We start from the raw sequence: 117,248 nt of genomic DNA on the forward strand, positions 1-117,248 counted from the left end.
AATGGCAGGGACTATGTCTCATATGGTCTGAGTCAACCTGATTCCGTCAAGTTAAACTCCTCTGAATAAATGTTTGGGGAACAGGGCCCTCTGCGGATGTTGCCCAGAGACTGCACAATTCCGGACGAGGCACAGAGAGGTTGAGTGGCTTGCTTGAAGTCACATAGCAAGGACTCAGCAGGCTCAACAGAGGCTGAGAGAGGCCAGGCCACTTCTCATTTGTGAGCCTCCCAGTATGCTAAGAATGAAAGAAGGCCAAAATGGAGTTACAGGCTGTGCCCTAAGCAATGACGACAACAAAATGCCACACTGACTGATATTTACAAGGTCACTGCAGGATTTATTAAAACAAAATTCAGCGCGTCCTACAGGTGATATGGTCTGGCAGTGGCACCCAACTGTAAAATCAAAAATGCACATCTCATTTAATGAGGCCCTTCACGAATATAATACCTGGGCCACATGACACCCCTGCCCCTCCCCCGCCCCATGCCTCTCTGAGCCCTGCGGCTGGGACCTAACCACCTGTGATGTGACTTCAAAGTTGACACCTTTTCCATCATCCTCAGTTGCTTTTGCAGAGATGCAGGCGGCCCAGGACCGCTCGAATTTTCGAGGGGATGCATACGATCAGTGTAACACAGGCAGTGTGCCTGGTGGTAAGCAGAGCTGGGCTCTGGAATTGACCTGCTGGCTCTGACCCACCTCAGGGTGCTCCTCTGAAAAGCGGGGGGATAATAACAGCACCTGCTTAATTGGATCGTTGGGAAGATGCCAAGACATGATGCACGGAGCACGTGGCTACACAGACAGGTGCCGGCTCTTATAACTTATGATAATCGTGGGACCATCAAGGAGCCGGGGGGCGGGGAAGGAGGAGTGCATAGAGGTTTGAGAATCCCCAAGGGCGTGGCCAAGGCTGATTTGCCTGGTGTCCCCATGTCTTGGCACAGGGTCTGGCACAGAGGGCCATCTGTGCAGGTGTAGGATTGAATCGTCTTGAAGAGGCTTTGGCCAGGCTGAGCAGGGAGTGGGAGCACCGGGGAGGACAGGGGAGCTTAGCGGAGGGCCTGGCCTTTGATTTGTTCTCCACCTGCTTGTGAGGCCAGATGGGCGCTCCCGTGATCTTCCTTTTGCATGGTGCCCCTCAACTTCTCCTTTAGCAAACGGATCCTCCTAGGTGTCGGGTACAGGGGACACAGCGGTGCACACGTCACGCACGAATCAGTGTGACTTGTCACAGTTCTAATCTGAATGTCGAGTGGTGGCTTCACATGAACACATTATTAAAAATAAATAAAATAAATAAGCAAATAAATAATGGAAGAGGGCTCTGCCCAGGCCAGTGATGGGAGTGTGACGGGAACCAGGGATTATGATTAATGCAATTCTGTGCACCTGCGGCCCTTTTAAAAAGGAGGATAAAACCGAACAGGACGGACGTGCTCCCTGTCCTCCCAGCATGAACGTTCAAGTGGGGGAAGACGGATGATAAACAAGCACATTAACACATGGAAACTCGAATGTTAGTGACAAGTGCTGGAAGAAAATTCTACCTGGTAAAGGATGAGGAGGGGAAAGACTATGTGAGGTGAGATGATCAAAAAGACTTCTGGGTGGGGCTTCCCTGGTGGTGCAGTGGTTGAGAGTCCACCTGCCAATGCAGGGGACGTGGGTTCGTGCCCTGGTCCCGGAAGATCCCACATGCCGCAGAGCGGCTGGGCCCGTGAGCCATGGCCGCTGAGCCTGCGCGTCCGGAGCCTGTGCTCCACAACGGGAGAGGCCACAGCAGTGAGAGGCCCGCGTACCACCAAAAAAAAAAGACTTCTGTGTGGAGAGGTCATGTCAGTGGGCTCCTAGAATAAGTGAGGGCACGCACCACGGGCATATCTGGGGAAAGATGGCACCAGGCCAGCGGCAAGAGCAAGAGCAAAGGTCCTGAGTCACATCAGAGCTTGGGCTGCAGGACCAGAAAGCCAGCCTGGGGGAAGTGAGGGAGCGGTGAGGAGTGTTGGGAGGTGACATATTAGAGGCGGGCAGTGGCCAATTAGGATAAGGCGTCTTGAAGCTGTCTTATTTGGCTGGTCTCCCTCAGGCTTCCCAGGCTTTGGCCGTTAGTACCCTGGACAGCGGCCTCGGCCCCCTCAGAGCTCTTGCAACCAGGGCTTACCCTAACATCGGCTTCTGGGCGTGAATTGGGGGTGGGGAGCAGATGATACTGCAACACGTGCGAATTGGCCTCTGCCTGCAGGAAGCACAGTTGTAGAGGAAGGAGTCATAAACGTACATTTTAATCAGTCTTTATCAAGTGAACATCTGTGCGATCACAACCTACGTCTGTATAAAGAAGGCAGCCAGAGCCCAGGAACCCCCCACCCCTGTGACCCTTTTTAAACCTTCCCTATCCCTCCCTCCCTGCTGGAGGTAACCTCTGTCCTCACTTTGGGGGATAATCATTCCTTTTCTTTTCTTTGTAGTTAGCTACCTGTAACACACTTAATATATTCTAATTTTGATTAAAAACTGAATACAGGGAACTTCCCTGGTGGCGCAGTGGTGAAGAATCCACCTGCCAACGCAGGGGACGCGGGTTCGATCCCTGGCCCGGGAAGATCCCACATGCCGCGGAGCAACTAAGCCCGTGCATCACAACTACTGAGCCTGTGTTCTAGAGCCCGCCAACCACAACTACTGAAGCTCATGCACTCTAGGGCCTGCGTGCTGCAACTACTGAAGCCTGCGTGCCTAAAGCCCATGCTCTGCGACAAGAGAAGCCACTGCAATGAGAAGCCCGCGCACCGCAACGAAGAGTAGCCCCCACTCTCTGCAACTAGAGAAAGCCCATGTGCAGCAACGAAGACCCAACGCAGACAAAACAAACAAACAAACAAACAAAAAACTGAATACAATCTCATTCTGAAAACCAAAAGCATAACAGAAAATGTTTAAATCCCATTTGAGTCCCTTCTGCTTTCCCAGTCCTGGTCCCCTCACCAAAGGTAGCTGTCATTAATTAGTTACCCTCCGGACCTTTTCCTCTGCATTTGTCAATACCTGTGCACCCATAGAAATACATAGTGGTGGGCTTCCCTGGTGGCGCAGTGGTTGAGAGTCCGCCTGCCGATGCAGGGGACGCGGGTTCGTGCCCTGGTCCGGGAGGATCCCACATGCCGCGGAGCGGCTGGGTCCGTGAGCCATGGCTGCTGAGCCTGTGCGTCTGGAGCCTGTACTCCGCAACGGGAGAGGCCACCAACAGTGAGAGGCCCACGTACTGAAAAAAAAAAAAAAGAAAAGAAAAGAAAATACATAGTGGTTTGGGTATGTGTTTTATGTAAATGATATTAAGTTGTATAAATCATTCTACAACTTGCCTTTTCATTCAGCAGTGTCTTGGAGAACTTTCCATGTCCTTTATCCATAGATCAGTTCCATTAGCTTTCATGATCACATCCTATTCCTGAGTATGACTATGCTACAATTTATTGAGCCACTGTCCTATTGGTGGCATCTGATTTTCTCTACCTCAAACCTTGATGTGATAAACACTTTGTGAACTTTTTGAACTCCTTGTGCATGGTGGTCAGTATTATATTTAAGATTAATGACAATAAGGTCCTACAGTATAGCACAGGGAACTATTTTTTTTTTAAAGATTAATGAAGTTCCTATCAGCCCATGTTACTGCCCCCATTTCACAGATGAGGAGCATGAGGCTCAGAGAGGTGAAGTCACTTGCCCAGGGTCACACAGCAAGTGAATGGACGAACCAGTTTCCAAACTCTCCGATGTTTGACTCCCAGATCAGTGCTTATATGCACCCATACAGATATCACTGTCTGCGGGGCAGATGTCCTCATTCAACTGGGCCTATATGCAGACCAGTGCTGGGCTCCACTCCACAAAAATGAATCAAACCCCACCTTGCCCTCCAGCCCTGCCCTGTGGGGGCAGCCTCACTGGGAAGGAATTTCAATGCAGTATGATTAGTGCTAAGCCCAGGATGCTGCCTGAGCTGTGGGAAGACTGAGGCCGTTACTGTTAATTGGGCCTCCGGTGGAGCCAGAAACGGCTTCCAGACGGGGGAGATTTGAGCAGAGGCAGTAGCGGTGAGTACAGTAGAGGTGGCCAACACAGGAAGCATGGAGGATGGGCACGTAGGGGAACCCAAGTTGTTGAACAGAGAGGAAGAAGGTGAGCTCTGGGGCAATATGCCTGTGGAGGTCGGCAGAGGCCCACATCCACTTGAGCCTGGAAAGCCAGCCTTGGATTTCATTCTGTGGGCTGTGGGAGCCTGGAAGGATCTATTCATTCAACAAATAGGATTTGGAAATTCCCTGGTGGTCCAGTGGTTAGGGCTTTGCACTTCCACTGCAGGGGGCCTGGGTTCAATCCCTGGCCAGGGAACTGAGATCCTGCAAGCTGTGCAGCCAAAAATAAATAAATAAATACATTTTTTAAAAAAACACACAAATAGGATTCAAGCACCTAGTCCGTGCCAGGCATTGTTTCAGAAGGGAATATCACAGGAAACAAGACAAAAAAGGACTGCTTTCAGAGGGCTTACAGTTCAGAGGGGGAGACAGACAGTAAAGCAAGTCGACAGTAGCTGAGTTCCAGAGAGAGCTACAAAGAAAGTAAAACTGGCTGTTGGCGTGGAGAGTGGCTAAGGGAGGGCCTCTCAGAGGACGCAGCCTTTGAACTAAGTCCTGAAGGATCAGAGGAAAGGGACGAGATAGGAAACAGTGTTCTAGGGCAGGAGTCAGCAAGGTCAAGGGCCCCAAGATGGGGGCAGACTTGGCCTTCTCCAGGGTGGCTGGAGCACAGTGTTCTCGTAGGGAGAGGTGGCGTCCTGCAGGGGCCTGGAGGCCATGGTGAGGGGGCTGGGCTTTCCTGGAGGCTGCAGGGAAGTTACTGGAGGGCTTCTGGACCACGGTGAGGGCTCTTGAATTTCAGCCTTTGGACAGCTCCTTGCGCTGGGAGGACAGAAGTGGCTGTGAGCCTGCAGAGGCGGTGCTGGGCGAGTGGGAGATCTGGGCTGGAGTGAGTGTGCAGCCTGGGGGGTGGGTGGCGGCTCGTGCGCTGAGGGGCAGAGCCTCATCAGGGAAGGCCCAGGGCCAGCCACCTTCTTCTTTTGCTTCTTTGGATGCCCTGGTGGGTTTGTGGTGATGAGGCCAAGGACCCTGTTCTCCAACACCCTGCGGTCTGAGACGCGTACAAGCCAAGGTGAGGAGAAGCAAGCCCAGCACCGCAGTTTAGGCACAGGCTTTGGGGTCGGGGAGACTCTGGGTCTGCCTCAGTCTAGCTGTGTGGCCGTGGCCTTTAGTGGACCCAGCAGTCCATCTCGTGTTCTTGTTTCTTTCAAGCCCCAGAATGTTAGCGCTGGAAGAAGTCTTCGAGTGCTTCTCCAAGCCCACCTCCTACTTTTAGATACGGAAACTGAGGCCCAGAGAGTGCAGAGGGCTGGCCCTAGGTCACCAAATGGCCCGTTTCAGTGTGGGGACCTGGTTGGTCTTCTGACTTTTACCTTCTTTAAGCCGTACCGTGATGCTTCTTGATTTCTTCTTCCTTGAGGTGGATTCCTGGGATTGCTGGTGGGTCAGGGAAACTGGTGGTGGGCAGGAGATGCATGAGGAGTGTTTCTGTCAATGTGAATTTATTCAGATCTGCTGGCTTCCTGGTCCACAGACCTTGCTGATCTTCCCCCCACCCCGGCACTGACCTAAGTACCTTCCCTTATTCTGCTCCCGTTCCTGCTGTCCAACAGTGATGGTCTGAGCGCCCACCAATACGCCCCGCTCAGCTGCGCACTCGCAGATTCACTAAAGTTCTCTAGACTCTCACTTGAATTTGTACTCTCATCTGCATCCTCATGGCCCCATTCTCTCTTGTTTTCTGGACCACTGTCCCAGGCTCCCCTCTGGTCCTCTTGCCTCCAGCTTCTTCCCACTAGCCTGGTCTCACACCAGTCCCCGGTGGATCTCCCTTACACAGACTCTTTCTGCTCAAAAGCCTTCCACCTACAACATCAAATCCAGCCTCAAGTCGGATGTATGGCACCCTGCCTGGATCTTTCTCATCCAAGCTTGAGCCCTCCCAATCTTTCTATGGCAGGAAAGACCCTTCTGTGTCTTGGGCTTCACCCTTGACTAGAGTTTTTTGGATGTGTACTGAGCCAGTGATGGAATCTCAGAAAACTTTCATCAACTCCAGTCTTCCCCTTGGACTGTGAGCTCCTTGAGGGCAGGTGTGTGTCAGATCCAGCTCATCTCTAGGTCCTCAGCCCCCTGCCCACGGCTTGGCAATAAGGGACACGTAGGAAATGTTTGAATTGAAAGAAATAGGGAAGGGTTGGCCCACCTTCAGCCAGGAACTGGTGGGTCAGGGGTCCAACACATTGCTGAATACCAAGAACAGGCTCTAAGGGCTGTGGGGGTTGGGCTGTGGGCTGTGAGGAGATTCCGGTGTTCCCGAGTGAGCAGGGAGTGGCTGCCGGCTGTCTACTGGAGGATGCGGAGCATTCAAAGCTCTAAGGAGACCCGTGGCAGAGTGGAGAACGAGCAAGCTGTGGGGAGGACAGGGCGGGGTTTGAATCCTGACTGCACCACTCACGTGGGGCAAGTGACTTCACCTCTTTGAGCTCTAATTTGTCAGTAGAAGGGGAATAATAACAGACCGTACTTCCTCAGATTGTCGTGAGGATTCGATATAATGTATTGGCCCAACTAGCACAGAATAGATAGTGATGCTGCTGCTTTTGATGATGACGGTGACGATGGAGAAGAAGAAACATTTGAAGTCCCTGGATGCTGGGTGCTCCTAAGCAGAACATCGGGTGCTTATAGCTTGGTCTTGACTTAGGGCCACTGGAGAAGCAGTTCTGAGGGCAGGGCTGAGGACGAAGCAGGAGTGTAAACAGGAAATGAAGGCTCGAGCCCAGAAGTCAGGAAGAGGTGGACAAGCAGTGCCAGGGCAGGCCAGGCTGGGTTTGATTCCATAGTATCAGAGGCCTGTTGGAGGATTGCATGGCCCTGCTGTAGGACCAACCAGATATATTTTCGTCTGTGTGTCTGTCTGCCACCCCTCATCCTCCTTTCCTATGCGTTTGGGCCCCTAAGCCAGCTTTCCCCGACCCCTCTACTCCCCAGAGGCTGCCCTCACCTGAGCTCTGCTGAAGGCCGAATGCTAAGATGCAAAGGGAGGTTGATGTCAATGAATTTTAGGCTCAAGTTCATATTCTGGCCCAGTTGTTGACTCACAGGCAACCCAGACTCCTTACCTCCTGCCAAGCTGGGGGTCTGAGGGGCCTCTCTGAGCTCCCACATGCTGCAGCCCTACAGATGAGGCAGCACTTTGGGGAAACACTGCTTGTGTCCCCAAGCAGAGTGGGGATGCAGCGGGGGGCTGAGTGGAGAGGTCGCCAGACACCGCCGGATGCAAAAAGAGCCTGGGGAACCAAGCCACATAGAGGGTCCCCAGGGGCGGCCGAGAGGAAGAGGCCATGGCTGGGGGCCCTGAGGGGTGAAGAATCCCACTCTGCTGTCCCCGGTGGGCTGGCTGCTCCCCCCCACCACTCCCCGCCGGGCCCCCAGGGGACCTCGCTCTAATAATGTATTTGATCGACTCGCTGGCCGCGTACAAGCGATTATTGTCTTGTCGGGAGTCAAACGTATCGATCCGGTGAGAAATATGAGCGGAGCAATGGGGCCCGTGTGTCAGTTACCAGCCCCGCTGGCCCTGGGGAGCCCCCTACGTCTCCTTTAATTACCGCTCAGCCCTGAGCCCAGCCTGGCCTCCCCTGTGCCGCCTCCCTCCCAGGCTCCCTGCACCCCCAGTGGCCCCCCGCTGCTCCCCAGCTCCCAGGCCCTACCTGCCTTGCTCAGCATGGCCTGAGGCTTCTTCTCCAGCTGAGAGGCCACCATCTCTCCTGCCCAGGCCTCCCCGTGCCTGGCTGCCAGGCCCTACCCGCCCAGTGTGGCCCAGACTCTGCCCCTCTGTCCTCTCTTGGGCGGGTGGAAGTCTCAGGCCCATTCTTCTTCAAGATGCCCTGACTCCAGCTCAGGGACTCAGTTCTGGTCTGCCACAGGCGATAATAGTGGAGCCAGCCTGGGAGGCAAGAGGGGTGCGGTGATTTCACCCCACTGGGAGGCGTGTAAGGCTTTCGCCAGCTCTGCCACTCAGCTGCAGACCCGGGAGGACAGCACTAGAAATGGGTGGTGCTTCTCTCCCTGCTTTGGGTTGTGTCCCAAAGCTCGCTCCTGACATGGATGATGACTATGTCTAGGGTGGAGCATGGGGGTGTTTTGGTGGGGTTTTGCTCCACCCACACCCCGCTGTAATGTCCTTATTACCCTCATTTCCAAGTCCCCCCAAACATAAATCCTAAATCAAAGCAGAGCTTACTGGGCAATGCAACTTCAAGACAAGGCCCCAGTACCACTGCCACCAGACTGCTTCCAAGGAGACCCTCCGGTATAAAAAGGCTGCATCTGAGAGAGAGAGAGAGTGGGAAAGAGGTGGACCAGGAGGCAGGAGGTCTGAGTTGGAGCCCAGCTGATGCTGTATGGTCTCTGGATCTCCTCAGTGAAATGGCCTTTACAATATGGAATCTTGTGGAGTGTAGCTAGAGGGGGAACTGCCCCCTCTGTGTGTGCAGATGTGAGGACCGCGGTCATTGCCCCCCCGCCCCGTGGAGTGGGTCTCCCTGCCTGGGCGTCTCTGGGTGCACAGGGCCCGTGTACAGGCAGAAAGGCACTCACGAAGGTCTGCCTGTGTGTTATATCGTGCGTGAGGGTGCGTGGGTGTGAATGTGGGCACACATGGCCAGGAGGTATGCCTGGGCACACTTGGGTAGATGTGTCCTTGTGCCCGTGTGTCCGCGTGACGGAGCACAGGAGGGGGATCTGTACACGGGAGCGTTGGTAAGGAGCGTTGGTGTTAGGGCTTGTGCGCAGAGGAGTGTCCCCGTGTGTCTGGATGTGCACACGTGTGTGTGAGGTGCTGGGGTCCATGTGTAGAAACACTTGAGCGTGTGTATGAGAGTCTAGGCGTCCGTGTGCGCGCGCGTGGTCTGGGGGTCCCTCAGCGTGGGGCGCAGCGAGTCCTGCAGGGCCCGCAGCGGGCAGGTGGGTTGTTTGGAGGCTCCAGGCGGCCCTGCAGCCTCGGACCGGGCGCGGGGAGGAGGAAGAGGGCAGCGGGCTCGGCCGCGCCTTTGTCTGCGCCGCCGTGGGCCGGGAGTCCGGCGCCTTTGTGTGACCCTCGCAGGTGTGCGCGCGGGGGCGGGGAAGGGGACTGGGAGCGGCGGGAGGGGCTCCCTCCTCCGCAGCCGGCCCCGCCCTCTGGCCCATTGGCTGGGCGCTGCCGTCCTCTGGCGGGCGCGGAGGGAACAGCTGGTCCGGGAGCGCCGCAGCGCGAAGGGCCAGCCAGCAGCCCCGGGACCGCGTACTTCCCTCCGCCCCAGCCACCTACGGCGCCTGCATTTGCCCCCTGGCAAACCCCTTGCTGCTCCAGGGCAAGGCCCGGACCTGCCGCCGGTCCTACCACTGACAACGGGTACCGATTCTCCCAGTGGTGGCCCCGGACGCCTCACCTGCGGGCAGATGCACGGCTGGGTTCCCGACTCCCCACAGCCTGCGGAAACCTATCGCGAACACATCCTGCTGCCCTGCTTCTTGGCTTCAGCGTTTCTTGGCTCTGGGCCCTTGGGCAGGACACCTCACTTCTCTGGTCCTCAGTCTTTTTGTCTGTAAAATGGGGCAAATAGTGAGCGCCTCCAGAGATGATGCCTGTTAAATGCGAGGCGCAGGGGGCCTAGCATTGGGAAAGCCCCCCTCCCCCCACCCAGAACTCCTAGCCAGTGTTTTAGTGGTGTTGTTATGGATCCACCTTCTCTCCCAGACCCACATGCCCTGTTCCAGATGTGTTGGCAAGGTGGAGGCGGCACAAGGGCTAGGGGCACCTTCTGGGGGCACAGCTGTAGGAGTCAGCTCTTCCAGCCTGCTTGCACTCTACGCCACTACCCGCACTTCCCCAACACACACACATGATTTGGGGTCCGCTGCCTGCTGGGGTGGGCCTTCGGGCACGGGTATTTTCCCTTCCGAAGGGGGCGGGCCCTGTGGTTTCCTCCCTGGGTGACTTCCGGCGGAGAGGGCTTGGCCCCCAGAGAGGGCGGGGAGATGGCACAGTCGTCCCCCCAGCCCTGCGGGGCAGGCAGCATGGTTCACTCCAGCATGGGGGCTCCAGGTAAGGGGCCTGAGCACTGGCAGCACCGTGGGGCTCGTCCTGCCGGCCGCTCGCCGGCCCGCCCTGCCCCTCCTCTTCAGCTGTCTCCTTTGCCCTTTGACTCTGTACCTCAGCAGCTGCCCCCTCTTCCCATCCTGGGTTCCCACTTCCAGCTTCTCTTTCCCCTCCCCTTTCACATCAGCACGGGGCGGGGTGGGTAGGGGTGCGCCGGGGGGCTTCCGACCTCTTCTCGCCTTCTCTGCTGCCCTGTTCTGAGGGGTCTGGGGGAGGGGGATGGAGCCAGGTGTTGGTAGCAAGCTCCTATACAGAGGGCTGGTGGGTGGGCGACATGAGTGACCCTGGGGAGGGACAGCACAGGGGCTGGAAGGCTGGGTTGCTGGACCTTTGAGTGTGTGCGTCTGTGTCTGTGCGTGCGCGCGGTAGTTCCGAGTCTTCTGTGTGCGACTGTCAGGTGTCCCGTGTGTGAGGGGCTTTTGTATGTGGCATTAGGGGGGTAGCCTTGGCAATGCTCTCTTGGTTCACTTCCTCACTTCCTTCGCCTGAGATGTCCCCTCCTCGGGGTGGCCTTCCCTTCCTGCCCCATCTAAACTGGCAACCAATCCCGCCATCCTGAGTCCCTTCGCCCTGCTTTATCTCTTCTTCATGGCACTTATCACTGCCTGAAAATTTATTAGGTTTGTGTGCTCATGACCTGCCTCATCCACCAAATGTCAGTCGACTGAGTGAACGTCGTGCGCCAGGCACCATACAAAGCGATTTGTATTTGTCGCTCATTTGACATAATGTGTCCATCTCTGGGTGAGGATAGTTATCTCTCCGCGGTGCTGATGGGAGAGTTAAGTGAGGTAATAGGTAAATGCTTACCACGGGGCCTGGAACTCGGCAAGCGTCCATACTTCAAGGTTGTTTTGTTTGCGGCCCTCTAGGTCTGACCATGGGGATGTGTGGGGATGTGTCCCATTTGTGGGTGTCTGCGGGGATGATTGGTTTGGTGCGTGTCTTTGTGCATCCGTGTATGCGGGCATCCCTGTGATCTGTCATCGACATGTATTTATTGAGCAGTTCTGTGCTGGATGTTGAAAATAGAGCTGAAAAAGGCAGCTTCAGGGGTGTGTCCTCCTGGAGTCCCCAGTCCAGTGGGGGAGACAGACCTGTCACCAGACAGGGAAGGAGGCACAGGCTGAGGGGTCACGGCTGGGACAGGGGAGGCACAGGGGACTGGGGGAGCCCAGGAGACTTGCCCAGTTCAGCTGATGGGGTGTCAGGGAGGGCTTCCTGGAAGAGGGCGTGTGTGGTCCGAGATGTGGAGGATGAGTGGGTATGAGTAAGGCAAGGGAGGCAAGGAGGGCTGTGAGACGGAAGGAAGGCCGCTCGCCAGATGCTGTGTGACTGTTTACTGAGGTGACCATGTATGCAGCTGTGGTTGTGTGTGTGCGTGCGCGTGCGTGTGCATGTACACAGGGACCCAGGGCATCTGTACACGCATGCCGTCTCTTCCCTGTCTGGGGTTGAATGGGGGCTTTGTACGTGTTGGGCGCTGGGTTAAACCCTTTACTTGGGATTTCTCACAGAATTGCCCTGCCTGTGAGGCCTGCCCTGGGTTCCCTGGCGTGGACATGAATTAATACATGTGTGACCTTGGGCAGATCACTGCTTGGTCTTGGGCTCTACATCTGTGACCTGAGTTCAGGGGTCCACCTTGGCCATCTCCCAGGAGGAGGTGACTCTGGGAGTGTGAGTACATGCATGTCTGTGTGTGTGTCTATCTGAGTTACCTGTGTGTGTGTGTGTGTGTGTGTGTGTATGCACATCTCTGTCTCTATGTCTGTGACTGTGTGTGTGTGTATGTGCACGTGCATACACATCTGTGTCTGTATGTCTGAGTGACTCTGGGTGTGTGTGTGTGTGTGCGTGCGTGTACATCTTGTGTGTGTCTATCTGAGTGACCTGGGTGTCTGTGTGTGTATGCACATCTGTGTCTATCTGTGTGTCTGTGAGTGACTCTGGGGTGTGAGTGTGTACGTGTCTGGGGGTGACTCGGTGTGTGTGTGTGTAAGCACAGGTGTGCCCACACACGTCTGGGTGTGTGTTTTGCATATCTGCCTGTGTCATTGTGTCTGGGCTTGTGTCTTCATCTGCAAACATTCCTGTCTGGGATCTGTGCACACCTGTCCCTGTGTGCGTTTGCATGGTCTCCATCCGTGTCCGGGGCCCTGCCTGGCTGTGGCTGCAGTGTCTGTGGCAGCTTCTGTCAGCGCAGCTGTAGGGCCACCTCTCTTGTTGTGTCTGCTGCCTGTATCTCCATCCGTCCCTCCTGACACTCAGAAATGTTCAATCCCTGGAGGCCGCCCAGGGACAGCTGTGGGGTATGGGGGTGTGAAATGCGACTCCTGGGGAGGCTGGGCTGGGCCAGTGGGCGAGCAGAGGTTCCCGGCAGTGCAGACCCTGCCCACAGCGGCTCCCAGGCCACAGCCTTGATTGAAGCAAGCTTTGTAGACAGGGGACCCAGGGGACAGGCCAAGCGGGGCCAGGAGGGGTGAGGGGAAGCCCTTGGGCCCTCTATATTTAGCCCCATTTTCGGTAAGTGCTAACGAGAAGCTGGCCCAAGTCTGCTAAAACCGGCTGGGGGAAATGCAGAGGAGAAGTGAAAGTCCGGGGAGGGAGGGGCGAGGAAGGGCGGAGGGGACCCAGCGTCCCAGGCCTGGGGCAGTCGGGCAACTGAGTGTGAGCCCAGGGGCGTGGCCGCCCCTGGTGGGTCTGACCCAAGGATGGTGGGGTTTGAGGGGCCCAGTCGGGCTCTGCATTGCTTTTGCCTGCCTGTTCCTCTAAAAAGTGGCCCGCTGCCTGCGATGGGAGAAGGGAGGGGTGACCCTAAGCAACCAAGCAAACTTCCCTTGCGAATGAACGAGGCTTTGAGGGGGGCCTTCTGAAGGCGCCAGGGGGCTGTAGCAAATTAGAATCACCTGGAGGGGGGCTTAAAAGTTTCGGACGCCTAGGTCTCTGTCCCAATGAAATCAGAGTGTCGGGGGGAGGGATTAGGCATCAGTATTTCTCTAAAGTCAAAAGAGAGAGAGAGATTGAGAGAGAGAGAGAGAGAGAACCCCGCCTGGGCCAAGGCTGAGGCAGCCTCCAGGGTGAGCAGGCTCAGCAGGCCCCTTGCCAGGGTCGCTGCGCCCTCGAGGGTCCCCATTAAGACATCACTTAGCTTTGGGTCGTGGTGGAAATGGAGTTCCCTATTCATTGCTGGTGGGGATGATTTGATGAGACCCTTTTCTTGGGTTGGGCTCTGATGGAGGGGAAGGAGAGGGCAGCAAAAGAGGCCTGGGCAGGGCTTCCCTGGTGGCGCAGTGGTTGAGAGTCCGCCTGCTGATGCAGGGGACGCGGGTTCGTGCCTCGGTCCGGGAAGATCCCACATGCCGCGGAGTGGCTGGACCCGTGAGCCATGGCTGCTGAGCCTGCGCGTCCGGAGCCTGTGCTCCGCAACGGGAGAGGCCACAGCGGTGAGAGGCCCGCGCACCGCCAAAAAAAAAAAAAAAGAGGCCTGAAGGACAGCTCTGGCCCTTTTGCTGTTGGCCCAGCTGAGCGCTGCAGGGGTGCGCAGGCTGTGTGGGGGCTGGGAGTAGTGGGGGGCAGGGTCAGTGAGAACAAGGGAAATGGAGTGCTGGAAATTTCCCCTCAAGCCACTCTTTCCTCTGCAGCCAGTATCCCTGCAGAGGGGATGTTACCTTAAATGTTTAGGTTGGAGCTGCTTGGGGACCGGGGCTGAGGGTCGAAGTGTCAGGTGACAGCAGGGAGAGGAGACGCTTTCATGCTTTCGTTCATTCCAAAGACACAGCCCCAGACTGTGCAGCCTGGGCCCTAAGGAGCCCACAGTCTGGGACGGGGGTCACTGCCCAGGCTGTCAGGGTGTGCTAGGGGGCAGGGCGACCCCAGACGAGAGACCGCCTGGGCAGTCAGGGAGGACCTCACAGAGGAGGTGACGTGGAGCTGGAGCCTTAAAGAGGAGCAGGAGTTGGCTAGTCGAGAAGGAGAGGGTCGCCCCAGGTGGGAGAAGAGCAGAGGCGAAGGCCTGGAGGAGGGAGAGCCAGGCCACCCTTGTTCATTCAATCCACACGTCCCACTGGGGACCGCAGATGAGTCAGAGCTGCCCCTGAGGGGTTTCTAGCCTGAAGGAGGAGACATTCTGGGGCCCAGATGGCTACAGCCTTTAGGACAGCGACAGGGGAGATGGAGCCAGGGTGGAGGAAACAGGGGAGAGACCCTCTGCCTGAAGTCGTCGGGGGCGGTGACTTCGCGGAGGACAGAGCCCGTGCTGGGCCCTGGAGGGTGAGGAGGAGATCGCCAGGCAGATAGAGTGGGGAGCAGCGTTCCAGGCAGAGGGACCAGCCCACGCCAAGGCCTCGGGAAACATTTGTTAAGTGGCAGACAGACAGCAGGACAGAGGCAGGAACAAGAGACAGAGAGAGCTGCAGGGAAGGACGGACGCTCAGCAAACATAACCTTCTGAGCTGGGTGATGCTGGGGACCCAGCGATGAGTCAGAGCAGGCCTGCCCTCTGGTCTAGTGGGAAAGGACTGGGGCACAGGTGACCACAGCCCTGCGGGCTCGGGGCCAGGATGGCAAGAAGGCACGACCAAGGGAGGCTGCATTAGTTTGCTAGGGCTGCCATAACAAAGTACCCCAGACTGGATGGCTTAAACAACAGAAATTTATTTTCTCAAAATTCTGGAAGCTAGAAGCCCAAGGGCAAGGTGTCAGCAGGGTTGGTTTCTTCTGAGGTCTCTGTCCTTGGCTTGAGATGGCCATCTGCTCCCTGTGTCTTCACACGGTCTTCCCTTTGGGCATGTCTCAGTCTCAATCTCCTCTTCTTATAAGGACCCCAGTCATATTGGATCAGAGCCCACCCTAAGGGCCCCAAGGGTCTCATTTTAACTTCATTACCTCTTTTTTTTTTTTTTTTTTTTTTTTGCTGTACGCGGGCCTCTCACTGTTGTGGCCTCTCCCGTTGCGGAGCACAGGCTCCGGACGCACAGGCTCAGCGGCCATGGCTCACGGGCCCAGCCGCTCCGCGGCATATGGGATCCTCCCAGACCGGGGCACGAACCCGTATCCCCTGCATCGGCAGGCGGACTCTCAACCACTGCGCCACCAGGGAGGCCCTTCATTACCTCTTTAAAGATCCTATCTCCAAAGACAGTCATGTTCTGAGGTACTGGGGGTTAGGACTTCCAACACAGGAATATTGGGGGACACAGCTCAGCACATAAGAGAGGCCGAGAATGAGCATGGACTCTCTGGGGTGGAGGTGAGGTCAGAGGCCAGCCTGGTCTGTCAGCAGGAGGGACATTCGCTAGCTAGGTGAGGAGTAAAGAACCTGAAGGTCTGGACTCCCCGTCAAGCAGAGGGAGATACCTGGCATGGCTGAAGAGAAAGTTGCATAAGTGGCAAGAGATGGGCAGCAGAGGGTGACAAGGGTCACACCCTAAAGGCCAGGATGAGGAGCCTGGGATTTTCTTAGGAGACGGTGAGCCATGGAAGGGTTCAGGGCCGGGCGGGGAGCTCCCGTGGCAACGTGGACACTGGCTGGGGGGGTGCGGGGAGGGGGCTGGGGCACGGCTTTCAGGGATGCTGGGAGGGGTGGGATTTAGGGCCACGTCAGGATTTGTGGTTGCCTGGAGCAGGGCCAAGGTCTGGGAGATTTAGAGCCAGGATCAGGCAGTACTCCCGCGTCTGATGCACCAGAGTCATGAGGGGGCCTCATCCCCTGGCTCTCTCAGCATACTTAGCCACTTGCTGCCCCCTTCCCAGTGCCCAGAAACAGGGCCTGAGCTCCTGTAGCATCTGGGCACCTGCACCCCAACCCTCATAAGCTCATGCCTTGACTATATGCTGGCTTATTATTTTTATTGTTATTAGCTTAAAATTTTATTTATTTATTTGGTTGCACCGGGTCTTAGTTGCAGCAGGCAGGCTCCTTAGTTGAGGCTGGCCGGCTCCTTAGTTGCAGCACGTGGGCTCCTTTAGTTGCAGCTCAAGGGCTCCTTAGTTGCGGCTTGCCGGCTTCTTAGTTGCACCATGTGGGTTCCATTAGTTGTAGCTCAAGGGCTCCTTAGCTGTGGCTTGCCAACTCCTTAGTTGAAGCACATGGGTTCCTTTAGTTGCAGCTCAAGGGCTCCTTAGTTGTGGCTCGCAGGCTCCTTAGTTGCGGCATGCGTGTGGGATCTAGTACCCTGGCCAGGGATCGAACTCTGGCCCCCTGCATTGGGAACGTGGAGTCTTAACCACTGCGCCACCAGGGAAGTCCCAACTCAAAATTTTTTTCTTTTTTTGTGAAAACATACCATACATAAAGTGCTCAAATTTTAAGCGCACAGCTTGATGAATTTTTACATACGTGTAGACCCGCATAACCACCAAAGAGAACACTTCCAACCCCTTGCAGGCTTCCTCACACCCTCTCCCGGTTAGCACCCCCCAAAAGGTGCCCACTAATCTGACCTTAATCATCTGATGTCATCCTGCCTGTTTCTGAGTTTCACATAATTGGAGTCCTCCTGTCTGTCCACTTTTGTGTCTCACGTCTTTACCCCGGCATCATGTTTGCGAGATTCAGTGTGTGTGATGCAGGAGTCGGTTCTTTTCCCCGGCTGTGGAGTATTTCATTGTATGGATGTACCAGTGTTGTTGACCCGTTCCCGTTAATGGGCCCTTGAGCTATTTCCAGTGGCGGGGACTGGTTAAGAAAGCGCTGCTGGGAACACGTGTGCCGGGGGTGGTGATGGTGGGCAGGACGCTCCTTTCTCTTGGATGGATGCCCGGGAGTGGATGTGCTTGGCCACAGGGAAGGGGCACAGCTCGGCTTTCTTGAATTGTGCTTGTATTGATTTACATTCCCACCAGCAGCGTGTGACCTGGCTTTTTAATCAGGAATTTTAAATCCGAGTGGCGTTCCATGTCGAGGAATTGCAAAATTTCTGGACTTTTTTTTTTTTTTTCAGTTGGTGACGCTGTCCCAGCTCTCTCTCTAGCTGGCCTTCTTTAAATATCTTGGATGCAGAGCACACCAGAGTTGGATAGCTCCTTTGATAGGGTGGGGTCTTGGTGGGGATTTGGAGTGAGCTGTAGGGGAGACTTTAGGGTCAGAGTCAGGGTCAGGAGTAAGGTCTGAGGCCGAGTTGGGAGTTGAGGTCAGCTGAAGGACTCGGGCCATCTGGACAGGAGCTGGGAATCAGGGTGGGCAAAGGGGATCCAGAACGGGTTGGGCAGAAACCCAGATTTGTGTGGGGGTCTAGGACCAGGAAGAGCTGGGTTCAAGTCGGAGTCAGGGTGAGCTTGGGTTGGGGTGACGGTGAGAGATGAGGTGGTGAAAGTCACGAAGGGCCCATCAGAGACCGCAGCGATACTGATCAGAAGTGGGAGACCTGGGGCTTCCCTGGTGGCGCAGTGGTTGAGAGTCCGCCTGCCGATGCAGGGGACACAGGTTCGTGCCCCGGTCTGGGAAGATCCACATGCCGCGGAGAGGCTGGGCCCGTGAGCCATGGCCACTGAGCCTGTGCGTCCGGAGCCTGTGCTCCGCAACGGGAGAGGCCACAACAGTGAGAGGCCTGTGTACGGCCAAAAAAAAAAAAAGAAGAAGTGGGAGTCCTGGAGTCACAAAGACCCAGGTCCGATCAGGGTGCCTCTGCTGCCTCACTGTGTTCTTGGGGAGGTGCCATCCATCCCCCCTGGAGCCTCAGTTTCCTCCTCTGTACAATGGGGGTAATATTAGCACCAACTGCCGGCATGAGCTCTGAATCATACTTGGCGCTGTGCTTGGCCCTGGTAGCACTCACCTTCCCGTGACCAGCATCACAGAGCGGTGAGGACGGGGGTTTGTCTCCATCGCTTCGTGTCCCCTGCTTGCCACTCCCCTCGGCCACCTTCTTTCATTTCCTCTGCCCGCGCAACTCTAGGGTGGGATTGCGTCTGTAGGGGCAGGGACTGTAGGTTGGATTGGGGCGTGCAGCTGCAATTCAAGGCTGAAGTCCCAGGTAAGGTCTATGATTAGGTTTGAGGACAAGGTCGGGGCAGAAGCAGATGGGGTCGGGGTCACAGAGATCAGGGTGGGGCTGCCTGTGTGCTGAGTACCTGAAGGGGAGGTCGGTGGGAGTGGGGTATGGACAGGAAAGTGGTGGGCCGGGGAGGGGGCCAGAGGGCGGCTGAATCACAGCTGGAGATCTGACAACTCGTTCCTTTGGGGATGCTGCAGTCCCCTCACACCTCCCAGGCCCTACTCAGAGTGGAAAACATGCCTCACCGAAACCTGGTGAGGCAGGATGGGCGCCTGGGCGGCAGCCTGAGAGGAAGCCTAAGGCTGACTCGCTGCTCTGGAGCATCACCAGCCTCCCCCTGGGCGGCCAGAGCCTTGTCAGGACCAATGGCCATCCTCTACCCTCCCACCCTGCCCCAGGGTCTCACAGGGGGGTCGCGGGCTGACCCTCCCTGTGCCACCTCCTGGAGGGGTGAAGGGGATCCCCAGGGCCCGAAGGCCCCTCACCTGTCCTGCCGGAGGAGAGCAGAGACTCAGAGCAGAGGGCACGTCTCCCGGAAAGAGACACTTGCAAGGCGGCAGGGGGTGTGGGAGTATTTGGGGAGAGGCTGGGGTGGTGCCGGAGGAGGGGCCCCAGAGCTCTTCAGGCTTCTGCACCCTCACCCCACTTGCATCCCTCCTCTGTCCCCAGAAATAAGAATGTCTAAGCCCCTGGAGGCCGAGAAGCAAGGTCTGGACTCCCCATCAGAGCACACAGGTGAGTGGGGAAGGGAGCAGGGAGGGCAGAGGTCACCACGGGGCGGAGGGCAGGTGCGCCGGGGGAGTTTTGGGGGTGGCTCGTGACAACTCACCCTGTCCCTCTCCTTGCAGACACGGAAAGAAATGGACCAGACACTAACCATCAGGTCAGGGGGGGGAGGGGGAGGGGGAGAAGGGAGGGGGAGGGGGAGGGGGAGAAGAGAGCAGAGGGGAGCTCTGTGGGGGAGGGGCAGGGTGTCCGAAGCTGCTTCATCTCACTGTTCCCATCTCCCACCCCAACTTGCTCTTTGCAGAACCCCCAGAATAAGACCTCCCCGTTCTCTGTGTCCCCGACTGGCCCCAGCACCAAGGTAAGCACCTGTCAGGGCAGCCAGGGCAGGGGGAGAGGTGTCCTGCGATGGGCCGGGTTTGGCATTTGGGAGAGTGTCCCAGATGCCTGCCGAGGGCCCAGGGCCTGGTACCTCGGTGACAGGACTCCTCCGGCCGCCGCCCCTTCTCACCCTCGGGCTCCCGCCCCAGGCCTGTGACTCACCAGGGCTCCTTCCCCTTCCCTGGGGGAGTGGGGGTGGCCAGGGAAATCCCCCCCAGAGCCCCAGGGCGATGAACAACAGGAAGCTGAGGGCCCCGCCCCCATCCCAACGTCCCTGACCGAACAGGGGCCGGCCCCGTCCCCCCATCCCCCCAAGCACACACTCAGGGGCCAGCGGAGGACTGGGGAGCGGGGAGGGGAGGGCAGGCCCAGTGAGGATGCTGGAGGAGAGGACGATGGGGAGGCCGGAAGTGACCACGTAGAGCAAATGCCAGATCCAGATGGGGCCCTGCTCCTGGGCACTGCTGGGCTTCCTGGGGTGTCTGGGGCCCAGGTCTCCACCCTCCAGTCTGGCGGGGGCAGCCGGCAGGTTCAGAGGCCTGAAGATGGCGCAGAGACAGAGGAGGGGGCACGGGCAGGACCCCTGACCCCAACCAAAGGTGGCAGAAGGATGGGGCGGGGGCCCCAGGAGCTGCTCTGTGACTATGGGAGAATCACTCCCCCACTCTGGGCTTCTCGGTTTCCTCTTCTCTAACATGGGAAATGGGAATGGGGGGTGGAGAGGGGGATCTCTGAGGTCCCTTCCATGGCTGGTGTGCCTTGATCTGCTTGGTGGGCAGGTGTCTTGTTCTGAGGGCGCTGGACGGGACCCAGGGAGAAGGGCTCTGACTCTGACCGTCTTCCGTCTGATCTCAGGCTGGGCTCTGGCCATAGCCCTTGGAGCTGAGAGCATCCATCACCCCCACCCCCAGCACCAGCCCTCCAGCTGAATCTTTGCAGCCTCTCCTTGCTCCACCGCAGCCCTGCTTCTCCCCTAGGAGACTAGTGGGGCCCAAGGAAGAAAGGGTTCTCGCTCCCCTTCCCCAACCTGGGCCTGCTTCCCGGGGAAAGCCTGAGGCAGAGAGAGCGGCAGCGGCCTCTGACTCTGGGTCTCCATCCACAGCTGGTCTCCGCTCCTGGCCTTTGCTGTTCCACCTCGCTGCATCTCTTCTGTGTCAGTCTTTCCCTAATTGCAGTGATTCATGTGCTTCCATCATGATTTCAGACAAATGCACACACCACCATGTTCAATTATTTACATCATAATTTTGTTAAATTGGCTCAATTAAAAAAAAACATTTTATTATGGAAAGTGTGAAGCAGATACAAAAGTAGAAGGAAGACCATAGCGAAAACAAACCTCCAGGTACCTGTCAATCGGCCTCAACAATGATCAGCTCATGAGCTGTCTTGCTTTTTCAACAGCTGAAATAAAACGTTTTTTTAAATGGAAATTTCATGAATGGAAAACCAGAATCACTTGCCATGGAAATAAATACAATGATTATTAAAATGTACCCAGAGACTCTTGCCTACTGTCGGGTATAAGCCTGAGACCGGTTTCTCTGTTTGTTAAAAGGGGCGATTAGCCAGGGTTGGAAGGTGTTAGAGATGTCCTAGCACCTGATGGAGGCTTAAAAGAGAGAGAAGGAAAGGGCCCTGAGGGGGTTAGTGTTCTCACCATGGCACACAACGTTGGTTTTTTAAAAACTTTTAATTAAAATATGACACACACTTAGATCCCCAGTGTACAGCTCTGTGGACTTTCACAAACTGGACACCTGTGTCACCAGCACCAGATCAAGAAACAGAACACGACCAGACTTCCAGAAGGCCCTTTATTTCCCCTCCAGGGCAGCCACTGCCCTGACTTCTAGTATCTACTACTGTTTCACGCTGCATCCCTGTACCCCTTAGACTTTCTGACACTTGTATCCCGTCCCTTGGGGCATGCCACTCACCCTCTGTTATTTGGCCCTTTCCCAGGCCTCTGTCTGTCTCAGTCTGTATTGCAAATGCCACGCTCGCTCCTGCCAAGTCAGTGTGTTGCCTTACACAAGATGCTTTCCCTCTCTGGATCTCCTTTTGCAAAACACTGTTGGGGCACTGGGCTGAAGGATGATCCCTCATGTCCCCTCTGGGCCTGAGAGTGTGTGCGACTCATCAAGCCACACCTCCCACCCCATGGGTCTTTCACCAGCAGACCTCTCAGGCAAGGCCACCATTGTCTGGTATTTTCAGGTAGGAGAGGAAGAAGGCTGGGACCCCTCTAAGCTGGTCTGTCCTACGTGGTGGATGCGAGATGCATCTGTATCCTCCACAGAGAGAGGAGGAGGTGCTCAGCGGACTCCGGGGTGGAGGCTGAGAGCTGGCAGCACCTGGGCCACATCTGGCCTGCAGACATCCTTTGCTTGTCCTGCAGCATTTTTGCTTTGGGTTTTTTGCCGGCAGAAGCTGGGTGGGGCTGGGCAGGCCTCCCCTTCCGGCAGGCGGGCATGCTCTTTTCAGCCCACTCCGTCCACACTCGCCCAAATCACCCATTTGTGCTGTCTGCCTGCTTCCTTAGGCTTTGAATTCATGACCCATATTCTAAGGCGGTGATTTTTATTTCATACCCTAATCCTCTTTCTTCCAATAAAGTCTTACTCCACTGGACAGATAAGAGGTGCACCTCTGGCTGAGGCAGATGAGGGGTGTGGCACACAGGACCCCCTTCTTTGATGTCCCGGGGCCCCTACTGGCATCCTTTCCCATTTTAAAGATGAGGAACTGACCCCCAGGAGGGTAAAAGCGCTCTCCAAAGGTGACCCTCTCCTGTCGGGAGTTCGGGTGCGTTAGCCTTTCCTGATTGGTGCCGAAACTTGGGCCAGAAAGGTGGCCCGAGGTCCCCGCGGGCCACTGCAGGCCCAGCCTCCGCACCCCAGTCTTCTCCCTTGGCGGTGCGGGGCTGCCGTTGCCACACACGTGCCCTCTCTTTGGTTCACAGGTGGGCATTCTCTCTGGCCTCCACTTAACATTCTGGGGTCCCGGACCCTGCCTCTCTCCCCCCCAGATCAAGGCTGAAGACCCCAGCAGTGACTCAGCCCCAGCGGCACCCCTGCCCCCCCAGCCAGTTCAGCCGCATCTGCCCCAGGCCCAACTCATGTTGACGGGCAGCCAGCTAGCTGGGGTAAGTACTTGGGGTGCACGGGGGCAGGGACAGGCCAGCCCCCTCCCGTCTGTTACAGGACTGGTGGCCTGGGGAGTCCCGCCCGGGCCACGGCCACGGCCACTCTCTCAACGCCTGCCTCTCGCCCTCCTCTGTTCTCTTGGAAGACCTGCCCCCTAACCCGCTTGGCTCAGGCGCTAACCCCTGTCTGCTTTCTCTGCTCCCCCCACGCCCCTCCTCCGGCCCCTGCCGCCCCCGCCCCCGCCCCGCCCACAGCTCACGGCGCTGATGCCAGCTCAGCAGCAGCTCCTCCTGCAGCAAGCGCAGGCCCAGCTCCTGGCCGCCGCGGCCGCCGCCGCCTCCTCCTCCTCCTCCTCCTCTTCCTCCTCCTCCTCGACCTCGCAGCCCCCAGCCTCCTCCGGGGGAGGCGACCTGCCGCCACCACAGCCTGCCAGCCAGCCCCCCGGGACCCCACAGCTCACCCTGTCCCAACCCATCCAGCTCACAGCACAGGTAAGGGCAGCCCCGGGGAGCACACGCCCTCCAGCGGAGGCCCCGAGAAAGCCGAGACGGTGCAGGGGGCTGGCCGGTCCAGCGGACCGTTCTGACCACCAGCGCTGGGCCAGGCAGTCCCCGGCAACCCCAGGAAGCCTCGGGAGATGTTGCCACCCATCTTTCAGAGGGGTAGAGCGAGGCTCAGGGGGAGGACACCCTCTACGCGATGGGCGCGCCTGACTCTCTGCTTTCTGTGCATCTCGCTGAGGGTCCACAGCCACCTGGGAGGCTGACACATTATCCTCAGTTTACAGCAGAGGAAGCCAGGGGTCACCTCCATGCACAGGACCTGTGTGGTTACAAAAGAAAGGCTGAGAATCAGAATCGGTGCCCGACATCGAGCGCCCTGGCTCATCCAGTGAGACGCTCTTTCAGAAAGGGGCCTGTGGTCTGTGAGTTAGGAAACACTGCATTCTCTCTCCCCATTCTGGAGACTTCTGGTCTACGTGGAATCATGCATGAGTGGCTGTATTAGCTTCCAGGGCTGCTATAACAAAGTATCAAACTGGGTGGCTTAAAACAACAGAAATGTATCATCTCAGACCAGAAGTCCAAAATCAAGGTGTCAGCAGAGCTGGGGTCTCTCTCGAGGCTCTACACGAGAATCCCTCTTTGCCTCTTCTCGCTTCTGGTGGTGCAGGAAATCGTTGGCTTTCTCGTAGATGGATGACTCCAGTCTCTGCCTCTGTTGTCATGTGGCCATCTTTTCTCTGCGTGTGTCTGTCTCTGTGTCCAAATTTCCCCTTCTTATAAGGACACCAGTCGTTGGATTAGGGTCCACCCTAATGACCTCCTTTTAACTTGATTACATCTGCAAAGACCTCGTTTCCAAACAAGGTCATATTTATAGGCACCAGGAGTTAGAACTCCTACCGTTTCTTGTCTTTTTTTTTTTTTTTAATGGCTGCACCACGCGGCATGTGGGATCTTAGCTCCCCGACAAGGGATCGAACCTGTGCCCCCTGCAGTGGAAGCATGGAGTCTTAGCCACTGGACCACCAGGGAAGCCCCCTACCGTATCTTTTTAGGGGACACAATTCGACCATGATATTGGCCAACAGACTTCCCATAAGCGTGGTTGGCAGGAGCGGAGCCGAGGCTGGGCAGGCCTCCTCCTCCGACAGGCTGCTCTTTCCAGCCCGCCCCTTCCTTCCACCCCTGCCCATGTCACCCGTTTGTGCTGTTACCCTGGTTTCCATAGAGCGTTTGAGTCTGTGGCCCATGTTCCAGGGCAGTGAAGGGCCTGGCAAGTCCTACAGCGAGGGACTGGCCTATGCTGTCTGCGCCAGGGAGCTGTCCACCACCTGCGAGGCTGTTCCCTTGACAGCGGTCGGCCTTCGATGGGCCCGTTCCACTGTTGACCAGCACTCCCATTTGGGGCTGTCCTTAACACTGAGTGCGTCTCTGTCTCCTTAGAGCTTCCTGCCGCCGGGCCTGGCTCTGCAGAAACACAGAGCACTGTGGCCTCGCTGCTTTGTAGCGACTCTTCCAAACAGGTCCTCCCAATGCCTGGCTTGCCACCATTGCCATAGGTAGTGTGTCGGGTGCTTCCTTTGTACCAGGCACTATGCTAATGTGACCTCCTTGAATCCACAAATCCTCATCCTGGCCAAGGTGCCGGTGGTGGGCGTGCCGGGGAGGCACAGTGACTTGCCTGCCCCAGGTCACACCGCGAGCTCAAGTGGCAGAGCCAGCCTGGAAGCCAGGCCTGGGAGTCCAGGGCTCTGACCACGGGATCTGGGGCTGCTACCTCTAACTGGCACCCCTCCCACTCCAGCCACCAAAGACCCCAGCAGCCGGTGATCTGTTTGCCTTGTAGCACACACGGCTCTTCACTGAGCAAGGTTGAGGCTCAGGGCTCCTCCAGTCTTGGTGTTCCTGCTCCTGTTCTCCTTTCTACCTGGAAGTCAGTCCCCTCCCTTTACCTGGAGAGCTCCTCTCCATCCTTTAAGCCCCAGCTTGGGAGCCTGCACCTCCAGGAAGTCTTCCATGACTTCCCTCCCTCCAGCTGGTTTGATTTCCCGCCTCCTGCCTCCTCTGGGGGCCCCCAGCCCATTGCCTCTCCTTCTGCCACAGCCCTGATCACCCAGGGCTGTGTCCACCTATGCCCTCGGAAATGTCTGTTGAAGGAGCACAGGCTACAGGGAGGGAGGAGGGACGGGGCAGCCTAGCGCAGACCCAGCCAGGCCCTCAGCCCCTGTGAGCAGCAGGCACTCCTTCTGTTCACACACCCCCAGAACCACCTCTTCCCGACTCCCTATGGACACCAGCAGCAGCAGGCCGACCCTCTGCCACCTGTAACCTGCCCAGGCCCTGACTCTCAAGGTCCCCTCAAATCCCTCCTGCCCAGCCCTTTCCCCTCTCTCCTCCTGCCCCAGCTTCCCTCAGCTCTGATCTCCATCTGTCTCCTGCAAGTGCAAAGCTGGGCTGAAGTTGTTTTCTGGGAGTTCTGTCACCCTGTGATCTCACTTCCCCAACAGACCAATGTTTATCCTGTACAGCCCACGAGCCGGTCACCATACTGCGCCCAGGCCGTGGTGGGGACCACCGTCCTTCTGCCCTCGCTGCCCGCTGCAGCCACAGCCGGCCTCGGCCCTGGCCTGGACCCCCTGCCCAGCCTGTGTTGCCCTCGTTTCGCAGACACTTCCCGCCTGCTGGGTCAGGCCCTGGTGGGAAGCAGGCATGACTCAGACCCAGCCTTGTCCCCAGAGGGGCTCCCTGTCTTGTAGGGAACCAGACACACCAATGAGCCACTAAGAAATGCTTTACTTGAAAAATAATATGAAAGTCAAAAAGCATCCATAACCCTATCACTTTAAAATGATATAAAGTACGAAGGGAAAGTCCCCCTTCTGTCCTTCTAATGCCAACTTCCAAAGGAATGTCGGTCAGTTTGGCAGGAACCTTCCCTGCATTTCCCTAGCCTGCACAGAAGGGACAGTTATAATACAATTTTACCACTGACTTTTTTTTGGCTGCGCCCCTCGGCTTGTGGGATCTTAGTTCCCTGACCAAGGATCGAACCCGGGCCCTCGGCCGTGAAAGCACAGAGTCCTAACCACTGGACCGCCAGGGAAGTCCCTATAATACAGGTTTACAATTTGTGTGTCCAGCACTCAACTCAGCATGATGCTTTCTACCGAGGGGGCCACACAGGCGTTTACTGAATCAATGAGGGATGTTTTGCTGCAGCTTTTCAATCAAGGGTAGGGAAGACATCTCTCCAGGGGAGTAATTCAGAATGCCTGGGGTAGGGTAGGCATTGACTGAAAGTTTACATTAACTGTTAAAACATCATTTTGTATTTGGAGAGCGGCGGCGGTGGGGGCGGGGAGGAACGTCCGTATTTTCGTAATATGACCACGGCAAATAAAGCTTGAGAAGATCTTTCAGGGGGTAAGACCTAGAGAAGAAGGGTTTCCCAGAGAAACCTGCTGGGTGTGGTGGGGATGCGGGAAGAGAAAGGGGTCTGTGTCTGAGGGAGTCAGGGAAGGCTTCCTGGAGGAGGTGGTATCTGAACCAAGGGGGGAACAAGTAGGAGTTTACCAGGTGGATGAGCTGGGGAAAGGGTTCCAGGCGTGGGACTGGTGAAGGCAAAGCGAGAGAGCAGGGCAGGCTTGGGGAGGTGAGGGGTGGGAGGCAGCAAAGGATGAGCCAGGAGGGGGTGTCAGTGGGGCCACAGCCACACTCTAGTCAGCTGAAGAGGAAAAGGGACTGTTTGGCTCAAATAACGGAAAAGGCCCAACCTGGAACATCAGGCCTGGCCCCAGGGATCTGTCTCCCTTTTCATTCTGGGTTGGGGGTAATGGGTACCAGCACTTCAAGACTTGCAGCCACCCTGCCCAGAGAGAAAAAACACACCCAGTGGCCAGGTTTGAGTCGTTGCTCCCAACTCCCGGGAGGGTGGGGTCAGCCCCACCTGGACTTCGTGACCTGAAAGTGGGGGAGGGCAGGTCCCCAAGAGGAGGAGATGGGTCCTGCTGCTGGAGAAGGGGCGGGGGATGCCAGGTCAGCTCAGCCACCCACCTGGCACCACAGGCCCCAGAGTCCAGGAGCTGGGCCGGTCCAGAGGCATGCCAGTCACCCCAGAACTCCTGGGCTGGGATCTGCTGTTGCTCGTCTGTCCTGGAATTTTAGCATGAGGGAGCATGGCATGTAATGTGCAATTGGCAGGTAGGTGTTTTTTTCTCCCTGTTGAATGGTTCTCTGTGCCACAGTGTTCTGCCGCAGTCGCCAGGACCTCGTGGGCTCCATGTGGCAGGGCCAACCTCTGGGGGACGGGGGGACGTAGCAGATCCGACGCTAGAGACAGGCTACCTCTGTCCACCCCCCACCTCCAACCTTTAGAGCTTCCCCTAGTGGAGGGACTGGAATAATCATAGTCATTTATTCATTCAGCTAGTACTTATCGAGCACCTTGTGTATGCCAGGTGCTCATTCATGGCCCTGAGGGGACAGCTGTGAACAAGGCAGAGGTGGCTGCCCTTGAGGACATTATGTTCTAGTGGCGAGACAGTAAACAAGTAAACATATCAGCAAAACAAGACGGTTTTAGCATAAGTGAAATGAAGAAAATGACACAGGGCGCTGTCCTAGATGGAGGAAGCCACTTTTTTTTTTTTTTTTCTTGCCTCGCTGCACGGCATGCAGGATAGGGGATGGAACCTGTGCCCCCTGCAGTGGAAGCGCAGTGCCTTAACCACTGGACCGCCAGGGAAGTCCCAAGGGAGGAAGCCACTTTTAATGGGGTGGTCAGGAAAAGTTTCACTGAGAAGGTGGCCTTTGAGAACCGAGACCTGAATGAGTCAGGCATGAAGAAGGCAGTGGGAGAGATTAGGAGAGGGCAACAGCAAATGCAAAAGTCCTGAGGTGGAAACCAGCTTGACTTGTTCAGGGTACAGGGGAAAGTGGAATGGCTGGAACAGAGTGAGCGGGAGACAAATAACTGGTGAGCTGGGGAGGCAGGCAGGACTGGCTTTTGCAGGGCCTCGTGGGCAAGATCAAGGAGTTTGGAATGTGTGCTGAGTATGATGGGAGGTTGTTGGGCGTTCTAAGCTGGCGGGGGTCCCAACTGACCCTTTACAAAGCTCCCTCCAGCTGCTGTGGGGAGAATGGACTAGAAGTAAGGAGTGGGAAGTCCTTGCAGGCATCGAGGGTTGGGGGGGTGGCGATGAGGGTGAAGGTGGGGTCCGGGATGCTATTTTGTGTGGATCCGATAGGTCAAGCGTGACTCCTGGGATTTTGGCTTCAGAGATTGCTGGTGGTGAGGTGGTTTCCTGAGCTGGGGGAAGCAGGGGAGGAACAGGGTGTTTTGGAGGGTGGGGCTAGGGAACCAGGAGTTTCACTTTGGACGTGGTAGTGTTCAAAGAATCTATTAATCACCCAAGTGTGAGACATCAAATAGGCAGATGGATATTTGGGGCTGAAGCTCAGTGGAGGGTCTGGGCGGGAGCTGGAAGTTGTAAGTTTTCAGGAAGAGGATGGACTGGTGGAGCTCCCGCCCTCGAGAGCTCATGGGGTGACATGAGGCGGCTGATGTGAGGGTGCAGTGCTAGCAAATGCTGGTGTTGGAGGAGTAGGTTGTGATTTCCAAAATGCTTTGAGAATAATAATATTACTCAGGCCTCAAAACAACCCAGTGAAGAGTTAGACATTATTACTCCCATTTTATAGATGACAAAACTGAGCCCTGAGAGAAATAACTCAGTTAAAAAGGACTGCCATTTACGGAGGACCACTTCAGTGAACCAGGGATCAGACTAAACGTTCTACACCTGTTGTCTCATTTAATTCTTTAACAGCTCCATGAGGTAAGAATTATTGAGGTGTCACCTGAGGAAGTTGAGGCTTAAAGAAGGTAAGGAACTGCCCATGGTCTCACGGTGTGTAAGGGACAGAGTCAGGTGTCTGGCCATCTCCAGAGCCCAGGTGGTTCCAGGACACCATGCATTGTCACCCTATACAGTAAGGCCCAGAGAGGCAGCTGGCTTCCTCCAAGTCACACAGCAAGAAGCAGGCACGGGAATTCCCTGGCGGTCCAGTCGTTAAGACTACGCACTTTCACTGCCAAGGGCCCGGGTTGAATCCCTGGTCGGGGAACTAAGGTCCCCAAAGATCCCACAAAACAAAAACAAAAACAAAAACAAAAACAAAAAAAGCAGGCACGATGGCCAAGACTCTAACCCTCACGGTTCTCAGCTGGAAGGGATCCTTGCACACCGAGGTGACACGGGAACTCCCTCTGCACCGTTCTGGGGGTGCAGTTTCACCCAGATGGCCCCCAGGACGGTGCTCACTGCCTCCCTCCCTAAGCGGCCCCTTCCACAATCGATTGCAAGTAACTTACATGGTCCCCAGACCCCATCCCTTCCTCACTCTGGACGTCACTCTAGGCTGTCCACGTCTTCGCAGCACGCAGTGTCCAGAACTGGTCAAAATTTGCCGTATCAGGGACAGCAAGTGAGTGTCGACGTGCATGTCGACACCATCCCCGCTGGGGCTGCGGGAGTGTAGCGTGTGAGGCCAGTCATGGGGGAGAGGGGAGTCGGCCCTGCGCGCTGGAGTGAGGCGGCGCACCTGCACGGCTCTGGGGCCCCAGCGGCCTCTAGTTCCTGCTCAAGGCTGCCTTCTCCCCACCAGGTGGAACCAAGCCCAGTGGGTGATTACTCTGCAGTTCAGCCATATGAACCCATATGTGTCATATGAACCGTGTGTCTCAGTCTTTCTGCCCCCCGTCTGTGGCCAAGATCCCACCTGTGGCAAAGCACAGCCAGCCTGCCCCCAAACACCACCAGTCCTAAGGGTTACCTTATTCATTCACTGAAAATTCATGGATTGCCTGTTCTATGCCTGCGCTGGGGCGGGGGAGTGAAGAGAATATAGCGATGAGCAAGAAGTTTGTCTCCTCTCTTCTCGGTTTTAATGGGCTGTGCTAGCTCTCTGGGCTGGTTTTTCTCACGGGTTAGGGACAGAGCAGATGATCCACTACGGGGGGGCCCTGCGGAGCGCTGGCATCCCTCCGCCTACTCCAATTTCTCCACCCTGTCTCCGTCCTAACACGCCCCCAAGTGGCTTCAGCTGGCGTGCCGATTCAGATGGCTCTAGGTTGTGGAGAAATGGCGCCTTCTACTGGCTAACCCCAGTCTTTTTATGGTTTGTTTTGGCTGCGTTGGGTCTTCGTTGCTGCGCGCGGCCTTTCTCTAGTTGTGGCGAAAGGGGACTACTCTGTTGCGGAGCTCGGGCTCTAGGCGCGCGGGCTTCAGTAGTTACGGCATGCAGGCTCAGTACTTCTGACTCATGGGCTTAGTTGTTCCGCGGCATGTGGGATCTTCCCCGACCAGGGTTCGAACCCGTTCTCCTGCATTGGCAGGTGGAGTCTTATCCACCGTGCCACCAGGGAAGTCCCTAACCCCAGTCTTGAGGCAGCTCACTGTTCACCCAGAATCTTCTCTCTTTCTCTCCTTCTTGAATTCCTTTGGTCAACCAGCGTTTGGGGATCATCCACCACGCCCAGGCACCTTTCTACATGAGGGTTACCGTGAGGAATAAGGCAAACAAATCTGTGCCCTCGTGGAGCTGGCACCAACCCTTTCTGAGGAGACAGACAGGAATCTGATATTGCTATGAGGGAAGGAAAAGAGCAAAATGTAAGAGAGCGACTAGGGGGAGAAAATCTCCGTGTCAGAGCAGGTGGCCAGAGGAAGCCTCTCTGAGGAAGGGGCATTTGATAACGGCTTAAATGATGATGAGGGGCCAGTTATGTGCAGATCAAGAGCGGGGGTGGGGGGAATAGCACGTGCAAAGGCCCTGAGGTGGGGATTTCTTTCTGGGTTCAGTGGCAGGAGGGAGACCGGTGTGGCTGGATGAGTTAGGGAGTGAGAGAGTCGAGGGAGGTGAGGAAGGCCACGTCATGCAGGGCCATGGCAAGGAGCTGGATGTACAATCGATATAACAAATTTGATGAAAAGGGACTTCCCTGGCGGTCCAGTGGTTAGGACTCCACGCTTTCACTGCCAGGGCCCAGGTTCAGTCCCTGGTCGGGGAACTGAGATCCTGCAAGCCACCTCACAGCCAGAAAAAGAAGAAGAAGAAGAAGACAAAATTATAAAAAAAGATTAGGTATGGGGGTCTTGGAAGGGTCCACCGTAAATGGCAGGCCTTGAAGCCCAGGCTTCACTCCCTGCCCAGGGTCAATCCAAGTGCGGAAGAGAAATAGCCAGGCAGGCCTTATTGGGTGGGTGGGGAGGGTCTCAAAAGGGAAGGCAGAGTGGATGCAGTTTCAAAGGATATAGTGTAGGATGTCAAACTCCTTAAACTGTATTCTTAGATGACTAGCAGCTAGAGTGAGAAAGCTGAGAGGTCAGGGAGCATCTGGGGACTCTGTCCACTTGTAAAGCACACGGAGAAAGCAGAGGCCTTTGCGGGTAGACAGGGAACAGCCTGGAACTCTTGTAAGATGAGTGGTTGGAAAAGCAGGGATGCTGGGCATAAGTGACTGCTCAACTGGGCGAGTGGGGGTGGGACACCTGGGTATTTATTCCTTTATTTGGACAAGGTAAATGTTCAAAATTCAAGAGGTACAGAAGGGTTTATAGCGTTGCCAGTTTCTGGTATCTTTTTTTTTTTTTTTTTTTTTTTTGTGGTACGCGGGCCTCTCACTGTTGTGGCCTCTCCCGTTGCGGAGCACAGGCTCTGGACGCACAGGCTCAGCGGCCATGGCTCACGGGCCCAGCCGCTCCGCGGCATGTGGGATCTTCCCGGACCGGGGCACGAACCCGTGTCCCCTGCATCGGCAGGCGGACTCTCAACCACTGCGCCCCCAGGGAAGCCCTCAACAGGACATCTTGAAGATTGTTCCATATCAGGACAAAGAGTGTCCTCGATCTTTTTGACGAACACGTAATATTCTGTCATGAAGATCTACCCTAATTCACTCACCCATCCCCCACTGCTATACATTCAGCTTGTTTCTACTCTTTTGCTAAAACACTGCTTGCTACGGGGAGTATATCCTTCTAGTGAGGTCATTCTGCACAAGTGCGCGTGTATCCCGAAGATAAATTCCTAGAAGTGGAGTGGCTGGGTCCAAGGATATGTATACTGGTAATTTTGATAGACGTTGCCTGATTACCCTCTCACCAGCGATGTGCAAGAATTTTTGTTTCCCCTCACGCCCCAACATAGTGTGTCATGCACTGTCACCAGGTAAAAATAGTATCTCGGTACAGCTGTAGTGCATCTGTCTCCAGATTTCCCCGTATTATATGGACACTAGTCGTACTGGATTAGGTCCCACCCTAATGACCTCATTTTAACGCGATCATCTGCACGGACTCTATCTCCAAATGACGTCACACTCTGGGGTTCTAGGGGATGGTTATGATTCCAACATATCTTTTTTTTTTTGGTGGTGGGTGGGGCGGAACCCATTTCAACTCATAAGTGTGCCAGAGAGTTTCCAAAGTCTCTGTATCAATTTAATCAGCCGCTAGGGGCTGGAGTATTTTAAAGCTAATCCCAGACATGATGTAATTTGCCTTGGGAGTGTTTTAAAAGGAAGGAGGACTTGGTCTGATTTACATTTTTAAACGATCCTGTTTGTTCTGTGGGAATATAGGACAAGGCAAATATTTCATCAAGAAAGAAAAGGTAAATAAAGAACGAGCCCTCCTGTGATGACCCGTGTAGGATGCTCCGGCCTCCTGGATGCCCTTAGCTCAGGGCTGCACCCAGTGACCCAGGCTCCGTCCCTCTATGCCTTATGCCAGCCTGCCCTGTGGCACACCCCTCGGGGCTCAGGCGATGCAGAGGGAAGAGCCGGGCCAGGACTCAGGCTGTCGTTCTCTCCACCCCCCTCCCTGCCAGGACATCCAGCAGCTCCTCCAGCTCCAGCAGCTGGTGCTTGTGCCAGGTCACCACCTCCAGCCACCTGCTCAGTTCCTGCTGCCGCAGGCCCAGCAGAGTCAGCCAGGTAAGGCCCTCACCCCGGATGGCCTCCCCAACGCCTCCACAGAACTCTCTCTGCCCCCTCACCCCATGCGATCCCTCTTGTCCCCCCAGGCCTGCTACCGACGCCAAATCTATTCCAGCTACCTCAGCAAACCCAGGGAGCTCTTCTGACCTCCCAGCCCCGGGCAGGGCTGCCCACACAGGTGAGTGGTCCACTGAGTGCGTCAGGCTGTGGCCAAGTGGCGTGGAGTGGTGGTGAGTGAGGGTCTCCTCTCCATTTGCCGCCCCCCCCTCCACAGCCACAGGGGACAAGATAGGAGTCCGGAGCCCTGGGGCCCAGCGCTGCTCTGCTACTAATTTGCTGTGGGACCCCAGGCAAGCCACTTTCCCTGTCTGAGTCAGCTTCCTCCTCCATGGAATGAGGGGAGTCAGCCAGACCAGTGGCTCTTAACCCTTGCAGGCACATGGGCTCCTTTGAGAATCTGATGGATTATTTGAATCCGACCCCCACTGCCCCAAAATGCACGTGTGCACAAACACAAAATTTCAGGGGGTTCACAGGCCTTTAGGGCATGAATGCCTCAGATCCCTTCCAGCACTCCAAATGGGGGGCGTTCCCTGAGGGTCTGTTGGGTACTAGTTCGTGTCCCCTTCCCAGACCAGAGACTGCAAACAAGGGCCCACACTCATTTAAAAATTGAGTTAGTTGTCAACAAAATTCCCGGAAAACACCAGATTCCCAGATTCTTTTGACAAGCCAGAAGCTCTGGGAAGGCTGGATCTGCGTACACGTGGCATGAGCTCAGGCCCCCTCCTGGAAGGCTTGAGTTCTTCAGGCTGCCTTAGTGTCCTCCTGCCTGGTCCCCATGGCCTTTCTTGAAGTTTGCTGCCTGGGTTCTCAACTTTTTTTTTTTTTCTTTTTCCTGGCCGCACCTTGGGGCTTGAGGGATCTTAGTTCCCCAACCAGGGATCAAATTCACGCCCCCTGCAGTAGAAGTGTGGAGTCCTAACCCCGGACCACCAGGGAATTCCCACTGGCTCCTAAACTTTAATAATTTTTCATGATTATGGATTTTAAAGTTCCCTCCTACCTATTTTTTTTTTTTTTTTTTTTTTACGGTACGCGGGCCTCTCACCGTTGTGGCTTCTCCCGTTGTGGAGCGCAGGCTCCAGACGCGCAGGCTCAGCGGTCATGGCTCACGGACCCAGCCACTCCGTGGCATGTGGGATCTTCCCGGACAGGGGCACGAACCCGTGTCCCCTGCATCGGCAGGCGGATTCTCAACCACTGCGCCACCAGGGAAGCCCCCTCCTACCTATTTTTTAAAACAGCCCTTTTAAAAAATATATGAACTGTTTCAAAAAACCCAAAAAGTTAATTAATTAATTAATTAATTTATTTATTTATTTTTGGCTGCATTGGGTCTTCACTGCTGTGTGCAAGGCTACTCTTAGTTGCAGTGCGCGGGCTTCCCATTGCGGTGGCTTCTCTTGTTGCGGAGCATGGGCTCTAGGCGCACGGGCTTCAATAGTTGTGGCACGCGGGCTCAGTAGTTGTGACTCACGGGCTTAGTTGCTCCGCGGCATGTGGGATCTTCGTGGACCAGGGCTCGAACCCATGTCCCCTGCATTGGCAGCCGGATTCTTAACCACTGCGCCACCAGGGAAGTCCGCAAAACCTGTCTTGGCCTGATGCAAGGCAGCGTGTGACTTTTCTTTATCCCTCGTATGTGGTACTTGTGCTTTGCTGACAGCTGTGGATATGTCCGAATATGGGGTGATGCCTTGACCCTAACGGTGGAGGTTCACATTATCTATGATATATGCCCCATGTAGGCTTTCTAAAATCTGAAAAAATTCTGAATTCCAAAACACATCTGGTCCCAGGGTTTTGGATAATGGATCAAGGACTTGTGCGTCCAACATCCCTGTACCCACCACCTACTTAGATGTTTTATTTTTAGGGAAATGAAGCATTCCAGAGAGAACTGTTTTTTCCTTGTAAATTCCCCCAGTCACCCTCCTTGTCTGTTTTTAAAAATACTTTTATTTTATTTGCAGCCTACTCACTTTTAACCCGATTCTCCCAACAACCCCATGGGGTAGGTAGAATAGCCATGATTGTTCCCATTCTGCAGAGGGGGAAACTGAGGCCCAGGGAGATTAAGAAACTTGCCTGAGTTACCCAGCAATTCGGTAGCAGAGCTGATCCTTGATTCCCTGCCTGAGAGGAGGCTAAAACCACCAACCCTTCCCCCAGCTTCAGGGAAAGAGCCTTTGGTGAAAGGAGATGGCTGCTCCTTATGAAGTCTGCAGACTGGGAGGAATGTGCAGAGAGTTTCAGGCAGTGCGTGGGCCCTTGTGGGGCAGCAGAATGTCACCTTGATTGGCAATGAGTGTGGAGGGGCCACCTGGGGGTGGGTGGAGGGGAGTCTGCAGGAAGCGGCTGGACGGCAGGGAGGGAGGGAGGGAGGGGGGACTGCGCAGCCAATGCTGAGCCCCGTCCTGGTCCTCGGTCCTGCATCCCACCCGCCTGCCCACCCCACCAGGCCGTGACCCGCCCCACGCTGCCCGACCCGCACCTCTCGCACCCGCAGCCCCCCAAATGCTTGGAGCCACCATCCCATCCCGAGGAGCCCAGTGACCTGGAGGAGCTGGAGCAGTTCGCTCGCACCTTCAAGCAACGCCGCATCAAGCTGGGCTTCACGCAGGTCTGGGGCCACCCAGCAGGACAGGCGATGGGCGTGGGGTGACAGGGCGGTGTGACCAGCTGGTGGCCGGGGTGCTGGGCCCTAGTCATCTAGTGGGCGGGGTAGAGAGCGTAGCCATATGGTAGGCGGGGTGAGGGGCGTGACCGGCAGGTGGGCAGGGGTAGGGAGCGTAGCTGCCTAGTGGGCGGGGTGAAGGGGGGGCATAGTCACCTGGTGGGCGGGGTGGGGTGTGGCCAGGTGGGCGGGGCTGAGCCCTTTGCCCGGCTCTGAACGCAGCCCCATCCCTGCCCCACTGGCCCAGGGTGACGTGGGTCTGGCCATGGGCAAGCTCTACGGCAACGACTTCAGCCAGACGACCATCTCCCGCTTCGAGGCCCTCAACCTGAGCTTCAAGAACATGTGCAAACTCAAGCCTCTCCTGGAGAAGTGGCTCAACGACGCAGGTGGGACTTGGGCTGGGGGCTCCCCGGCGGGCTGCAGGCGGCGGGCGGGGGGAAGCGCCCTCTCATGACCCTGTCTCCTCCCGGACACAGAGACTATGTCTGTGGACTCAAGCCTGCCCAGTCCCAACCAGCTGAGCAGTCCCAGCCTGGGTTTCGACGGGCTCCCCGGCCGGAGACGCAAGAAGAGGACCAGCATCGAGACAAACGTCCGCTTCGCCTTAGAGAAGAGTTTTCTAGCGGTGAGGCCCCACCCTCCCGGGCGGCCCTGAGGGCTGGCGGGAGGATGGGCCTGGGGCTAACGAGCCCTCTGCCCGCAGAACCAGAAGCCTACCTCAGAGGAGATCCTGCTGATCGCAGAGCAGCTGCACATGGAGAAGGAGGTGATCCGCGTCTGGTTCTGCAACCGGCGCCAGAAGGAAAAACGCATCAACCCCTGCAGCGCGGCCCCCATGCTGCCCAGCCCGGGCAAGCCAGCCAGCTACAGCCCCCATCTGGTACCAAGAGCCCCTCGAGGGGTGGGGCCACAAAGCTCTGGCACACCCTCGCCCCCTGGCAGGCACCTCGTGTGAAGCACAACCTACCCGGTTGGCCACAGTTCCTAGAACAGAGGCAGGGAGAGTCACCCTTGGGAACAGGCTGTCACAGGGGTGGGGCACAGTCACACAGAGAAACACTGTTTCCAGGGAACTGTGGTCTTACATGGGGGATACAAGCACCCACCGACACACACTGATGTAGCCGAACACAGAGTTATCACAGGATGTAGCCACACGGGGATGGATACTAGGTAAAGGATACAGGCATCCCCCCTCACACAGGTTCACGACCACACAGACGCTGGCAGGGACATCATTATACCCCTGGGTGTGCACTCAGGTCCACAGCCTGCTCGAGATCAGACACACTGGGACATCCCTTTATTCCTTCTAGTGTGGAAAGGGTTGTGACACTACAGAGAGGAGCAAGGGGCCCAGGGAGCCCCCTTCCCCATGGTGTAAAGGAAGGAGGGAGCATCTAAGCTGAGTCATAAGGACAGAGAGAGTTAGTCAGCCACGTGAAGGACAGGCAAAGGGATCTATGTGCATGAAGGCCTAGAAGCCAGAGTGCCGAGCCCAATGTGAGGAACTCCAGTGCGATTTAGTGTGATTGGAGCTGGAATGATTATTTATGAATGAGTGTGGGGGTAGGGTGGGGGATGGGCAGGGGCCAGACACCAAGTCAAATGCTGAAGGAGCTTGAACTTGAACCGTAGGCAGTGAGGCGCTAAGGATGAGTTTTGAGCCTGGGAGGGACTGGGTCACATTGAGAGTGAGGCTTCTGGGGTCGATGCAGGATGAGACTGGAGGCAGGGAGGCTAAGAAGGAGGCTGGTGGACGGTCCCAGAAAATCAAGCAGTATAACATCTCAACACTGATGCAGAGACACGCCTTATCCTCATAACCCAGCCCACCCCCTAGCCTCACAAGCACGTGTGCTTGCGTGCTCTCACATATATACACGCACATACCTCAGACCTGCAATTGGACAGTGTCAGAGGAAAGGCAGGGAATGACTGCCTCCTGTCTGGGCCCCAGGATCACCTAGGGTAAACGTGACGAAAGCTGATGGAAAGCGCTTGGCGTGATACAAACAGCCTTGCAGCCAGAGCCGCCTTTCTCCGCCGTCTTGGAGGCAGAGGTGTGGGGGTTGTAACCACAGCGACCACCATGGGAGCTGCTGGAAGACAGTGGCCTAACCATGCTTTCTTTCCTCTCTCCCCAGGTCACGCCCCAAGGGGGCGCCGGGACCCTGCCGTTGTCCCAAGCTTCCAGCAGTCTGAGCACAACAGGTCAGAGATGGCAGAGGATGGTGAGGGGGGACTGGGAGAACACAGTGCAGGCCCGAGCACAAGGTTCTCAAGCGGTTCAGGGCATCCCTAGGCCTCAAGGCTGAGCCTGGAGGTCGGGGGGGCGGGGCAGGGAAGGGGAGAGGGCAGCCTCACTGCTCCCTGCCAGAGCAGCTCAGGCTTCATCTGCTCCATGATTTCATGTGAGAAAAGCACGGGGCTGATAAAGGTGATGTATTTGGGTTCTCTTTCTGGCATTTATGAACTGTGTGAACTCCAGAAGTGACCTTACTTCTCTGAGCCTCAGTTATAAAATTATTGTGAATATAACATACATACAGAAGCTGTATCCATGAATATATACACAGAAGAGTGTGTATGTGTGTGTGTGTGTGTACACACACACATACTCACACACACTTTTGTACCCAAAGCCCTCCTTTGCCCCTTCCTGGGGTAGGGCATGTATAACACCATATGTAAGAATAATATAAAAACAAACGCCATATTTCCCCTCCCCAGGTTAAGAAATAATAAGTGGAAGTTTATAAAGTAATAAGGGTGTGCCTGGCACTGGTCTAAACTCTTTATAAAGAATATTGACCCATCTTGGGCTTCCCTGGTGGCACAGTGGTTGAGAGTCCACCTGCTGATGCAGGGGACCCAGGTTCGTGCCCCGGTCCAGGAAGATCCCACATACCGTGGAGCGGCTAGGCCCGTGAGCCATGGCCGCTGAGCCTGCGCGTCCGGAGCCTGTGACCCGCAATGGGAGAGGCCACAACAGTGAGAGGCCCGCGTACCGAAAAAAAAAAAAAAAAAAAAAGAATATTGACCTATTTAATCTTCACACCCATTTTATAAGATAGGTTCTATTATCTTCCCCATTTTCCAGATGAGGGAACTGAAGGCCAGAGAGATGAAGGTACTCACCTGAAGGCACAGCTGGGACGTCACAGAGCCGGGAATTGCTGTCCTGGGTGTCTGGTCTCAGTGCGGGCTCAGAGCCCTCTCAGCCTCAGTGTGCACAGCCACATGCCCGTGCCTGGCCTCTAGAGGGAGCCATAGGGCTCTCTGTCTTCTGGGAACCCTTGGTTCTTTGTATACAGGGGGCCAGAGGTGAGATTCAGGGCTGGATAAGCAGGGTGTGAGCACGCTCCTGGCATAGGGCACAGGCTCAGTGGGTGGCAGCTGCTCTTACTGCGATTACTGTCACCGTGGCAGAGGCACAAAGAAATGGTCGTGAGAAGAAAGGGCAGGAGGCCTCAGTGTGTTCTGACTGAGATGCTGCCGGACGGGGCAGGGAAGACGAGCAGGAGTTGACCTCAGTGGAGGACGAGTGGAAGCTGAAGTCTCCATCTCTCTGTCTCTCTCTGGCAGTTACTACCTTATCCTCAGCTGTGGGGACCCTCCACCCCAGCCGGACAGCTGGAGGGGGTGGGGCCGGGGGCGGGGCCGCGCCCCCCCTCAATTCCATCCCCTCTGTCACTCCCCCACCCCCGGCCACCACCAACAGCACAAATCCCAGCCCTCAAGGCAGCCACTCGGCTATCGGCTTGTCGGGCCTGAACCCCAGCACGGGGTAAGTGGGCAGCTGCAGGTAGGAGGCTGTGGGGAGAAGCGGGGTCGCTGCTGCTTCCAGGGTGGGGAGCTGCGCCCCCAGTTCTGGGGGGGGCCTCTGCCCCCGCTAATGCCTCTGCTTTGCCTCTTGCAGAAGCACAATGGTGGGGTTGAGCTCCGGGCTGAGTCCAGCCCTCATGAGCAATAACCCTTTGGCCACTATCCAAGGTGCGTGCTGCTGCATGTCACTCCCATCGCCACCAGCCCTGTCCCCCAGGGCCTCGAGCCCCCATCCCATTCCTGCTCCAGCCATGCCATCCTGCCCCTGCTCACTGCATCGCTCGCCTCTTCATACCCATCTCACCTTTGGGGAAGGTGTGAGGGGTGCTGATGGGGGTCCATGGGTCAGACGGGAAGATGGGGGGCACTGCGGGTGGGACGCTGGAAGGCACCCCCAGCCCAGCCTCTCTCTCTCTCCCCGCCAGCCCTGGCCTCTGGTGGAACCCTGCCCCTTACCAGCCTTGACAGCAGCGGGAACCTGGTGCTGGGGGCGGCTGGCGCGGCCCCAGGGAGTCCGGGCCTGGTGACCTCGTCACTCTTCTTGAACCACGCCGGGCTGCCCCTGCTCAGCGCCCCGCCTGGTGTGGGCCTGGTCTCGGCAGCCGCTGCGGCCGTGGCGGCCTCCATCTCCAGCAAGTCTCCTGGCCTCTCCTCGTCCTCGTCCTCGTCCTCCACTTGCAGTGAGGCGGCTGCACAGACCCCTGGAGGCCCAGGGGGGCCCGAGGTGGGGTCCAAGCCTGAGTGAGCGCCCGCCACGCCTCCCCTCCTCCTCCTCTGACCCCCGCCTCCGTCCCCCACCTGGGAAGAGGGCGAGGAGGCCATTGGTGGGGATGCAGAGGGTCCTCGGAGCAGGAGTGACAAGGGAGGAAAGACCAAAAAACAAGAAACAAAAAAACAACCAACCAAAAAGAAAGAAAGAAAAAAAAGAAAGAAAGAAAGGAAACCAACCAACAGAAAAAAGAAAACCAAAAATAATCACAAAGAAACCAGCTGCCCCAAAGGAACAAGAAGTGAAAAACAAACATTAAAAAAAAAAAAAAAAGAAAACCAAAAACAAACAAAATCCCTCACCAAACCGAACAAACCAAAAACCAGTCTCGAGCCAGACCTCAGTGTGCTCACCCTCACTGCTACGACACCAAATAAGAACCCCAGCCAGGGCGGAGAAGCCTCAGCAGGGCGGACACGCAGGCCCCTGGCTGCGGGGCGAAGCCTCCCGCTGCATGCGGCGTGGGCAGAGAAGGAAAAAGAGAATGTGCCAGCCTCCCAGCCCCAGCCCTCAGTCCTGGGCCAGCCAAGACAGGGAGGGCACAGCCTGGGGCTGATGGGGTGGGCTCAGAACCACCCGCCAAATATTCTTTTCCAGAAGGTGAAAGAGAAAGGGCCTGAACAACTTTACACCAAATATTCAGTAGCTTCATCCAAAGGATGTACAGAATTTTTAGCGTTGTGCTCAACAGAATGTGTCCCTGTCATGTGTCCCCCCTCTCCCCTGGCCCCCAGCTCTCCCTGCCCCAGGCAGGGGTGTCTCGCTTTAACCTCCTCCCTCCCCCAGCCAGGGGAGAGTTCAGGGGAAGGCCTGGGATGACTTTTCACCCCTTGTACCTCCCCCTTTTTCCCTCTGAAGGGTGGGCTAGGCCGTTTTGCCAAGGTCTAGCTCTCACATGTCCCCCCTCAACCCTGTCACCCTCCTCTGCTCTGGAATCTCCCCCCATCCCTAGTCCGAGGGAAGGTGGAAGCTTCGGGCACGAGAGGATGAGGTGAGGGCATTCAAGTTGTCTTTTTTTCCATCCTCGTCTGTCAGTTTCCCTGAAAAAAAAAATTCATATTCCAGTGCCTATCCGTGGGGTCCTTCACGTTCTTTGACATTGACCAGAAACCAAAAAGATAACTCACCCACCCTGTGCCCCTCCGATACTGGCAGATGCCTCTTCCTCTCCCCTCACACACATGCACACACGCACGCACCCCAGTGGTGGGGTTCCTCGAGATGGCGTCCCCATCAGGGTCTGTGTGGCGGGGACAGTGCCGTGACCTGTGGTCCCCATCCGAGAGGGCGCTGTGGCGGCCACCACTCCCACAAGACCTCCCTCAAGTCTTGGCTGGACCCTGTGTTTGCCCAGCCCTGGACACATCTCGACGGACAGAGGAGAGACCCTGCTGGGAGCCACGTCGCCCTCCTGCTGTTGTGGAGGCCAACAAAGTTTTGAACCAAAAAAACAAAAAACCAAACAAACAATAAATTAAAACTAGAAAAAAAAAGAATTTATAGATATATATATATTTAAGGGAAAGAAGACAAGGACTCTTCAAAGGATACGAAGGAGCCGCGAGGGGGAGCCAAGCCCCTGCACCAGTGGCCCAGGCCCTTGGTCCCCGAGGCGGATGGAAGGACGGATGCTTCTTTCTCTTCACAAATACCTCATGGACGTCGTCTTCGGGAAAGCCGGACGGGGGCGGCTGGGGCAGGGCCTGTCCCTCAGCCAGGGCGGATGGAAGCGGGTGGGCAGGGCTGAGAGAGGGTGTCAGGGACAAGGGTGAAGAGCCCCAAGCTCCTCGCCCCCCCCAATCAACTGAAAAAGCTTTAAAAAAAAAAAAAACAGGAAAAAAAGGAATAAGAAAGCAAAAAAGAATGGACGAAGGAAAGCTAACGAACTTCCGGGTGGTTTGATTCCGCCTTCGAGTTCTTCTTCTGTTCTCTGCAGCCTGTCCTCTCCCCTGTCTCCTCCTTTCTCTTGGTCTGTCTCTCCCTCTTCCTTCCCTCCGCTCTCACCTCTCTTCATCTCCTTCTTTCTGTGTCTCTCCTCAAACCAAAGTGTTGCTGTGAAGGACGCGAGCCATTGAAATCAGAGTGGCCCCTGCCCCTCGCCGGGCAGGAGCAGAGGGAGGGGAGAGCCCCGGGAGATGGGCAGTGCCGCCGGACACTTCCGAGGAGAGGCAGACAGAGCCTCGGACACCACCCCGGGCCCCAAGGCCTCGGCGTTCTCTTTCTTGTCTCCCTTCTCCCACTCGGGAAATGAAACTGTTGGGCTGGGACATGGAGGCAGCAGAGGCTCAGCTGTTTCAGGGGTCTCGGGGTGCCTTGTCTGGGCAGTGGTGGAGTGGCTGCCCCGCCCACCCTGGCACCGATGGGGGCCTGGCCTGCCGTCGACCCATCCTCGCCAGAATGTAAGCATCTCCGCTGAACCGACTCCCTGCCCTTACCCTACCTCTGAGTTTGTCCATTTTTATTTCCTGAAGAGAAGGGACTGGCTAGAGGGCCTGGGCCCCAGCCCAAGGATGGAGAGGGGGCCAAGGGCTCCTGAACAGATAGGAAGGACATTTGAGCAGAGCCAAGTGAAAGGAATTACAACCAAAAACCCCTCTGAGAAGACAGGCAGCATGGAAGGCATGGTGGAGATGACTCGAACAAAAACTATGATTCTAGACCAAAAAAAAGGAAAAAAAGAAAAAAAAAAAAAAAAAGAAAGAAAAAAAGAAAAAAAAAGAAAAAAGAAAAAAAAAAAAGAAAGAAAATCCAGGACTCACCACCACCCACTTCATCCTGCTTCCTCTCCATCAAGTCCTGCCACCTGGGACCTTCCTCCACCCCAGTGTGGGAGGAGCGGGGCAGAGGGGAGAGGAGGAAGCAGGGGGCAGGGATGGGGCTGATGCCCTGACATTGGTGGAGGGACCCCTGTGCAGCCGGGGTGGTGGGGACCCTCCCCGTCCGACCCCCATAACTGGGAAAAGAAAAACAAGAAAAAAAGAAAATTCCTGGGAGGGGGAAAAATAACCAAATCCCAAGCTTTAACTACAGCTGTGAAACCAAATATTGGGAAGGGGGTGGGAGGGAGGGAGGGGCAAGTGTGCCCCAGGTCTCCCCCCTGGGCCCCCCTCCCCCGAGGACTCGAGATAAGGCACCAAATACCTCATAGAACTTTAATGTTAAAAAATGGAAACCAAATATTGTTGGCTGGGGGCCAGCCAGGGCAAGGGGCCGGGGGCCTGAGGGAGCCAGGGTTGGGAAGGTGATGGGGGAATTCATGCCCCCCAACCCCCTCTGCCCCTTTCACTCCAGTCCCCCACCCCGTCTCGACTCCGGGAAACAAAACTATCTCATTGTTTTTATTTTGTGGTCTGTACAGAGCCTGTGTCCGTGTGTCTGTGTGCGAGCGAGAGAGTTGGGGGGCTGGGGAACTTTACGTGGGGTTGGGGAAGGAGACCCCAGGCTGGGTTCTGGGCTAGGTGAGATGTCTGAGGTGGGGGGCCAGGGGCCTGGGCTAGAAAGGATGATGAACGGGTTGGAGAAAGTGGGAGCCCTCTGAATTTCTCCTCCCAACCCTGACCTCCTACTGGAGGGAGGGACAGAGACTGGGTCTACCTAATGGTGGGCCTTTTAATTGTGCCAAAAAAAAAAAAAAAATGCCAGTAACTAAAACACCTCTCTCTGTTCTCTTCTGGGAGGGTGGGGGTGGAAGTGGGAGGGAGGGCTGGGGGAGGGTAAGTGGGGGTCAGTGGAGATGAGGAGCCCAAGCCTCTGTATGGACTGGGGCTAAGATCAGAAGGGGTAGTAAGGCTGTGAGTTTCCCGCACATCTCGTCCCTGGGGAAGGCCAAGAGAGGGTCTCCAAGCCCTGCACCCTGGGAAGATGGGGTAAGGGACTAGCCACGTAGTGGGGGACCTCTTGAACTGGCTAGATTTCCCCCCCTACCCAAATCCCAGGGTGCCTCTCTCTCCCTTTAGCCCAGGGTAGGGGGACCTGAGTGAGAGAGAGAGTGAGACAGACTGAGCAAGACTGAGACACGCGGGCCCCCACTGGCCTCTGAGTGGGAAAGGCAAGTGCGAGAGATAAAGGCCTCCAAGAGAAAAAAGAAACAAACCAAAGATTTAACCATTAAAAAAAAAAAAAAAACCCACAGACAACTCCGCTACCTTTTTATATGTTGGAAAAAAAAGTGAAAAAAATTAAAAAATAAAAATTAAAAAAAATACACAAAAATTCCAAGCCGCAGTTCCTTCATGCGGTTTGAACTTTGACCTCAGCAGTCTCCAAAGCAAGATGACGATGAGAAAGGTGAACAAAAAAAAGAAAAAATAATGTATATTTTTAAGTATTTGTCCTTGAGATGTTAACTCCTGTTAAACAAACACAAAAAGGAGAGAAAAATCCAGAGAGAATTGTTGCTGGGACGGAGACAACTATTTACTATGTCTGTGACCCCTCCCCTCTGCCTCACCCTCCTCTCCTCTTCCCTCTCCTCTATCCCTGCTGCCCCTCCCCCAGCCTGTCCCCCAAGCCCAGGGGCTCAGTATTTATTTATTTATATAATTGCAGGGTGACTGGGGTCCTCTCTCGACAACTTGTAGAGAGGTCCTTTGAATCATGGTAGGGTGGGGAAGGGGCAAGGAGTCTTTGGGGAAAAGCAGGGGCCTGATCTTCGGTCAGTTCCTCTCTGCTAGCTCCTTTCTGGCTTCTTATCCCATTGCTGCCACCATCTCCTCCCAAATCCAAGGCTGCACTAGGGCAAGGTGACCATCCCACCTTGTAAAGATCCGATTGGCTTGGCCCTTTTTGGGGTGGGTGTCTCTCGCCTACTCATTTGAAAGACCAGGTTGGAATGGGGATGGGAAGAGGTGGCAAGTAGTGAGCAAGGGAGACCAAGAAGTGGCATCTGGAAATTGAGTAGGCCCTGGAGGAGACCTGCCTCTCCTCCATTCTCAACAAGTTAGCCCCCCTTTCAGTTCTGTTTGACCCCTGTGTTGGTAGCCCCTCCCTTCCCATCCTGTACCCCCTCCCTGTCTCTTCTCGTGGTAGCGGGTTAGCGTTTCAGTGTTCTTAACTCCAATCTGCTTGTTCATTGTACAATGTGCTTCTTTTAAGGCCCCATTTTTGTAACTTGAGTGTGTCATTCATCTGAACAACATCAAAAAATAAAAAATTAAAAACTGTACAGAGAGAAATACAGCCTCTTCTCCCTTGGTCTCCTCTCTGTCTTGGGAAAGGTGGCAGGTAAATCAGGGTATGGGGTGGGTGCGTGTGTGTTGTGGAGGGGAGGGCTTTATTTCTGTTCAGGGAATGTTCAGAAGTAAGGCCTGAGCAATTTTTTTTTCACCAATTAAAAAAACAAGCCTCGGGGCTTCCCTGGTGGTGCAGTGGTTAAGAATCCGTCTGCCAGTGCAGGGGACACGGGTTCGAGCCCTGGTCTGGGTAGATCCCACATGCCGCGGAGCAACTAAGCCCATGCGCCACAACTATTGAGCCTCCGCTCTAGAGCCCGTGAGCCACAACTACTGAGCCTGTGTGCCACAACTACTGAGCCTGTGCTCTAGAGCCCGTGCTCTGCAACAGGAAGCCACCACAATGAGAAGCCTGCGCACCACAACGAAGAGTAGCCCCTGCTCTCCGCAACTAGAGAAAGCCTGCACACAGCAATAAAGACCCAATGCAGCCAAAAAAAAGAAAAAGAAAAAAAAAGAAAAAACAAGCCTTGAGACTTAGAATGAATTCAAATTCCTGAATTTAAATCTCAGTTCTGCCATTTTATAGACATGTGACCTTCAACATGTGAGCTTGTGTCCATATCTGTACCACAGAGACAATATGTAGCCTGTGGCGTTGTAAGAATTAAATGAGATGATGTAGGTGCTTAGGACAGATCTCCAGCATGCTGACTTCACTAAATGAGAACTATGAGAAAGGCAGGAAACGAGAGAGTAGTTCCCTACTTCCATCCACAGAGGACTAACAAGACCCTTTAAAAACAGAGTTGACTTTGAAGTTGTCTGGTGGTACAAGATACACACCTGACTTCTTTTTCAGAACATTAGGTCTCTCATTCACTCAAATTTTTGTGCTCATCTTGACTAAGTCATTTGGCAGGAACAACCGTGTCACAGGCCAGACCACGGGCTGATCCCCAGGACCTCACTGCGGAAAATCGGAAATGGTGTCAATAACTGTGTTGTCTCACTGCCGTCGGGTCTTCTTGTCACCGTTCCATCCTCTAACGTATGCCTGGCACACAGGTGCTGGGATTCTGCAAATTCAATAGTGAGGGATAGGGGAACAGGAGAAAGGAAACGAGTAGGAGAGGGTTTGATCATTTCGAAAGAGAAAAGGTATTAGTACTGCACCGTTTTGGCAAGAGAGAAAAAAAAGAAAGTACTTCTCCAACTCTCAAGCCAGGTCAGTAGGGATGGGGCAGTGGGATGTTGGGCTGGAAGTTCAGAATAGTACCCCGAGGAAGGTCATTTGTTCCAGCCCCGACTGTAGGGGGTGCAGTCGGAACCATACAGACCCAAAAGGTCTTTGTCACCGAGGCCAGCCTGTGACAAGCACAGATGCCACAGCTGAGAGCACTCTGGAGCTGAACTAGGCATCCACCTGTAGCCTCGTAAACGTGCTCAACTGCTCTACATGGTCTCCCCTGTACAGTCATACTTGGGCCTCGTATCGTCAAGAACATATTGTCACTAGAGGACCACTGTTCTGTCCCCTTGACAGTTCTGCTTAAGCAGCTTCCATATCCAACAAAAACCAAGCAATGCAAGGTTCTTTTTAGTGGGGTCTGCAAGTCACCTGCATCAGAATTGGTGTGTTCAAAACACAGATTCCTACGTCTCACCAAGACATGCTTGCTGGATCCAAATCTCTGGGGAAATTGCCTCACACACATTAAAGTTCAAGAACCTTTGCCTGTCCAACGCAAAGCCCAGCATCCAAGAAGGGTTTGATTAGTGCGATCTTTTTTAGGAGAGTGGTCCAGCTGAGGACCACGGAAGTTTCAGTAGGGTGACGGTGAACAATGACTTGTTCATAAACATGTTTGCACACACTAACTTTTCTCAGGGTGGGAGTCTAAAGTTTTCATTAGAGGCTCTAAAAAGGAACCACAATAGAGGAAGGGTGATCCCCTCCACTGTCACCCAGCTGCTTCTCTGCTGAAAGCATCTTTATCTTGGGGTCAACCAGAACCCTCAGGGATTTTTCCTCCATTCCTGTCCCTTGATTCAGCCTGATTTTTTTTTTTTTTTTTTTTTTTGCGGTACGCAGGCCTCTCACTGTTGTGGCCTCTCCCGTTGCGGAGCACAGGCTCCGGACGCGCAGGCTCAGTGGCCATGTCTCACGGGCCCAGCTGCTCCGCGGCACGTGGGATCTTCCCGGACCGGGGCACGAACCCGTGTCCCCTGCATCGGCAGGCGGACTCTCAACCACTGCGCCACCAGGGAAGCCCTCAGCCTGATTTTTATCTGGTTTTGCAAAGATAAATCCTCCAATTGTTCTAAGCATTTATTTGACTTTCTGGATGCTACAGCTCTTCCTGAAAGGAGGCAGTTTGAGAATGAATCTTTACCTGTGGATTAAGGGGCTCTGGCTTGCTGGGCTAAGATGGCTAGAGTCCTCTCTGCAGGGTATGAGGTTACTGAAAGATGGTGCCCACGATCAACACACTCTGGTCGAAAACAACTGCTTAACAGATTAAGTACTCCACTTCATTAGGAACTGTCGAGATATCAAAAGGCTGAGTGCTTTGCCTTTTTAAAAATGAAGAGAAGCATAAGCTCCAGTGCCCACAGACGGCTACAGGATTGCTGAAGGGAGTTGAGAATAATGGAGAGGCAGAGTGGGCAGCTCTCAGGCCTCCCTTTCCCCTCGTGTCAATGCAAACAGCTTCCCTTTACCTCTCATTTACTAGGGTTCCAATAAGAATTCTAAAAAGACTACAGTAACCCTGGGGGGTGGGTATTTTTCTTGGAGTGTGGCTCTTAAAGACTAGCACAGGAGCTGAGCATTTCCACCAGTCACACACTCACCATCTCCTCTCTCCACCGCCCTCCCCCAAGTATGGAGAAGGCAGAAGAGTGTAGAGGAATGTATATAGGTGCATATAGGTGATTAAACCAAATCAAACTACACTGCCCTATCTGGTTTGAATGACCTTGGGCACCGCTTTTGACTTCAGATTCCTTTCCTACAAAACGTTCTCTTCACGGGATCAGCGTGAAGATCATTCCCAAAAATGTAGGAAAATACTTCAAACTGGGCATTCAAACATCAGTCAGCCACCCCAACCACCCCTCTCCCCACAACCAACATCCGTGGGCTGAGCCGGAGGCCAACTCCAAGTGGGTGTCAGAGCACCTCCCCTTGTGAGGCTTCCTACCCCCAGAGACTGTTACTCAGAATCTTCTCCAATCCCACAGCTGGATCTAGTCCCAGAAGCCACCTCCTCTACTGCCCCGGAGATCATGCCTTTCCAAGACCTGCGTTTGCCTTCAGGGATGCATAGTGAGAAAATCAGATGGCCTTGAAGGAGATGGCTCACATCAGGCCAGAGAGAAGGGGACAGGGGTGGTGAGAACAACCTGAAGATTTTCCTAAATGTTCCTGCCACCAGCAGAAACAGCTTCAGGCTTTTCTATGGGGCTGTGGGGACCTCTAGTGGCAAGAGAACCATGATGCCCCCATCTACTACCACAGTGAAGTCCCTGCTCCCTGAAAGCCATGCCCATGGACTTCAGGTCCTCCTCTTTAGTTTCCGTTTACTGAGCTCCACTACTTGCCAGGCCCTGTTCTAAGCACTGGGAATGCAGCCATGAAAAGTGAGACCCAAGAACCTGGGGCTCACAGCTCCCGAATTCCACCACCCCACACGGCCGGGCCAGACAAAAGCACATAAATGTCCAACTCAGTCTTTATTGACCATTTCACCTTGGGGGCAACAGGTGTGTGTGGTGGGGGGGCACCTTTATGCACGTCAAGGACCCTAGAGCACCCCCCTCAGAAGAGAGAATAAATCCAGTTACAGAACTTACATGGCAGTTGAGAGGGGTGGAAAAGGGGCACAGTATGTACAGAGACTTAAGGGGATGGTAGAGAAAGTTCTTCAGCAAGAGGGCACGGTGGTGCTGAAGGAGGACATGAGGCAGGGTCAGCCACTGATCTGGACCCCCTCAGCCTCAGCCAGAGGGTAGATCTCAATGGCCTCCACCAGGGGCAGAGCCTCCACTGCAGTCTCCATCACAGCCAGGCCGACGGCAGCCTCTGCCTCTGCCAGCTGCTGCCGCACAGCTGCCTGATGCTGCTGCTGGTGGGTCTTGCGGTGCTTCCATAGGTTGGAGAAGGAGCGGTAGCTCTTGCCACAATCGGGGCAGGAGTAGGGCCGCTCGCCCGTGTGAATGCGGCGATGTTCTGCCAGGCGCATGGAGATGGCAAAGGCTTTACCACACACTTCACAGGCGAACGGCCGCTCACCTGTGTGCAGGCGGCGGTGGTCCTTCAGGTGGGTACTCTGACGGAAGGCCTTGCCACAGTCTGGACATGGGTATGGCCGCTCGCCCGTGTGGATGCGCCGGTGTACCTGCAGTGACGTTTCCGTGCTGAACAGCTTCTTGCACTCGCTGCACTCCAGGCCACGGCGTCGGGCAGGGGCTGCAGGGGCCGCAGGGGCCGCAGGGGCCATGCCTCCAAGGGTCGTTGGGGAGGCCACTGGTGTGCGAGCAGCCCGTGGGGCCCGAGGGGCCGGAGGCTCCTTAGCCAGCACCTCCCCAGGCCCAGCAGCTGCGTGGGCTGCCTCGTGGGCCTGCAGCCGAGCAGCTGAGCCCACTTTCTTGCCGCAGGTGCCACACTCAAAGCGCCGTGGGGCCTGGGCAGCGGCAGCTGCACAGCGGTGCTCATGCAGCCGCAGCGAGGAAGGGAAGGCAGCACCACAGGACGAGCAGCGGTGGGGCTGGCGCCCGGCATGGGCCACGAGCTGGTGAACCTCCAGCAGCCGGCGCAGCAAGAAGGAGCGGGGGCACTCGCGACACTTGTAGGGGTACTCGCCCGTGTGGTGGTAGCGGTGCATGAGCAGGCGGTAGGGGCGGTGAAAACGCACTCCGCACTCCTGGCAGCGGTAGGGGAAGTGCTGGGCGTGCACCAGGCGGTGCTGCCTCAGGGTGGAGCTCTGTGTGAAAGCCTTGCCGCAGTCCCCACACCGGTAGGGCCGCTCCCCTGTGTGCGTGAGCCGGTGGCGGGCCAGGTTGGCGGGCGAGTTGAAGGGCTTGGAGCAGTCCGGGCAGGGGAAGGGCCGTTCACCTGTGTGTGTGCGCAGGTGGTTACGCACATGAGACTTCTTCTTGAACATCTTGCCGCAGATGCTACACTTATGGCGCCGTTCCAGCCGGTGCACAAAACGCTGGTGCCGTGTCAGTTGTAACGCCTTGCCAAATTCGCGGCTGCACAGGAGGCAGCGGTAGGTGCCTGGGGCAGCGGGCCCTGCTGGGCTCTCCTCAGCAGCGGGTGGCTCCCGGGCCTCTGGCTCTCCAGTCTCTGCTGGGGCTGGCTCAGGGAAGCCAATGACAGGCTCCTCCGGTGGGACTGGTGTTGTGGGCAGAGGGACACCCCCAACGCCATGGGTACGCCGGTGATAAAGGAACTTGGTGAGGTTGACAAAGGTCTTTCCACACGGACACGAATGCAGAGGATTTGGGGTGTGCGCTCGACGGTGGGCCAGGAGGAGGGCCTCTGTGCCGAAGGCCAGGCCACAGTCCACACACAGGAAATGAGACTCGCTGCTATGGTCTCCGAGGTGCTGGTCCAGACTGGAAGGGCTGGGGAAGACACGACTGCACAGGGGGCACTTAAAGACACCCTCCCGGTGACTCCGCAGGTGCTGCTGCAGCTGGTGAGGTGAGAGAAAGAGCTGGTCACAGGCTGAGCAGAAGAGCTCCTGGGTGGCTGCCCCGCCTGGCTCTCCACTGTTGTTCCTCCGTGCCCTGCGCCCCCGGCGATCGCGTCCAATGGCTTCACCGTTGCGCAGCTCATAACTGTGGTCAGAGGATGGCAGGGGGTCAGGCTGAGACACAGGCACCTCTGCAGGTGATGGGGTCAGAGTCTCCTGCTGCAAGGCAGGCTCCTCAGACTCTGGGGTGGGAGCCGGGAAGTGGGTGGCCTGATGCTCCAGGAAGTCGCCTGGCAGCTGGAAGAGCTGCGAGCACTCAGAACACTTGTAGAGGAGCAGCTCCACCTCAGTCACCACCTCGGTGGTGGCAGCGGCAGAGGGGACAGCTGCCCCTTCCCCACCTTCTTCCGCCTTGCGGTATGAGTGCTCCACAGCCACGCGGGCCTGGCCCACGGGAGACCCCAAGACAACTGGGGATCCCAGGACAACTGGAGCCGGAGGCTTGGTGGGAGTGGCCCTGAGGTGCGTCTGCCGGTGGTTGAGCCAGAGCTCCTGGCTGGCGAAGAGAGCCTTGCAATCCACACACTCATAGTGGATGGTACTGGCGCTCAGGGGGGGCGCCTTGGGTGGTGGCTCAGCTGGTGCTGCCTCCTGGGGCGCCATCATCTTCAGGTGCAGCTCCTGGTGTTCCAGGAGCTGGCTGGGTGACATCAGCAGCTGCCCACACTCCAGGCACTGGTACTGGCTCTCCTGCACTAGGGTCTGATAGAGGCCCGTGCCAGAAGCTGCCTCGGTGGCCACAGTGACTCCAGGGTCGGCCACACCCACCAGCTCAAAGTGCTGCTGGGGCACGTGGGAGTTCTGATGCATGAGCACCTCCTCCAGGGATCCATACAGCTGGTTGCACTCAGAGCAGACATAGCGGTGCTCAATGTATAGGACTGTTTCCTCTGACTCCTCAGTCATGACGGCGGCAAGACCCTGGGCTGGGAGAAGTGGGGACAAACTGTATCTAAGCCACGGCTTCCTCAGCCCTTCCCAGGCAAAGTTCTTTCCCTTTATCAGCCCACTACCAAAATCCTAGATCAATTTCCCCATCTAACTTCTTGCTGCCATATTTCCACTCCCTAACAATCCTTCCTCTCCTGAACACACAAGAGCACCAAGCACAAAACCTTCCCCGCAGTCCGCTCCCAGTGAATCTGCCCAAATCTCACCTCGGCATCAACTAGCATTAAACTCCACCTGCCAGATCCTCGCCACCTGTCCAATCTCTCATTCTCCGGCTTCACAGCTGGCCCAAAGCCCCAACCCATCACACAGGACCCTCTCCAGATTTCCTTCCACTGACTCTTCTTACCAACACACTACCCCATCCCTACCCCCAGCTGCCGGGGCGAGTCCTCACACAGGCCCAAACCACCCACCGTTCACAGCTTCACTCCTCCTCTGCTTTCACCCCCAGGTTCTCTCTCTCTTTTTACACCCCCGGCCACTCAAACTGCCCCAGGGCCCTGCCACTTTCGGCACCCTCTCACGGTGCAACCCTCCTCCTTTGTACACAACCCTTCACCCGCTAACTTTCTCCCTTTGGTGCCCAGGTTCCTCACATCAATAAACTTTTCTCACATTGGCCGGACCCATCTCCACACGCAGACCTTTTCCAAACCTTAACCACTTCCCCGTGATCCCCAGATCCCCCTCTTCTAATTATTTAACTCCCGCTACACATCAAGGCCCTCTCCCACAACCCTAAGGGCCTATCCAGGAGGCCCAGACCCACCTTCACAAAAGCCTAATCCTTTCTTCACATTTAGACCCTTCCCACCACCCTAACTCATGTTTCCAGGGCACCCAGACACCCTTCACATTAATTACCTACCTCTTCTGTGCACTGAGACCTCATCTACAATTCTCTCTGGGGTGCCCAGACCCCCTCTTCACACTGATTTCAACCCTCCTTCTTTATAGACAACCACCCTAGACCATTCAGGGATTCCCAGAACCTCTCTTCACATATTCTTCTTTGCAAAAAAGACCCCTCCCACCCTAACCCATTCCAGGGACAGACTCGCCCCACCTCACATGATTAGCCTAACCTTTTCTTCTTTGCAAAAAGACCCCCTTCCTCCCCACCCCAACCCATTCTAGGGATGCCCAGACACCACTCTTCGTATCAACCTAAGCCCCTATTTGCAGAAAGACCCAACCCCACCCTAACCCATTCCAGGGATGCTCAGACCCCCTCTTCATATCAAAATTCCTCTTTTCCACAAAAAGATTCCACACATACTCTATTCCAAGGATATACAGACTACACTTTATAATGGCTTAAACTCCTTTCCCACATACCCCTCCCACTGTCCAAATCTCATTAAGAATACCCTGAAATCCCCTCTTAGGCAAAACCCCTCCCACCACCACCCTAACCCTGATACATAGCCAGAACCCCTCTTCCTCACACCCAGGGCCCTCTGACCAGCCTACTACCCTGCGGCTACCCAGACCTCCCCCCCTTAACACACAGATCTCTCTCACCACCCTAACCCCCTCCAGGGATCCCCAATTCCTACTCTTCACCTTGACCTAATTCCTAGTACTTTTCAGAAAGACCACTTCTCCTCCAGTTATTCTAGGGATACCCAGACGCCAGTTTCACATAACATAACCCTTCTTTGCACAGAGACCCCTCTCAACCCATTCCAAGGGTACCCAACGCGCCCCGCCCCCACTGTGGTTTAACTCTTCACATTAATGTAACCCCATTCTTCACACCGGGACCTCTCCCTCCCCCTCAGCTCTAAATCTCCCCTCTAGGCCCATCCATTTCCTGATATCTTTTCAAACCAAAACCCCTCTCATTGGCCTAACTCTCCAGGAATAACTAGACTTTCTCTTTATGTTAACTTAACCACCTCTGTTCTCACGGCCTAAACCCCTCCCTGGGCACCCTACTGCCCTCTAACCGTCCACCCTCCTTCGGTCCTGGACTGTCCCAGAGCCCAGCCCTTTGCCGCGTACTCCCAGGAGCCTTGGAGACCCTCCCGGGGGCAGCTCTAACGCCTCCCTTACCACCCAGGTCCCTGCCAGCCCCCAGCCCAAGCCCCCTCCCTCCTCACTCGCCCTTCCCAGGACTCTGGCCCCTTTCCCACCCGCCACCCAGACGCGGCCCCGGCCCCGGCCCGGCCCCCGCCCAGCTTCCCGCGCGCCCCGCGGGCCTTTGGTGCCGCTCCGCCCTCACCTCTCGGCGCGCGCCCCCCTCCGGCCCTCAGTGCGCAGGCGAGGTGACGAGTGGAGGCCGCGGGGGGAGGGTGGGGAGCCCGGCCGGCCCTTCACACGCCCGCCCGCACTTACCCGCCTCAGCCGTCTCGCACCCCCCGGGCCCCGGCCCGGGCCGCAGCTCCCCTCGCGCGGCAACCCTAGCTCTGCGCCCTCTCTAGCTCCCGCCGTCTCCTCTCGCCTGCTCCGCAGCCTCGTTCTCGCCCCCAATCACCCTCAAGAACGCCCCTCCCACTTTCCTCGTCGGCCGCCGCGCCGATGGCGAATGAACCCAATCATCGCCTGCCTGGCCCCTGCCGTTCTGCCAATCGACGCTCACGTCTCCGAGCCCTGGGCCAATAGTATGTGACGTTGGGATCCCCCGCAGCGCCCAACCAATCCTCCAGCGATGTTCTCTCACGGCTGGCCCCCGGGTTGATAGTGCCCGCCCCCTTACGCCCCCTGAAGGATGTTCCTCCTCCACCTCCTCAGCGATTCCGTTTGAAGGCTCTAGAGGGGAGGACAGCGCGGTGACGTCAGACGGTGGAACGCTGCTTCGGGCGCCATGTTGGGGGTGCCGGTCGGGAGGCGCTTCGGGGTCGAGGGGTAAAGTGGGGGAGATTGAGGCACCCGACACTCGGAGGGCGAAGGCGGGGGACTCGAGGCGCAGGAATCCCAGAGGAAAGAAAGGAAAGAGTGAAGCACAGTCAGCGCGAAGGGGAGACGGGAAACTCTAGCAACAGTTGCAGGGAGAGAAAAAGGGGAAATCAAGGCTCCAGACTCACTTCATTAGAAAGAAAGGAGTAGGGACTTCCCTGGTGGCGCAGTGGTTAAGAATCTGCCGGCCAATGCAGGGGACACAGGTTCGAGCCCTGGACGGGGAAGGCCCCACATTGTCGCCGATCAACTAAACCCATGCGCCACAACTACCGAGCCTGCGCTCTAGAGCCCGTGAGCCACAACTGCTGAAGCTCGGGCGCCTAGAGCCCGTGCTCTACAACAAGGGAAGCCACTGCAATGAGAAGCCCGCGCACCGCAACGAAGAGTAGCCCCCGCTCTCCGCAACTAGAGAAGGCCCGGGGGCAGCAATTAATTAATTAATTAAAAGAGGAATAAAGGCAGCAAGAAGGAAGGGAAGAAAAACCGAGGGCCTCTGGAGGGAGGGGGAGAAGAAATGTCGGAGGAAAAGCAAGGAGAGAAGGAATCTGAGGGAACAAGGAAAACTTGAAGGATAAGGGAGGAAATGGGAAATGGAGGAGAAAACATAATCAGGGACGGGGCAGTTTCATTTGTTTTGTTTTGTTTTCTATTCGTGATTATTTAATAACCGGCTATGATATGCCAGGTCAAAGTTAATCTTCTTTGTAGGGATAGAGAAGGAACAAGAAACGTCTGTGCCCTCGTGGAGTTTACATTTTAGTGAGGGTAGAAAATATCAGGTACAAAAATAAATGTAGGCAGCCAGTGATAGTGTTGTAAAGAAAATACAGCAGGTGGGCAGAGGGTGTGGAATGGACTTGGGTGGCAGGCAGGGCCTCTCTCTGAGGTCACTGAGGAATGACAGGAAGGAGCTAGCCAGTAAACTACTGGTGGAAAGTATTCAGATGGATCATCATTTTTCCCCAAGCTCCCCTCAACCTAGGCCCTGGTCCAAGAGAATCTCAAAGGAAACCAAGTCCAGGACAGTGTCTCTCCCGCCTTTATTATCAAGGCTTTCAGAGCCAGGACAGACAGGACAGAGGAAGTTGCAATGGGGATCTCGAGGGCCCCTTCTCTCCCTGCCATGGTACCCACAAGCTTCCTCTAGCCAAGGGCAGAGGTCTGAATCCCTGCCTGTTGGGAAACCTAGTCCCTGCCCCACCTCCCTTACTCAAGTGTCACTAAGGTCTCAGGCCAATCCCGACCCCAGGGCTGAGCCAGTGGGTGTGACAGTGCCCAGTCTTCAGACAGCTCAGGCAGTTTCATTTGAAGAAACAGGAAATGTAGGGGGTAGATGACCTGAAGGACAACCAGGGTGAGAACCTGAAGAAAGTGACCCTGTAATGTCTGGACTATATTCTCCTTTCTTCTAGGGTGCCCTCCTTCCAGGCTGATGCCCCCAAAGCTCAGGGAAGCTGGAGTACCTATGTGTTCAAGGAGCTCTGGCCATTCCTACTCAACGTCCCCTTCTGGCCCTCAGAGCCTTGGGAGCAAGTTGCCCCAGCACTGTTATGTTTCCAGTGCTACTTCCCAAGGACAGGAGCTGCAAGAGATTCACTTGTTCTACGCCCCCCCCCCCCCATTTCTCAGATGAGTAAACTGAGTCTAGAGGAATTGGTCATTTACTTTCCTAAGGCCAAAAAGCTCCTAGGGGACCCCAAACACTGAGTCAGACCTATGTCTGACTCTTCAGCCACTCTTCTTGCTATGTCCTTCGATTGGATTCTAACTGGGTGTCCTAACTTTCTACTAGATTAAACTCTAACTCCAGACCCATGTAATTAAACCAGGCTGCCTGGATTGGAATCCTGGCCCTGCCACTTCTTAGCTGTAGTCTTGGGCGAGTCAACTCCTCTGTGCCTCAGTTTCCTCACTTGCAGGATAATAGCCCCTGTCTTGTGTGGTTGTGAAGCACAGAGTAAAAGCTATGTAAGAGTTAAATGCTGGAGGGGGTGTGGAGAAAAGGGAACCCTCCTACACTGTTGGTGGGAATGTAAATTGGTGTAGCCACTATGGAAAACAGTATGGAGGTTCCTCAAAAAACTAAAAGTAGAGTTGCTTTATGATCCAGCAATCCCACTCCTGGGCATATATCCAGACAAAACTATAATTTGGAAATATACACGCACCCCTATGTTCATAGCAACACTATGTACAGTAGCCAAGACATGGGAGCAGCCTAAATGTCCATGGATAGATGAATGGATAAAGAAGATGTGGTATATATATATATAATGGAATAGTACTCAGCCATAAAGAATGAATGAATGCCATTTGCAGCAACACGGATGGACCTTGAGATTATCGTACTACGTGAAGTAAGTCAGAAAGAGAAAGGCAGATACCATATGATATCACTTATATGTGGAATCTAAAATATGACACAAATGAAGATACCTACGAAACAGACTCACTGATATAGACAACAGACCTGTGGTTGCCAAGGAGGTGAGGTGGGGGAGGGAAGGATCGAGAGTTTGGGATTAGCAGATGAAAACTATTATATGTATGATGGATTAAACAACAAAGTGCTACTATATAGCACAGGGAACTATATTCAATATCCTGTGATAAACCATAATGAAAAAGAATATATATGTATAACTGAATCACTTTGCTGTACAGCAGAAATTAACACGTAAATCAACTATACTTCAGTAAGATTTTTTTAATTCAAAAAATTGTTTTTAATCTATGTAAGAGTTATTTTTATTAGGCTCTCAAGGAGCCTAGTAATAATAGCTAATGTGTCTTGAGTGTGTTATGACTTGCTAAGTATTATGCTCAGTGCTTTCCATGCATCATCCAGTTTAATCCTCTCAATAACCCTGGGAGGGAGGAACAATTGCTCTCACTTTGCAAAGAAACTGAGGCTCAGAGAAATTAAATAACTTGTCCATCATTAGGAAGAGACAGCCAGGACTGTAACCCAGGAGTTGACTCCAAGGTTTATACTCTTGGCTCCCAGGCTCTACTGCCTGGCAGGTGGGACGTCCAGAGTGGCATGCTAAATGGATGAATGCAAGAAGCAAAGGAAAGAAGTTGGTGGTAACCAGTGAGCTCTAAAGCTAGTCATCTGGATTTGCCCTCAGGATGAAATCGCCAGGGGCAGGAACCAGAAAACCTGGAAGCTAGACTCAGCCTTTGACAGGCTCCGTGCCCTGGGGCAGAGTCTCACTCCTGCCCACTTGAAAATGCAAGGGTCAGGGCTTCCCTGGTGGCGCAGTGGTTGACAGTCCGCCTGCCGATGCAGGGGATGCAGGTTCGTGCCCCGGTCAGGGAGGATCCCACATGCCGTGGAGCGGCTGGGCCCGTGAGCCATGGCCACTGAGCCTGCGCGTCTGGAGCCTGTGCTCCGCAACGGGAGAGGCCACAACAGTGAGAGGCCCGCGTACCGCAAAACAAAAAAAAAAAAAAAGGAAAGAAAATGGAAGGGTCAGGCTTGATTTATCCGGCCCCTTTCTGTTGCGACCTTCTGCTTGTATTTCCCAATTTATCTGGATTGACTAGGTCCCTTCACTGCAGATGATACAGGAGTAAGCTGAGGCCTGCGTCAGTTTTTCTGGAGGTGGTGGCACAGGACTAGGACTTCTGGGACAGGTTCAATCTAGGATAGGCATTCTACGCTGGGGTCCCTGTATAAGCAAAGGCCTAGAGGCCAGGGCCAGTCTGCGCTTTCAGAGCGAGCTGGAGCTGAGGGTGGGTGTTGGGGGCCCCTTAAGTAGGGCGAGGAGGTGTATGTAAAGTCGGTGGGCCTTCAGGGTCAGATGTATGTGTCAGAAGCATGTGGGGGATGCAGGGGGCCTCCCATGCCAGGCCGATGTGAGAGTTGCCACGTGCAGAGTGTATGCGCGCGAGGCATGTGGTCACGTGTGCTGGGGGCTGCACGTGAGTGTCTCAGTGTCTCCTCCCCATCACGAGCATTGGGGGTGGTGGTGAGTCATGGACTCAGCCTTCAGCGCCAACTGTCATGTTCCTTCCCCCCAAATTTCACCCCCCACCCAGCCGTGCACCACCCACCCCCACTCCAAGATCTGTATCTCTGCTTCTCTCTTCCATCCCCCTGCCCTGCTCAGCTCTCTCCAAGAGGGAGGGAGTCTTCCACTTCTGCTGGCTCTGCCCTCCAGCTCCCTGCCCTTTCCCACTGCCTCTGTGCTTGGGTGAATCTTCTCCCCACCCACTCAGGTCCCCAGGATTTCTTTCTGCATGATGGAGAATTCCCATACTCACCACCCATCCCTTCACCTCCATGGGGGCTATTTCTATTTCTCGGGGCTTCTCCCTTTTCTCCATGGGCCGGCTGCTGCTGCCTCAGTGGGCCTTTTGTGTCCACATTCTGCCTTTGTGGGTTTTCTGGTGTCTGTGGGCCTCCCTCCATTTCCGTGACCCTCTCCCACTTTTCTTGGCCCTCCTCCTTGTCTCTGTAATATGCGTCCTTGTTCCAATTTCTGTGGTCCTCTCCTCCTCTCCATGGTCTTCTCCTGTCACCATGGACCACTCCCCATGCCTGAGGAGTGCTTTCTGTTCCTGTGGGCCTCTCTCCATCTTTCTGGGGGCTCTCTGAGTCCATGAGCTGCCCCCTGTCCCCATCTTCATGGGGGGCTCTCTGAGTCCACGAGCTGCCCTTGTCTCCGAGGTCCTTAGCTTGTCTCTGTGGTCTGCTCCCTGATCTAGATGGCCCTTTCTTTGCTCTGGGCTTTTCCCTGTCCTTGTCCTTGTGGGGTTTGCGGACATTGGTCCACCTCCGTGGCTCTTGATGGCTGTCTTGCTGTTTCTCTGCATTTTTCTTCATCTCTGTAGCCCTCTCCCCCAGCTCCATGGCCTTCTCCCCAGGTCTCCCTGCCTCTCAGCTGTGTCTCTGTAGACTCCTGTGCCCAAGGGCTGCCTGGGCAGGGCGGTGGCATGGTGTGGTGGAGGAGGTGGCCGGGGGTGGGCCCTCTGTCCAATGCAGCGCCTTCCCCTCATCAGCATTCTCCTCACCGGGGGCCCCCCAGTTCGGACCAATACGGGCTCCCCCTCTCCCGACTCCTGTCCCTCCATCTCTCTCTCTCTCTCTCTCTCTCTGCCTGCCTGCCTCCCTTCCTCCTGCCCGCCCTCCTCCCCATCTCTCCTTCCCTCCTTCCCTCCCTCCCTCATCTCTCCACCCGCCCGCCCCCCCCCGCCCCCCCCCCGCCCCACTGCGCTCCAGGACCCAGCGCGGGCGGCAGGCGGGCAGGCAGGCAGGCGGCGGCCTCGGAGGGGAGAAGGAGAAGTGGTGGTGGTGGTGGTGGCGGCAGCGTTGGTGGCAGCCAGCAGCAGGAAGGCAGGCCCAGCTGGGGACCCGGAGCCGGGGGCTGCTCCTCACAGGGAACCAGGGGTCCATGGCCAGGCCCTCCTGCTGAGGCCCTGCGCTGGGTGCCCCCGGGACACCCCCTCCTCCTTCTCCCTCTTCCACCTGCTTCTCTCCATCCTCCCCTCCCTCCTCCTCTCCCTCCTCCCTATCTCTCCACCTCTCCGGCCCTCTCATCACTCTTTGGGTCTCCCAGCACCCCGTCCTCCCCAGCCCCTCCACTCCTCCGCCTCTCCCTGCCCCCAGCATGCTTTCCCGCGGGGGCTGAGGGCTTGAGGTCCCCAGGCCCTAGCCTCTTCCAGGGCAGGGCCGGGGCTCCAGGGGGGAGGGGGGAAGGGGTGGCCCCCTCCCCCCCACCAAGCCCTCCCCTCCCCCACTTCTCCCTGATGGCCGGCTTCCTTGTCTCCACCCAGTCCTCGCCCCCCGTGGCCCCCCCAGGCCGGCCTGGCTAGGGGAGGGGGCGGGGGCCCTTGCCTGGGCCGGCTTCCCCCTCCCCCGGCTCTGCCTGTGCCCCCTCCCTTGCGTTTTCACCTTCCTCCCTCCTTCCCCTCCATTTGCTCCTTCCCCCTCTCCTCTCTCCCCTTCCCTCCTCCATTTTCTCCTTTCCCCTTCTTCCCCTCCCCGGCGGCCCTCTCCTCTTCCACCTGTCCTTCCTCCCTGCGCCCCGGGAGCACCCCCATTTTGGGTTAGTTGGGGGCCACTGCCGGAGGTGGGGGAGGGGGCCCTGTGGACTGCCCTCTCCCCCCGCCCCAGCCACACCGCCCAGCGTCAGAGCATCTCCTCCTTGTCGTTCCTCGGGCCTCGAGGGAGCCCAGCCCTCCGTCCCACCAGGATCCGTGAGTGTCTGCAGGATGGGGGTTGGGCTGGGGCCGGGCCTGGGTCCTGGAAGGCTGGACTCACTGCGGCCTGGTGGGGCCCCCCCGCCGCATTCCCCTGCTCCCCGGAACGGCAGATACCCTCCCCCACCAGGGGCCTGCCCTGCGCCCTCCATCTCCCAGCCTTCTTTCCCCTTGGCCTTTCCTCACCCCTTCTCCTGGGTACACAGCTCATCTTGCCTCCCAGCCCCCAGCGGCTGGGCTCCTGAGGGGCTGGCTGGCTCTTACTTGCGGTCTCACTCCCTCTCCGGGACTCCTGGCTGGTCTCCGCCCCTGCCTGCTCCAGCCTCGGCCCCGCGGTGACCGGCTCGCACTCTGTTTCGGTCTCTCTTCTTTCCTCTGAGGCTCATCCTCTCTGCCTGCCATGCGTCCCATCCCAGCCGGTCTCTACCTCCTGGAAATGTCCTTCCGTTTTGGAATCTCCATTTCATGTGTCTCTTGGGCCTCGCTCTGGCTCTGTCCAACTTGTTTCTCCTTACTGCTAGCCCAGCCCTTTCTTGGTGTGTCTCTGCTGATCTCTGTCTCCGTCTCCCTCTCCTCCCTCTGTCTCTCAAAACTCCCCCGTCTCTCCTCTCTCTCTTTTGGGAGGATCCCATGCCTGGTCTAGCCCTCTCTCCGCTGCCCTCTGTCCCCTGTTTGCTTTGCCTGTGCCTCTCCTCCCCTGTCTGCCTCTCTAACTCTGGGCTCGGAGGCTGTCTTCCTTCTCTTACTTTTCTGCTTTCTTCCCCCGGATCCACTCCTCATCCTGTCTCCTCCATCCCTCACTCCTTAGCAACTGCCCCCCTCCATGGTCCACTTTGTCTTTTCTATGGTGATCTCCCCCCAACCCCCATTCTCTCTTCCCACTTCTCCATTCCCCTGCCAGGCCTTTGGTTCCCATTCCTTCCCTCCCTTTGGGGCTTGCAGGCTCTGGGAATGACCGCCCCTTCCAAGGTGCTCTGAGTGATGCACCTCTGTGTGGACTTGCCCCCCTTATGTGGGTGCTTGTCCTGTCTCCTCCAGGTCACTCACTCTTCCTCCCTCAGTTTCCCTCCCTGACTCTCACTTCTCGCCTCTCCTTGTTTGGGAGTCTGTCTCTCTATCTTGTGTCTGTCCCACTTGACCCTTCCTCTTCTCTAGAGAAACTGTGTGGCTCACATACCTTTTCTCTCTGTCTCTTTCCGACTAGCCCCCCTTCTTTTCAGAGTTTTGCAATTTCTCTTCTCCCCACGGTTCCTGTACCTGTTAGCTGTTTTGCCTCACCTCATTTGCCCTCTCCCCTTTGCGATATCTCTCACTTGCCCACTTGTCTGTCTTCCTGCCCTGGCAGGGCCCTTTCCGCCCACTCAGCTGCTGTGTTTCCATCTTTATCTGGCTTTGCCTAAGTACCTGGGCCTGTGAGACTCGGGCCTGATTCCCTGCCCTTCCTCTCCCACGCTCTCTGTCTTTTCTCTGTCCCCTTTGGTATCTCACTTGTAGGTGATGTGTGTGTGTCCTTCTCTCTCATTTAGCCCCAGTTACTTACTTTTGGTCTGTCCGTTTTTCTGTCTGTGCCTTCCTGTGCCTCTGTGTCCATCTGCTGCCCCCAGCCCTGTCCCTGGACTGTCTCTTTCGGCTTCCACCCGTGTCTGCCACCTGTGGGTCCCTGCCCTTCTGGCCCCTGTCTCATTCTCGGTCTTTCTATCTATCCTCTAGTCTCTGCTCCCTGATTTGCCCCCAGAAGCCCCTGGTGTCTCAGGATGACCCCCTCACTCTCGCCTCTCTCCTAGCCCCGCCCTCCACATCCCTCCCCCTGTGAATTCTCCTTCCAGCTTCTCCCTGCTTCTCTTGCTCCTCCACCCTTGACAGGCCTTCACCTTAGATGCCGATTATAGTCCACAGGCCCCAGGCTGTCCAGCAGGCCCTCCCATCCCCAGCCTGTCTTTCCCAGAGGTCCCGAGAGAGAGGGATCTGCTCGAGGTCACCTGGGAGTCGGTGGCAGAGCAGGGACTGAGGGGGGGGGTCTCTTGTGGCCCTGGCCTAGGTTTTCTGGCTTCAAGGGACGATCTGAATTTTGCATTGTGCCTCTGTCTCCATTAGCAATTTTCATTCTACCATCTCACCAGCTTGAGCCCTCCTTCTGTGGGCATGAGTGGGGTGCGGGGAGCACCCCAGGCTCACCTCACAGCACTCTAGACCTCTCAGTAACCCCCTCCCATGGAAACCCAAGTGTCCCTTCCCTTGGGGGCATGGCCCTTGGCCAGGGGGCACGATGCATCTGGCCAAATTCATCCCTGCCCAGTGGTCACCCTGCAGAAGCCCAGGGCACCTGGAGCCGTTGTGGGGAGCAGAGACTCATTGTCTGCCCCCTGGTGCAGGGTGCGGGGGCACAGTTTGGCACCCGCTTCTGCAGACAGTGCACCCCTTGCTCTACTCAGTCTTCCCATCCAGGTCTCCGGTGGCATCTCGAGTGGGTTTGTGTCCTCTCTCCATTCTGTCTTCCTGTTCTATTCTGTGTCCCTCCTGTGTCTTGATTTCCCTCTCTTCTGCCTGCCTGCTCTCCTCCTCTCCCTGCCCTGCCCTTTCTCTCTCCATCTCTGTGTCTCACTGTCTTCCTGTCTCTTCCCTCTTTCTCTTTCCTAGTCCTGTCCTCATCTTCCTGTAACTCTCCTGTTTCTCTCCATTGCTATCCCCATTCTCTTGTCTTCATATCATCTTTCTGTTCCCTTATATTTTGGCCTATTTTCCCTTTCTCCTTTCCTGAGTCTCTTGGTATCCCTCCCACCTCCGGCCTCTCTTCCTCTTTCTGTCTCTCTGCTTCCCCCCTTCCCTCTCTTTACCCTTCTTTTTTCCTTTTTTCTTTTTTAGTCCCTTAGGTGCCTCGAGTCTGACCATCTGACTCCATCTGTGTGTCTCCATGTGTCTTTCTCTTCCCAAGTTTCCTAACTCCTGGATACTCTCCCCTCCAGACCCTGGATGTCCAGGCCTCTCTCCCTGTGGGGTTGTGGGAACCAGGGACGTCAGGAAGGTGGCAAGTGGGGCCTGGGATGGGGTTGCCTAGCAACCACTGCATCCTCTCCAGCCGGTTTCTGTTGCCTAGTAACAGCTGCCTGCCCAGAGACAGGGGCGGAACTGGGTGGGGGGTGGCACGTCCTGGTCTCCTCCTGGGGTGGGGATGGTCCCTAGAGTTCGCTCTTACCTGAGATCCTTTTCATGCCTGCCTCCCATTTTGGTGGCTCTAGCAGTGTTTCTCCCACTCAGTGCCTGCGTGCTGTGGGCTTCTCCCTGCTAGTGCTCCTCTGATTCTCAGCTCCCTCTACAGTGATGCCTTCAGTCTCGTCAGCTCTAATGAGGGCAGGGCCCTTCAGAGCTCAGCAACAGTGTCCCAGGCTCTGTGGTCCCCACCCCATCCAGCAGTCCCCAAAGGGACTCAGAGGCCCCCAGATCAGCAATCTCCCCGTGGGCTGGGGGTCTCCCTGCAGGTGGCGAGTGGGGGCCGCGGCAGCTGCGTCCCCATGAGGAGGGGAGGAAGATGCCGGCTGAGCTGCTACTGCTGCTGATTGTTGCCTTCGCCAGCCCCAGCTGCCAGGTGCTCTCATCACTGCGCATGGGTGAGGCCCTACAGCGCCCCCGCTGGCCCCTGCCTCCTCACAGACCCTCCCAGAGCCCTCCCTGGGGCTCTTTTCTGGGCCTGCCAGCCCCTCAGGACCCAGGGGTCTGGGCCTCGGCCCGGCAGCCCCCGGCTCCTTCCTCCCCCGGACCTAGGTGTCTGGATCCCGGCTCTCTCCAACCTCAGATCCGGGAGTCTGGAGCCCTGATCCCATCTCCAGCCTCCCTCAGAGCCAAGGAATCCAGGAGCCCAGCCCTTCCTCCCTCAGGACCCAGGAGTATGGTCCCCCAACTCCTGTGTCCCCTCAGCTGCCATCCTGGACGACCAGACAGTGTGTGGCCGCGGTGAACGTCTGGCCCTGGCCCTGGCCCGGGAGCAGATCAACGGGATCATCGAGGTCCCAGCCAAGGCCCGCGTGGAAGTAGACATCTTTGAGCTGCAGCGGGACAGCCAGTACGAGACCACGGACACCAGTGAGCAGGGCCACAGGGGCCGTGGGGTGAGGCCGGGCAGGCTGGTGGCCCTCCATCTGCTCCTCGGCCCTGGCCGCCTCAGCTTGCCGTGTTCTCTTCTAGTTCCATCTGCCCTTTCCTTCCTGTCTGCACTGCCCTCTCCTTCCCAGAGATGGTGCTGCTGGGCCTGGGGCGGTGGGGAGAGCATCAGCCCCCGTGCTGCCCTGGAGGAGCTGAGGGCCTCGTTTGAAAGAGAAGCTTCACAGCTGGTTGGGGGCACTTAGCCCCCAGAGCTAAGTAATGAGGGGCCCAGGCAGCGAGGCCAGAGTGCCTCAGGGGGCAGGGACAGCGAAGGTGTTCTGGAGAAGACGAAACTGAAGCTGAGCTCTGAAAGATGGGCAGGATATAGTGGGAGAGGTGTTGCTCAAGGTATGCCCCGTGGAACACAACCAGCCCTATAGTAGGGGTGCATGAGTCTGTTGAATACTCACAGACTGAGCAAACGTCCCTTGAACAGACGTGCTGGGGACATAGACCTTCGGGAGATGCTGCCTTCAAAGGTATTTTAGACAGATTTCTTTCCTGCAGGCCTTTATCAGAGTCTTTGTTAGGTTCGTGTGTGTTTCAGATCACTGAGAGGGAGAATGGGGTCCAATGTTTCCTGGACTTTTTTGACTGGTATAGCACAGAACACAATGAGAGACCGGGCTGGAGGGTATGGAGGGAGATGGTATTCCAGGCATGTGCCTGTAGTCTGGAGCTGGGGCGGAGGGGAGGGCTGAGTATTTGGAGCCCAGGAACTTGATGTGGGGTTGCACCTACCCTGAACACCTGGACTCAGGACGTGTTTGGGGGGATCGTGAGAGACTTCTGGACTGGAGTGTGACTCGTCAGTGGGCGGTGAGGCTGGGCAGATTGACAGGCCAGCTCGAGGAGGTCTCCAGGTCAGGTTGAAAGACACTACCTTCACCTACAGGCAGTGGGGAGTCATTGATGGGTTTGGAATAGGGAGCTGCTGGAAGAGGAATCTGGAAGCTAGATTTGAGTAGCTGGCGAGGAGACTGGTGCGTGCCTGAGTTGACAGCCCTAAAGTAGGACGGGGAGGAGGGGTCGAAGAGAAGCGGACAGATAGGAGAAAATTTGGGGACAAAAAAGAGACAGAATTTGGTGACTAATTGGCCATTAGGAGGAAGATAGAAGGCAAGGAGCATTTCCAGGTATTTGGAGTGTGTAACTGGTGGGACCCTCACCAGCATGGAAGACACAGAATGAATAAGTTTGGAGGAAGATGAGACGTTTAGTTACGGTGCTCTTAGTTGGATGGCAGAAACCCAACTCGGGCTGCCTTAAGGAAAAAAGAGGACTTATCAGCTCATGTCACTAAAAGGCCTAAAGATTAATTTCAGGCTTGGTTGAATCCAGGTACCCAAATGATATCCCAGGATTGTTTCAGGCAAGGCTTAATACAGGCACTCAAATGATGTTCCGGGAACCTCTTGTGTCTTCATCTCTGGGTCCTACTTTCCTCTAAATTGGCTTCATTTTCAGGAATGCCCTCCGCAGCTGGTGGCAAGATGGCCTCAGCTGCTCAAAACATCGCATCTCACCAGTTTAGCAAACCCAGTGATAATTTTAGCAGAGGACCTGGGGAAGGCGCTCAGTGGCCTAGTTTGAGCCTGTCCCCATCTCTGAACCGATCCCTGTGGCCAGCACAATGTGGTTCTTTGATCCTGGGTCAGGTATCAATCAATTCTGGGAACCATGTGATTCCCTCAGGAAAAGTTAGGGTTCTGCCACGGGGAGGATGGGCACTGGACAGGTAAAAACCAAGGCTTCCGTCCACCTCCCAGTCTTGAGATGCACACATGTTTAAGGAGAAAGAAAATGAAAGAAAGAGGAGCAAGGAAATGCAACAGAGGAATGGTGTTTGGGGTGTAGAGTGTAGAGGGGACCTTGGCTCTGGGTTCAGGGTAGAGGGGGTGTTGGATGCACCTTAGGTTGTGTGTGGTTAAAAAGCTTAAGAGAGACAAAGGCTGAGAAACCAGGCACTGGATTTGCAGCCAGAAGGAGGTCCTTGGTGTATCCTCTTCATTTCTTCCTTTGTCTCTCTCTTGGTCTGAGCCGGCCCTCTGTTGCCATGTCTCCCTGTCTCCCTCTGTCTCGTGCCCCCTCCTTTTGTCTCCTGTGGTGGGCTGGGTCAGGGACTGGGCTTCTGGGTCCCCCGGTGGTGGAGGAGGATCAGGCAGCTCCATGTGGAGTGTCGGGTTGTCTCCTGGGCCAAAGCAGTTCCCTGAGGGCAGGGGCAGAGAGGAGGAAGAGGGTGCCTGAATCTGCGGTCTCTTCTCACAGTGTGTCAGATTCTGCCCAAGGGGGTCGTGTCTGTCCTGGGGCCCTCGTCCAGCCCTGCGTCGGCCTCCACCGTGAGCCATATCTGTGGGGAGAAGGAGGTGAGGCGGGAGCGTGGGGTTGGGGGGGGTGATCCCTGGAGGCGAGGGCTGGGGAGGGGGGAGCAAGGTGGAAGCAAAGGTCCTTCTCTGTTCAGATCCCCCACGTCAAGGTGGGTCCCGAGGAGATGCCCCGCCTTCAGTACCTTCGCTTCGCGTCTGTCAGCCTGTACCCCAGTAACGAGGACGTCAGCCTGGCGGTCTCCCGGATCCTCAAGTCCTTCAACTACCCCTCGGCCAGCCTCATCTGCGCCAAGGCCGAGTGTGAGGGAGGAGAACTGTTTTTTATTTTATTTTACTTTTCTGGATGCGCCGCCTGGCCTGTGGGATCCTAGCTTCCCCGACTGGGGATTGAACCCAGGCCCTTGGCGGTGAGAGTGCAGAGTCCTAACCACCGGACCGCCAGGGAAGTCCCTGGAGAACTGGATGCCTTGTTTTCTATTTCCCCAAACTCCCCTTCCCAAGACATCTAGTCTCTCACAGTCATGAATGCCCCCTGATTTTAAGGCCCGGGGGATCCAGACACAGACTCTCCTAGTCTCCACCATCCCTTCCCCTTCAGGAACCCAGACCTCTGGTTCCACAGACCACCCCCTCCCCACCCACTCTCGCCCCCAAAGAGACTCTTTAGTCCGCAGATAGTGACTGGGCACGTGCTCGGAGCAGGACCCCTGCTAGGTTCCGGTGGTTTAGCGGTGAACAACGCTAGGCGTGGTCCCCGGCTTCCCGGAGCTCCGGGGCCACTGGGGGACGCCGTGGTTGAGCAGTTGTGATGCGGAGTGTTGCGAGCTCTCAGGACTTAAGCGGGGGTGATCCAACCCTAGTCTGGGAGGTTCAGAGCCTGCCTCCCAGAGAAGGGGACCTCTAAGCTGGGCCTGAAGGGTAGGGAGGAGGTGAGGTGGGAGAGGAGAGGAAGAGCATGTACCAAGCAGAGGGCAGGGCAGGGCAGAGGCGAGGCCCCGGGAGGCTCAGAGATGCTCCCAGCGTGGGAGCAATGAAGCAGGACCCGGGAACGGGGCATGATCACTGAGGGCCTTATGTTTTTCCCTGAAGACGATGGGGGCAATGGAAAGTACCCACACCGGGCAGGGACGAGTGTGTTGCAGGAAGAGCTCCTTGGGCTCTTTGGCTGCAACACAGAGGGCAGACTTGGAGACTCCATGACACGAGAAGTGGCATGGACAGTGGCTAGAGGCGGGGAGGGATGGTCCTGGTTAGGGCTCAGGTGGTGGCACGGGGACGGAGGTGCCAGGATGGATTTGAGGAGAGTTGTGAGGGAAGGGAGAGGGTGGGGTCATGGATGGTGACCAGGTCCTGCCCGAGGAGGAAGGGACAGTCAGTTCAGGGGCACACGCTGGGTTTGAGGTGTCTTTGAGACATTCAAGTGGAGACGTCTGGGAGGCTGACGGGCTTGTGGGTCCTGCTGCAGAGAGAGAGGGCCGTGCTCAGTCACCTCCAGGAGGGATTCCTCTTTCAAAAGGTATTCACTGCACACCTGCCGTGGTCCAGACTTTTTTTTTTTAATTTTTACTTATTTATTTTATTTATTTATTTTTGGCTGTATTGGGTCTTTGTTGCTGCGCACAGGCTTTCTCTAGTTGCGGTGAGCGGGGGCCACTCATTGTGGTGCGCAGGCTTCTCACTGCAGTGGCTTCTCTTGTTGCGGAGCACGGGCTCTAGGCGCGCGGGCTTCAGTAGTTGTGGCGCACGGGCTTAGTTGCTCTGAGACATGTGAGATCTTCCCGGACCAGGGCTTGAACCCCTGTCCCCTGCATTGGCAGGTGGATTCTTAACCACTGAGCCACCAGGGAAGTCCCCAGACGTTGTTCTTGGTATTAGGGATGTGGCAGTGCATGAGCCAGGCCCTTGTCAAACCTAATGAGAAGAGCCAGGCAGTGGACATAGAGAAGACGTGGTCTGGTCAGGAGCAGTGAGTCCTGTGGACAAATAGAGGAGGATGACGGGAATTGGGAGAGCTGGAGTAAGGGGGTGCAATTTGAAATAGAATGATTGGCGTGGGCCTCACTGAGGAGGTGATATCTGAGTAAAGATCTGGAGCCTGGGGATCTGGAGAGGAGTGTTCCAGGCAGAGGGAACAGCCAGTGCAGAGGCCATGGGGCCTGTGTGTGTGTGTGTGTGTGTGTCTGTGTGACAACAAGGAGGGCCGGCGTGGCCGGAGCCAAGCGAGTGGGAGAGGAGGAGATGAAGTCAGGGACACAATGAAGCGAGTCGGCAGATGGAGTTGGGCCTTGGAGGCTGTGAGGACTTTGGCCTTCACTCTGAACCAACGAGAAGCCATTGCAGGGTTTGGAACAGAGGTGGACACATCTGCTTTACAGCAGCAGCTCTGGCTGCTGTGTAGGGAACAGACTCTCTGGGGGCAGGCGTGGCCGATGTCACAGGCGGGAGATGACAGTGGCTCTGGCCAGGGCCGTGACGGGGACGCGGTGCCATGGGGTGTGTTTTGAAAGTAGAGCCTGGGTGGATTGGCCGTGGGTGTGAGAGACAGACAGAGGCCAGGCTGCCGTCAAGGGTTCTGGCCTGAGCTCCTGGCCGGCTGGAGTCTGTTCACTGGCCTGGTGAGGTGTGGTGGTTTGGCGCAGAGCGCAGATTGCGGCTGTGCACACGTGAGGTGTGCGACGTTTGTCACGCAGCCCGGTGGGGGCAGAAAGGTGGCGGGAGACAGCGATCTGGAGGCAGGGGGAGGTCTCGGTTGGGACTTCAATTTGAGAGGACCCAAGCATCAGGCCCCTGGGCCCAGCACCCCAAGAGAGCCAGCTTCACTCCGAACAGCCACCCCACATCCTGGGCGAGCCCTGGTCCTCTCCCCAGCTACCCCATGCCAGAGAGGAGGGAGCGGCCGCCCCGTCTCCAGGCACACGGAGGGGCTCTAACCCTGGGCCCCACCCCTCCCTCAGGCCTGCTGCGATTGGAGGAACTGGTGCGCGGCTTCCTCATCTCCAAGGAGACGCTATCGGTGAGGATGCTGGATGACAGCCGGGACCCCACGCCGCTGCTCAAGGAGATCCGAGATGACAAAGTGTCCACCATCATCATCGACGCCAACGCATCCATTTCCCACCTCATTCTCCGTAAGGTGGGTCCCCACCTGATTTCCCCTCTCTGGTGGGTCCCCTCTCTGATTTCCCTACAGGGTCAGGAGCAGAAACATGGGGTGACAGAACAAGTCAACCAAGGCCCACGGGCCTCAGTTGTCACATGGTGGTCCGGGGCCCCGCTTCCTACGTGCAAACACTAAATAGGAAGTTTTGTCTCTCAGCTCAGCTGCTTGCCGGCTGCACCCTTGGTTGGACCCTGGACAGTCGCCTTCCCTCTCTGTTTATGCTTGCTACCTCTGTGGGGTGCCGTGAGGGTTAATGAGTGAAAGGTGGGGGAGCACTGGGACAGCCCCTGGCCCAGAATAAACGCGGGCGTAGTGGGAGCGCCCTGTCATCTTTACTGAATGCCTCTCCTACTCTGTGTCGAGGTGTTTGCGCGCCTTCTTTAATTTGGCTCTCAGGACTTCCCTGGCGGTCCAGTGGTTAGGGCTCCGCGCTTCCACTGCAGAGGGCCCTGGTTCTATCCCTGGTCAGAGAACTAGGAGTCCACAAGTTGTGCAGTGTGGCCAAAAAACAAAAACAAAAACAAAACAAGGTAATTTGGCTCTCACCCCAACCTGCAGGGCAGGGCAGGTATGATACCATTTTTTGGATGAAGAAGCAGGGGTTCTGGGGAGGGGCAGGGAATGGACTGTCTCAAGGGCACCACCCAGGAAGGGCCAGCGCAGGACCTTTCCCCATGGGCCCTCTGCAGGCCATCCAGTGGTGACCCACATTCATTAATCATTCATTGTTCCCTGCTCTCAATTTTTCCTCATAATCTAATCTGTATTATTTATTTTTCTCCAGTTTTTAAAAAATTAAAACCATATATCATTGCCGATCGTAGCTAACAGGAAGAAGCGTGGATGGAATCCACAGGGCTCTTGAGGCTTAGAGAAAAGATTTCGGGTTCTGGAGGCAGACAGTGCAAGCCTGGGCCGGGGTCCCAGCCCCTCCTGTGTGAGCCAAGTGACTGGTGGTCACTTTCCTCTCGAGCGTGCATGTTTCTGTCCTGGAATGGGCTGTAACCCATGTGATAACAGCTCCTGCCACACAGGCAATGCAGTCTGGTGCCGTTTCATGTTCTAATGGTGGTGGCAGGACAGAAGTGGGCACTCCTGGCAGGGAGACGTCTTCTAGCTTTGTTTTCCTTGAGGACTGTGAGGAAGGGGGCTCACAACATGCATCTTGAGATTTATTTATTTTTTTGGCCATGCTGCACGGCTTGCGGGATCTTAGTTCCCTGACCAGAGATTGAACCCGTGCCCCCTGCAGTGGAAGCGTGGAGTCCCAGCCACTGGACCGCCAAGGAATTCCTGAATCTTGAGATTTAAATTGGCTGCCTTTCATTGCAAAGTGCTTTTAAAGATTACAGGGGGTGGTTTTTCTGACCTGTGATCAGGCTGAGCCCTACACATTAGCAGCCCAAACTTGGCTTTGGGGCAACCTGGGGGTTAAGGTTAAGGTTGCCCTCCCCCACCCTGTTTCTGAGGCGTCCCTTTGCCTGTCTCTTCTAAGTGACCTAAAGAGGGAGGCAGGCACTTGAGGGTGTCATTCTCTCCTCCAACAAAATCTTCATCCCACCTGGGGCACTAGTCACCCTGCGGGACATGAGTGACCAACGTCTCCCTCTGCCCCCACTTGTCTCCTTTTCCCTGTCTCTCTCTGTCTCTGGGTGTCTCTTACTGTTCCTCATGGGGTGTCTCCTTGCAAGGCCTGTCTCTAAATCTCTCTTGCTCTCTCGGCTTCTCCCCATGTCTGCCCCCTGTGTTCTCCAGGCCTCGGAGCTGGGAATGACCTCAGCGTTTTACAAGTACATCCTCACCACCATGGTGCGTACCCCCTGCAGCCCCTGAAGCCCCCATGTCCCTCTGCAGTGTCTGCCCTGACATGGGCCCAGCCCCTCCCTCACCCCCTCTTCTCGGTCCCAGGACTTCCCCATCCTGCACCTGGACGGGATCGTGGAGGACTCCTCCAACATCCTGGGCTTCTCCATGTTCAACACCTCTCACCCCTTCTATCCTGAGTTTGTGCGCAGCCTCAACATGTCCTGGAGGGAGAACTGTGAAGCCAGCACCTACCCCGGCCCCGCGGTGAGCTCACACCCTCGCCCCCGGCACACAGGCACCCTGCACACAGACACTTCCGAGGCCCCTTCAGGCCTTGGCCGGTTGTGCTCAGAACCCTCCGGTGCCCCACTCGCTTTCTGAGAACATCCACGAGGCCTCACAGCGTGGCCCTGAGCTAAGTCTGACCCCTTTCTTCCTCTCCACCTCCCAAGCCGCTCCAGCCACATGGGTCTCCTCCAGGTGCCTCTGCTGCCCCAGCACATGCGCACCTCAGGGCCTTTGCACTTGCTCTTCCTGCTGCTTTGTGTGCACTTCCCCAGGGAAGTAGCAATTCGCTCCCTCCTCTCCAAGTTACTGCTCAAATGTCCCCCTGTTTACAAAATTGCAAACTACCCACCTTTAGCCACCTTCCCTGCCAGATTTTTCTCCATAGCATCTATCTTTGCTTATCTAATCACCATGTGGCTTGCTCTATGTTTTGCTTAGAGGTATGTACAGATATTTAGCTTGTAAGTTCCATGAGGGCGGGCGTTTCTATTTTGTTCACCATGGTATCCCCAGCATCTAAAACTACCTGCTCAGAGTAGGTATCCGATAATATATGTTGAATAAATGCAAACATACAAAAGATGCATATTTATGTGTATTTGTTCACAAACATCTAGCCATACACCAAGGTACTGAGATACTCCTACATGCACAAAAACTCACACAGACACTGAGCCTTGCAGTCAGACATGTGCGTGCAGGGCCATTGCACACATACACGGACAGGGGAGCATCCATCCGCACTCTACACCTACCCACCCAACACGCATATTCAGACCTTTGCCCCAGCCAGCCAAGACACACTCTCCCAGACACACTCCCATGTTGGCCGGCACCGCTCGGTGGCCAGTTTGTGTCGAGCCCTCCCTGTGTGCCAGGCGCTATTTTGAGCACTTTGCATGCATTGTCTCTCTTGAGCCCCACGTGAGCACTCGGAGGCAGAGATAACTGTCACCCTTCCTTTACAAGGGAGGAAACTGAGATTCTGAGAGACGTGTGGACTTGGCTCTCTACAGGAAATAGTAGGGCTGGGCCTTCAGCTCAGAGCCTCCCAAGCCCTGGACTCATAGCCGTTACACTCTCCTGCTTCCTGCACATCAGGCCCACCCTGTTTATAGATAAATAGGCATGTTTGTCCAGCCCCACCCACATAAATGTGTCCCCAGACACACTCAGACAGGGGCTGTGGCTGTCTCCCCCCACCCTCCATGACCCTACATCAGCCACAAAGACACACAGATTCCTGCGCCCACCAACATCCCCCTTGAGGGTGACAGCTGGCCGTCTAGGCAAACCCTCTCAGACGTGCCCTTCCCCAAATAGACACGGGCTGCACGCAGTCAGGAAGAGCTGCCCCCATGGCGGCGTGGGCAGCATGCATGTCTTTCCCACTGTCATCTCCAATGCCCTAGAAGACCCTCCTCGCTTCTGACCTGCGTGGTTTTATGTTCCTGGAGAGAGGAGAGTTGTCTCAGGGCTTGGGGGTGGCACCACGGGGCTTTGGGGCTCCCCTGGCTGAGCTGCATCTTTCCCATCCCTCCCCATCTCTGCCCTCCCCACACCCCACACCCCAGCTCTCAGCTGCCCTGATGTTCGACGCCGTGCACGTGGTGGTGAGTGCCGTCCGGGAGCTGAACCGCAGCCAGGAGATCGGTGTGAAGCCACTGGCCTGTACGTCGGCCAACATTTGGCCCCATGGGACCAGCCTCATGAACTACCTGCGCATGGTGAGCTGGGAGCGGGGAGGGCCGAGGGGGCGTGGCAGCCTGCCTCCCGGTGTGGGGGGGTGCTCACTGTGTCCACCCCGCGGCCCCCCCCCGCCCTGTCCCCCCACCTCCAACCCTGGCCCCCGCCTCCTGCTCTCCCTGGGCCTCACGCTCCCGTCTGTCTCTCCTCTCCCGGCCTTCCTCTGCCTGTCTGTGCTGCTCTTGCCCCGCTTCTTTGTTCCATCTCCTCTCATTTGCTGGCATGTTGTCTTACTCGTTTAACTGTGGTCCTTCCTGGTCCCTCTCCCTCTCTCTCGTCTCCTCCATCTCTGTCTCTTCCCCTCTGGGCCCCTGCCACCCTTCCCTCTGCCCTCCTCCCGCCCTGCTAGGTAGAGTATGACGGGCTGACTGGGCGGGTCGAGTTCAACAGCAAAGGGCAGAGGACCAACTACACCCTGCGCATCCTGGAGAAGTCTCGGCAGGGCCACCGTGAGGTGAGCATCCCCAGGACGATGCCAGAGCCTGGATGGAGCTGGGGGCCGGGGCAGGGCGGGGCAGGGCCCAGAGGGCTGCGGCATCCTCAGGCAGGGCCTGTGCTGACAGTGCCCTCTCTGCCTCAGATCGGGGTGTGGTACTCCAACCGGACCCTGGCGATGAACGCCACCACCCTGGACATCAACCTGTCACAGACGCTGGCCAATAAGACGCTGGTGGTTACGACCATCCTGGTGAGTGGCCCTTGTGGGGACAGGCGGTAGATGAAGGTGCCTTTCCTGAGCGGTGCCCCAGGCCAGTCCTAGTGAGGAGGAGGGATGCCTGGGCTGGCACGGCACACAGACCAGTGGGGACATGACCCAGGCACCCAACAACTCCTGACTGTGGCCGCAACATCACCAACCTAATTGCTGCTGGAGCAGCGGTGGGCACAGACTCTGCCATCAGAGCCAGGTCCAGCCCTGGGTACTGCCAGCCTGCCGATGCATGGCAGAGATGGGAACGACTGGCCTCATGCGGATCCCACGAGGCGGTACAGGGGGGGCGCCTCTCTCAGCGCCTGGCCCAGGGTAGGCCCCTGTAAATCACCATTGCTAGAGCAGTCGTTTTGTCACGTTTGCCCACCAAGTGTATTGACACATGCCAACTTATTTAATATCCATCTTGAAGAGGCTCAGAGAGGTGAAGTGACTTGCTCAGGTCACACAGCAAGTATAAGGCACAGCCAGGATGAATGCCATGTCTCTTATAAGGCATAGCCAGGATGGATGCTGCGTCTCTGAGTCTCCAGAGCCCAAGTCTTGACCACTGTGCTCTGAATGTCCAGTCCTCTCCTTCCTGAGCACCAGCCGTGGAGATGGTCCTCTAGCCCCTGGAGTGTCACTCCTGCATTTTACCAGACCAGAGACCGAGGTGCCTTCGTGTGTCAGCGAGGATATATGGAGCACCTGTTCTGCACCAGGCACTGTGCTAGGCCCTTGCAGGTGTCACTCATTAAACCTCTCAGCTAGTCGGTGAGGTTTGTCCTATCTTCCTCGTTTTGAAGGTAAGGAAACAGGTCACAGGGCTTGTCCCTGCTGGAGCTGAGTGACATGCTCAGAGCCCCTGCCCTCTCCGCTGCACCCTGCTGCTTCCTGCCAGGAGCCCAGGGAGGGGAGGCGCACAGGACCTGGGGAGCAGGAAGCTGCCTGAGCCGCTGGGCTTCATAGCAGCTGGGTCCCTGGCCCGCTGGCATCCGTTGTCTGGGCGAAGCCCCTCGGTAACCGTGAGCTGGGCCGGCTGATAGCTGTGGATGCTGAGGTTGAGAGGATTACCCAGGTTCTGCAGGACGTCGGAGGCCCCTTAAAGCAGCATGTCACAGAGCTATTTCCTCTGTCCCTAGGGAGCTCCTGACCTAATGTGGACCTCCTCCAGGGGAGGGCCAGATGGCTTACAGATGGGAAACCAAACACTTCGTAACAGCCTCACTCAGGGGCCCTGAGGACCAGGCCAGGCTGGCTGGGAGACGGAGCACCTCTGCACGTGTGGGAGTGGAGCCAACCCCAGAGGCTTCCTGGGGTTCTCGGTGGGGAGCAGGGGCGGAGGTCAGGGAGTGGGTATCAGGAGAGCAGGGCTGTGACCCCCGGGGGGCTTCCAGTCTTTTCCCACACTTGTCTCCCGTTCTCCCCAGGGCCCCTGAGCCAGTGTTGCCCTCTTCCTGACCTTCATTCTTCTCTTGATGGAGTCATTCATTTGCTCATTCATTCCACAAATATTTACTGAAGCTGCCCTGCAGCCAGACCTCACACATATTCTGGAGGCGGAGGAATGAGTCCCAGGTGGTCCCGTGGCCTCCCTATCCTTGAGTGACCCTGCAGTGAGGATCCCAGTCTGATGGAGACAGACCTGGACACAATCATTCCCACACAGGGTAATAAGGGACCCCCACAGAAAGGAGGGGCTGCCTCAGCCTTCGAAGGCCTGAAGAAGGCTTCACAGAGGAGGTGGTGTTAGACAGGGCTTTAGAAGCCCTGTAGGAGTTGGGTGCACAGAGGAGGAGGGGCCTGGCCTTCCAGGCAGCAGGAACCACAGGAGCAGGGGCCTCAGGAGGTGTTTGCCAGATCGGATGTAGAGGCAGCGGCCTCAGTGTGCACAGCCGGACCTGCCCATTCGTTCACTAACATTTTCAGACTTGTGTTTCTGGGCTGGGCCTGCTCCAGGCACTTGGGGATTCAGACATGAGTCAACCTGGCGCTGGGTGCCGGGGACAGGAAGCTTTCAGGGCTTGTCTTATTCCCTGCTCTGTCCCTTGGGCCTGGGGTGGTGCCTGGCACCTAACAAACATGGAGGGGTGGTGAGTGCTGTGACAGAGGTGGGGAAGGGTCTCTGGGGAACTTAGCTATGCTTCTCCTGGTCGTTAGAGACCGTTAAGCAGGAAGGGGCAGGGCCAGATCTGGGTGTCAGAAAAGCGGGGCCCTGAGGGAGGCTGCAGGAGAGAGAGACGCCCTAGGTTGGGGAGGTTGAGGCCTGAGCTGTCTGGGGCTGTGGGGACAGAGGGGATCTGATGTGGGATGTTGATGGGCTGGGCTGGGGGAGGGAGCAGGTGGGGTGGAGGCTGGGGCTGTCCCTGGGTGGTGCCCACACATCTGGAGCTGAGCGAGGGCGGGCTGGTGCCAAGACCGAGAGAGGTCCCTCAGGGAAGCTGGGGGTGCAGGAGAGGTGCCCCAGGGGATGAGGTTTTGCAGGGCCCTTCCCCAAGCCCCAGGCCCTTACCCCTCCCAGAGAGGTTCTCCCTTCATCAAGCTGTGACATCTCGTCCTGCTCTTTGGTGCCTCTGCGGTCAGACAGACCTCACTTGCATTCCTGGCTTTGCCTGAACCTCAGGTCATCCAACTCTCTAGGCTCCATACCTTCATCTGTAAAATGGGTCTAATAGTCCCACCTTGAAGGGCTGTGGGAGGATGGCATGAGATCAGCAGGTGCCCCTGGCAGTGTCCTGCTGGGAAGATGTGCTGAGCACATGTGAATCCCTTTTCTCTCCCCATCTGGCATCATCAGTAAGAATAGCAGTTGGGAATTCCCTGGCTGTCCAGTGGTTAGGACTCTGCGCTTTCACTGCTGAGGGCCAGGGTTCAATCCCCGGTCGGGGAACTAAGATCCCACAAGCCGCGTAGTTGGGCCAAAAAAAGTAAAGAATAGCCATCATTGTGGCCAGAGTCTTTGAGCTGTATGCTGAGCTCTTTGCTGGTGTTACTCGGCGTTCATGGCAGCCCTGAGGCAGGTACCGTTGTGAACTCCGATTTTCAGACAAAACTAAGGCACAGGAGGGTTAGGTGACGCGAATCGCGCAACTAGAGGATGGCAGAGCCCACGTGCTTCTACATTGCACCACACCACGTCGATTTCTGCTTCTTTCCAAACCCTCACTTCTGCGTTCTAGGCCTGGCCCTGCCGTCTGTACACTTTGTGACCTGGGTGGGTCTCTTCTCTCTGTCTTCAGCTTCCTCCTGTAAAATGAGGGAACTAAAATATTCATAATAAATTGAAGGGGGAAAACTAGATAGGGGTCCTTTAAACTGCCCTCCAGGAAGTCTTGGATATGGAATTGGGTCCTGGCTTCACAAAAGGGTCCAGGCAAGCAGCTTGTGAGGAATGTTCTAGAACCCACCCTACTTTAACATTTCTTAGTTTCAAGGGATTTTTATAGAAGTGTAACATGCATACAGAAACTTGCACAAAGCATTAAGTGTACCACTCACTGAATTTGCAATAACTGAACACACCTGTGGGACCAGTTCTCCCACCCCCAGCTCTCCATATGCCCCTTCTGGTCTCTAACCGCCCCCCAGGTTAGCTTTGCCTGCTTTGAACTTCACATAAATGGCATCGTATTCTATGTTCTCTCTCTCGTCTGCCTTCTTGTGCACAACACGTGTTTGTGAGATTCACCCACGTTGCTGCAAATAGTTTAGTCTCGTTATATGTCCTGTTATATGAACGAACCGCGATTTACTTACCCACCAAATTGACGTGCATTGAAGTTGTTTCTAGTTCTTTTGTTATTGTGAATTGTCCTGCTGTGAACACCCTACCACACGCCTTTCGGTGAACATGTATAGGCATTTCTGTCGAGTGTCTTTGCAGGAGTGGAATTGCTGGAGTTTTCCAGCTTCGGTAGATGCTGCCAAAGCATTTTCCAAAGTGGCGGTACCACCCCCCATTCCCACCAGCAGTGTGTGAAGGAGAATTCCAGTCGCTCCTCAGTTTTGCCAGTGCTGAGTATAGGAAGGTGCCAACCCTATTGTAGTTTTAACTTACATTTCCTTAACGACCGTGGAAGGTGACCACTTTTTCATTTATTGCCTATTTGGAACCTTCTTTTGGGAAGTCCCTGCTCAAATCTTTCTCTATTTTTAGAAAATTGGAATATCTGACCTTTTTATTGATTTGTAATCTATTTATATGTTCTGGATATAAGTTCTTTGTTAGAATACGCATTGCAGAGAACTTCTCCCACTTTGTGGCTTGCCTTTTCACTCTTGGTGGTATTATTTTTGGCTGTGCCGTGCAGCTTGTGGGATCTTAGTTCCCTGACCAGGGATTGAACCTGGGCCCTCGGCAGTGTAAGTGAGGAGTCTTAACCAGTGGACGGCCAGAGAATTCCCCTCAATGGTATCTTTTTTTTTTTTTTTCAATATTTATTTATTTATTTGGCCGCGCCAGGTCTTAGTTGCGGCATGCGGGATCTTCGTTGCTGAGTGCAGGATCTTCGTTGCGGCGTGTGGGATCTTTAGTTGCAGCTTGTGAACTCTTATTTGCAGCATGCGGGGTCTAGTTCCCTGACCAGGGATTGAATCCGGGCCCGCTGCATTGGGAGCACAGAGTCTTAGTCACTGGACCACCAGGGAAGTCCCCCCAGTGGTATCTTTTGATGAAAAGATTTTTAAATTTTCCTAAAGTCCATTTTATACTTTTCTCCCCGCTTTACGGTTAATGCTTTTATTTATTTATTTATTTACATGCTTACTTATTTATTTATTTTTGGCTGTGTTGGGTCTTCGTTGCTGCGTGCGGGCTTTCTCTAATTGTGGCGAGCGGGGGCTACTCTTCATTGCTGTGCACGGGCTTCTCATTGTGGTGGCTTCTCTTGTTGCAGAGCACAAGCCCTAGAGCGTGTGGGCTTCAGTAGTTGTGGTGAGTAGGCTCAGTAGTTGTGGCACACGGGCTTAGTTGCTCCACGACATGTGGGATCTTCCCAGACCAGGGCTGGAACCTGTGTCCCCTGCATTGGCAGGTGGATTCTTAACCACTGCACCACCAGGGAAGTCCAGTTAATGCTTTTAGAATTTAAGAATTCTTGGCATTTCCCTGGCGGTCCTGTGGTTAAGACCCTGCATTTCCATGGCAGAGGGCATGGGTTCGATCCGTGGTCGGGGAACTAAGATCCAACATGCCACGCAGCACGGCCAAGAAAAAGAATTCTCTGCCTACCCCAAGTTCATAAAGCTAGTCTCCTATATGTTTCTTGAAAACATAATAATTTTGCCTTTTACCTTTAGATCTACAATCCACCTAGAATTGATTTTTATGTATTATGTGAGGTAGGGGGGATCAGAATACGTTTTTTCCATATGGATGTTTTATTGCATGGTACCATTTATTAAAATGTTCATTCTTTCCCCCTTCAGCACAGTCTTACCATCAAGTATCCATTTATGTGTGGGTTTCCAAACTCTCCATTCTATTGTCTGTTTGTCTGTCTTTGCTCTAATACCACATTGTCTTAAACACCACAGTTTTATTTTATTTATTTATTTATTTATTTATTTTTAACATCTTTATTGGAGTATAATTGCTTTACAATGGTGTGTTAGTTTCTGCTTTATAACAAAGTGAATCAGTTATACATATACATATGTTCCCATATCTCTTCCCTCTTGCATCTCCCTCCCTCCCACCCTCCCTATCCCACCCCTCTAGGTGGTCACAAAGCACTTAGCTGATCTCCCTGTGCTATGCAGCTGCTTCCCACTAGCTAGCTATTTTATGTTTGGTCGTGTATATATGTCCATGCCACTCTCTCACTTTGTCACAGCTTACCCTTCCCCCTCCCCATATCCTCAAGTCCATTCTCTAGTAGGTCTGTGTCTTTATTCCCGTCTTACCCCTAGGTTCTTCATGACCTTTTTTTTTTCTTAGATTCCATATATATGTGTTAGCATACGGTATTTGTTTTTCTCTTTCTGACTTACTTCACTCTGTATGACAGACTCTAGGTCCATCCACCTCACTACAAATAACTCAATTTCGTTTCTTTTTATGGCTGAGTAATATTCCATTGTATGTATGTGCCACATCTTCTTTATCCATTCATCTGTTGATGGACACTTAGGTTGCCTCCATGACCTGGCTATTGTAAATAGAGCTGCAATGAACATTTTGGTACATGACTCTTCTTGAATTATGGTTTTCTCAGGGTATATGCCCAGTAGTGGGATTGCTGGGTCGTATGGTAATTCTATTTTTAGTTTTTTAAGGAACCTCCATACTGTTCTCCATAGTGGCTGTATCAATTTGCATTCCCACCAACAGTGCAAGAGCGTTCCCTTTTCTCCACACCCTCCCCAGCATTTATTGTTTCTAGATTTTTTGATGGCCATTCTGACCGGTGTGAGGTGATATCTCATTGTAGTTTTGATTTGCATTTCTCTAATAGTTAATGATGTTGAGCATTCTTTCATAACACCACAGTTTTAAATTGTCTTAATACCCAGTAGGGTAAATCCTCCAGTTTTCATGTTCTTCTTTAGGATTGCTTTGGTTCTTTTGATCTTTTACATTTCCATATGCATTTAAATATCATCTCTAAAATTTTTTAAATATTTTAATATTAAAATTTTAAACTGGGGGCGGGACAGAAGTTAATTAAATAGGATTAAGTCGCATTCAGTTTAATTCTACACTAAATAGAATTCAAAGCGTGTGGGGAGGGGGGGAGTGAAAAAATCCGTCCCCTACCCTCTCCAGTCCCCCATTTTTTCCCCCATCCTCCCAGATGTGTCTGAGCATGTACAAGCCCATACCCACTTTTTCCTTCACAAAGGATAGCATATTGTACACGTTGTTCTGTAGCTTGTTTTTTTCCTCTGAATAGATCTTATAGAGCTTGTTATTTTAGTAGTTGCCTGGGATTCTTTGATGACATCAATAATCTTTTTAACCTGTTCCAAATTAGGCTGTTTCAGTCTTTGTTCCTGAAACAAGAAATGCTGCCATGATTCTCCTGGACCTACATTTTTGTGTACAGGTGCATAGCCATTCGTAGGATGAGTTCTTAGAATCAGACTTAGCAACATCCCACTGTCCGTCTGCAATGCTGGGCTTCTGCAGAAGGTTCTTTTTGAAGAAATCTGAAAACCTTGGATTAGAGGCTTCTTAAAACCCTTGGATCTGATGGTCTGGGGCTGCGGGTTGAGTGCTAGATCATTGTTTTCTGACCTAGAGTTCTGTTCACAGGCCTCAGTGCCTGTTTTTGGCTCTATCAGCTGCCACCTGATCCTGAGGCCTCAAACCCAAATCCAGAACCCAGGTGCCTCAGTCTTGAATTTGAAGATCAGCTTTGGACTGGTGGGAGGAACGAGGGCTTTGGAGAGCACAGCAACTGGGTTTTGAATCCCAGCTCTGCCCAGTCTCCCCTTCCTACTGCCCGGCTTCAGCTGTGTGACCTTGGGCAAGACACCTGACCTCTCTGAACTTCGGTTTCCTCCTGTGTACATCAAGAGGGCCGCATGAGCGCCTTCCAACTCTAACACTGGGTGTTTGTCTAGAGAATTCCTGATTTCTGATTCTCTAGCTTTGATACCCGGCCAGGCCCCCCACCGCCACCCTCTCTGTGTCTAGCTTCTCCCAGCTCTGCTCTTGTTTAGTCTGGCATAGGGCTTAAGAGCAGGGCTTTGGACTCAGCCTGACTTGTCCATCTCAGCCACTCACTACTTCACTTCTCAGGACCTGTGTCCCCATCTCTCAAATAGAGGTAATAATACTGACCTCCTACGCTGACAGAGTAGCTGTCACACAGCAAGCCCACAAGAAATGCTAGCTGCTGCTGCTATTATTAGTATTATCTCATTCCTATTCCTGGTTTCACAGTTTTGAATTTGAAAATGTGGCATGGGAGAGAGAGAAAAGCTCTGACTTCCCTCCGTCCCATCTCCCCTCAGCTCTGGGACTTTGTTGGGGTCCTGGAATCTAGTCTATAGGTACCTTATAGCACCTATCACTGTATAACAAACCGCCCAAAACCTGAAGGTTTCCAACAATAACGATTATTATTTCTCACAGTTCTGTGGGCCAACTAAGCAGTTCTGCTGAGCTCACTGTGGTTGCATTCAGCTGGTGTCTAGGCTGGGCTGTTGGCCGGCACATCTCGGTTCACTCATTCTCCCTCATCCTTCAGCAGGCTGGCCTGGGCTTCCTTTTTTTAAAAAAATTATTTATTTATTTGGCTGCATCGGGTCTTAGTTGCAGCACGCGGGATCTTTCGTTGTGGCTCATGGGCTCCAGAGTGCGCAGGCTCAGTAGTTGCAGTGCGTGGGCTTAGTTGCCCCGCTGGCATGTGGGATCTTAGTTCCCTGACCAGGGATCAAACCCATGTCCCCTGCATTGGAAGGCGGATTCTTAACCACTGGACCACCGGGGAAATCCTTGGCCCGGGCTTCCTTACACTGGGGTCCCAAGAGATCTCTGTGAGGTCCCAGGCTCTGAAGGTCACACAGCACTACTTCGAACACATTCTGTTGTCCAAAGCGAGTCTCGAGGGCCGCTCAGACCCGAGGAGTGGAGAGATCCGCTCTATCTCTCGACCGGAGGAGCTGCAAAATACTGGGCATCCACCTCGGAGCTCAGTAATTTTGGGCTGAACGAATGAGATGTGGCAGAGGTCACTTGACCTCTGTGAGCCTCAGTTTCCACATGTGTAAAGTGAGTCTAAGGATACCTCCTGTGGAAGGTCACTGTGAGGAATTTTTTTTTTTTTTTTTTGCGGTACGTGGGCCTCTCACTGCTGTGGCCTCTCCCGTTGCGGAGCACAGGCTCCGGACGCGCAGGCTCAGGGGCCATGGCTCACGGGCCCAGCCGCTCCGCGGCATGTGGGATCCTCCCAGACCGGGGCACAAACCCGCGTCCCCTGCATCGACAGGTGGACCCTCAACCACTGCGCCACCAGGGAAGCCCCCTTTTTTTTTTTTTGCAGGATCTTAGTTCCCCCAGCAAGGATTGAACCTGCATCCTCGGCAGTGAAAGCATGGAGTCCTAACCCCTGGACCACCAGGGAATTCCCACTGTGAGGCATTAAATTGATAAAATCCAGAGAACGCATACAGCACAGGGGCTGGTACTTCGCAGGTGTTCAGTCCACATGGTAACCATATGGATATTATTGCCAAAGCTCTTCGGGCTGATTCCTAAGTCCTAACTCCTTTTATTCCTAAGTCCAAAGTGACACTGTACAAACAACCATTTAGACAATAACTATGTAAGATCAGTATCCCTTTTGTTACCATCATCTTCATATGCCTTGTCTTACTAGCACTTGGAATATTCTCTCTGCTTTTGTCCTTATTTGGCACAAAAAGGGTTGGTAAAGTTTGCTCAAACCCCTCAGAAATAAGCATCAACATAGCAAAACAGCTGTGGGCCAGAGATTGCAAACTGTCAGGTGTTTGTTTAGCCTGCAAAGCATTAAAAAAAAAAATGGTATTAGAATTTGAACTGTTGCTAACCTTTAGAATCAGGAGATTTTACAAAACAACCTGGGTTTCCAAATTCTCTTGACATTGGACCATCTGGCATCTCAGGCCTGCTTCCCTTGTGGCAGCGTCGGGCTGGAGCTAAATCCTGGTGGGGCAGATCCTCTTTGATCCCTTGGTGGCTCATGAAGTCAGTTTAATGGGTCGTTATTGGTTGTGTAGAAAACTGACGTAGAGCGGGACGGGAAATAGGGTAATTCTGCCGTAGTCTTAAGGGAAAGGCCTGCTTTGTGGAACTAAGTCTAGTTACATGGGTGCAACTGTGAGCACACAGACGTATGTGTATGACTTGGATTACAAGTAAAATATATATCCTACTGCGGGTTTTAGCCAAAAGTTTGAAAGTTTGGCACAATCTCCATCCAGTCTGATTCATTCAAGTTACCTGCCTCCCTTGTAGCCATTTGAGCTTGAGATGAGGTTGTCTGGTGGAGATCAAACCAGTTTCCTGCAATCTGCTAGGGCCTGGCAGGGTCCCTGTGCTTTTTCCCTGGTTCTGAGTATTTGTTTTTGTTTTGGTAGTTATTTTTAGTTTTAGTTTTTAAATTGAAGTGTAGTTGATTTACAGTGTTGTTAGTTTCAGGTTACACATATATAGGTATGTATATATACATATATTCTTTTTCAGATTCTTTTCCCTTATATCTTCTTACAAAATATGAGTAGAGTTCCCTGCGCCATAGAGTAGGCCCTTGTTGGTTATCTATTTTATATACAGCAGTGTGTATTTGTTCATCTCAGCCTCCTAATTTACATGCCCCCGCCACCGACTCTGAGCATTTGTAAGCAGGGGATGAAGGCAAGGACTCCGTCATCTCCACTCTGCGGCAGGTTCCTGATCTGGCTGCAGCCTGGGCCCTGGGACCCACGACCCAGCCCCCAGATGCCCCAGTCTCTGACCCCCCCACCCCTTCTCTCCTGCTTCCCCAGGAGAACCCGTACGTCATGCGCCGGCCCAACTTCCAGGCCCTGTCGGGGAACGAACGCTTTGAGGGCTTCTGCGTGGACATGCTGCGGGAGCTAGCCGAGCTGCTGCGCTTCCGCTACCGCCTGCGGTTGGTGGAAGACGGGCTGTACGGGGCGCCCGAGCCCAACGGCTCCTGGACGGGCATGGTCGGCGAGCTCATCAACCGGGTACGGCGGGGCCGGGGCTGAGGAAGGGGTCGTGGGTTGGGTGAGCAAGAGCGGGCGGGCGGGCAGCCAGTGGTGCCTCAGAACCAGCCTGGCGTGTACAAGGGGCGGGAGCCGATGGTGCGCTGTGTCCCTGTGGCTGGTGAGCACCATGGGGCGGGCACAGTGGGGAAGAAGGGTGATGCATCCCTTCCCATGTTCCGCTTTCAAATGCTTCCCTCACGCCACCTTGGCTTAGTCGGTGCTCAAAGATGTGTTGAGTGAATGAAAGAGACGTGGAGTGGGAATTAGACAGACGTGGAGGAGATGGAGAAGGCTTCCTGTGAGAGGCAGGGATAGGGCTAGGCGGCCGGGACGTGCTCTGTGCCCAGCACCTGCCAGGAGGTGGACGTGGAGGCTGCCTGTTGCGCTCCCAAGGTCACGCATTCAGTAGGTGTTTATTGAGCACCTAGTGTGTGCCTTGCACCACGCTGGCGCGGGATATAGTGGTGAGCACAGGGGACCTGGACCCTGCTCCCAGCAACTTAGGGCCCCACTGAGATGCAGAAAAGCAAATGACCACAAGACAGAGCCATTGGCTGATGGGGAAAACTCACAGGAGGGACCCAGAGGCTCCTGACCCAGCCAGGCATCCAGGGAGGGCTTCCCAGAAGAGGTGACGCCCAAGCAGATTCCCAAAGAGTGTGAAGGAGTCAGCAGGGTTGGGGGGGGTATGGGAGAAGGGCAATGTGTTTGATGGCATTTACAAACAGTGGGGGGTGGGTTGGGAACATGAGTAAGAACAAGTTGGGTGTGGGGCGTATTAGAAGAGCAGCTGGGCCCTGAGTGTGGGCAGGATTTGAATGTAGGTGAGGAGGGCAAGAGGCAGTGGGGTGGGGGGTGGTAGGCAGGGGTGCAGCGGAAAAAATATTTTGGAGTCAGACCAACCTGGGTTTGAGTGCTGGGGTGAGTCATTTCTTTCCTCGGAACCTCAGTTTCCTCTCCCTAGCATGGGGATAATGATACCTGACAGGTCTGTAGTAAGGTTACAGACACGCTGCACACGTTGCTTGTCACAGGTGGTTCATCTTTTTATTCCACTCATGAGAAGCCATGTGGGCGAATGCCCAAAAAAGACAAACAGGCCCCCAGCTTAGGGGCACGTCCAGGGCAGGTGTGTGGAGCCAGGACCTGTGGCCACAAATGGTCAGAGTGGCCTTGACATTGGACTTGGCTGACAGCGTCAGAGACTCTCACCCTCCTGAGCCCCTGAATGTCACCAGGAGAGACGCAAAAAGGCCACTTTGCTTGACAAGGATGTGTATCCCGTAAGGCACTGATTTTCGAAAGTTGTTTTGACTGCAGAGCCTTTGACTGCAGGGCCCTGGACAAAGCAGAGCTGCTCTGGGGGAGACAGAGGTTGGGGGTGTCCCCCGGGTTCTGGTGGCTCGGTCTCCCTCACCCCACCCAGCTGGCAGGCCCAAGGCACTGCCCTATAGGCAGCCAGTTGGTTGAAAGCTTCTGCCCTGGGTGGGTTCAAGAGGCTGAAGCCAGGGCCTGAGGAGACAGGAGGCAGGAGCTGGTGGCCAGACGCCCACCTCGCTGGCAGGCTTCCCTGTGACCTCATTGCCATAGCCTGGTCCCCAGTCTCGTAAGCTCAGAACTTTTGTTCATCAGGGCCCCCAGAAATAAGACTCCAGGAGGGCAGCCCTCCCCAACCAAAGTCACCGTCAACCGGACATCTGTTTATTCAACTGGACATCTGTTTATTCGTCAACAAAGAAGTCCTATTCACAGCTGTATGACCTTGGGCAAGAGTCTTAACTCCCTGTGCCTCGAGCCTTCCCTTAGGACTTGGTGTGAAGGTGCCTGGGGTGAGCATAGCAGGGCTGGGAGCTTTTCTCATTGGTTACTGCTCTTGTGGTCCTGAGTCCTGTTTGAGTCTCTGCTGAGCATTTGTTGTGTGACCTTGGGTGAGTTACATAACCTCCCTGTAAAACTGGGGAAATAACAAATGCTAGCACAGGGGACTGTTGTGAGCATGAAAGGAGTTAATCCATGTAGGGGCTTGGAACACGGCCGGGCAGGTAGTGGGTGCTGTGTGCCTGTGCTCTCTTTCTATCACTGTCAGTGTTATTCCTGCCAGCACATACATACATTCATGCGTTCATCCGTCCTCCAGCCAGCTAGTATTTATTGAGTGCCTACTGTATACCAGGCCCTGTGATACACCCTGGGGATTCAGTGGCCTGGCCTGGCCTTGCTTTTAGGGTTAAAGACTTTGGCCCCCGCAGCCAGAGGTCCATGGGATGTACCCCCTGCACACAAAGGGCTGAGCTGGCTCACATGAGGAAACAGAATCATGGGGGCTGCTGGATGGCCTGCGGGGAGGTCAGGGGAGGCTGGAGAGGGCCAGGACTTGGTGACCGCCTGTGGCGGGGGCGGAGGAGAGAGGACGTGAGCGTTCCTTCTGTTTCTGGCTTGGGCAGCTGGGCGATGGCGATGACATTTAGGGAGAGAACACTGGAGGAGGAGCAGGCTGAGAGTGCAAAGGATGGGTGGAGTTTGGCCTCTCCAAGGCTCAGCTGCCTGCTGTGGGATGGCCAAGTACACTGAGCTTCGCACAGATACTCAGCACCGTCCTCGTGGCAGCGGCAGCTGCTGTTTGTGGACTTCACGACACGTGCCAGGAACTTTTCAAGTGTTACTTAATTCTTCTGATAATCCTTCCTGGCCCAGAGGATCACTGCCCTCCTACCGATGTGAGATCAGGGGCTCAGTAGTGAAGGGACTTGCCCCCAGCACGCAGGGCTGCAGCCAGCTGTGACTGACCCAAGGCCTGTGTCCTTTCCAGACACCCAGCAGGTACTTGGGAAGCCTAGAGTGGTCAAGGTGGTGCTCACGCCGTGCCAGGCTCTTGTCCGAACTGTATGAACTTGTGTTAACTCCTTGACTCCTCACGGGCACCCCCTGAGGAAGTCCTGGTGTTTGCCCAGTTTTCTCTAATGGACAGAGTAAGGCACCAAGATACTGTCCAGCCCACACGGCTAGTGACAGGCAGAGCCAGGGCTGGCACCTCAGCAGGCTGGCCCAGAGCTGACAAGTGACTTCCAGATGGAAGACGGCCCAGGGCACCAGCATCCCCCCCAGCCACACCCCCACCCCCAACCCTGGGCCAGGCTCAGGGCTTGTAGGCCAGTCTGGAATTATGGTCCATTTATTCCACCCAGTGGCCACTGCTGGAATTACCTTTCTCCCCGCCATCACCGACGCGCTGTGAATTCAGGCCCCGCCCCTCTCACCAGCCTCCTCACAGGCCTCCTGGCCTCCCGTCTCTCTCCACTCCAGTTTGTCCTCCAGTAGGATCTTTGTACGAGGCAAGTCTCACCTATCACTCACAGGCTTTAGCTGTCACCCCCCGGGGCCCTCCGGTCTGGCCCGTAAGGACAGGGCAGATATCTTAGGTCGGGTTTCCAGGAAGCAGATTCCGAGGTGCAGATTAGCAGGCAGGTGTGTGCGGTGCCCTTGGAAAACAGCGAGTGGAGGAGGAGGCCTGGGCAGAGGGAGGAGTTGAGCTGTGTTGCAGTCATGACTGGGCCTCTGCCGTCCCACGGGCAGCTCTGGAGCTGGGATGGCCATCAAAGACATCCCCCTGGGCTTCCCTGGTGGTGCAGTGGTTGAGAGTCCTCCTGCCGATGCAGGGGACACGGGTTCGTGCCCCGGTCCGGGAAGATCCCACATGCCGCGGAGAGGCTGGGCCCGTGAGCCATGGCTGCTGAGCCTGCGCGTCGGGAGAGGCCACAACGGTGAGAGGCCCGGGTACCACATGCACAAAAAAAATCCCCCTGAGGTAAGGGGGAAGGCTTTTATGCCCCCCACCAACACGTCATTGGATGAGGGCTGTCCTCGGGGAGGGTCAGGACCTGGGGCAAAGGGATTCTTCCACCTACAGAGCAATCAGCCATCAACACCTGGGGCCATGAGTGCCTGATCCGGAAGGAGGGTCTGGGCGGCCACCACGGTGTCCACTACAGCTGTGGGCTGATTAGACGCCAGACAGAGCCAGCTTCAGGTTGCCCCCTTTCCCGTGTGGTCCCTGCTGAGCCACTTCATCTCTCTGAACTAGTTTCCCCTCTTTAAGTGGGAATGATGTTCCCTCCCTCACAGAGTTTTGTGGGGAGTGGGTGAGGGGGAAGCTGGAGGTCCCAGAACAGAGCCCGAGTTACCGGGGTCTTGCAGGTAAGGAGTTTGGATGTTCTTGTTGTTGTTTTCTTTTTGGCCAAGCCAAGTGGCTTGCAGGATCGTAGTTCCCCGACCTGGGATTGAAGCCGGACCCCAGAATTGAAAGCACCGAGTCCCAACCACTGGACGGCCAGGGAATCAACCGCCCCCCCTTTTTTCTCCTTTTGTTTTTATTTATTTATTTATTTATGGCTGCGTTGGGTCTTCATTGTTGTGTGCAGGCTTTCTCTAGTTGCAGAGAGTGGGGGCTACTCCTCGTTGAGGTGCCTGGGCTTCTTACTGTGATGGCTTCTCTTGTTGCGGAGCATGGGCTCTAGGCGTGCGGGCTTCAGTAGTTGTGGCTCACGGGCTCTAGAGCACAGGCTCAGTAGTTGTGGTGCACGGGCTTAGTTGCTCCACAGCATGTGGGATCTTCCCGGACCAGGGCTTGAACCTGTGTCCCCTGCATGGGCAGGCAGATTCTTAACCACTGTGCCACGAGGGAAGTCCCTTTCTCCTTTTTGGATGTTATTTTTATTGTGTTATGAAGTCACTGGAAGGTTTTAAGCAGGGAATGTGCCATGATCTAATTTGTTTATTCTTTTTTTTTATTGAGGTGAAATTCATATAACATAAAATTAACCAAATTCAGTGGCATTTAGTATATTCACAGTATTGTGCAACCATCACCTCTATCTAGTTCCAAGACATTTTCATGACCCCCAAAGAAAACCCGAACCCATTAAGCAGTCACTCCCAATTCCCCCCTTCCCCAGCTCCTGGCAACCACCACTCTGCTCTCTGTCTCCATGGATTTACTTACTCTAGACATTTCATATAAATGGAATCAGCCAATATGTGGCCTTTTGTGTCTGGCTTCTCACACAGCATGATGTGCTTGAGGTTCATCCACGTTGTAAAATGATGAGTACTGCCTTTTCAGGGCTGACTAATATTCCATTGTATGGATATAGGACCTTGATTTAATTTCAAAATCATTTAAAAATGATTACTCTGGCTGCTGAGAAATAACTGTAGTGGACCAAGAGTAGAGACAAGGTGGTCCATTTCAGAGGCCTTTAGAAAGTGTGGAAGAGACAAGATGCTGGCTTGTGCTCGAGTGGTAGCTGTGTCACGTGTACCACCAGGTGGGATGTGTGCCAGAGGGTGAGAGGAATCGAGTGACTCAGGGTTTGGCTAAGCAACTGGGCCAATGGCCAGGCCAGTTTCCACCATAGGGAGGATATAGGAGGAGAAGCTTGGTGGGGTCGGGGGTCGGGGGGATAAGGATTATTTCTGGGCGAGGGTCGTTTGAGATGCCTATTTGAAATTCAAGGGGGAGACAAAAGGATTTCCTTGTGTGACTGAGCATGAATTATTTACTTAACTTGTCCACTATTGATGGATATTTGGGTGGTCTCCAGTTTTTGCAGGCATAGACAATGCTACCATCAATTGGATTGGTGGGGGTATTCCTGAGGGATAAGTTCCAAGTGGTGGAAACACTGGTTCAAAGGGTATGAATGTTTTTTAAGTATATACTGCCAAATGGTCCTTCAAAAAGCTTCCACCAATTTATATTCCACCAGAAGTTCACGAGAATGTCAAATTTTCCACAGTCTTGCCAACAATGGGTATTATCAATCTTTTAAAAAAAAAACCTTTGCCAATCTGAGAGGCTAAAAATATCTCATTGTTTTAACCTAAACAGAATGTCACATGGCTGCATATTAACTCCCATGTGGATGTACTGTAATTTATTGAAGCATTTTTTATATTTAGTTGTTTCCAGGTATTTTTAGATGTTTGTTTGTGCTGTTATAAACAACCATAAGCAAACATCTTTATGCACGAAAGCTTGGCTTGCATTGTAGCTGATTAGGATTGAATCTCAACAGAATTACCAGGTGAAAGAGGAAAACCCTTCATATGGCTTTTGTTATATACTGTTGAACTGCTTTCCAGAAAGACTACATCAGTTTCTTTTTTTTTTTTTTTTCTTTTTTAACACCAGTTTCTATACAAGCTCCTTCTTGGCACTGAGGCTTTTGATGGATTTTTAGATATTCAGACAACCTCCTGTCATTTTCATAGATGGCAAGTCATTTTGATTTTTCCTGCTTTGTCTGGTGGACCACGGTAGGGCTTATGTGGCCAAGTGATAAATGGAGTCTGAGCCCAAGTTCCACTCAGAGTGGGCCTGATAGGCCCTTGGACTCACCCTGTGTTTTTCCATGTCCTGGTTGTATAATTGGAATAAGCTTTCTGACCCGTGGAGTCAGGGTCATTACGGTAGAAAGAGCCAGTGGAAGCCCCTAGAACTCCCTGTTTCCCAGGATAGTAATCCAAAAGCAATTCTACATCCTTTGGAGGAATTGCAGAGATTAGTGCTGCCATTAACGGCTTGAAAGAAGCAGGGGTAGTGATCTCATCCCTGTTCAACTGGCCTGTTTGGCCCGTGCAGAAGGCAGATGGATCTTGGAGAATGACTGTGGATTCTTGTAAATGCAATCAGGTGGTGACTCCAATCGCAGATGCTGGCCCAAATGAAGTATCTTCTTCTTTTTTTTTTTTTTGCGGTACGCGGGCCTCTCACTGCTGTGGCCTCTCCCGTTGCGGAGCACAGGCTCCGGACACGCAGGCTCAGCGACCATGGCTCACGGGCCCAGCCGCTCCGCGGCATGTGGGATCTTCCCAGACCGGGGCGCAAACCCGTGTCCCCTGCATCGGCAGGCGGACTCTCAACCACTGCGCCACCAGGGAAGCCCCAAATGAAGTATCTTTACTGGAGCAAGTCAACACAGCCGTGGGCAGCTGGTGTGAGCTACTGATCCAGCAAATGCTCTTTCTCCAAACCACTTTCCAAGGACCACCGGAAGCTAGGGGTATAAACCTTCAGTCTTGCCTCAGGCTGACATCGACTCTCTTGCTTTCTGCCATCATACAAACCAGTGGTCCCCAACCTTTTTGGCACCAGGGACTGGTTTCGTGGAAGACAATTTTTCCACAGACTGGCGGGGGGATGGTTCAGGCAATGATGCGAGCAATGGGGAGCCATGGGCAGCAACAGATGAAGCTTTGCTCGCCCACCACTCACCTCCTGCTGGGGGGCCTGGTTCCTAACAGGCTGCGGACCGGTGCTGGTCCACGGCCCAGGGTTGGGGACCCCGATATAGAACACCGAGAACTTGGTCTCTTGATGCTGGTCCATCACATTGGCAACATTTTGCTAATCAGATCTTATGAGCCTGAAATAGCATTTAGTGAGGAGGTTGGCAATAAACGCACGGCTGATATCAGTCAGTCAGTGTCCAATCTGGAGACACAACAGCACCAGTTACTTGAACAGAATCATATCAGCTATTTTTGTTTGTTTCTTTGTTTTGTTTTGGTTTTTGGGGGTTTTTCTGGCTGCACCTCGAGGCATGTGGGATCTTAGTTCCCTGACCAGAGATCGAACCCGTGCTCCCTGCAGTGGAAGTTCGGAGTCTTAACCACTGGACCGCCAGGGATTTCCCCTCTTATCAGCTATTTGAACAGAGAGAATTTAATACAAAGAATTGTTTACTAGGGATTCCCTGGCAGTCCAGTGGTTAGGACTCCATGCTTTCACTGTTTAGGTCCTGGGTTCAGCCCCTGATCAGGGAACTAAGATTCTGCAAGCCACGCAGTGCAGGCAAAAAAAAAAAAAAAAAAAAAAAAAATTGTTAACTAGATGTAAAGTTGTTAACCCACTAACTGAAAGAGTAAAAAGAAATCTAATGGATCCTGAAGGTAGCAGCTGGAGGAAGCAGCCACCACCCTGAGGGCTAAGGGGAAAGGGGAAGAAGTTGGAAAGATTAAACCTTAGAAACTCAGACGAGGTTCCCAATAGAGTTGAAACTCAGACCTTTGCTCTTTGTCTGGTATTGCGGATATTTGGTGGGTTTTTTGGATTTGAGCAACAACTTATACCTGGGTATAACTTGTGTGTGCTGCTTTAATCCCTTTACCAAGCAACCTGTAAGGCTTTTCATTTTGAGGGAGGCCCAGAGCATGCAAAAGCTCTGCAGCAGGTCCTGGCTTCATGCAAGCTGATCTGCCACCTGGGCCTGATGACCTGGCAGATCCTGGGAAATGTAGAGTGCTGGTGGCAAATAGGGAAGCAGACACTAAGAGGTGACTCGCATGCAGACCTCTAGGGTTTTGAAGCAAATCATGCTGTTTTCTGCAGATACTATTCTCCTTTTGAGAAACTGCTCATTACCGGGCCCTGCTAGACACTGAACACCTACCCATGGACAGTGAGTGACCCTGTGACCTGAGCACTCATGTGACCTGGGTATTGTCATTTTTGCATCAGTCAGGGGTCTACCGGGAAACTAATCACTCCAGATATTTGTGGGTTTTAAAAAAATATTTATTAATTTATTTAATTTTTGGCTGCATTGGGTCTTAGTTGCAGCATGCGGGATCTTTGTTGCGGCATGCAGGATTCTCCGCTGCAGCGTGCAGGCTCCTCATTGTGGCCTGCGGGCTTCTCTCTAGTTGTGGCGCACAGCCTCAGTAGTTGTGGCACGTGGGCTTAGTTGCCCGGTGGCACGTGGGATCTTAGTTCCCTGACCAGGGATCAAACCCGCATCCCCTGCATTGGAAGACAGATTCTTAACCACTGGGCCACCAGGGAAGTCCCCAGATATTTGAATGAAGAGAATTATTTACTAGGAATAAAGTTGCTAACTAGTTAACTGAGAGGGTAAAAGCTGAAGTCAAGGCAGGAATCAGCAGTTTTTCTGCAAGGGGCCACATGTAAATATTTCCGGCTTCCAGGTCGTCCTGTCACTACTCAACTCTTCCACTGTGTGGAAAGCAGTTGTAGACAATACCTAAACAAGTGCGCCTGGCTGTGTTCCAATAAAACTTTATTTACAGAATCGGGCAGATGGTCTAGACTTGGCCTGAGGGCCGTAGCTTACACACCCTTGCTCTCTCTCAGGCATCAAGGAGGCAGCAAGGCAGGAAGTGGCTCTGTCTCAAGTTCTGAAGGAGCAGAGAAGAGCTGAAACTCGGAAACTTAGAGGAAGGGCTCTGTGGGGCGGAAACTCAGACCCCGAGGAGGGGGCACGCGCCAGCTGGTGCTGGTGCCCCAAGAAGGGCTGGGCGAGGCTGGTTCTGCAAGTGCTGGGAAGCTGCAGACTGAACTTGTCTGCTGCCCCGTGGAAGAAATGCTGCTGCCTTTGGTGCAGAAAGGCTGGGGACCCGAGAGTAGACCAGAAGGAGCAGGTAACTCTCCTCCCTCCAGCCTTGCAGCCTTCCTCTAGTGCCCCCTGTTGGCAGAGCCTGTCAGGGAGCTGATGGCCACAGCACAGGTGGTTTGCACAGAGCTGGTGTACAGGGTGGGCTGGGGCAGGGGGACAGTCACAAGTGCTTTGGTTGGTGTTTAGGCGTTTAGACAATCCCCCTGTCATTTCTACAGGTGGCTTATCATTTGGATTCTTCCTGATTTCATCCCAGAGATTAAACTGTCAGGGTTCCCTTGGGGAGGGAAGTCTTCTCTAAGGAACAGGTGTCCCTTTTGGGAAATGAAGGGGGAAGAGGAGGAGGTGGAAAGGGGGCAGGGGTTTCAAAGACTCTGAGAGGAGTCTAGAACTTGCAGCATTTAAGGATCTGTCTGTCCTCCATTCGGAATTCATCTCAAATCGGACCACCTCCTCTCCACCTCCACTGGCCCCGCCCCCAGCATCTCTGTGGGCATCTTTAGTCAGTTTCCACTCTTGCCCCTGTGGTCTGTTCTCAGGGCGGCCAGATCACGTCACCCTCCGCTGCTCACACCTTCTGATGTGATGTCCTCTGTTGCCCTTGGGGTAGAATCCAGCCCCCTTCCCCTGGCCTGCAAGGCCCTGCAGGGCTCTGGTCCCCACTCTGCTACGTTTCCCACCCCACCCCCCTTTCTGCTCCAGCCACCCTGGACACTGTCTTAGGTGCAGTGGGAAAGCCACCCAAGGGTTTTTAAACAGGTGACTCTCATTTTGGATGGGGGGGTGTTATGAGCAGAGGCAGGGGCCCAATGAGGAGGCTGTCCTTTGCCAGGACAGACCTGCTGTGGGTGCATAAAAATAAAGATTCCTGTATTAGCTGACATTGTTCCCAGCGATTCACATATTAGTCACGAGAGTGGCAAGTGCACAAGAAAGGAGAAAACCAGGACTTCCCTGGTGGTCCAGTGTTTGGGACTCTGCTCTTTCACTGCCGAGGGCGCGGGTTCGATCCCTGGTTGGGGAACTAAGATCCCACAAGCGTGGGGTGTGGCCAAAAAAAAGAGGGGGGGAACCCACTCCTTACTCTCAACACCCAGGAATTCCCAGGGGTAGGCTCTGAATCCGGTGTGTTCTGGGCCCTTGCCACACGTGGCCGCCTCTGGATTCTGCCTTGGGGACGTGCCATCTCTCTCTCACCCTGCCGTAGTTGTTTCACCTGTGATGTCTCTCTCTACTCTTGGCTAATCTTCTGGGTCTGTCCTCTTTCCCTGACATCGAATTGTCTTTCAGATCTCTTCTCTCCTAGACCCTGGATGTCATTTTGGGTCCACGGGATCTCTCCCCGACCTTGGTTTTGTTTTCAGCCTGTGCCACCTCTCTGCAGTATCTTTGGGGCCTGTGCCCTCTCTCCCCACCCCAGTTCTGTCCCAGTCTGTACCACCGCATGTGGTCTCAGTCTCAGCCCCTTGGGGGGTGAGTGTGTCCCTCCTCCCAGGCCAGTGATCCAGGACCTTGACTCTTATTTCAGCCCCAGGGGGAGGGCTCTACTTGAATTTGGAGTCAGTGCTGGGGCCCGGTTGAGCCCTGGGCGATGGAATCATTATGCCTGGAAGAGGCATCCTGGGAGCTGGGTTCCAAACCCAGGAGACAGCTCACTCCCCTCCCCCCCAATTTTACAGAGGACCAAACTGAGGCCCAGAGACATGGAAGCCCCTGCCCCTGGTCACCCAGTGAGCTTGGGGCAAAGCCAGGGCTCTCTACTCCCATTCCCAGCCCTTCCCAGCACCCTGCCCCCTCTGTCATGTATGTGCACACGTGAGGCCACGTGTTCGGGTGTGTGCACTGTGCCTCTAGGGAATGCCCCCCACGATGTCATCACTCCTGTACAGTGCACGTGTTTGTCTGCCTGAGTCCATGTGGACAGCATGTCACTGGGTCAGCCTGTGTCTGGGCACGCATGTGTGGACATGGTATGGTGTGCACATGTTGGTGGTATAGACCTGACCGTGTACAGTGCTCACGTGTGCAGTGTGTGTGTGTGTGTGTGTGTGTTTGTGTGTGTGAAGTGCCAGGTTTTTTCCCAGCCTGTGTCCTGCCCACAGCTAACGACTGGCTGACGTCCACTTGGGCAAGAGCGAGATGGCCCCTTTGGGTCAGGCATTCCATTGTGTCAGCCAGACCCCAGCACATACCCTTTTCTCTGCCATACCCCACCCACTACCCACCCTTCACCACTTCAGACCTGGACCCCAGCCACCCCTCCCCGACTCAAGACCACATGCAGCTTCTCCTGAGTTCATTATCTCAACTGAGCCAGGCATGGTCCTGTGTGTCAGGGGTGGCTTCATGCACACATCTAGGTCCCTGGTGTCTGCCAGGGGCAGGAGAGTGGAGGTCGTGTCTCTGCTTTATGGTCCCCAGCCCCTGCCTTTACTCCCTAGTGCCTTTTCCTCTCTGAGCCTCAGTTTCCACTTCTATAAAATGGGCCTAGTAGTGGCCCTCAGGGAGCTGTTAAGAGGATTATACAAGATAATCTATATAAAGTGGCATCTAGCATGGAGCACTTGATAAATGTTACCTGTTCATTGTTCATACAGAAGAGAAAACCAAGGCTCCAAGAGGGTCCTGAGTGGGTCAGCGTCCAGGCATCTCAACTCCAATCTCAGGCTCTCTCTTCAGGACACCGACATGGTGGGAGTGGTGGGGGTCAGCGGTAGGTTTTATAAAGCAGGGTCTTAATGATGAACTTGACTGGGGAGCAGGAGAGATTGGATGAGACAGGGCAGCCGGGCAGGAAGGAGGCCACAGGAGCCGCTTACAGCAGACGTGAAATGACAAGGGTCCAATTGGAGGCCCAAGGTGCACTCTTTTCTTTTTTTTTTTTTTTTTGCGGTACGCGGCCCTCTCACTGTTGTGGCCTCTCCCGTTGTGGAGCACAGGCTACGGACGCGCAGGCTCAGAGGCCATGGCTCACGGGCCCAGCTGCTCCGCGGCCTGTGGGATCTTCCCGGACCGGGGCACGAACCCGTGTCCCCTGCATCGGCAGGCGGACTCTTAACCACTGCGCCACCAGGGAAGCCCCCGAGGTGCACTCTTGGATCCAGTCCCCTGGCTCCTTCTGCTGTCCTCTCTCTGCCTCTCTCTCAGCTTCTGATATTCTAAGTCGCTTCCTCAGTGCGTTCTCTCTAACTGCCCATCTGTCTCCCTGGCCTGCCCATCTGCCCCCGCCCCGCTTTCCCTCCAGCAGAAGGCAGACCTGGCTGTGGCTGCGTTCACCATCACAGCTGAGCGGGAGAAGGTCATCGACTTTTCTAAACCCTTCATGACCCTGGGAATCAGCATCCTCTACCGCGTGCACATGGTACGGTTCCCCTGGAGACGTGGGGGTGGGGGTGGGGGTGGGGGCTGGTGCTGGGGCCGGACACCCAAGGGAGGCAGAAGCTGTGGGCTGGACCTCGGATCGGCTGGTGGGGCTCATGGGCCCTGGGGCTGGGGGAGGGGCTCAGGTCTGTGTGACTCCGGCTCTCTTTCACTCCGTCTCCCACCAGGGCCGCAAGCCTGGCTACTTCTCCTTCCTGGACCCCTTCTCCCCTGCTGTATGGCTCTTCATGCTTCTGGCCTACCTGGCTGTCAGCTGCGTCCTGTTCCTGGCCGCCAGGTGAGTCCACTACCTGCTGCCTGGGAAGGAGAGGGCGGGGAGGAAGCACGAGCTGGGGTCTCCATGCCTGACCTTTCTGTCGTCTGTCTGGACCATCCTCGGCCTCCACTTGGGGCCTTGGATTCCCTGCACCCTCCCTTCTCCCTTTCTGGCCCTGTCTCTGTATTTCCTTCTTGTGGTTCTGACTTTTGCTCCGTGGTTCTCTCTGGGCCTCTCCCCTTCCCGTTCTTTCTGTCTCCCTCCCCTTTTGCCTGCACTGTCTCTGTTTCTCTCTGTGTGTGTGTGTCTCTCTCTGTCCATCTCTGTCTCTCTTCCCCTCCGTTTTTGTCCCCCCATCTCTTCTGATCACGGTGGCTCTCTCTTTCCTCTGTTCCTCTCCTTTTTCTCCCCATTCCCCGTGTCTCTCCACAGGCTGAGCCCCTATGAGTGGTATAACCCGCATCCGTGCCTGCGGGCACGTCCCCACATCCTGGAGAATCAGTACACGCTGGGCAACAGCCTCTGGTTCCCCGTGGGGGGCTTCATGCAGCAGGGCTCGGAGATCATGCCCCGGGCGCTGTCCACACGCTGCGTCAGCGGAGTCTGGTGAGAGGCTGCCTGTCTGCCCCAACCGGGGTTGGCGGAGGTGGGGAGGAGGGCGGGGGGGGTTCTGAGGCCTGGGCCCATTCCCCTGTCCCACACCAGCTGTGTGACAGGAAATGGGGTGGGGGCAGCTGAGCCCCAGCTCTGCCACTCACTGGCTGTGTGACCTTGGGTCTCCATGCCTCAGTCTCCTCATCTGAAAAACAGGGATAAAAATGCCCATGTCTCAGGTTGTAAGGATTCGGTGTGGCTAAGGGATGAGAAAGTGCTTCTGCTGACCTGAGGGGTTATAATCAGGACAGTATTGGCCTTGTTACTGCTGTCTTAGACATTGCCTGGGCAGTCACAGAGACACTGGAATCCTTAAACCAGGACAGCCTTCACTGTCCAGACGCTGAGGCTGAGGCCCCAGACAGGGATACCTCCCTCAAAGTCCCACATGGATCCCATAACTTTTTTTTTTTGGCCCCACCTCGCATGGCTTGTGGGATCTTAGTTCCTTGACCAGGGATTGAACTCGGACCCTCAGCAGTGAACGCACCAAGTCCCAACCACTGGACTGCCAGGGAATCACCCAGACCCAGTAACTTATTTTGAACGGAACTTATTTTGCCCCCAAGACAAGCTCCAAGAACCTAGGTGTCAGAGAGCAGACACTGACAACTGGTGGTGTCTGGCCCATAGTTTAAAAGTTTTTGAATTAGTTGGCATTTAAAAATTGGGTAAATTCACTTACAAATTCAGATTTCTCTTTTTGTTTTGTTTGATTTTGGCCAATCTGCGTGGCTTGCGGGATCTTTGTTCCGGGGCACAGCAGTGAAAGCCCGAAATCCTAACCACTAGGCCACCAGGGAACTCCCCAAATTCAGATTTCTCACTTTTCTCAAAGATTTGGGAGATCTGGTAGTGCTCGGGTGGCATTCCCACCTGGCGTCGATGCCTGTTCCACTGGCCTCAGTCCTCTCTCCCTCCTTCAGTCACTTTTTTTTTTTAATTTTTTTTTTGGGGGGGCTGCATTGGCTCTTTGTGGCTGCACGCAGGCTTTCTCTAGTTGCAGCGAGGAGGGGCTACTCTTCACTGCGGTGTGCGGGCTTCTCATCGTGGTGGCTTCTCTTGTTGCGGAGCACGGGCTCTAGGCGCGCGGGCTTCAGTAGTTGTGGTGCACAGGCTCAGTAGTTGTGGCTCGAGAGCTCTAGAGCGCAGGCTCAGTAGTTGTGACGCACGGGCTTAGTTGCTCTGCGGCCTGTGGGATCTTCCCTGACCAGGGCTCGAACCCGTGTCGCCCGTATTGGCAGGCGGATTCTTAACCACTGCGCCGCCAGGAAGTCCCCCTTCAGTCACTTTCTGGCCTGGCTTCCATAAGCACTCACATTTGCCACCCTATCTTTGAAATAGCAGCTGGGCTTGGTTGCAGTTCATATAACTCTTCTCAGCTCCTTTTCCTCATTAGAACCACAGAAAGCCAAGGAGCATGCTTAGGACAAGGAATATTCTCTGGTTTTAAGGATTAGAAGATCGAGACCCAGAGAGAGGAAGTGGTTTGCTAAAGAGCATGCATTTTTTTTCTTTTTTAAGATTTTATTATTTATTTATTTATTTTATTGGCTGCGTTGGGTCTTCCGTTGCTGTGTGCTGGCTTCCTCTAGTTGCAGCGAGCGGGGGCTACTCTTCGTTGTGGTGCGAGGGCTTTTCATTGCAATGGCTTCTCTTGTTGTGGAGCACAGGCTCTAGGCGCGTGGGCTTCAGTAGTTGTGGCACGCGGGCTCAGTAGTTGTGGCTCTCGGGGTCTAGAGCACAGGCTCAGTAGTTGTGGCGCACGAGGCTTAGTTGCTCTGCGGCATGTGGAATCTTCCCGGACCAGGGCTCGAACCCGTGTTCCCTGCATTGGCAGGCGGATTCTTAACCACTGAGCCACCAGGGAAGCCCTCTGGAAGCAATTTTTTTTTTTTGCAGTACGCGGGCCTCTCACTGTTGTGGCCTCTCCCACTGTGGAGCACAGGCTCCAGACGCGCAGGCTCAGCGACCATGGCTCACGGGCCCAGCCACCCTGTGGCATGTGGGATCCTCCCGGACCAGGGCACGAACCCACGTCCCCTGCATCGGCAGGTGGACTCTCAACCACTGCGCCACCAGGGAAGCCCTGGAAGCAATTTTAAACCCAAGGAATCTGGCTCCAGATTCCATGCTCCCAGCCCCTCCACTAGTCAGCAGTCAGCCTTCTAGATGCTGGGGTCACTGAGGGGGGCACCACCAGTGGGGCGCATGGCCACAGGGGCAGGGTGGCAGTGGTGGCTCCAACCTGTAGCTCACCCCTCCCACCCCTCAGGTGGGCCTTCACCTTGATCATCATCTCCTCCTACACGGCCAACCTGGCTGCCTTCCTCACCGTGCAGCGCATGGAGGTGCCCGTGGAGTCGGCCGACGACCTGGCGGACCAGACCAACATTGAGTACGGCACGATCCACGCTGGCTCCACCATGACCTTCTTTCAGGTGGGGCCCCCGGAGCCACCCAGGCTTGGTTTCGGGATCCCCGCTGTGCACAGAAGCTCAGGGTAGGGCAGTGCATTCCTCAGAAGGTTCCCGCGGGGCCCGTAGGAAGTAAGCTGTCCCGTTTGGCTTGGACGCAGGTCTCCCTGAAGCAGGCTGGGCCCTGGGTATATATGGTTGAGCATCTGCTCCCAGCTTCTCTGAATAAGGCCTGGGAACACTGGGAAGACAGGGCTGGGTGTCAAGCCGAGCCGAGGCCCAGGGGTGGAAGAGAGAAAAAGGGTTGAAAAACAGGCTGTGGCCACTTCTTCCCAAGCCTTCGGTGCTCAGGATCCTCGCTGGGCTGGTGGGTGTGGGGTTGGCTTGGATCTGGCCTTGAGCAGTCTGTCTGTCTTGTGTGTCTCCTCTGTCTTCGGCCCTTCCTGTCTTCCTCTGGTCTCCCCGCTCTCTCGGGTTGAGAGAGACTTTCTAGAGGGCAGGGGACAGGGCTCAGGGGAAAGGCAGGAGTGGAAAGACCCTCACCCATCTTCCCCTCATGCGCCCTCTGCCCAGAATTCACGGTACCAGACGTACCAGCGTATGTGGAACTACATGCAGTCGAAGCAGCCCAGCGTGTTTGTCAAGAGCACAGAGGAGGGCATCGCCCGCGTCCTCAACTCCCGCTACGCCTTCCTGCTCGAGTCCACCATGAATGAGTACCACCGGCGCCTCAACTGCAACCTCACCCAGATCGGGGGCCTCCTCGACACCAAGGGCTACGGCATCGGCATGCCGCTGGGTATGGCGGCAGTGGGGCGGCGTGGGAGGCCGTGGGTCCCCAGGCAGCTGAAACCAAGCTGTGTGAGCAGCCCAGGGAGTAGGCCAGGCCCTTCCCGAGCAGGCTGGGTGTGCTGCGTGTGGCCTCCTAGCTGTGTGGCCTTGGGAAGGTGACGCCGCCTCCCTGGGCCTCTGCGCCCTCCACCTGCCTATAAACAGGCCTAGGAGCGATCAGCTCCAGCCCTGGAGGGCTGTTGGGAGAACCCGGTGGTACTGTGCACAAGTGAGTGCGTGTGAGCCGTGAGGCTTGCTGTCTTCCCCCGTGGGTCCGAGGGCCCCTCGAGGGTGAGGACCTGGTTTTATTTACTTCATATTCTCTGCACCAAACCCACAGCCTGGCTCAGAGCAAGTGCTCCAGCAACATAATGGATGTTGCTGGATGGGTGGAAGGGAGGGAGAGGGAAGGAGGGAGGGAGGAAGAATGATGGATGGATCTGCCAGGGAGGCTTGGACATGCTTTTCCAGGGCTTGGTGCTGGAAACTCACCACCAATTTTGCTACCAAATTTTGGCATTTCGGCTTTTAAACCCATCTATATTGTGATGACCACTGCATTTCTTAGCTTTGACTACATAACAAATTACCCCAAATCTTAGCAGCTTTGTGGTAGGGTCAGTGCTGTATCAGGGAAGCAGTATAGCCTGGTGCTTTGAGGGACAGGCTCTGGAGTCACAACAACCTGGATTCAAATCCCAGCTTCCTCCCTGACTCAGGCAAGAGTGTCACCTGCTTCATGCGGATAATGAGGGTGGTAACACGTGCCTCACAGGATTATTGTGAGACTTAAATACACTTCTGTAGACCAAGGGTCTGGCACATAGTAGGTGCCTGATAAATACCAATCACCCCACTTGCCTGTATCCGTAGTTCCTGGCACCTGGTAGATGCTCAAGAATTATAGTAGTGAATGAAGAAATGAGTAGAGGGTAGGATATGGGTGGGATGTTTGGGGCCCAAGGATGGTTTAAGGGGAGGATCTGAGGGTAGAGAGGAGAGAGGTGGTCCAGGGTTGGGGCCACGCAGAGGAGAGGTGTGGCTGGGATTCGTTCACTTGGCAGATCTGATGCCCTACTGTGTGCCAGGACTGCTCTGGGTGCTGGGATGCCACAGCGGGGAGCTAGCTGCTCAGCCCCCACCTCCAGCCGTCTACTAGGGGTGCAGACAGACAGTAAACACGTAGCTTTATAATGTGATGTCAAGCAGTGCCAACTGCTCTGAAGTAAGTAAGGGGAAGAATGGACAGGGAGTGGGGTGCTTGCCGTCATTTAAAATAGAGTTAGAGAAGAGCCCCTGAGGCACCCTGTGTGAGCAGAGTCCTGAGTGAAGTGAGGGAAGGAACATTCCAGGCAGAGGCAAAGGTTCTAAGGGAGCCCCAGGTGGTGGGACCAGTGAATGCAGAATTTTGTTGAATATTTGAAGATTTTTTTTTCTAGCTGCAAACAGAGCCATTGGAGAGTTTTAAGCACCAGAGAGGCGTGATCTATGGCTATGTTTCTGAAATTGTCCCTCTGGCTGCTGTGTTGAGAAGAGCCTGGCAGGGAGAGAGTGGGGGGGGGCACAGGGAGGGGGACCGGTGACAAATGTGACAAGTGGGGGCTTGGCCCAGGGCTGGTTGCAGGGGAGGTGGCGAGCAGTAGTCAGATTTGAAGGTGGGCAGGGAAGGTGCTGGGGATGCGGCAGAGGGGGGAGGAGAGCAGCTGCAGAGGGGAGGGAACATCTGGGGTTTGGGCAGGCAGGGCTCCAGTGTCCCGATGACCGTCCACCCCACCGTGTGCCCGGTCCAGGCTCCCCGTTCCGGGATGAGATCACACTGGCCATTCTGCAGCTTCAGGAGAACAACCGGCTGGAGATCCTAAAGCGCAAGTGGTGGGAGGGGAGCCGGTGCCCCAAGGAAGAGGACCATCGAGCTAAAGGTCAGTCACCCCTGCACGCCGTGCCCTTCCCAAAGGCCCCTGCCGCCCCTGGCCCACACAGCCCAACCCCTGGCTCTCCCCCTCCACCCCCAGGCTTGGGCATGGAGAACATCGGCGGCATTTTTGTTGTGCTCATCTGTGGCCTCATCATTGCTGTCTTCGTGGCAGTCATGGAATTCATATGGTCCACGCGGAGGTCGGCAGAGTCAGAAGAGGTGAGGGGGCTGGCGAAGGGTGTGTGGGAAGAAGTGGGACCCCAGGGGCAGGGGGTGTGAAGACTATGGCATTGGGAGCCGTTACTGGAGGACTGAGAGGGTTGGGGGGCTGGGAGCTGGGGACGTGAGAGGATCAGAGCGACTCCAGGGGTCCAGGAGGTCCATGAAGAGGTGACAGCGGGGAACTCCCTGACGGTCCAGCGGTTAGGACTCTGCGCTGTCACTGCAGAGGGCCCAGGTTCGATCGCTGATGGGGGAAAAAACTAAGATCCCACAAGCCGCGGTGCGGCCAGAAAAAAAAAAAAAAGAGGCGAGAGCAGACGGAAGACGGGAGAGAGGGTCCACAGACATGAGGAAGGACAGGGGGGAAGAGGGCGCAGGCAGAGATGAGGCTGCAGGGGAAGGAGTGCGGAGGGGCAGAGAGAGAAGGATACGGGGAAAGAATGAGGCGGTAAAGCACGAAGAAACAGGAGGAGAGACGGGGCAAGGAGAATGCAGCGGAATGCGACAGCAGGAAGGCAGACTTGCTGGCTGGTCTCAGCCCATACGCGGGCATGGTGGTCCCCAGCCATACTCCTGCAGTGCTAACCCCGCGGGCCCCCGTGCTCCTCCGCGACTCCAACCTTTCCCTCTCTCTGCCAGCCTCCAGCCCCTCCTCCCCCTCCTTGCTTTGAGCCCGTGACCTTGCTTCTCCTGGCCTGAGAAAAGCAGAGGAGTCGGAAAGCATGCCAAGCCCCACCTCTACATCCGGCGACCCTCCTGCTTTCTCCACTCGCCCCGTTAGTGACTCTAGATGAACATCCACGCTTCTCGCTAAGGCTTCTCCACATGCGCCCCGTCTCCTCCTCTCTCGCCTTCCCAAGGACATTCCTCAGCTGTTCTCTCCTTCCCTCCAGCATCATCCACTTTTCTCCCTCTACTGGATCAAGCCCGGCAGCATACAGATGTGCTGTCATTTCTCCCATCTTCAAGGAACCCTCTCTGGACCCCGTTTCCCCTCCTAGTCACCACCCCATTTCTCCCCTTCTGTTGTAGCCTTGACAGGGTGTGTCCCTCTGCTGTTTCCAGTTTCTGTCCTCCCATTCCTTCTTGGACACACTCCCATCCAGCTTCTGTCCCCACCCCTCTTCTGAAGCCAGTCTTGCCACCAGTGACCTCCGCATCTGAAATCCAGCGCCTGAGTCTCCGGCCTCCTCATCGTGAGGCAGCCATGGGCTTCAGCACAGCCGGTCACTCCCTCCTCACAACCCTCTCTTCCCTGCTCCTGCCTCATTTTCCTCCTACCTCTCTGGCACTGTTTTGTTGGGGCGCCCTAGGGCTCGATCCTTGGACTTCTTCTCTTCTCTTTCTCCATTCTCTTGGCGATCCCATCCAGCCAAATGGTTTGTAAGACCATCTGTGTGCTGATGACTCCTGTATTATTTATCTTTTGCCATGTAACAAATTATCCCCCAATTTAGCAACTTAAACCAGCAAACTTCTCTCAGTTCACAGTGTCCATAGGTTAGGAATCTGGGAGCAGCTTAGCTGGGTGGTTCTGGCTGCCCAGTGTCTCTGGTAAGGTCATGGTCATGATGTTGGCTGGGGCTGCTGTTGTCTGGAGGCTCGACTGGGGCTGGAGGATCCACTTCCAGGATGGCTCACTGTCTCAAAGTGTACCTGTGGGGTTTTAATTTATGGAAGTGACTGAGCAGAAGAGGCCAATGCCAGTGAAAGAAGAATTTATTACTTACATTACCTGACAGGAGGGGGCCTACCACGATAGGGCCACAAGGAAAGCACCAGATTTGGTCAGGAGGCAGAAGAAGGGAGAGAGAAACCTAGGGCAGAGCCTTTATTGGGGTTTCCATGAGAAAGGCAAGGCAGCTAAGGAAACGGCTTAGGACTGGGCAGTGTGAATACTGTCAGCAGGCTCTGGACTAGTGGGGTGGTCTCTAATTGTCTGGTACCGGCCCTGGGTTGATTTAGGGCAGGGGAAATATTGGCTTGGTGTGTGAGAGTCAGATAAAGGGGGCGTATAGACTCAGGATTGGTTGGTTTTCATGTGAAAGGCAGGTTCCCAGCCCTTTGCTATCCCTAACAATTGGCTAGCTCTGGGAGGGCAGTCTCTCCCTGGCTAGCAAGATGTTTCAGATGTCAAAACATCCTAAGATAGAGAGAATAAAAATACACTCATTCACATAGCCGTTGGCAGGAAGCCTCAGTTCCTCACACAGGGACTTCTCCGTAGGGCCGCTTGAGTGTCCTCACGCCGTGGCAGCTGAGTTTCCCCAGAGCGAGTGATGCAAGAGAGAGTCAGGAAGAAGCCAAAATGTCAGCTGACCTAGCCTTATTCTGTTGGTCACACAGTGAACCCCATACAAAGGCAAAGGGGAGTACACAAGGGTGTGAGCACCCCAGGGGCAGGATATGGAGGCTGCCTACCATAACCCTCAAATGTGTATCCCTTACAGGGACCTCTCCCTGAACCCACGTTTGTAAATTCAGCTCCATACTTGACATCTCCACGTGGATGTCCACCAGGTAGTACGTGACATCACGTGGCCAACACAGAGCTCCTGCCCACCCATCAGGCGGTGCCATCATTCCAGTTGCTCAGGCCAAAATACGTGGAGTCACCCTTCACTCCTCTCTCTTTCTCACACCCTCTATCTGATCTCTTAGCAAAAACTGTTGGCTCCACCTTTGAAATATACCCAGAAATCAACCCCTTCTCACCTCCTTGGCCACCACCACCACTGTGGTCCAGCCACCGCCATATCCCGTCTGGTGATCGTAGCAGCTTCCTAGTGGGCCCCCTGCTCTTGCCCTTGACCTCCCTACAGTCTGTTCTCAACACAGCTCCAGAGCGATCCTGTGAAAGCACAGCAGTCCTATGCTTAAAACTCTCCAGTGGCTCCCGTCTGGCTCAGAGTAAAAGCCAAATCCTTACAGTGGCCTCTGGGCCTTACACAAGCCGGCCCCCATTGCTCCCCTGACCTCATCTCCTCCCTCTCCCCTTTGCCCACCGCACCTTGGCCACCCTGACCTGCTCCACATTCCTGCAGCACCTCACACCTGTATCCAGCTGAATTGTCTGCCTTCCCTCCTGCCAGGCCCCACGCAGCTCATCCTGCACTGCCTTTGTCTACTTGCAGGTCCTCTTCTCTGAGTCTCCCCTAAAGACCCGCCTCAAAATTCAGCATCACTCCCCACCCACACCCCCACCTATTTTCCCAATTTAATTTTTCTCCAAAGCCCTCATCACCATCTAACGTACAACTTACATTTACATATTTATGTTTTGTCTCTGCACACTGGAATATAACCTCCATGAGGGCAGGGACTTCTGTCTGTTTTGTTCTCTGCTGTATCTCCAGTGCCTGAAACAGTGCCTGGAACACAGTAGGCGGTCAGCAAATACATCTGGCAATAGTGCGTGCGTGAATCAGTGGCCGAGGATGGAGAACGAGTACGAGGGAAGGACTAGAAGCAGTTAGAAACTTCCGAGTGAAAAGGCAAGAGGAAAGAGTAGGAAGAGGGGAGCGTGGACCGGAGGTGAAGGGCAGATTTAAGAACAAATCCAAAGAAGAAGGGAGACGGGAGCGAGAGGTGGAGGAGACGCAGGAGTTGAGAGGTGGAGAGACGAGACAGGAAGAGCACGGGGTAATAAGGGAACTGTGAGGGAAGAGAATGGGAAAGGAGGAAAGGGTGGAAGGAAGAGAGGAGGTGAAAGGGTGTGCAGGAAAGAGAATGCGAGGTGGACACAGGGGTGGGGCAGGGAGAGCAGGAGGGTGTGGAGAAGGTTGCCGAGAGGCAGAGGGGAAAGGAGGGGGGAGGGGCGGCGGCAAGGAGGTCGCAGACAGTGACCACCGCGCCCCGCGCCGCCCCCAGGTGTCGGTGTGCCAGGAGATGCTGCAGGAGCTGCGGCACGCGGTGTCCTGCCGCAAGACGTCGCGTTCTCGCCGGCGCCGGCGCCCGGGAGGCCCAAGCCGGGCCCTGCTGTCGCTACGCGCCGTCCGCGAGATGCGCCTCAGCAACGGCAAGCTCTACTCCGCCGGCGCGGGCGGGGATGCGGGCAGCGCGCACGGGGGCCCCCAGCGCCTCCTGGACGATCCGGGGCCGCCCGGCGGGGCCCGGCCCCCCGCCCCCACCCCTTGCACCCACGTGCGTGTCTGTCAGGAGTGCCGGCGCATCCAGGCGCTGCGGGCCTCCGGAGCCGGCGCGCCCCCGCGTGGCCTGGGCGCCCCCGCTGAAGCCACCAGCCCGCCCCGGTCCCGGCCCGGCCCCGTCGGTCCCCGCGAGCTGGCCGAACACGAGTGATCACGGGCGGGGCCGGGCGGGCGACCGGACTGACCGCAGGGACTGGGCTCGCCCCAGGCCCCGGCCGCCCTCGCTTCCCTGGTGGGCGAGGGACGGGACTTGTGCCCCCGCGCGCCGGACGCCGCGATTTTGCCTTCGGTTCCCGATGAAGTCTGAGGCTCGGCTCCGGAACCTGCCTGCGCCCCCTAATGGACTCGCCAGAGGGTGCCGCGGACACCCGCACTCCGTCCCCCACTGCGAACAAGAGGAGCGCAGGAACCGAGGACTCCAGGGGCCGAGGACTGCAGGGGCTGTTCCCGGAAGCGGAAAGCAGTTCGCGGGGAGAACCCCATCCTGGGACTGCTCGGGCTCCCCAAGACTTAACGCAGCCCTCCCCACTTCTGGAGAAGTGGGAGGCCTCTGGACAGATGGGTGTCCCCTGGTGCCCCTCGACTCTTCTCTTTCTCTCTTTTTTTTGGGGAGAAACCTCGGAATTTCTATGAGACCCCCACAGGGAGGGGGTCAGTTGGGCCCCCATCCCTCCCCCTGCCACACCCCAGTCCCCGTTGGAATAAAAAAAGAACAAAACCCCAAAACTGGGGATACCCGGGTCTCATTTCCTAGGGGTGCGAGGGCACTGAAGGCTTGGGCTCCCCGCTCCAGGGAGTCTGCTGAGAACCATAGACTGGATGGTCACTCCTGCACTCTCCCGATTCTCCGCCCTGCCCACAGACAGTAGGTCAGCCCAGGTCCGGGCAGCTGGCCCTTCTCCACTGACCTTCTCTCAGGGCAGAAGGAGGCTGCGACAGAGACCCTGAGACAGATGGAGAGAGATACAGGGATCTGGAGAGGCGGAGACACCAGGAAAAGGAGACATAGAAAGACAGAAACCAGATGGGGCTGGGGGAGGGGAGGGTGAGCGAACAGTTCAGTGTGGTGGTGCCTGGGTGGCCCGTATGATGGCAAGTGTGTGCCTGGGCCAGGGTAATTTGTCATGACTTTGCAGTCATGTGCGTGTGTATGTGTGTACATCCGTGAGCCCATCTTCAGCTGTGTGACTGTGATCCTGTGTTTCTGCTGAAAACGTATCTCCCCAGCCCCCAAGAGAGGAGGTGAGAAATCCCAGTCGGGGGGAGGGAGGAGGTGGGGCGGGGTAGGCCGAGGGCTGGTTGAGCGGGGAGAAGGGTGGGTCTGCTTTCTGGCCACGCCCTCCCCCGCCCCGCTGGAGGTTTCTGTGGAAACTGCAGCTGAGAAAAGACAAGTGAAGGTCACCCAGCCAGAGCCAAAACGAGGCCGAGTTCCAGGGGGAGAGATGGAGAGGTGGAGAGAAAGAAAGAGATGGGGAGAGGATGGCGGAGAGACAGAAAGGGAAGAGACAGAGATGGGGTAGAGGTGGGGAGAGACTATGGGGGGGCAGAGAGAGATGGGGAAATAGGGCAAAGGGGGAGACACAGGGAGATACACCATGACGAGGTGGGAGAAGGGTGAGACAGAATGGAGAAGGGGACGAGGTGGAGACCGAGAAAACAGGGAAATTAATAAGAGACCCGGGGAGTTGGGGCTGAGAGAAGCAGAGACTGAGGTGGAACAGAGGTGAGACAAGAAGCTGTAGAAAACTAGATGAGGACGGTAGGGGGCCCGAGCAGTGAGGAACGCTAGACAGAGAGGGACCAAGCGAGGGAAAGGAGCGAGGCTGGGCCCCGCCCCTCGGGCAGGGGGCCCAGAGCTCGGGAGCTGTCCGTTCAGCACCGGCCTGCTGGGCTTGGCGGTCCTGGCGCGCAGCATTGCCGTCTCCCTTGCAGGACCCGCCTGCCTTCTCAGTGTTTGGGCAGGCCACACTCCGGGGGACCCCGCCTGGCACACGGCACCCCCAGTCTCCATCTGGCCTCTTCTGTGTCTCAGACCCTTGCCGTGTGTGTGCCCCTCAGAGACAGGTGTGGGGATGAGCTTGTGTCTCAGGGTCTCTCTTGTTTCCACATCTCTCACAGACTAATCAATGTCTCTGCCCTTGGGCGGGACTGTCAGTCTGTCAGGGTGACTAGAATATGATTGCAGATATTTCTGGCCTGTCTCCCTCTCTGTTCCAATACCAAGCAGATCTCCTCTGGGGTCTTTCCCCGTTTCGGAGTCTCCCCCACCCCCATTTCTGCGCTGTCTCCCCAGCCTTTATCCCTAAGTCTTCCCAGTGTGCCAAACGTGTCTGCCTGGCTTTCTATGTCCCTGTGTCTCTCTGTCGTCTTCACTAAGTAATTCTGTTGATCTGCCTCTTACGTCTGTTTTCTCATTTCTGTCTTTGCCCATCTCTCTGTCTTTGTTGGTGTTTCTGTTTTTCTGTTCCTATTTGCCTCTCTCTGGTTCTGAACTCTGTGTGTCCATTTCTTCTCTTAGTCTCTCCCTTCATCTCTCTTGCCGAGTCCTCTTGTCCCCATCCATCCCTGTGACCTTCATAAATCTTCCCTCCCCCCCCCCAACTTCCGCAAAGCCTCGCGCTGGGAACACGGTGCACAGTCATCAGTCTCACCAGGCTGAGGAGTGCATGAGGGGGGGGACATGAGCCTGTGTCTGGGATGTGGTGTGGGGGACCTGGGTCTCCCCCAGTCCAGCTGGAAAGCAGGAGGAGAGAAAGCCGAGAATCTCCTGGGATCCTGACATCCCCAGGCTTCTCTGTCACCCCAATCTCCCTCCCATGGTCCAAGCCCATCCCTGTAGGACAAGGTGGAGGGGGAAAAGATAATATGTTGACAGGTTCTCCCTCCTTCCCTCCCTCCCCCTGGAAGGGGGCAGAGTTGTAGGGGGGCAACTACCAGGACTAGAAGATGTGGCTCCCCTCCTTCCCCAGTCTCCATGGAGACAGGCCAGGTCTGCAAACCCAGCCTCCTTTGCTGCATATGCGGCCTCCTTGTTACCATGGCAACAAGGGACAGCGGGGAGGGAGGGGATGGGTCAGAGCACAGGATTGGGTTGAGGCTCTGGGTGCTGGGGGAAGCCAAGGAACCCACCTCCCTGCCCCCTTTTACTCTCTGGCCCAGTTTCCCTGTCCATGTGGCTTTGAATCTCTGACTCTTGTCTTTCTCAGTTTGTGTGTCTCACTCTGGCCTTCACTCTTTCACACATTTCAGTGACCAGGTCCTTAACCTTCCCCTCTCACCTGCTATACACCAGGCTTACTCTGTGCCCCTTGCCTGTCCCCCACATCTCCACTCCCATAGGTAGGGAGGATACCCACATTCTGAGAAAGCTACAGGGACGGGCTCTTGCCTGCTCTCTGCCCCTTCTGCCATTCCCAGGGAGAGTCTGGGAGTGTTTCTCGTAGAGCAGAGAGGTGGGGGTAGGAGGCTGTAACACCTCAGGCTCCAGTGGGTGGCTGACGGGGTGTTGTGTGTATGTGACAGGCCTGGGGTGTGGGTGCTGGCTGTGTGTGTATATACATACCGAGGTGGGATGTGCGTGGTGTGTGGGTGTGGGCATTGGGGGTGTGTTTGGAGCTACAGCAGAGGTGTATGAGATAGCACTGCAATACATGATGTGTGTAGTGTGTGAGGTGTGTGGGATGGTGCTGTGTGATCTGTGTTGGTGAATTATTGTGCTGTGTGTGAGTCTGTGTGCACCTTTTGTCTGTCATTCACAATTAGCAACACTTGGGCAATTTTGCACTGTGGGCCTTTGCTTATGCCCGGATATATTGGGGAGGAGTGTGTGTGATGTTGTGTGACGATGAAACAGTGTTCACAAAACCTCAAGTGGTGTCTGGGGCAGTGTGAGGCCTGTGGGTGTGCTATGGTGCTGAGTGTAGATGTGTACTGGTTTGTGGGTCCATGGATTTTATGGTTATGGCTCTTTATGTGAGGTGGTTTAAGGCCAGCTCTGATGGAGTATGTGATGTGCATATCTGTGAGGTTGTGTTTTGAGGGTGTGTGTTAATCTACATGGCATTTTATGACTCTGATTCTATGGTGTGATGGGGTGTGCAAGGTGTGTGTGCTCTGTGTGTTTCGCTTCTACATGTTTGTGAGTCCCTGGGGTTGTTTGATGGGGTAGTGTATGGTGTGTGGGAGGGTATTAGCTGGTGTGTGATGGAATGTGATTGTGAAACTGGTGGTGAGTAGTATGTGTGTCCATAGCATCTGTGCTGTCTGGGTGATGGTCATGTGTGAGTATGATGCTCGGTGGAATCCTCTGGCTGTGATGTGTCTCTTGTGTACCTGTGCAGTTGTGTCTCGTTGGATCAGGGCTCCTACCCCCACTGCAGCTTCCCTGCTCACTGTGGGGTCTTCCTTGCCCCTTGTGCCCCCTCCATCTCCCCTTCCTGAACAGCACCCCACAGTCCCCAGGGTTCCCCCCTGCCTCACTGCAGAAGAAGGTGCGCTGGCCCTCCTGCCTTATTGCGGTGATTTACGGGGCTTTCCCCCCACCCGGTGGTGTCCACCTTCCACAGCGCACTCCTCCCTCTGGTGGCACACAATGAGGGGGATTCTGGGGCTCTCCCACTCTCGGCGCCCTTTCCTCGGAGCCGACGCCCCACACTGCGGGGGTTTCCAGGTCCCTCATTTCGGGGGTCTCCAGGTTCTCCGCCTCCTGCAGCGTTCCCCCTACGCCGCCTCGCCGCCGCTTTGCGGAGGGTGGGGGGCGGGGAAGACAGCTGCAGTACCGGGGGCGGGGCCGAGGGCCGTCCATCAGAGCGGCGGCGCCCCTGATTGGCCAGCGCCGGCCCCCCTGCGGGCGCGGGCATATGAGGAGGAGGAGACGGCGGCCGCTGCAGACTGTGTGCAGTGGGGCTGACCGCCGAACGGACGCGCGGACGGAGGCGCGGGCGCTGCAGAGCCCCCCAGCGCGAGCCCGCGCCTGAGCCCACCCTGAGGCCGCTGCCCCGGCCCCTGCCCCGCCCGCCTGCCCCTGTCCCCCGGAGCCGCCAAGATGGGGGTAGGTGCTCGGGCCGGCCGGGCGATGCGTGTGTGTGTGTGACATTGTGGGTCCTGTGAGATTGGGGGTCTGCGGGGGCCGGGGACTCTGGGACCCCTGCTCTCCGGGACTCGGGTTCAGGAACCTGTGAGCCGGCTGACCCAGCCCGTCCGTGTGGTTGTATCTCTGGTTGAGTGTGTGTGCGGGGCCGCCTGGCTGGGCGGGGGTCTGTGGCGCATGTTGGTGTGTCCTTTGTGTGCGGGGCCCGCGGGGCACGGACCCGCCCTCAGCATCTCTGCCTGACCTGGTGCGGTTGCCTGCTCAGCCGTATGTGTGCGTGTGCATGTGTGCGTGTGTGTGCTCCTGGCTCTGTCAGGCCCTGCAGCACCGTCCGCCTGCGATTGTGTGGCCCGGGTTTGTGTCTGAATGTCTGCAACCGTGTCTGGGTGTGTCTGAAAGCTGGTGTTTGTGTCTGGGGGCGTTGAAGCCCGTCTGCTTCCCTGGCCAGGCGGGGACAGGTCCAGACTATGGGATGAACACCAGATGACCTCTCTTTCTCCTTCCAGGCCTGGATGGGGGTGCTCCGCAATGCGGAGTGGCCTGGGGCTGCAGTGTGTGTCTAGCTCCTAATCTGGGGGAGCAGACACAGGGGCTGGGGGGAGCAGGAGAATCATGGCGGGGAGGCTGAGAGCCTGGCTGAGGGCGTATGTATGCAAATGCGTACGTGTGTGTATGGGGGGAGGGGTTGTGCATGCCTGGCTATGCCCTTTCCTCCGTGTCCGTGTGTCCTTGTCTGTCTGTGAGTCTCTCCAGCAGATGCTGCCTCCTCCCCTGGCTGACCACCTGACCCCCGCTGCAGCCCTGGATTCCTCCCTGCGTGTCGAGCGGGGCCGTGGGGGGCTAGAAGGCGGGTGGGCCGGGATGGGTGGGATGAAGAGAGAGAGAGGGTCAGGATGGGAGAGGCTAATGGAGAGGGAGTATGAAGGATGAGGAGAAAGATGGTGGATGAAGGCTGATGGGCCCAGGGATGGAGCTGGGGAATGGGGCTGCAGATCTGTGGCTTGGGGTGGGCGAGGGGAGAAGGAGAGAAGAACTGGGTGGGGAGGGGACTGGGAGAGAGAAGGGGGAGGTGGGAGTCAGTGTTGGCTTCCAGGTAAGTGGAAATGGAGGGGAAGCTGAGGTCAGATTGGAGGAGAGGACTGGGGCTAAGTGCCTTAGAGAAAAAAGGAGCGGGAGGGTCTTAGGAAAAGACCAGGAGGAGAAGTGAGGCTCTTTAGACATGGGAGGCACAGACATGGAAAGCAGAGAGAAATGGGCAGAGACTGAAAGAGATGCTCTGAAAGAGACAGAGAAAAAGAGACATAGAGACAAAGAGACAGACACAGGCAGAGAGACATGGAAAGATGAAGAGAGACATGAGTGGGACATAGACAAGGAGAGACAAAGAGAGAAACTGAGGCTGAGATGAGGAGACCCAAAGACAGACATTTCCTATCCAGAGACAACCAGAGGCAGCCTGAATGACAGGAAGAGGGGACAGAGGGCAAAAGGGGAGGTCGAGGCAGAGACGCTGAGATGAGGCCTCAGACACCTTGAAAGGGGGAGGGAGAGGCAGGCTGAGGGGCAGAGGCTGCGTGAGCTGGGCAGGTGTCAGGGGAGGCGGACAGCATGGAAAATGGCGAGGAGCCGCAGAGGCCGGCTGCAGCGAGGCACGCGTGTCCCCCACCCTCAGAGGTGCTCCCTCCTGCCCTGCAGTGCGCCCATCTGGGCCTCCTGCCTTGACTGGGAAAGCCTCGGCTCCCCCTCTAACAGATGGAAGCCCGCCCCCAAGGGAGTCTGGTCATGGCAAGGGCAAGGAGGAGCCAAGGCTTGTCTGCCAGGGACTGGGGTATCCCAGCCTCTCCCCCATCAGCCCCAGCATCCAGGCCCCCGGCCCCTCCTCCCCCACAACCCAGGATCCAGGCCCCCGGCCCCTCCCCGCTCAGCCCCAGCATCCAAGCCCCCAGCCCCTCCCCCCTCAGCCCCAGCATCCAGGCCCCTCCCCCCTCAGCCCCAGCATCCAGGCCCCCGGCCCCTCCTCCCTCAGACCCAGGAGTCCAAGGCCCCAGACCCAGGATCCAGGCCCCCAGACCCTCCTCCCTAAGACCCAGGATCCAGGCCCCCGGCCCCTCCCCCCTAAGACCCAGGAGTCCAGGAACCCACCCCTAGGCCTCATAGGGACCCAAGCATCAGCTCCCCAGCCTTCCCTGAGGTTTCGGGGTGGGCAGCTGGTTTTCTTCCCAACTTCTCCTCTCCTGCCTTCTAGGCCTCCATCTCTTTCCTCTCCTGCCTTCCTCTTATTTCTCTAACTTGTGCCCATGACCTTATATCTGCACTCTCTCCATCCTTGGGTCTACCCCTCTGTGGAGTCTGAGACCCCTCCTGAAGCTGGGGGTGGAGGAGTGTCCTCCCTGTCCCCCAAGCCTCCATGTTCCATGTCAGACGCAGTGCTGCTGCAGGGCTGGCCCAGAGCCAAGCCTCCCTCCCACCCCCTGAAACCCAGGCTCCCAGGCCTCCAGGCTGCAGTAGCCTCCCAGGCTCAGCCTCCCAGTCTGGGAGCAGACAGCAGGCAGCTCAACCCTCTACAAGGTCACGAGGGGATTAGCACTGAGCTGGACTGAGCCTGGGATCCCAGCTTGGCCCTGGCCCCGTAGGATCTGTCAGCGCTCCTCTACCAGCACCCGGCCT

General features: G+C 55.5%; 3 protein-coding genes across 10 annotated transcripts; 2 read left to right on the forward strand and 1 right to left on the reverse strand.

The window, feature by feature from the left end:
* Positions 1-10,214: 10,214 nt before the first annotated feature.
* POU2F2 (POU class 2 homeobox 2) lies at positions 10,215-41,466 on the forward strand (the record flags this gene model as incomplete). Of its 3 annotated transcripts, XM_082607133.1 has the most annotated exons (16): positions 17,579-18,272; positions 18,963-19,028; positions 19,142-19,176; positions 19,324-19,380; positions 22,432-22,548; positions 22,804-23,040; positions 32,947-33,052; positions 33,142-33,233; positions 35,580-35,741; positions 36,043-36,184; positions 36,275-36,423; positions 36,502-36,678; positions 37,946-38,012; positions 39,387-39,588; positions 39,721-39,794; positions 40,052-41,466. In XM_082607133.1, the coding sequence occupies 15 exons, from the start codon at positions 18,971-18,973 to the stop codon at positions 40,369-40,371; spliced, it is 1,995 nt and encodes a 664-aa protein (XP_082463259.1). In that variant the 3' UTR covers positions 40,372-41,466. The 3 variants fall into 3 exon arrangements, with proteins under 3 accessions (XP_082463260.1, XP_082463261.1, XP_082463259.1); XM_082607134.1 differs by lacking the exons at positions 17,579-18,272; positions 39,721-39,794 and adding an exon at positions 10,215-10,242 and having other exon boundaries at positions 40,052-40,208; XM_082607135.1 differs by lacking the exons at positions 17,579-18,272; positions 39,721-39,794 and adding an exon at positions 10,215-10,242 and having other exon boundaries at positions 35,628-35,741; positions 40,052-40,208.
* Positions 41,467-49,192: 7,726 nt separating this feature from the next.
* Positions 49,193-61,947, reverse strand: ZNF574 (zinc finger protein 574). 3 transcript variants are annotated; one of them, XM_082608134.1, is made up of 2 exons: positions 61,661-61,947; positions 49,193-52,257 (listed from the first exon to the last, which is right to left on the reverse strand). In XM_082608134.1, exon 2 carries the CDS (start codon positions 52,235-52,237, stop codon positions 49,541-49,543), a length of 2,697 nt encoding a protein of 898 aa, XP_082464260.1. In that variant the 5' UTR covers positions 52,238-52,257; positions 61,661-61,947; the 3' UTR covers positions 49,193-49,540. The 3 variants fall into 3 exon arrangements, with proteins under 3 accessions (XP_082464260.1, XP_082464258.1, XP_082464259.1); XM_082608132.1 differs by having other exon boundaries at positions 61,583-61,663; XM_082608133.1 differs by lacking the exon at positions 61,661-61,947 and adding an exon at positions 54,626-54,783.
* GRIK5 (glutamate ionotropic receptor kainate type subunit 5) lies at positions 61,266-110,208 on the forward strand. 4 transcript variants are annotated; one of them, XM_082608128.1, is made up of 20 exons: positions 61,266-61,393; positions 64,873-65,001; positions 65,309-65,473; positions 67,802-67,899; positions 67,995-68,160; positions 70,815-70,993; positions 72,776-72,829; positions 72,929-73,090; positions 74,689-74,841; positions 75,210-75,314; positions 75,441-75,548; positions 86,031-86,234; positions 98,916-99,029; positions 99,217-99,326; positions 99,738-99,911; positions 102,235-102,400; positions 102,950-103,175; positions 104,998-105,126; positions 105,220-105,341; positions 109,215-110,208. In XM_082608128.1, exons 2-20 carry the CDS (start codon positions 64,923-64,925, stop codon positions 109,641-109,643), a joined length of 2,943 nt encoding a protein of 980 aa, XP_082464254.1. In that variant the 5' UTR covers positions 61,266-61,393; positions 64,873-64,922; the 3' UTR covers positions 109,644-110,208. The 4 variants fall into 4 exon arrangements, with proteins under 4 accessions (XP_082464254.1, XP_082464256.1, XP_082464255.1 ...); XM_082608130.1 differs by lacking the exon at positions 67,802-67,899 and having other exon boundaries at positions 65,309-65,499; XM_082608129.1 differs by lacking the exon at positions 72,776-72,829.
* The last annotated feature ends 7,040 nt before the right edge of the window (positions 110,209-117,248 follow it).

Source organism: Mesoplodon mirus (genome assembly GCF_964341445.2).
Source record: "Mesoplodon mirus genome assembly, chromosome: 19".
NCBI classification, from domain to species: domain Eukaryota; kingdom Metazoa; phylum Chordata; class Mammalia; order Artiodactyla; family Ziphiidae; genus Mesoplodon; species Mesoplodon mirus.

Excerpts from the sequence above, each read along its gene's own strand:
- ZNF574 (XM_082608132.1), bottom strand. The coding sequence starts at position 61,607 with ATGAGCTGTGTACCCAGGAGAAGGG. Across the intron at positions 52,258-61,582 it reads CTGTGTACCCAGGAGAAGGG|CCCAGGGTCTTGCCGCCGTC; the intron begins GTGAGGAAAGGC and ends CACTTCTCCCAG.
- GRIK5 (XM_082608128.1), top strand. The coding sequence starts at position 64,923 with ATGCCGGCTGAGCTGCTACTGCTGCTGATTGTTGCCTTCGCCAGCCCC. Across the intron at positions 67,900-67,994 it reads ATATCTGTGGGGAGAAGGAG|ATCCCCCACGTCAAGGTGGG; the intron begins GTGAGGCGGGAG and ends TTCTCTGTTCAG. Across the intron at positions 99,030-99,216 it reads TCCTCTACCGCGTGCACATG|GGCCGCAAGCCTGGCTACTT; the intron begins GTACGGTTCCCC and ends GTCTCCCACCAG.